A 144,179-nucleotide genomic window follows, 5' to 3' on the forward strand; every position below is an offset into this window, starting at 1 on the left:
GACACATTACTGATGTCCTGACAACACATTACTGATGTCCTGACAACACATTACTGATGTCCTGACGACACATTACTGATGTCCTGACGACACATTACTGATGCCCTGACAACACATTACTGATGTCCTGACAACACATTACTGATGTCCTGACGACACATTACTGATGTCCTGACGACACATTACTGATGCCCTGACAACACATTACTGATGTCCTGACAACACATTACTGATGTCCTGACGACACATTACTGATGTCCTGACAACACATTACTGATGTCCTGACAACACATTACTGATGTCCTGACAACACATTACTGATGCCCTGACAACACATTACTGATGTCCTGACAACACATTACTGATGTCCTGACAACACATTACTGATGTCCTGACAACACATTACTGATGCCCTGACAACACATTACTGATGTCCTGACAACACATTACTGATGTCCTGACAACACATTACTGATGCCCTGATGGTTGTCCTGACAACAAGGTACCAATGTCTCTCACCAGTGTAAAGGACTCCATCAGAACTCCTACAGGGAGCAGACTGGACCAGCTCTGGGATGGTGAAGGGCAGTTTCTGGAGACATATAGACAATACTATATTATACAGTATACTATTATTATATATATTAAAATACTATATTATACAGGATATTATTATTATATATGTATTAAAATACTATATTATACAGTATACTATACTATTATTATATGTATTAAATGCTCTCTCTCTCTGTCCGTCTCTCTGTCCGTCTGTCCGTCGCTCTCTCTGTCAATCTTTCTCTCTCTGTCAGTCTTACGCTCTGTCCCTCTCTCTCGCTCTGTCCCTCTCTCTCGCTCTGTCCCTCTCTCTCGCTCTGTCCCTCTCTCTCGCTCTGTCCCTCTCTCTCGCTCTGTCCCTCTCTCTCGCTCTGTCCCTCTCTCTCGCTCTGTCCCTCTCTCTCGCTCTGTCCGTCTCTCTCGCTCTGTCCCTCTCTCTCGCTCTGTCCCTCTCTCTCGCTCTGTCCGTCTCTCTCTTACCATCAGTCCTTCCTTGTGTTTTCCTCCCAGGACGTAGAGACTGCCATCGTTGGGGTCAGGGAGAAACCCTGGCCTAAAAACACACACACAGTAGCTATGATTATCAGGTGTGTGAGTGTTTGTGAGTGTGTGTCAGAGTGTGTGTGTCAGAGTGTGTGTGTGTGTGTGTGTGTGTGTGTGTGTGTGTGTGTGTGTGTGTGTGTCAGAGTGTGTCAGAGTGTGTGTGTGTGTCAGAGTGTGTGTGTGTCAGAGTGTGTGTGTGTGTGTGTGTCAGAGTGTGTGTGTGTGTGTCAGAGTGTGTGTGTGTGTGTCAGAGTGTGTGTGTGTGTCGCAGAGTCACTCACTCAGTAAGGTAGACAGGCACCTGGATGATGGGATCTGGAAAAGATTTAAGAAAGATGGAATGTTCAGAATGAACAATATGTTAATTAGTACAAACATTAAGAACACCTTCCTAATACTGAGTTGTATATATTTGTTTAGCATTTGCCAGAGAACACCAAGATTGGCAAAATCGCCACTGGCGCCCTGTGCTCTTCACAGATGAAAGCAGGTTCACACTGAGCACATGTGATAGACGTGACAGAGTCTGGAGACGCCGTGGAGAACGTTCTGCTGCCTGCAACATCCTCCAGTATGACCGGTTTGGCGGTGGGTCAGTCATGGTGGTGTGGCATTTCTTTGGGGGGACGCACAGCCCTCCATGTGCTCGCCAGAGGTAGCCTGACTGCCATTAGGTACCGAGATGAGATCCTCAGACACATTGTGAGACCATATGCTGGTGTGGTTGGCCCTGGGTTCCTCCTAATGCAAGACAATGCTAGACCTCATGTGGCTGCAGTGTGTCAGCAGTTCCTGCAAGAGGAAGGCATTGATGCTATGGACTGGCCCGCCCGTTCCCCAGACCTGAATCCAATTGAGCACATCTGGGACATCATGTCTCGCTCCATCCACCAACGCCACGTTGCACCACAGACTGTCCAGGAGTTGGCGGATGCTTTAGTCCAGGTCTGGGAGGAGATCCCTCATGAGACCATCCGCCACCTCACCAGGAGCATGCCCAGGCGTTGTAGGGAGGTCATACAGGCACGTGGAGGCCACCCACACTACTGAGCCTCATTTTGACTTGTTTTAAGGACATTACATCAAAGTTGGATCAGCCTGTAGTGGGGTTTTCCACTTTAATTTTGAGTGCGACTCCAAATCCAGACCCCCAATGGGTTGATAAATTTGATTTCCATTGACAATTTTTGTGTGATTATGTTGTCATCACATTCAACTATGTAAAGAAAAAAGTATTTAATAAGAATATTTCATTCATTCAAATCTAGGATGTGTTATTTTAGTGTTAATTTATTTAGCAGTGTATTATTATACTATACTATATATTATTATACTATATATTATACTATACTGTATGTATAAATTATTATACTATAGTATATATTATTATACTATACTATAAATTATTATACTATACTATATATTATTATACTATACTATATATTATTATACTATATATTATTATACTATACTGTAGGTATAAATTAGTATATTATACTATATATTATTATACTATATATTATTATACTATACTGTAGGTATAAATTAGTATATTATACTATATATTATTATACTATATATTATTATACTATATATTATAATATACTATAAATTATTATACTATACTATATATTATTATACTATATATTATACAATACTATATATTATTATACTATATATTATACTATACTGTATGTATAAATTATTATACTATATATTATTATACTATACTATACTGTATATACTGTATGTATGTATAAATTATTATGCTATACTATATATTATTATACTATATATTATACTAAACTGTATGTATAAATTATTATGCTATACATTATTATACTATATATTATTATACTATACTGTAGGTATAAATTTGTATATTATACTATATATTATTATACTATATATTATTATACTATACTGTAGGTATAAATTAGTATATTATACTATATATTATTATACTATATATTATTATACTATACTGTTGGTATACATTATTATACTGTATATGTTTTTACACTTTATATATTATTATTATACTATACTGTAGGTATATATTATTATACTATATATTGTTATACTATACTGTAGGTATATTATACAATATATTGTTATACTATTTATTATTATACTATACTGTAGGTGTATATTCTTATAATATATATTATTAAACTAATCTGCAGGTATATATTATACTGTATATTATTATACTATACATATTATTATACTATACTGTAGGTATATATTATTATACTGTATATTATTACACTTTATATATTATTATACTATACTGTAGGTATAAATGAGTATATTATACTATATATTATTATACTATACATATTATTATACTATACTGTAGGTATAAATGAGTATATTATACTATACATATTATTATACTATACATATTATTATACTATACTGTAGGTATAAATGAGTATATTATACTATATATTATTATACTATACATATTATTATACTATACTGTAGGTATACATTATTATACTGTATATATTATTACACTTTATATATTATTATACTATACTGTAGGTATATATTATTATACTGTATATATTATTACACTTTATATATTATTATACTATACTGTAGGTATATATTATTACACCACATATTATACTGCAGAGTAGCCTAGTGGTTAGAATGTTGGACTAGAAACCGAAAGGTTGCAAGTTCGAATCCCCGAGCTGACAAGGTACAAATCTGTCATTCTGCCCCTGAACAGGCAGTTAAACCACTGTTCCTAGGCCATCATTGAAAATAAGAATTTGTTCTTAACTGACTTGCCTCGTAAAATAAAAATAAAATATATATATTATGATACTATATATAATTAAACTATAATGTAGGTATATATTATTACACTATATATTATTATACTGTAGGTATATATTATTACAGTATACTGTATGAGGGCGTGAGAGCGGGTGCTGACCTTCTTTGAGGGTCCATTTGATGTCTCCAGACTGCTTGGAAACAGCATGTAGACTCCCATCCAGAGTAGACACAAACAATAGAGACTCTGGTAGAGTTACACTCACTGACTTAACCTGGGGGTAGAGAGAGAGTAGAGACTGACTTCACCTGGGGAGTAGAGAGAGAGAGAGAGAGAGAGAGAGAGAGAGAGAGAGAGAGAGAGAGAGAGAGAGAGAGAGAGAGAGAGGGTGTAGAGACTGACTTCACCTGGGGTGTAGAGAGAGAGAGTAGAGACTGACTTCACCTGGGGGTAGAGAGAGGAGAGAGACTGACTTCACCTGGGGGGTAGAGAGAGAGAGAGAGAGAGAGAGAGTAGAGACTGACTTCACCTGGGGAGTAGAGAGAGAGAGTAGAGACTGACTTCACCTGGGGGTAGAGAGAGAGTAGAGACTGACTTCACCTGGGGGTAGAGAGAGGAGAGAGACTGACTTCACCTGGGGGGTAGAGAGAGAGAGAGAGTAGAGACTGACTTCACCTGGGGGGTAGAGAGAGAGGAGAGAGACTGACTTCACCTGGGGGGTAGAGAGAGAGAGAGTAGAGACTGACTTCACCTGGGGGTAGAGAGAGGAGAGAGACTGACTTCACCTGGGGAGTAGAGAGAGAGAGAGAGAGTAGAGACTGACTTCACCTGGGGAGTAGAGAGAGAGAGTAGAGACTGACTTCACCTGGGGAGTAGAGAGAGAGAGAGAGTAGAGACTGACTTCACCTGGGGAGTAGAGAGAGAGAGTAGAGACTGACTTCACCTGGGGAGTAGAGAGAGAGAGTAGAGACTGACTTCACCTGGGGAGTAGAGAGAGAGAGTAGAGACTGACTTCACCTGGGGAGTAGAGAGAGAGAGTAGAGACTGACTTCACCTGGGGGTAGAGAGAGAGTAGAGACTGACTTCACCTGGGGAGTAGAGAGAGAGAGAGAGAGAGACTGACTTCACCTGGGGGTAGAGAGAGGAGAGAGACTGACTTCACCTGGGGAGTAGAGAGAGAGAGAGTAGAGACTGACTTCACCTGGGGAGTAGAGAGAGAGAGAGAGTAGAGACTGACTTCACCTGGGGAGTAGAGAGAGAGAGTAGAGACTGACTTCACCTGGGGAGTAGAGAGAGAGAGTAGAGACTGACTTCACCTGGGGAGTAGAGAGAGAGAGAGAGAGTAGAGACTGACTTCACCTGGGGAGTAGAGAGAGAGAGAGAGTAGAGACTGACTTCACCTGGGGAGTAGAGAGAGAGAGTAGAGACTGACTTCACCTGGGGAGTAGAGAGAGAGAGTAGAGACTGACTTCACCTGGGGAGTAGAGAGAGAGTAGAGACTGACTTCACCTGGGGAGTAGAGAGAGAGAGTAGAGACTGACTTCACCTGGGGGTAGAGAGAGAGTAGAGACTGACTTCACCTGGGGAGTAGAGAGAGAGTAGAGACTGACTTCACCTGGGGAGTAGAGAGAGAGAGAGAGAGAGACTGACTTCACCTGGGGGTAGAGAGAGGAGAGAGACTGACTTCACCTGGGGAGTAGAGAGAGAGAGAGTAGAGACTGACTTCACCTGGGGAGTAGAGAGAGAGAGAGTAGAGACTGACTTCACCTGGGGAGTAGAGAGAGAGAGAGAGAGTAGAGACTGACTTCACCTGGGGAGTAGAGAGAGAGAGAGAGTAGAGACTGACTTCACCTGGGGAGTAGAGAGAGTAGAGACTGACTTCACCTGGGGTGTAGAGAGAGAGAGAGTAGAGACTGACTTCACCTGGGGAGTAGAGAGAGAGAGTAGAGACTGACTTCACCTGGGGAGTAGAGAGAGAGAGTAGAGACTGACTTCACCTGGGGAGTAGAGAGAGAGAGTAGAGACTGACTTCACCTGGGGAGTAGAGAGAGAGAGTAGAGACTGACTTCACCTGGGGAGTAGAGAGAGAGAGTAGAGACCGACTTCACCTGGGGAGTAGAGAGAGAGAGTAGAGACCGACTTCACCTGGGGGTAGAGAGAGTAGAGACTGACTTCACCTGGGGAGTAGAGAGAGAGAGAGAGAGAGACTGACTTCACCTGGGGGTAGAGAGAGGAGAGAGACTGACTTCACCTGGGGAGTAGAGAGAGAGAGAGAGAGAGAGAGTAGAGACTGACTTCACCTGGGGAGTAGAGAGAGAGAGAGTAGAGACCGACTTCACCTGGGGAGTAGAGAGAGAGAGAGTAGAGACTGACTTCACCTGGGGAGTAGAGAGAGAGAGAGTAGAGACTGACTTCACCTGGGGAGTAGAGAGAGAGTAGAGACTGACTTCACCTGGGGAGTAGAGAGAGAGAGAGTAGAGACTGACTTCACCTGGGGAGTAGAGAGAGAGAGTAGAGACTGACTTCACCTGGGGAGTAGAGAGAGAGAGTAGAGACTGACTTCACCTGGGGAGTAGAGAGAGAGAGTAGAGACTGACTTCACCTGGGGAGTAGAGAGAGAGAGAGAGTAGAGACTGACTTCACCTGGGGAGTAGAGAGAGTAGAGACTGACTTCACCTGGGGAGTAGAGAGAGAGAGAGAGAGTAGAGACTGACTTCACCTGGGGAGTAGAGAGAGAGAGAGAGAGAGTAGAGACTGACTTCACCTGGGGGGTAGAGAGAGAGAGAGTAGAGACTGACTTCACCTGGGGAGTAGAGAGAGAGAGAGTAGAGACTGACTTCACCTGGGGAGTAGAGAGAGAGAGAGTAGAGACTGACTTCACCTGGGGAGTAGAGAGAGAGAGAGTAGAGACTGACTTCACCTGGGGAGTAGAGAGAGAGAGAGAGTAGAGACTGACTTCACCTGGGGAGTAGCGAGAGAGAGAGAGTAGAGACTGACTTCACCTGGGGAGTAGAAAGAGAGAGAGTAGAGACTGACTTCACCTGGGGAGTAGAGAGAGAGAGAGAGTAGAGACTGACTTCACCTGGGGAGTAGAGAGAGAGAGAGAGAGAGAGTAGAGACTGACTTCACCTGGGGAGTAGAGAGAGTAGAGACTGACTTCACCTGGGGAGTAGAGAGAGAGAGAGTAGAGACTGACTTCACCTGGGGAGTAGAGAGAGAGAGAGAGAGTAGAGACTGACTTCACCTGGGGAGTAGAGAGAGAGAGAGTAGAGACTGACTTCACCTGGGGAGTAGAGAGAGAGAGAGAGACTATGTCTGAACAGTGTTATAACAGACACATACAGTATTATAGATAGGTAGGTAGCTGGTCTGGTCCTCATGTCTGAACAGTGATGGATGGATGGATTAGATAGATAGCTGGCCTGGTCCTCTCAGCACAAACTGGCTCTAACCAGAATAGAAAGAGTGGGAGGCCCCGGTGCACAACTGAGCAAGAGGACAAGTACATTAGACTGTCTAGCCTCTTCACTGTTGACGTTGAGACTGGTGTTTTACGGATACTATTGCATTAAGTCTTGTTTTTACATCCATTGAGATAGTTCCTCAGTGTACCTGGAAAATCTTTCCAGCTCTCTCTCCCTTTTGACTACCACTCAGCGTGAAAGGGAACAATGTCATGCTCTGATCCAGTGGAAACGTCAAAATAGGCCTTCCTGATTACTGATTATCCCCTTGAACAAATAGCCTACAGCTGTCCTGAGCTCACTGGTGCAGGAAACTGAGGTTCCCAGAATATTTTATACAATGCAGCGTGTTTGTTAGCAGGAGTTTCAAGCCAGAAAAAAAGTTAATACAATGTTTCAAGTTCGTTGCAGACAGGCCATGTGTAACCAATGTGATTTATAGGATTTTTATTTTATTTATTTATTTTAAATCAGGATGTTCAAACTGCAGGCTGCAATGTTTTTATTTGTTTTTTTTTACATAATTCAAATAAATAATTATAATAATTATATCAAAGTTACTTTTTAGGCTTGTTTCATTTTCATTTTTAGGTTTGGATTGAATTTTCATTAACCACATGACAATGATATTAAAATACGAGGACGTTATTATAAACTAAATTAAACTATCCAATATGAAAATGTGGATATGAAAACCATAACCGGCAGGCAGATCGGTAGAAACGGTGAGATAAATGGGCCACATGAGAAAGGTTGCCGACTCCTCGTTGTGGCCTTTTTACCGGCAACTTCAGGAGAGTGACGGCAGAATCTGCGAAAGCCAGCAGGAGAGAGAGGAGAACTGTCCATTCCACATGAGAAAAGGTTGCGGACTCCTCGTGTTGCCCAGCAACTTCAGGTGGAATCTGAGACAGCCAGCAGGAGAGAGAGGAGAACTGTCGGGTTCAGTTGTTTTTAACTTCAGGTTAACAAGATCTCCGGCTCCCTCTTGACTTTTTTTTATTTTTATATTTTCTCCCCAATTTCGTGGTATCCAATTGTTGTAGTAGCTACTATCTTGTCTCATCGCTACAACTCCCGTACGGGCTCGGGAGAGACAAAGGTTGAAGTCATGCGTCCTCCGATACACAACCCAACCAGCCGTACTGCTTCTTAAAACAGCGCGCATCCAACATGGAAGCCAGCCGCACCAATGTGTCGGAGGGTACACCGTGCACCTGGCAACATACTGCTTGCTTACTGCGCCCGGCCCGCCACAGGAGTCGCTGGTGCGTGATGAGACAAGGTCATCCCTACCGACCAAGCCCTCCCTAACACGGACGACGCTAGGCCAATTGTGCGTCGCCCCACGGACCTCCCGGTCGCGGCTGGTTACGACAGAGCCTGGGCGCGAACCCAGGTACTCTGGTGGCACAGCTGGCGCTGCAGTACAGCGCCCTTAACCACTGCGCCACCCGGGAGGATCCGGCTCCCTCGAGTCATTTGTGTATCTATAATAATTGAATCAAACAGCGTGCTTAAAGCATCAGATCAGTTCAGTACATATAGTTGATTTTATTAAAACACATGGGCTGTGTCTATATATGGGAAAATACACATTTAAAAATGACCAAGATATTTTGGTTGTTGGGCCTTATTTTACTTTAGTGGAGTAACTACTATGTTGTTGATCCATCCTCAGTTATCTCCTGTCACAGCCATTAAACTCTGTAAATGTTTTAAAGTCACCATTGGCCTCATGGTGAAAATCCCTGAGCGGTTTCCTTCCTCTCCGACAACTGAGTTAGGAAGGACGCCTGTATCTTTGTAGTGACTGGGTGTATTGATAGACCAATCCAAAGTGTAACTAATAACTTAGGTAATAGTGAAGTTGCAGAGAAATGCCATGTCTTTCTTTGGTTATGTCGTGGACCGTGTACATTGGCCTGGCCAGTTCCCTCAAATTCCAAGACGGTCAAAGCCTTGGTATGTGAAACTGTCTACAGTTGTGTGTTGTTGTCTGACCAGGACACCAGCTGAGGACACTTCACAGTGAGTTTAGAGTAAGTAAAACACAAGGCTCTGCACCTTCCTGTTTTCACTGTCTGGGATAAACACGAGTTCCGATGTTCCATTTGGAACACTCGTTTGGAACAGACTGCCGAATTTGGAACACTCGTTTAGAACAGACTGCAGAATTTGGAACACTCACAGACTGCTGAATTTGGAACACTCATTTAGAACAGACTGCTGAATTTGGAACACTCATTTGGAACAGACTGAATATAATATAAAACGGGCCTGCTTCTGTTCTGGAGATGAACATTAGATGCTGTCGAACGGGCCTGCTTCTGTTCTGGCAATGTCGCCGTAAATGATCGTATTAAACTGGATTGATCTTTGATTGACTGTTATCAACAACTGCTCTCCTTGTTTTTTGGTTCATCTGGAATCGAAATGTCCGTTACACCAGGACAACCTGAATAGCAAGATAACCCCCCGTCTCCTTCTCAGCAAAGAGACCGCTTACCACATGTTGTGTGTTTAACCGCGACACTCCTGTATTTACTCAACAAGGGGTGGCATCATAGAACCGGACTCTGTATGGCGCCTTAAAGGGATATGTGGTCATTTAACAAGGAATGTTCACACGCGTTTCAATGTCCAATACCTTTACCTTTAAACTACAACATATAGAGGCATCCAAATGGTAAAAAGCTGGAGAGCGATATACTCTCTTACGTTATTGCCTACAATGTTAGACAGGTAACTATAACGGATTACATTTTAAAAAGTAAGCTACACAGGACAGGACGAGAAAGACAAGACAGACAGGCGAGGGGGGTTTGTTCATTTCCAGCATACTATTCTTGAAGTGTATTATAGTCCCCTCTCTCTCTCTATCGCTCTCTGTGTGTACGTGTTCCCGAAATAGACCAACCGGACAGTGGCACCGTACCCAGCGATCCACACACCCGCAGTAGGGTTTTCCCCCTCTCCTCCCCCATAAACAAGTAAACAACAACAAACACTCACCTGTAAATCGGTTCCTTTCCAAGACAGCAGCAACAGCAGCAGGAGACCGCGTGCTAACGTCCCCATGGTTGTAGATCTACAAACGGGAATCTCGATCAACGGAAAGAAACGTGTTAAACTTACAAGAACAGGGGCCCGAATTATCTGTCAACTTTCTCCAGCGATCGTCCATTTTGGTCACACAGCGACAGGGCTTCGTTTGTTGAACATTTTTTCTTAGTCTTCTTTCAGATTGACGTGTTTTCTTTAACGTGTGTAACAGGTTGTGGATAGAAGTAGATGAGAGATCGGAGACCATCACAACAATACCGACTGCAGGTAACGACTAAACGACGAGCCCCCACCATTACGGTTTCCGTGTTGGAACGGATCCTGTGACGTCAGTTAGAGAGGGTGTCCTTGGTTCTCGTCGGTAGGCGGTCAGGACCTACGGAATGGTCCAAAAAAGTCGGATCAAAATAGTTAAATAACAGAGAAGATAGTGGTTGTGTGTGTGTGGAGGTTTTTCCTCACCAACATACCCATCATAAAGTATAAACTCAGCCTAAACGGCGCAATGCGACCTGCTGTCAAATCATGTGGGGCTGGCCCCGCCCTCTTGTTTGATTGACGGCCGTTCCGTCCAATGGTAAAAGGAGAGTTGGACTGTAATGGGGGGCGGGGTTTAGAATGAGCTGGACGCCACTTTAGAACACGTGGAAACCGCAGTGTGGCTCGCGGCTTTGTGATCACTGCAACAAGCGGCTCGTTCAGTTGAAATAGAATAGAGATGATGGCAGAACAGAGAAGAGACAACTATGCCTTTATTAAGCTCTCTCTCTAACTCTCTTTTCCTCTCTCTCTCTCTTCCTCTCTCTCTTTTCCTATCTCTCACTCTCTTCCCCACTCTCCCTTCCTCTCTCTCTCTCTCTCTCTTCCTCTCTCTCTCTGTCTCTTTCTGAACCTGTGTCGCTCTGTTTCTTCTTCTTCTTGTAATTTTCCCTGACTTTTCTCAGTTTATAGTGCAAGGGGTACTAAGGTGAACATAATTATACATTTAAAAAAAACATTTCAAAATGAATCCCACCAGCACTACATATACAATAATACCCACGTCCAGGCTATCCCACAGTCTCCATAGACAAACATTGGCAGTAGAATGGCCCATACTGAAGAGCCCTGCCCCTGATCAACTGTAAGTGCTGTTATTGGGAAGTGGAAACGTCTAGGAGCAACAACGGTTCAGTAGCGAAGTGGTAGGCCACACATGGTCACAGAACAACCAAGTGCTGAAGCGTTAAAATCGTCTGTCCTCGGTTGCAACACTCACTGCCAAGTTCCAAACTTCCTTTGGAAGCAACATCGGCACAAGAACTGTTTGTCGGAAGCTTCATGATATGGGTTTCCATGGCCAAGCAGCCGCACATGTAACAGTATAACTTTAGACCGTCCCTTCGCCCATTCCCGGGCGCGAACCAGCGTTTCAATCGGTGACGTCACTTGCTCTGAGACCTTGAAGTAGTAGTTCCCCTTGCTCTGAGACCTTGAAGTAGTGGTTCCCCTTGCTCTGAGACCTTGAAGTAGTGGTTCCCCTTGCTCTGAGACCTTGAAGTAGTAGTTCCCCTCGCTCTGAGACCTTGAAGTAGTGGTTCCCCTTGCTCTGAGACCTTGAAGTAGTGGTTCCCCTTGCTCTGCGAGGGCCGCAGCTTTTGTGGAGTGTGCACACATCAATAACAGTCACCCACGAAGCATCGTTACCCATCGCTCCACAAAAGCCGCGGCCCTTGCAGAGCAAGGGAAACCACTACTTCAAGGTCTCAGAGCAAGGGGAACCACTACTTCAAGGTCTCAGAGCAAGGGGAACCACTACTTCAAGGTCTCAGAGCAAGGGGAACCACTACTTCAAGGTCTCAGAGCAAGGGGAACCACTACTTCAAGGTCTCAGAGCGAGTGACGTCACCAATTGAAACGCTATTTAGCGCGCACCGCTAACTAAGCTAGCCGTTTCACATCCGTTACACACACAAGCATAGGATCATCATGCCAACCGTCGGCTGGAGTGATGTGAAGCTCGCCGCCATTGGACTCTGGAGCAGTGGAAATGTGTTCTCTGGAGCAGTGGAAACGTGTTCTCTGGAGCAGGGGAAACGTGTTCTCTGGAGCAGGGGAAACGTGTTCTCTGGAGCAGGGGAAACGCGTTCTCTGGAGCAGTGGAAACGCGTTCTCTGGAGCAGGGGAAACGTGTTCTTTGGAGCAGGGGAAACGCGTTCTCTGGAGCAGTGGAAACGTGTTCTCTGGAGCAGTGGAAACGTGTTCTCTGGAGTGATGAATCACGCTTCACCATCTGGCAGTCTGAGGGAAGAAACTGGGTTTGGTGGAGAACGCTACCTGCCAGAGTGCATTGTGCCAACTGTAAAGCTTGGAGGAGGAGGATTAACGGTCTGGGACTGTTTTTCATGGTTCAGGCCCCTTGAAAGGAAATCTTAACGCTACAGCATACAATGATATTCTAGATGATTCTGAGCTTCCAACGTCGTGGAAGCCCTTTCCTGTTTCAGCATGACAACGCCCCCGATGCACAAAACGAGGTCCATACAGAAATGGTTTGTCGAGATCGGTGTGAAAGAACTTGACTGGCCTGCACAGAGCCCTGCACTCAACCACATCGAACACCTGATGAATTGGAACGCCGACTGCGAGCCAGGCCTAATCGCTCAACATCATCATCATCAACAACTGCTCTTGTGGCTGAGTGGAAGTCTCTGATGTTCCAACATCCAAATCAAATCAAATGTATTTGTCACCTGCGCCGAATACAACAGGTGTAGACCTTACAGTGAAATGCTGAATACAACAGGTGTAGTAGACCTTATAGTGAAATGCTGAATACAACAGGTGTAGTAGACCTTACAGTGAAATGCTGAATACAACAGGTGTAGTAGACCTCACAGTGAAATGCTGAATACAACAGGTGTAGAAGACCTTACAGTGAAATGCTGAATACAACAGGTGTAGACCTTACAGTGAAATGCTGAATAAAACAGGTGTAGTAGACCTCACAGTGAAATGCTGAATACAACAGGTGTAGTAGACCTCACAGTGAACTGCTGAATACAACAGGTGTAGTAGACCTCACAGTGAACTGCTGAATACAACAGGTGTAGTAGACCTCACAGTGAAATGCTGAATACAACAGGTGTAGTAGACCTCACAGTGAAATGCTGAATACAACAGGTGTAGTAGACCTCACAGTGAAATGTTGAATACAACAGGTGTAGTAGACCTCACAGTGAAATGCTGAATACAACAGGTGTAGTAGACCTCACAGTGAAATGCTGAATACAACAGGTGTAGTAGACCTCACAGTGAGATGCTGAATACAACAGGTGTAGTAGACCTCACAGTGAAATGCTGAATACAACAGGTGTAGTAGACCTTACAGTGAAAGGCTGAATACAACAGGTGTAGTAGACCTCACAGTGAAATGCTGAATACAACAGGTGTAGTAGACCTCACAGTGAAATGCTGAATACAACAGGTGTAGTAGACCTCACAGTGAAATGCTGAATACAACAGGTGTAGTAGACCTCACAGTGAAATGTTTCCTTACAAGCCCTTATTAACCAACAATCCATTTCAATAAATAGAGTTAAGAAAATATTTACTAAATAAAGTAAAGTGAAAAATAAAATGTAACACAATAAAATAGCAATAACGAGGCTATATACAGGGTATTACGGTACAGAGTCAGTGTGGAGGCTATATACAGGGTATTACGGTACAGAGTCAGTGTGGAGGCTATATACAGGGTATTACGGTACAGAGTCAGTGTGGAGGCTATATACAGGGTATTACGGTACAGAGTCAATGTTGAGGCTACATACAGGGTATTACAGTACAAAGTCAATGTGGAGGATATATACAGGGTATTACGGTACAGAGCCAATGTGGAGGCTATATACATGGTATTACGGTATAGAGTCAATGTGGAGGCTATATACAGGGGCTACCGGTACAGAATCAACGTAGAAGCTTGGTCCCAGTGATGTACTGGGCCTTCCTCTGACACCGCCTGGTATAGAGGTCCTGGATGGCAGGAAGCTTGGTCCCAGTGATGTACTAGGCCTTCCTCCGACACCGCTTGGTATGGAGGTCCTGGATGGCAGGAAGCTTGGCCCCAGTGATGAACTGGGCTGTACGCACTACCCTGTATAGGGCCTTCCTCTGACACCGCCTGGTATAGAGGTCCTGGATGGCAGAAAGCTTGGTCCCAGTGATGTACTAGGCCTTCCGCTGACACCGCCTGGTATAGAGGTCCTGGAGGGGTCATAGTAGTTTGTAGACCAAACCGTTCAGCTCGTCTTTCCATAGAGGGGTCATAGTAGTTTGTAGACCAAACCGTTCAGTCTTTCCATAGAGGGGTCATAGTAGTTTGTAGACCAAACCATTCAGTCTCGTCTTTCCATAGAGGGGTCATAGTAGTTTGTAGACCAAACCCTTCAGTCTGTCCATAGAGGGGTCATAGTAGTTTGTAGACCAAACCTTTCAGTCTGTCCATAGAGGGGTCATAGTAGTTTGTAGACCAAACCATTCAGTCTTTCCATAGAGGGGTCATAGTAGTTTGTAGACCAAACCGTTCAGTCTTTCCATAGAGGGGTCATAGTAGTTTGTAGACCAAACCATTCAGTCTTTCCATAGAGGGGTCATAGTAGATTGTAGACCAAACCGTTCAGTCTGTCCATAGAGGGGTCATAGTAGTTTGTAGACCAAACCGTTCAGTCTTTCTATAGAGGGGTCATAGTAGTTTGTAGACCAAACCGTTCAGTCTTTCCATAGAGGGGTCATAGTAGTTTGTAGACCAAACCGTTCAGTCTGTCCATAGAGGGGTCATAGTAGTTTGTAGACCAAACCATTCAGTCTTTCCATAGAGGGGTCATAGTAGTTTGTAGACCAAACCGTTCAGTCTCGTCTTTCCATAGAGGGGTCATAGTAGTTTGTAGACCAAACCTTTCAGTCTGTCCATAGAGGGGTCATAGTAGTTTGTAGACCAAACCGTTCAGTCTCGTCTTTCCATAGAGGGGTCATAGTAGTTTGTAGACCAAACCCTTCAGTCTGTCCATAGAGGGGTCATAGTAGTTTGTAGACCAAACCGTTCAGTCTCGTCTTTCCATAGAGGGGTCATAGTAGTTTGTAGACCAAACCGTTCAGTCTTTCCATAGAGGGGTCATAGTAGTTTGTAGACCAAACCGTTCAGTCTTTCCATAGAGGGGTCATAGTAGTTTGTAGACCAAACCGTTCAGTCTGTCCATAGAGGGGTCATAGTAGTTTGTAGACCAAACCGTTCAGTCTCGTCTTTCCATAGAGGGGTCATAGTAGTTTGTAGACCAAACCGTTCAGTCTCGTCTTTCCATAGAGGGGTCATAGTAGTTTGTAGACCAAACCCTTCAGTCTGTCCATAGAGGGGTCATAGTAGTTTGTAGACCAAACCGTTCAGTCTGTCCATAGAGGGGTCATAGTAGTTTGTAGACCAAACCATTCAGTCTGTCCATAGAGGGGTCATAGTAGTTTGTAGACCAAACCGTTTGCCGACCAAACCCACATGTCATCATTTCTGCCAGCGATGCTGCACACACGCTCCTCTGCATCTGTGAGTATCCATAGCAACGGCTCTGTTTTTGGCTGCCCTGCACATTGAAAAAAAAGGGTCACTGAACTGACTGACCCCGTGTATATATAGTATGTATATGTATATATAGTATGTATATGTATATATAGTATGTATATGTAGTATGTATATGTATATCTAATATGTATATGTATATATAGCATGTATATGTATATATAGTATATATATGTATATATAGTATGTATATGTATATCTAATATGTATATGTATATATAGCATGTATATGTATATATAGTATATATATGTATATATAGTATGTATATGTATATCTAATATGTATATGTATATATAGTATGTATATGTATATATAGTATGTATATGTATATATAGTATGTATATGTATATATAGCATGTATATGTATATATAGCATGTATATGTATATATAGCATGTATATGTATATATAGTATGTATATGTATATATAGTATGTATATGTATATATAGCATGTATATGTTTATATAGCATGTATATGTATATATAGTATGTATATGTATATATAGTATGTATATGTATATATAGTATGTATATATAGCATGTATATGTATATATAGTATGTATATGTATATATAGTATGTATATGTATATATAGTATGTATATGTATATATAGTATATATATGTATATATAGCATGTATATGTATATATAGTATGTATATGTATATATAGTATATATATGTATATATAGTATGTATATGTATATATAGTATGTATATGTATATATAGTATGTATATGTATATATAGTATATATATGTATATATAGCATGTATATGTATATATAGTATGTATATGTATATATAGTATATATATGTATATATAGCATGTATATGTATATATAGTATGTATATGTATATATAGTATCTATATGTATATATAGTATGTATATGTATATATAGTATGTATATGTATATATAGTATATATATGTATATATAGCATGTATATGTATATATAGTATGTATATGTATATATAGTATATATATGTATATATAGCATGTATATGTATATATAGTATGTATATGTATATATAGTATGTATATGTATATATAGTATGTATATGTATATATATAGTTTGTATATGTGTATATATAGTATGTATATGTATATCTAATATGTGTGTATATTTATATATATATATATATATCTAATATGTATATGTATATACAGTATGTGTGTATATATAGTATGTATATATATATCTAATATGTATATGTATATATAGTATGTATATATATATATCTAATATGTATATGTATATATAGTATGTATATGTATATATAGTATGTATATGTGTATATATAGTATGTATATGTATATATAATATATATGTATATATAGTATGTATATGTATATATAGTATGTATATGTATATCTAATATGTATATGTATATGTAGTATGTATATGTATATCTAATATGTATATATATATATATAATATGTATATGTATATATAGTATGTATATGTATATATAGTATGTATATGTATATACAGTATGTGTGTATATATAGTATGTATATATATATCTAATATGTATATGTATATATAGTATGTATATGTATATATAGTATGTATATGTATATCTAATATGTATATGTATATGTAGTATGTATATGTATATCTAATATGTATATATATATATATAATATGTATATGTATATATAGTATGTATATGTATATATAGTATGTATATGTATATACAGTATGTGTGTATATATAGTATGTATATATATATCTAATATGTATATGTATATATAGTATGTATATGTATATATAGTATGTATATATATATATCTATCTAATATGTATATGTATAAAGTAAGTCAGCATACTATATATACATATACATACTATATATACATATACATACTATATATACATATACATACTATATGTATATATAGTATGTATATGTATATATAGTATGTATATGTATATATAGTATGCTGACTTACTTTATGCTGTTGCACGACACACTAAAACGAAGAAAGACGTTTCTGTGTTGTTGTTACTACTAGCCACCTAGTGTTTTGATGAGGTTGGCGTTTAGCCCAGATAAGTTGCCATTATAACTAGCTACCAAAGATGCCATTTCAGGCTATCAAGATAGATAGACAAGCTAGCTACTCTATCTTGATAGCTAAGATAGATAGAGTAGCTAGCTTGTCTAACTATCTTAGCTATCAAGATAGAGTAGCTAGCTTGTCTAACTATCTTAGCTATCAAGATAGAGTAGCTAGCTTGTCTAACTATCTTAGCTATAAAGATTGAGTAGCTTGTCTAACTATCTTAGCTATCAAGACAAAGTAGCTTGTCTCACTATTTTAGCTATCAAGATAGAGTAGCTAGCTTGTCTACTATCTTAGCCATCTACATAGTGTAGCTTGTCTAACTATCTATGCTATCAAGATAGAGTAGCTAGCGTGTCTACTATCTTAGCTATCAAGATAGAGGAGCTTGTCTAACTATCTTTGCTATCAAGATAGAGTAGCTTGTCTAACTATCTATGCTATCAAGATAGAGTAGCTAGCGTGTCTACTATCTTAGCTATCAAGATAGAGGAGCTTGTCTAACTATTTTTGCTATCAAGATAGAGTAGCTTGTCTAACTATCTTTGCTATCAAGATAGAGTAGCTAGCGTGTCTACTATCTTAGCTATCAAGATAGAGTAGCTAGCGTGTCTAACTATCTTAGCTATCAAGATAGAGGAGCTAGCGTGTCTACTATCTTAGCTATCAAGATAGAGTAGCTAGCGTGTCTAACTATCTTAGCTATCAAGATAGAAGAGCTGGCTTGTCTACTATCTTAGCTACCAAGATAGTTAGACAAGCGACTCTATCTGACATGTCTGCTGGTAAGGCTGGGTGACTTGGGAAAAGCAAACAATAACTAAACGTACTGAATAAGACTCACACATGTCACTCTTTTACCCAGAATTGAGCAGAGATGCAGAGAAGCATATTTATTTCCTTTAACAGAAAGAACCACCAGTCAGGAGGATTCAGACAGAACAAGAGGTATGCTGAGATATGCAGAAAAATTAACATATTTTTTTACATAGAATTAAGCATAATGATTGTGGTTTTATATATATTTATATAATATTATTATGATTACCCCCTCTCTCTCTCCATCTGTCTACTTCTCTCCTTCCCTCTCTCTCTCTGTCTATTTCTCTCCTTATCTCTTACCCACCTGCCCTCTCTCTCTCTGTCTATTTCACTCCTTCTCTCTTACCCACCTGCCCTCTCTCTCTCTGTCTATTTCACTCCTTCTCTCTTACCCACCCACCCTCTCTCTCTCTGTCTATTTCTCTCCTTCTCTCTTACCCACCTGCCCTCTCTCTCTGTCTATTTCTCTCCTCTCTTACCCACCTGCCCTCTCTCTCTCTGTCTATTTCTCTCCTTCTCTCTTACCCACTTGCCCTCTCTCTCTGTCTATTTCACTCCTTCTCTCTTACCCACCTGCCCTCTCTCTCTCTGTCTATTTCACTCCTTCTCTCTTACCCACCCACCCTCTCTCTCTCTGTCTATTTCTCTCCTTCTCTCTTACCCACCTGCCCTCTCTCTCTGTCTATTTCTCTCCTCTCTTACCCACCTGCCCTCTCTCTCTCTGTCTATTTCTCTCCTTCTCTCTTACCCACCTGCCCTCTCTCTCACTCCATTTGTCTATTTCTCTCCTTCTCTCTTACCCACCTGCCCTCTCTCTCTCTGTCTATTTCTCTCCTTCTCTCTTACCCACCCTCTCTCTCTCTGTGTCTATTTCTCTCCTCTCTTACCCACCTGCCCTCTCTCTCTCTGTCTATTTCTCTCCTTCTCTCTTACCCACCTGCCCTCTCTCTCTCTGTCTATTTCTCTCCTTCTCTCTTACCCACCTGCCCTCTCTCTCTGTCTATTTCACTCCTTCTCTCTTACCCACCTGCCCTCTCTCTCTCTATTTCACTCCTTCTCTCTTACCCACCCACCCTCTCTCTCTCTGTCTATTTCTCTCCTTCTCTCTTACCCACCTGCCCTCTCTCTGTCTATTTCTCTCCTCTCTTACCCACCTGCCCTCTCTCTCTCTGTCTATTTCTCTCCTTCTCTCTTACCCACCTGCCCTCTCTCTCTCTGTCTATTTCTCTCCTTCTCTCTTACCCACCTGCCCTCTCTCTCTGTCTATTTCACTCCTTCTCTCTTACCCACCTGCCCTCTCTCTCTCTATTTCACTCCTTCTCTCTTACCCACCTGCCCTCTCTCTCTCTGTCTATTTCTCTCCTTCTCTCTTACCCACCTGCCCTCTCTCTCACTCCATTTGTCTATTTCTCTCCTTCTCTCTTACCCACCTGCCCTCTCTCTCTCTCTGTCTATTTCTCTCCTTCTCTCTTACCCACCTGCCCTCTCTCTCTCTTTCTATTTCTCTCCTTCTCTCTTACCCACCTGCCCTCTCTCTCTGTCTATTTCTCTCCTCTCTTACCCACCCTCTCTCTTTCTCTGTGTTTATTTCTCTCCTTCTCTCTTACCCACCTGCCCTCTCTCTCTCTGTCTATTTCTCTCCTCTCTTACCCACCTGCCCTCTCTCTCTCTGTCTATTTCTCTCCTTCTCTCATACCCACCCTCTCTCTCTCTGTCTATTTCTCTCCTTCTCTCTTACCCACCTGTCCTCTCTCTCTCTGTCTATTTCTCTCCTTCTCTCTTTCCCACCTGCCCTCTCTCTGTCTATTTCTCTCCTCTCTTACCCACCTGCCCTCTCTCTCTCTGTCTATTTCTCTCCTTCTCTCTTTCCCACCTGCCCTCTCTCTCTGTCTATTTCTCTCCTCTCTTACCCACCCTCTCTCTCTCTGTCTATTTCTCTCCTTCTCTCTGTCTTTCTCTCCTTCCCTCTCTCTCTCTGTCTATTTCTCTCCATCTGTCTACTTCTCTCCTGCCCTCTCTCTCTGTCTATTTCTCTCCTTCCCTCTCTCTCTCTGTCTATTTCTCTCCATCAGTCTACTTCTCTCCTGCACTCTCTCTCTCTGTCTATTTCTCTCCATCTGTCTACTTCTCTCCTTCCCTCTCTCTCTCTATTTCTCTCCTTCTCTCTTACCCACCTGCCCTCTCTCTCCCTCCATTTGTCTATTTCTCTCCTCTCTAACCCGCCCTTTCTCCCTCCCTCCCTCTCTCTTTTGACCCTCACAATACACCCAACACAGTTGACTCATTCTCAAACACATGAGCTTTTTTATACTTGTTACAATACTCAATTGAATAAAATAAAAATGATTACCCCTCAGGCGTTACGGTGTGATTTGTAGAAAACAAATACAGATTCAACTAAAATATAAGAGAACTACATATTTATCAACAATATGAAATTTGGAACACTGTACATGTTTAGGAATATGTAGAACTGACTCAACGTTCCGTCAGCTGGTTCAATGTTCCGTTAGCTGGTTCAATGTTCCGTTAGTTGGTTCAATGTTCCGTTAGCTGGTTCAATGTTCCGTTAGCTGGTTCAATGTTCCGTCAGCTGGTTCAATGTTCCGTCAGCTGGTTCAATGTTCCGTCAGCTGGTTCAATGTTCCGTCAGCTGGTTCAATGTTCCGTTAGCTGGTTCAATGTTCCGTTCAACGTTCTAACCACTAGGCTACCCTGCCATCTCTACACTCTAACCACTAGGCTACCCTGCCACCTCTACACTCTAACCACTAGGATACCCTGCCACCTCTACACTCTAACCACTAGGCTACCCTGCCACCTCTACACTCTAACCACTAGGCTACCCTGCCACCTCTACACTCTAAACACTACCCTGCCGCCCCTGCCATTTGATCATATACAAACTATGAAATCAGATCATTTGACATTAGAGCTGTCAATAGTATTATTTAAGAAATACTGAAGGATGAAACAAGTTGAACCAGCTGCATCAAACGTTATCACAAAGAGATCATTGCTCTGTGTTCTACTACCCAGGTCTGGTGTTGGAGATCATTCTAAACTCTGTGTTCTACTACCCAGGTCTGGTGTTGGAGGTCATTCCACACTCTGTGTTCTACTACCCAGGTCTGGTGTTGGAGGTCATTCCGCTCTGTGTTCTACTAACCAGGTCTGGTGTTGGAGATCATTCCACACTCTGTGTTCTACTACCCAGGTCTGGTGTTGGAGGTCATTCCACACTCTGTGTTCTACTACCCAGGTCTGGTGTTGGAGGTCATTCCACACTCTGTGTCCTACTACCCAGGTCTGGTTTTGGAGGTCATTCTACACTCTGTGTTCTACTACCCAGGTCTGGTGTTGGAGATCATTCCACACTCTGTGTTCTACTACCCAGGTCTGGTTTTGGAGGTCATTCTACACTCTGTGTTCTACTACCCAGGTCTGGTTTTGGAGGTCATTCTACACTCTGTGTTCTACTACCCAGGTCATTCTACACTCTGTGTTCTACTACCCAGGTCTGGTGTTGGAGATCATTCCACACTCTGTGTTCTACTACCCAGGTCTGGTGTTGGAGATCATTCCACACTCTGTGTTCTACTACCCAGGTCTGGTTTTGGAGGTCATTCTACACTCTGTGTTCTACTACCCAGGTCTGGTTTTGGAGGTCATTCTACACTCTGTGTTCTACTACCCAGGTCATTCTACACTCTGTGTTCTATTACCCAGGTCTGGTGTTGGAGATCATTCTACACTCTGTGTTCTACTACCCAGGTCTGGTGTTGGATATCATTCTACACTCTGTGTTCTACTACCCAGGTCTGGTGTTGGATATCATTCTACACTCTGTGTTCTACTACCCAGGTCTGGTGTTGGATATCATTCTACACTCTGTGTTCTACTACGCAGGTCTGGATCTTTTTCATGTATTTTCTGATGTTTAATGAGAGACATTAGATGGGAGTATCTCTTATCACATTGATCACAGCTATGAGGCTTTCCTACTGTGTGTGTTCGCTGGTGTTGTGTCAGGTTGCTTAAAGTAGCAAAACTCTTCCCGCAAACAGAACAGTGGTAATGCTTCTCTCCTGTGTGTGTACGCTGGTGTGATATCAGTGCACTTGAGGTGGTACAGCTCTTTCCACAGTCAGAGCAGTGGTAAGGCTTCTCTCCTGTGTGTGTTCGCTGGTGTGTTATCAATCCGCTTGAAGTAGAAAAGCTCTTCGCACAGTTGGAGCAGTGGTACGGTTTCTCTCCAGTGTGTATTCTCTTGTGTACAGTCAGGTTCGCTGATTGAATGAATCTCTTCCCACACTGATCACAGCAATAAGGCTTTTCTCCTGTGTGTGTTTTCTGATGTCTTATCAGCTGACTTGAGGTAGCAAAGCTCATTCCACAGTCAGGGCAGTGGTACGGTTTTTCTCCAGTGTGTATTCTGTGGTGTGTAGCCAGGCCTCCTGCCTTAGCAAAACTCTTCCCACATTGATCACAGCTGTGAGGTTTTTCTCCTGTATTGATTCTCTGATGTCTTTTAAGTTCTGTTGAATAGATGAATCTCGGCTGATGTTTCTTGAGGTGTTCTGATGTGGAGAGACTCTTCTCAACCTCGTCAGCATCATGTTGTTGTTGAGGCTCCTCGGAGGATCCAAGATAGTCACGTCTCTCTCCTGTTTGAACAACAAAATCACACAAGTCAATATAGTGAATATGTAGATTATTTTACAATTTTTTTTAAACAAATTTCTTCTAACCTTTAATTGATTTTCTTTGGGGATTTTTGGACAAGGAGGACCATTTAACTACTTCCCCAGTCAGATTAACTCACGGATACCATTTTGGTCTCTGTGTCCAGTATTGAAGGACGTTAGCGGTAGATTTGCGAGCTAAGTCGTTAGCACAATGACTGGAAGTCTATGATATCTGGTAGCATTAACTAATAATACTAAACTAATAAGACAGTCTAGTGATGAACATCAGTCATATTTCGTCATTTCACATTAGTAGTAATGTCTATTTATTTTAATTTTATTTATTTCACCTTTATATAACCAGGTAGGCTAGTTGAGAACAAGTTCTCATTAACAACTGCGACCAGGCCAAGAATAAAGCAAAGCAGTTCGACACATACAACAACACAGAGTTACACATGGAATAAACAAAACATACAGTCTATTATAGAATAGAAAAAGTATATACACAGTGTGTGCAAATGAGGTAGGATAAGAGAGGCAAGGCAATAAATAGGCCATGGTGGTTAAATAATTACAATATAGCAATTAAACACTGGAGTGATAAGTGTGCAGAAGATGAGTGTACAAGTAGAGATACTAGGGTGCAAAGGGGCAAGATAAATAAAATAAATAACAATATGGGGATGAGGTAGTTGGATGGGCTATTTACAGATTGGCTATGTACAGGTGCAGTGGTCTGTGAGCTGCTCTGACAGCTGGTGCTTAAAGCTAGTGATGGAGATATGAGTCTCCAGCTTCAGTGATTGTTGCAGTTCGTTCCAGTCATTGACAGCAGAGAACTGGAAGGAAAGGCGGCCAAAGGAGGATTTGGCTTTGAGGGTGCGCAGTGAAATATACCTGCTGGAGCGCGTGCTACGAGTGGGTGCTGCTATGGTGACCAGTGAGCTGAGATAAGGCGGAGCTTTTCCTAGCAAAGACTTACAGATGACCTGGAGCCAGTGGGTTTGGCAAAGAATATGAAGCAATGGCCAGCCAACGAGAGCATACAGGTCGCAGTTGTGGGTGGTATATGGGGCTTTGGTGACAAAACGGATGGCACTGTTATAGACTGCATCCAATTTGCTGAGTAGAGTGTTGGAGGCTATTTTGTAGATGACATCGCCGAAGTCGAGGATCCTCTCTGTCAGGTTGGACGGGGAGCTTTGATACACAGCTATTTTCTGGTCCAGAGATGTTCGATTGGGTTCAAGTTCAGGCTCTGGCTGCTCTGTTAATCTTTCCCGCAATCCTGACTAATCTCCCAGTCCCTGCCGCTGAAAAATATCCCCACAGCATGATGCTGCCACCAACATGCTTCACCGTAGGTATGGTGCCAGGTTTACTCCAGACATGATGCTTGGCATTCTGGCCAAAAAGTTCAAGCTTGGCTTCATCAGAACAGAGAACCTTGAGTCATTTAGGTGTCTTTTGGCAAACTCTAAGTGGGTGGTCATGTGCCTTTTACTGAGGAGTGGCTTCCGTCTGGCAACTCTGCCATAAAAGGCCTGATTGGTCGAGTGCTGCAGAGATGGTGTCCTTCTGGAAGGTTCTCCCATCTCCACAGAGGAACTCTGGAGCTCTGTCAGAGTGACCATCGGGTTCTTGGTCACCTCCCTGACCAAGGCCCTTCTCCTGTTTGCTCAGTTTGGCCCAGTGGCCAGGTCTAGGAAGAGTATTGGTGGTTCCAAACTTCTTCCATTTAATAATGATTGAGGCCAACGTGTTCTTGGTGACCTTCAATGCTGCAGACATTTTTTTGGTATCCTTCCCCAGAACTGTGCCTCGACACGATCCTGTCTTGGAGCTCTACAGACAATTCCTTCTACCTTATGGCTTGGTTTTTTTCTCTGACATGCACTGTCAACTGTGGGACCTTATATAGACAGGTGTGTGCCTTTCGAATTCATGTTCAATTAATTGAATTTACCACAGGTGGGACTCAAATTAAGTTGTAGAAACATCTCAAGGATGACCAAAGGATACAGGATGCACCTGAACTCAATTTCGATGTCTGTCACAGAGCCTTTGTTGTAGAACTACGAGGAAGTCAAGGCAGGTCTGTCACAGAGCCTTTGTTGCAGAACTATGAGGAAGTCAAGGCAGGTCTTTTATACGTCTATCATTGCCTGGAGACTGCTATTGTTGGCTTCTGGGTCAAATTACAACCACCTGGGAAACACCCAAACCACCCAGAAGGCTAGAGGGTATACCACCTGTGTCTCACCCAAACTACCCAGTAGGCTAGAGGGTATACCACCTGGGTCTCACCCAAACTACCCAGAAGGCTAGAGGGTATACCACCTGGGTCTCACCCAAACTACCCAGAAGGCTAGAGGGTATACCACCTGGGTCTCACCCAAACTACCCAGAAGGCTAGAGGGTATACCACCTGGGTCTCACCCAAACTACCCAGTAGGCTAGAGGGTATACCACCTGGGTCTCACCCAAACTACCCAGAAGGCTAGAGGGTATACCACCTGGGTCTCACCCAAACTACCCAGAAGGCTAGAGGGTATACCACCTGGGTCTCACCCAAACTACCCAGAAGGCTAGAGGGTATACCACCTGGGTCTCACCCAAACTACCCAGTAGGCTAGAGGGTATACCACCTGGGTCTCACCCAAACTACCCAGTAGGCTAGAGGGTATACCACCTGGGTCTCACCCAAACTACCCAGAAGGCTAGAGGGTATACCACCTGGGTCTCACCCAAACTACCCAGAAGGCTGGAGCGTATACCACCTGGGTCTCACCCAAACTACCCAGAAGGCTAGAGGGTATACCACCTGGGTCTCACCCAAACTACCCAGAAGAGCGTCGGCTTTCTCCAATTTCGCTCCAGTTGCTCTTCACTTCACAAGCTCAGGGCCCGGCCCAGCATGCATCTGTCGTCTATTTTGGTGCTTCTATTATCCCCTTAATCTACTGTCATGGAGTTCACTCAAATATTTTACATATAGAAACTGATAAAACACACAGGTACAAAATCAAAGTAACTTACAGAGATGAGGACCAAGAGAGGGAGTGTGGTGATGGAATAAAGAGAGGGAGTGTGGTGATGGAATAAAGAGAGGGAGTGTGGTGATGGAATAAAGAGAGGGAGTGTGGTGATGGACTGAGGACCAATAGAGGGAGTGTGGTGATGGACTGAGGACCAAGAGAGGGAGCGTGGTGATGGACTGAGGACCAAGAGAGGGAGCGTGGTGACGGACTGAGGACCAAGAGAGGGAGTGGTGATGGACTGAGGACCAAGAGAGGGAGCGTGGTGATGGACTGAGGACCAAGAGAGGGAGTGTGGTGATGGACTGAGGACCAAGAGAGGGAGTGTGGTGATGGACTGAGGACCAAGAGAGGGAGTGTGGTGATGGACTGAGGACCAAGAGAGGGAGTGTGGTGATGGACTGAGGACCAAGAGAGGGAGTGTGGTGATGGACTGAGGACCAAGAGAGGGAGTGTGGTGATGGACTGAGGACCAAGAGAGGGAGTGTGGTGATGGACTGAGGACCAAGAGAGGGAGTGTGGTGATGGACTGAGGACCAAGAGAGGGAGTGTGGTGATGGACTGAGGACCAAGAGAGGGAGTGTGGTGATGGACTGAGGACCAAGAGAGGGAGCGTGGTGATGGACTGAGGACCAAGAGAGGGAGTGTGGTGATGGATTGAGGACCAAGAGAGTGAGTGTGGTGATGGACTGAGGACCAAGAGAGGGAGTGTGGTGATGGACTGAGGACCAAGAGAGGGAGCGTGGTGATGGACTGAGGACCAAGAGAGGGAGTGTGGTGATGGACTGAGGACCAAGAGAGGGAGTGTGGTGATGGACTGAGGACCAAGAGAGGGAGTGTGGTGATGGACTGAGGACCAAGAGAGGGAGTGTGGTGATGGACTGAGGACCAAGAGAGGGAGTGTGGTGATGGACTGAGGACCAAGAGAGGGAGCGTGGTGATGGACTGAGGACCAAGAGAGGGAGCGTGGTGATGGACTGAGGACCAAGAGAGGGAGTGTGGTGATGGACTGAGGACCAAGAGAGGGAGTGTGGTGATGGACTGTCCACAACTAAATCATCTGAACAGACACGTATCCCAAAAGCAATGGTGGTGTAGATTACTAGATGCTAAAAGAATGGAACAAAGTAGGTAGATAACTAAGAGTGTCATTGTAGCAAAGTATTTATAAACAAAAAACATCTGATCTCTTAAACAGTTAGTTCATTTTGCTTTTATTATCTATACTATAGGCCATAATTGATTTTTGGCCCAATAGGCCTGGCATTTTCCCACATTCAAGGAGCGCTTTGCGTTTTGATTTTTGCCTAAAAACCTTTAGGCCCATCTATAGAAAAATCTCAAATCTGCATCTCTGCCTGTCAAGAGTGGCCTGGAGGGTGTTTAGCTTCCCCAGTGGCTCTGCATCTCTGCCTGTCAAGAGTGGCCTGAAGGGTGTTTAGCTTCCCCAGTGGCTCTGCATCTCTGCCTGTCAAGAGTGGCCTGGAGGGTGTTTAGCTTCCCCAGTGGCTCTGCATCTCTGCCTGTCAAGAGTGGCCTGAAGGGTGTTTAGCTTCCCCAGTGGCTCTGCATCTCTGCCTGTCAAGAGTGGCCTGAAGGGTGTTTAGCTTCCCCAGTGGCTCTGCATCTCTGCCTGTCAAGAGTGGCCTGAAGGGTGTTTAGCTTCCCCAGTGACTCTGCATCTCTGCCTGTCAAGAGTGGCCTGAAGGGTGTTTAGCTTCCCCAGTGACTCTGCATCTCTGCCTGTCAAGAGTGGCCTGAAGGGTGTTTAGCTTCCCCAGTGACTCTGCATCTCTGCCTGTCAAGAGTGGCCTGAAGGGTGTTTAGCTTCCCCAGTGGCTTTGCATCTCTGCCTGTCAAGAGTGGCCTGAAGGGTGTTTAGCTTCCCCAGTGGCTCTGCATCTCTGCCTGTCAAGAGTGGCCTGAAGGGTGTTTAGCTTCCCCAGTGGCTCTGCATCTCTGCCTGTCAAGAGTGGCCTGAAGGGTGTTTAGCTTCCCCAGTGGCTCTGCATCTCTGCCTGTCAAGAGTGGCCTGAAGGGTGTTTAGCTTCCCCAGTGGCTCTGCATCTCTGCCTGTCAAGAGTGGCCTGAAGGGTGTTTAGCTTCCCAGTGGCTCTGCATCTCTGCCTGTCAAGAGTGGCCTGAAGGGTGTTTAGCTTCCCCAGTGGCTCTGCATCTCTGCCTGTCAAGAGTGGCCTGAAGGGTGTTTAGCTTCCCCAGTGGCTCTGCATCTCTGCCTGTCAAGAGTGGCCTGAAGGGTGTTTAGCTTCCCCAGTGACTCTGCATCTCTGCCTGTCAAGAGTGGCCTGAAGGGTGTTTAGCTTCCCCAGTGGCTTTGCATCTCTGCCTGTCAAGAGTGGCCTGAAGGGTGTTTAGCTTCCCCAGGGGCTCTGCATCTCTGCCTGTCAAGAGTGGCCTGGAGGGTGTTTAGCTTCCCCAGTGGCTCTGCATCTCTGCCTGTCAAGAGTGGCCTGAAGGGTGTTTAGCTTCCCCAGTGGCTCTGCATCTCTGCCTGTCAAGAGTGGCCTGAAGGGTGTTTAGCTTCCCCAGTGGCTCTGCATCTCTGCCTGTCAAGAGTGGCCTGAAGGGTGTTTAGCTTCCCCAGTGGCTCTGCATCTCTGCCTGTCAAGAGTGGCCTGAAGGGTGTTTAGCTTCCCCAGTGGCTCTGCATCTCTGCCTGTCAAGAGTGGCCTGAAGGGTGTTTAGCTTCCCCAGTGGCTCTGCATGTGTGGAGAGGATATTCTCCAGCCACCATCGCATGAGCTTGAAGCCCCAGACTGGCCAAACTCGTGATTCTAAAAGGCACAAAGCCATTTTTTTTCTTCATTTAATTTGTATTTAACTCTAAATAAGTCACAGGCTATAGGCTAAATGCTGAGTGTATTTCTTTTGTAGGCTAATTTAAATTATATAGCCTACATTTTCTTTTCTTTTTTAAATAAAGTTGAGGTATTTATAAGAACTATTCTTCAAGATAGTATGTTCTTCAAGATAGTCTATTCTTCAAGATAGTCTATTCTTCAAGATAGTCTATTCTTCAAGATAGTCCAAAAACAGATGTAGGAATTGCAGACTGACCCTTTGAAATCACACATCAGTTCAAATGCAGAGGTTGTGACCCTGTTCTTAAGACTGTACTTACTGGTGTTAATCAGGTCTCCTGTCTCCTCCTTGTTCGATATGACAGTCATCTCCTCTTTCTCCTCCTTCACTCCAAAAACTGCATCCTCCTCTTTCTCTTCCTCCTCCTCTTTCACAGTAACATCCTCTTCCTCTTTCACTCTGAACGCGTCTTCCTCTTCTTTCACTGAAACGTCTTTCTCTTCTCGTTTCACTGTCACAGACTCACCCTCTACTTGTTTTTGTATTGTAACAGCCTCCTCTTCCTCTACTTCGTGTTTAACGGTGACATCCTCCTCTTCTTTCTCCTCTTTCACGACAACGTTCAGCCACAGACCCTCTTTCTCCGTCCAGCAGACCGCCTCTTCTTTAGCAGGAGGAGAGTAGTTTAGTGAGCTCATGGTCAAAGAAGATAGCTAGTTATCATTAGCGACTAGCATAGTGCTAGGCCAATTTATCAAGCCGGGGCTCCCTGACTAATAACAACAGAGTAAATGTTCATTTAAACGGGATAACTAGGTAGACGACAAAAGTGTGTTTAAAATACAGTGGTTAATATACACCGAAACCATGTAAAAAGTTTCAATATTTCAATTTTATTTCGGCTAGGGAGCAACCGAAATCCATATAATCAGTAGCCTTGTTGTTGTTGAAGACGCGTCCCGTCCACTAGATTATACGTCACACCGGCGACACCAAATAAATGGTCCACGTCACCGTCCGCTGAATGGAGTGGGGGAAACCAGTTTATTTTATTATCAAGACAACAACAACAAAAGTGAATCACTTTCAATTATGTTTTTATTTTTTTATTTCAAATCACTTTCACCGAAAGGTTGCAAGTTCAAATCCCCGAGTTGAGAAGGTAGAAATCTGTCGTTCTGCCCCTGAACAGCCAATTAACCCACTGTTCCTAGGCCCCCAGTACTAAACACATGTAGTGGACTGATTCTGTCCCCCCCCCCCAGTACTGAACACATGTAGTGGACTGATTCTGTTCCCCCCCCCCCCCCCCCCAGTACTAAACACATGTAGTGGACTGATCCTGTCCCCCCCAGTACTAAACACATGTAGTGGACTGATCCTGTCCCCCCCCAGTACTAAACACATGTAGTGGACTGATTCCCCCCCCCAGTACTAAACACATGTAGTGGACTGATCCTGTCCCCCCCAGTACTAAACACATGTAGTGGACTGATTCCCCCCCCCAGTACTAAACACATGTAGTGGACTGATCCTGTCCCCCCAGTACTAAACACATGTAGTGGACTGATTCCCCCCCCCCAGTACTAAACACATGTAGTGGACTGATTCTGTCCCCCCCCAGTACTAAACACATGTAGTGGACTGATTCCCCCCCCCCAGTACTAAACACATGTAGTGGACTGATTCTGTCCCCCCCCCAGTACTAAACACATGTAGTGGACTGATTCTGTCCCCCCAGTACTAAACACATGTAGTGGACTGATTCTGCCCCCCCCCAGTACTAAACACATGTAGTGGACTGATTCTGTCCCCCCCAGTACTAAACACATGTAGTGGACTGATTCTGTCCCCCCCCCAGTACTAAACGCATGTAGTGGACTGATTCTGTCCCCCCCCCCAGTACTAAACACATGTAGTGGACTGATTCTGTCCCCCCCCAGTACTAAACACATGTAGTGGACTGATTCTGTCCCCCCCCAGTACTAAACACATGTAGTGGACTGATCCTGTCCCCCCCCCAGTACTAAACACATGTAGTGGACTGACTCTGTCCCCCCCCCAGTACTAAACACATGTAGTGGACTGACTCTGTCCCCCCCCCCCCCAGTACTAAACACATGTAGTGGACTGATCCTGTCCCCCCCCAGTACTAAACACATGTAGTGGACTGACTCTGTCCCCCCCCGTACTAAACACATGTAGTGGACTGATCCTGTCCCCCCCCAGTACTAAACACATGTAGTGGACTGATTCTGTCCCCCCCCCCCGTACTAAACACATGTAGTGGACTGATTCTGTCCCCCCCAGTACTAAACACATGTAGTGGACTGATCCTGTCCCCCCCAGTACTAAACACATGTAGTGGACTGATTCTGTCCCCCCCCCCCAGTACTAAACACATGTAGTGGACTGATTCTGTCCCCCCAGTACTAAACACATGTAGTGGACTGACTCTGTCCCCCCCCCAGTACTAAACGCATGTAGTGGACTGATTCTGCCCCCCGTACTAAACACATGCAGTGGACTGATCCTGTCCCCCCCCCAGTACTAAACACATGTAGTGGACTGATTCTGTCCCCCCAGTACTAAACACATGTAGTGGACTGACTCTGCCCCCCCCCCAGGACTAAACACATGTAGTGGACTGATTCTGTCCCCCCCAGTACTAAACACATGTAGTGGACTGGTTCTGTCCCCCCAGTACTAAACACATGTAGTGGACTGATTCTGTCCCCCCCCCCAGTACTAAACACATGTAGTGGACTGATCCTGCCCCCCCCCCCCCCAGTACTAAACACATGTAGTGGACTGATTCTGTCCCCCCCCAGTACTAAACACATGTAGTGGACTGACTCTGCCCCCCCCAGTACTAAATACATGTAGTGGACTGATTCTGCCCCCCCCCAGTACTAAATAAATGTTATTAATGGACCTGATTTATCAATGAAAACATGGTAAACAATACATGTTATTAATGAAAACATGGTAAACAATACATGTTATTAATGAAAACATGGTAAACAATACATGTCATTAATGAAAACTTGGTAAACAATACATGTTATTAATGAAAACATGGTAAACAATACATGTTATTAATGAAAACATGGTAAACAATACATGTTATTAATGAAAACATGGTAAACAATACATGTTATTAATGAAAACTTGGTAAACAATACATGTTATTAATGAAAACATGGTAAACAATACATGTTATTAATGAAAACATGGTAAACAATACATGTTATTAATGAAAACATGGTAAGCAATACATGTTATTAATGAAAACATGGTAAGCAATACATGTTATTAATGAAAACATGGTAAGCAATACATGTTATTAATGAAAACATGGTAAGCAATACATGTTATTAATGAAAACATGGTAAGCAATACATGTTATTAATGAAAACATGGTAAACAATACATGTTATTAATGAAAACATGGTAAACAATACATGTTATTAATGAAAACATGGTAAGCAATACATGTTATTAATGAAAACATGGTAAACAATACATGTTATTAATGAAAACATGGTAAACAATACATGTTATTAATGAAAACATGGTAAACAATACATGTTATTAATGAAAACATGGTAAACAATACATGTCATTAATGAAAACTTGGTACACAATACATGTTATTAATGAAAACATGGTAAACAATACATGTTATTAATGAAAACATGGTAAACAATACATGTTATTAATGGAAACATGGTAAACAATACATGTTATTAATGAAAACATGGTAAACAATACATGTTATTAATGAAAACATGGTAAACAATACATGTTATTAATGAAAACATGGTAAGCAATACATGTTATTAATGAAAACATGGTAAGCAATACATGTTATTAATGAAAACATGGTAAGCAATACATGTTATTAATGAAAACATGGTAAACAATACATGTTATTAATGAAAACATGGTAAACAATACATGTTATTAATGAAAACATGGTAAACAATACATGTTAGTTGTGGTAATATGTACATGAAGGTAGAACGTATTTTTAAAGTGACTATAGATGACAACAACAGAGAGTAGCAGCGGTGTAAAAGACGAGGAGAGGCAATGCAAATAGTCTGGGTAGTCAGTCTGGGTAGTCATTAGTCTGGGTAGTCAGTCTGGGTAGTCATTAGTCTGGGTAGCCATTAGTCTGGGTAGCCATTAGTCTGGGTAGTCATTTGACTAGATGTTCAGAAGTCTTATGGCTTGGGAGTAGAAGCTGTTTAGAAGCCTCTTGGACCTAGACTTGGCGCTCCGGTATCGCTTGCCGTGCGGTAGCAGAGAGAACAACAGTCTAACAGTTCGACGAAGACTAGGGTGGCTGGAGTCTTTGACAATTTTAAGGGCCTTCCTCTGATCCCGCCTGGTATAGAGGTCCTGGATGGCAGGAAGCTTGGCCCCAGAGATGTAATGGGCCGCTCTCACTACCCTCTGTAGTGCCTTGCGTTCGGAGGCCGAACAGTTTCCATACCAGGCAGTGATGCAACCAGTCAGGATGTCGTGCCCTATTCACAACTGTCTTGGTGTGCTTGGACCATGGTAGTTTGTTGGTGATGTTTGTTGGTGATGTGAACACCAAGGAACTTGAAGCTCTCAACCTGCTCCACTGCAGCCCAGTCAATGAGAATGGGGGCGTGCTCGGTCCTCTTTTTCCTGTAGTCCACAATCATCTTCTTTGTCTTGATCATGTTGAGGGAGAGGTTGTTCTCCTGGCACCACATGGCCAGGTCTCTGACCTCCTCCCTATAGGCTGTTTCGTTGTTGTCGGTGATCAGGCCTACCACGGTCATCGGTAAACTTAATGATGGTGTTGGAGTCGTGCCTGTCCGTGCAGTCATGAGTGAACAGTGAGTACAGGAGGGGACTAAGCACACACCCCTGAGGGGCCCCAGTGTTGAGGATCAGCGTGGCAGATGTGTTGTTACCGACCCTCACCACCTGGGGGCGGCACGTCAGGAAGTCCAGGATCCAGTTGCAGAGGGAGGTGTTTTGTCCCAGAGTCCTTAGCTTATTGATGAGCTTTGAGGGCACTATGGTGTTGAACGCTGAGCTGTCGTCAATGAATAGCATTCTCACATAGGTGATCCTTTTGTCCAGGTGGGAAAGGGCAGTGTGGAGTGCAATAGAGATTGTATCGGTATCTGTTGGGGCTGTATGCAATTTGGAGTGGGTCAGGGTTTCTGTGATGATGCTGTTGATGTGAGCTATGACCAGCCTTTCATAGCACTTCATGGCTACAGACGTGAGTGCTACGGGTCGGTAGTCATTTAGGCAGGTTACCTTAGTGTTCTTGGGCACTGGCTGGTGCTCTCATGCATGTTTCAGTGTTATTTGCCTCGAAGCGAGCATAGAAGTAGTTTAGCTGGTCTGGTAGGCTCATGTCACTGGGCAGCTCATGGCTGTGCTTCCTTTGGGAGTCCGTAATGGTTTACAAGCCATGTCTGAAGAGCGTCAGAAGTACGATTAAAACCCATCTAACCGATCTTAGTCCTGTATTGACGCTTTGCCTGTTTGATGGTTCGTTGGAGGGCATAGCGGGATTTCCTTTTAGCTTCCGGGTTAGAGTCCCGCTCTTGAAAGTTGCAGCTCTAGCCTTTAGCTCAGTGCGGATGTTACCTGTAATTCATGGCTTCTGGTTGGGGTATGTACGTACGGTCAATATTGGGACGACGTCCTCGATGCACTTATTGATGAAGCCAATGACTGATATGTGGTACTCCTCAATGCAATGCGGAGGAATCCCGGAACATATTCTAGTCTGTGATAGCAAAACAGTCCTGTAGTTTAGCATCTGCTCCCTCTGACCACCTTTTTATTGATAGAGTCACTGGTGCTTCCTGCTTTAATTTTTTCCTTGTAAGCAGGAATCAGGAGGATAGAACGATGGTCAGATTTGCCAAATGGAAGCGGAGGGAGAGCTTTGTACGTGTGTATAGAGTTTTCTCCTGTTGCTCATTTAACATGTTGATAGAGATTTGGTAAAACTGATTTAAATTTCCCTGCATTAAAGTCCCCGGCCACTAGGAGCGCCGCCTCTGGATGAACATTTTCTTGTTTGCTTATGGCGGAACACAGTTCATTCAATGCTGTCTTAGTGCCATCCTCTAGCTGTTTACATACCACAGTCAAAGAATACAGTTGAAAACTCTCTAGGTAGATGGTGTTGTCTACAGTTTATCATGAGAAACTCTACCTCAGACCAGCAATAGCTCGAGACTTCCTAAGATATCGTGCACCAGCTGTTGTTTACAAAAATACAAAGTCCGTCTTACCAGACGCCGCTGTTCTATCCTAACGGAGCAGCGTATAACCAGCTGTATGTTGATAGTGTCGTCATTCAGCCACGACTCAGTGAAGCATAAGATATTACAGTTTTGAATGTCCCGTTGGTAGTTTAATCTTCTGCGTAGGTCATCGATTTTATTGTCCAAAAGATTGCACATTTGCTAGCGAAATGGAAAGAAGTGGGAGGTTATTCGATCGCCTACGAATTCCCAGAAGGCAGCCCGCCCTCCGGTCTCTTTTTTTCTCCACCTCCTCTTCACACAGATGGCAGGTTGTCCTGGAAACAGACACGCGAGGCTCTGGGCCTGTTCCCGAGGGAGCTGTTTATCAGAGTCGTCAGAGTCGTTAAAGAAGAAAAATGTTTCTGCTAGTCCGTGAGTAATTGCAGTCTTGATGTCTAGTAGTTATTTTCGGTCATAAGAGACGGTAGCGGCAACATTAAAGAGTTACAAACAATGCAAATAAACAATTAAAAAAACACAATCGGTTGGGGGCCTTCTTCTCCGGCGCCATTCCTCTCTGTGTTCTACTACCCAGGTCTGGTGTTGGAGGTCATTCCACACTCTGTGTTCTACTACCCAGGTCTGGTGTTGGAGGTCATTCCACACTCTGTGTTCTACTACCCAGGTCTGGTGTTGGAGGTCATTCCACACTCTGTGTTCTACTACCCAGGTCTGGTGTTGGAGGTCATTCCACACTCTGTGTTCTACTACCCAGGTCTGGTGTTGGAGGTCATTCCACACTCTGTGTTCTACTACCCAGATCTGGTGTTGGAGGTCATTCCACACTCTGTGTTCTACTACCCAGGTCTGGTGTTGGAGGTCATTCCACACTCTGTGTTCTACTACCCAGGTCTGGTGTTGGAGGTCATTCCACACTCTGTGTTCTACTACCCAGGTCTGGTGTTGGAGGTCATGTAGATCTCCTGTGTGTATCTTTTAAAAATGTAAATCAGAGAACTTGAATAACATTCAGAGCAGTGGTACGGTTTCTATCCAGGGTGTGTTCTTTGGTGTACGGCCAGGTTGTGTGAGGTAGTAAAACTCATGCCATAGTCAGAGCAGTGGTACGGTTTCTCTCCAGTGTGGGTTTGTTTATGATAACTCAGGCTACTTGTGAAAGCATATCTCTTCTCACACCAATCACAACCATACGGCTTCTCTCCAGTATGTGTTCTCTGGTGCCGCTTTAAATAATGTGATGTTAAAAAGCTCTTCTCACAGTCGGAGCAGTGGTAAGGTTTTGGCTTCTGTCCTTTGTGTGCCAGCTGGTGTGTTTTCAGACTACCTGAATGAACAAAATTACTCCCACAGTCGGGGTAGTGGTATGGTTTTTCCCCAGTGTGTATTCTCTTGTGTACATTCAGGTGGGCTAACCGAAGGAATCTCTTCCCACATAGATCACAGCTGTAAGGCTTCAGTCCTGTGTGTACCCGCTGGTGCAGCTTCAAATACTTTGACGTTGAAAAGCTTTTCCCACAATCTGAACAGTGGTAAGGTTTCTCTCCAGTGTGTGTCTGTTGGTGTGATTTCATGTTGCTTGGCTTAGTAAATCTCTTCCCAAATTGATCACAGCCATAAGATTTATTTCCTGTGTGAATTCTAAGGTGTGATTTCAATGAATGTGATTCAGAGAAAGTCATTCCACACTGAGAGCAGTATGGCTTTTCTCCTGTGTGGATTCTTTCTCTGGAGAGACTCTTCTCAGCCTCGTCAGCATCATGAGGTTGTTGAGGCTCTCCAGAGGATCCACGATAGTCACGTCTCTCTCCTGTGTGAACAACAAAGTCAGACGGATGGTTAACTTTGACCTTCTTCTAGTCCGTCCTAAATCCAACCAGAGACATTGTTGATTAATATTATAACGTGTCGTTTTCACATCACTTCATAATCGGTCGACCTCTACTGGAAACAGACATCAGTCTATCTAACAGGACTCTGCAGGTTGTCCTGGAAACAGACACCAGGGGGCAGATATATATCATTTGTTCAAACTAAACTACAGAACTTACTTTGATGTGTCAAATCTCCCTCTTCCTCCTCTTGTCCTCCTCTTGTAGTTCCACTCCGCCTCAGTGTTTTCCTGCAGTTTCCTCCAGCCTCACAGACACCCTCTTCAGACCAATAAGAGGTACGACCTGGGGACTCTGGGAGGGTGAACATTTGATATATTTATTTTAAAAAACACAATACCAGTCAAAAGTTTGGACTCCTACACATTCAAGAGTTTTTCTTTATTTTTTACTATTTTCTACACTGTAAAATAATAGTGAAGACATTCAAAGTATGAAATAACACATATGGAATCATGTAGTAACCAAAAAAAATGTGATAAACAAATCTAAATATATTTTAGATTCTTCAAAGTAGCCACCATTTGCCTTGATGATAGCTTTGTACACTCTTGGCATTCTCTCAACCAGCTTCATGAAGTAGTCACCTAGAATATATTTCAATTAACAGGTGTGCCTTGTTAAAAGCTCATTTCTGGAATTTCTTTCCTTCTTAATGTGTTTGAGTCAATCAGTTGTGTTGTGACAAGGTAGGGGTAGAATACTGAAGATAGCCATATTATGGCAAGAACAACTCAAATAAGCAAAGAGAATCAACAGTCCATCATTAAAAACTTCTTGAAACTCCCCAACCCGGATCCGGGTTTGTGACTAAGCCTCAGGCTCATTAGCATAACGCAACGTTAACGATTTCTGAAAATCGCAAATAAAATTAAAATAATGCGTTTGCTCTCAAGCTTAGCCTTTTCTTAACAACACTGTCATCTCAGATTTTCAAAATATGCTTTTGAACCATAGAAATGGACTAATTTGTGTAAGAGTATGCAAAGTTAGCATAGCATTTTGTGTAGCATGTAGCACGCAACATTTTCACAAAAGCCAGATAACCAAATAAATAAAATCATTTACCTTTGAAGAGCTTCTGATGTTTTCAATGAGGAGACTCTCAGCCACATACCAGATGCGCAGTGTTTCCTGAAAGCGTCTGTGTGTAGGAGAAATCGTTCCGTTTTCTACATTGCGCCTGGCTACCGAAACGAACCGAAAATGCAGTCACCTACAATGTGAAACTTTTTCCGGATTAACTACATAATATCGACCGAAACATGGCAAATGTTGTTTGGAATCAATCCTCAAGGTGTTTTTTCACATATCTCTTCATTGACATGCAGTTCGTGGAAGCTTGCTTTCCTCTCTGTGTCCCATGGAAAAATACTGGCAGGTGACTTTTGCGCACCAATTTCGGCGCAGGACACCGGGCGGACACGTGGTAAATGTGGTCTCTTATGGTCAATCTTCCAATGATCTGCCTACAAATACGTCACAATGCTGCAGACACCTTGGGGAAACGACAGAAAGGGTTGATTCATTCCTCTTGCGTTCACAGCCATATAAGGAGATCATGAAAGACAGAGCCTCAAAAATCCTTGTCATTTCCTGGATGCCATCTCATCTTGGTTTTGCCTGAAGCTCACGTTAAAGGGCACGCACAGAGAAGATCTTTGTATTTCTGGACACGTCAGAGTGTTTTCTTTCGAACAGTAGCAATTATATGCATAGTCGAGCATCTTTTTGTGACAAAATATCTTGTTTAAAACGGGAACGTTTTTCATCCAAAAATGAAATAGCGCCACCATAGATGTAAGAGGTTAAGTTTAGACATGAAGGTGAGTCAATCTGGAAAATGTCAAGAAAATTGTCATGAGGACCGCCATAGCAAAGGAAGACCCAGAGTTACCTCTGCTGCAGAGGATAAGTTCATTAGAGTTACCAACCTCAGATTGCAGCCCAAATAAATGCTTTACAGAGTTCAAATAAGAGACAAATCTCAACATCAACTGTACAGAGACTGCAGGAATCAGGCCTTCACGGTTGAATTGCTGCAATGAAACCACTACTAAAGGACACCAATAGGAAGAAGAGACTTGCTTGGGCCAAGAAACACGAACAATGGACATTAAACCGGTGGTCCTTTTGTCGGATGTGTCCAAATTTGAGATTTTTGGTTCCAACTGCCGTGTCTTTGTGAGATGCAGAGTAGGTTTACGGATGATCTCAGCATGTGTGGTTCCCACCGTGAAGCATGGAGGAGGAGGTGTGATGGCGTGGGGCTGCTTTACTGGTGACATTGTCTGTGAATTATTTAGAATTCAAGTTATACTTAACCAGCATGGCTACCACAGCATTCTGCAGCGATATGACATCTCATCTAGTTTGCGCTTAGTGGGACTATCATTTGTTTTTCAACAGGACCATGATCCAACACACCTCTAGGCTGTGTAAGGGCTATTTCACAGAGAAGGAGAGTGATGGAGATAACCTGCCTGTCAGATGACCTGCCCTCCACAAATCACCTGACATCTGTGTGTCAAGAAGCAGTGCGGCTTGGCTCTTGACCTTCGCTGAGTCCGTAGGGGAATTGCAGCGATGAGACAAGATCGTAACAACCATTTGGATAGTACGAGAAAGGGGGTAACGTCCAGAAAAGTTTGAATACATTGTCCTGTCAATCCAGCATGACTTCTGCTGCGTTCAAAACAACTAGAAACTCTGAAGTAGGAAATCAAGACGACTGTGAACTTGGATAAAACTCCGACTGGGTAAATACGGAAAATCATTTAACGGGCATCCAACTCTGAATTTCAAGTCGGGAATTCAGGTCTCTTTCAAAAGCCCACAAGAAGGACTCACTTTCCTGTTCAAGTGAGCACAACAAGGTGAGTCCAAAAATGTCTTGTATGCTGCTGTATAAATGATGGAATATGCCAGGGAGATATGAGATATGTATACTGGAGCTGAGAAAGTAATACTGAGTGTATGCTGTTTGTAGCCCATGTTTCTCACCAATAATGTGGTCCCTTTTCTCTCACAAAACTTAGCCTACTGTTCTGACTTGGTGGTGCACATGTAGCCTATAACCTGTTTTAGAGAAATGTCATCAACGAATATTGGATGAGCTTTCATTGTCTGTTTATTTATATGCCCCCTTTATTTATCCTACAGTTCTGACTTGGTGTGCAGGGAAAATATTGTAAGAACGGCCCATGTTCTGAATTCTGTCACTGTACATTTCAAAAGTGCTGAACAAATAGTTATATATTTTTTATTTATTTTACCTTTATTTAACTAGGCAAGTCAGTTAAGAACAAATTCTTATTTTCAATGACGACCTAGGAACAGTGGGTTAACTGCCTTGTTCAGTGGGCAGCACGACAGATGTTGTACCATGTCAGCTCTGGGATTCGATCGAGCAACCTTTCAGGTTACAAGTCCAACGCTCTAACCACTAGGCTACATCCGTCCTCCGCTCGCTCATTAATGTCTTAATCTAAATGACGGATTGCCTCTTATCCGCTCGTCGTCCCTTTATTCCATATTAAGTTAAGCAGGTCAGCCAACATCAGCTATGTTTTATTTAAAGTCAGTAAATGAGGCTGAATGAACTGTTTTGCTGCCAGACAAGGCTTCACTGATAGTCAGGTGTAGCGGTGGTAAGCTGTTGGGACTCTGCTGTTCGGACAGCTTGATGTAGAGGCCCTAACAGTTTGTCACCGTTATAGTGCAATTCATCAGTTAATCAACCATGTTGAAGGAGACCAGATTAGACTCGTGATCAGTGGTGGAAAAAGTACCCAAATGTCATACACGAGTAAAAGTATAGATACCTTAATTAATAGAGAGTTACTCTAGTGTGAGTATAGATACCTTAACAGATAGTTACTCTAGTATGAGTATAGACACCTTAGAGAGTTACTCTCGTAAAAGTATAGATACCTTAATAGATAGTTACTCTAGTAAAAGTATAGATACCTTAGAGAGTTACTCTAGTGTGAGTATAGATACCTTAACAGATAGTTACTCTAGTATGAGTATAGATACCTTAGAGAGTTACTCTAGTAAAAGTATAGATACCTTAATAGATAATTACTCTAGTAAAATTATAGATACCTTAGAGAGTTACTCTAGTGTGAGTATAGATACCTTAACAGATAGTTACTCTAGTATGAGTATAGATACCGTAGAGAGTTACTCTAGTAAAAGTAAAAGTTACTGAGTAAAATACTACATGAGCAACCACTCAGTACTTACTGGTGTTCATCAGATCTCTTATCTTCTCCTATTCTTGTTCTTCTTTCGATGTGACAGCCATCTCTTCTTCCTCCTCTTTCACTGCGAAAACTTCATCCTCCTCTTTCTCTTTCAGTCTGAAAGCGTCTTCTTCTTGTTTCACTGTAACAGACTCACCCTCTACTTCTTGTTTCACTGTAACAGACTCACCCTCTACTCCTTGTTTCACTGTAACAGACTCACCCTCTACTTCTTGTTTTACTGTAACAGCCTCACCCTCTACTCCTTGTTTCACTGTAACAGCCTCACCCTCTACTTCTTGTTTCACTGTAACAGACTCACCCTCTACTTCTTGTTTCACTGTAACAGACTCACCCTCTACTTCTTGTTTCACTGTAACAGCCTCCTCTTCCTCTCCTTCTTGTTTCACTGTAACAGCCTCCTCTTCCTCTCCTTCTTGTTTCACTGTAACAGACTCACCCTCTACTTCTTGTTTCACTGTAAGACTCACCCTCTACTTCTTGTTTCACTGTAACAGACTCACCCTCTACTCCTTGTTTCACTGTAACAGACTCACCCTCTACTTCTTGTTTCACTGTAACAGACTCACCCTCTACTTCTTGTTTCACTGTAACAGACTCACCCTCTACTCCTTGTCTCACTGTAACAGACTCACCCTCTACTCCTTGTTTCACTGTAACAGACTCACCCTCTACTCCTTGTTTCACTGTAACAGACTCACCCTCTACTCCTTGTTTCACTGTAACAGACTCACCCTCTACTTCTTGTTTCACTGTAACAGACTCACCCTCTACTTCTTGTTTCACTGTAACGGACTCACCCTCTACTTCTTGTTTCACTGTAACAGACTCTTCCTCTCCTTCTTGTTTCACTGTAACAGACTCACCCTCTACTTCTTGTTTCACTGTAACAGACTCACCCTCTACTTCTTGTTTCACTGTAACAGACTCACCCTCTACTTCTTCTTTCACTGTAACAGACTCACCCTCTACTTCTTGTTTCACTGTAACAGACTCACCCTCTACTTCTTCTTTCACTGTAACAGCCTCACCCTCTACTCCTTGTTTCACTGTAACAGACTCACCCTCTACTCCTTGTTTCACTGTAACAGACTCGCCCTCTACTCCTTGTTTCACTGTAACAGACTCGCCCTCTACTTCTTGTTTCACTGTAACAGACTCACCCTCTACTTCTTGTTTCACTGTAACAGCCTCCTCTTCCTTCTCCTCTTTCAAGACAACATTCAGCCACAGATATTCTTTAGCAGGAGGTGAACAGCATAGTGAACTCATATTCCGGGATGTCAGCTAACTAACAATGTAAATATTAAATTAAATGGGATAACAAGCTGGACGACAGACGTGTGTTTAAAATACAGTGGCTATTATACACGAATGAGTCAATGTTTAGGCGAGCAAGCTACCGAGGTGGTTGACCATCTTTCATAGAACTATAAAACAACGTCGCTGCCGACCTGGGTTGTCATTAGTTACCACAGCCACAAAGTAAACATTGGCTATGGTAAAAATGGATGAAAACAAACATTTGCTTTTCAGCCTTTTAACTTAAAGGTCAGGGCTAGGAATGACGTTAGCAGATTTTAAGAAGAGAAGTTGAAGAAATAGGCAAGGTTTTAGTAATAACTATGACTTTGTGACGACTGTGGTAACAAACATCGAGCTGTTGGTGAAAGAACCCGTCCACTAAATTACACGTCACACTCTGGCAGACTTGCCTGAAAGACTCACGTCGCCATCTGCTGACTGCAGTGGATAAAAACAGTTGAGGATTCTTTCTTTTTTCAGACATTAAGTTGGACATTCAAACGATTGTTTGAATTTTATTTCCAAAATAATATTACAGAATGTTATATGATGATATATGATGATGATATAATGGAGTGACAACCATCCACCAGTAGATTTATTATAATGGAGTTGATAGTGACAACCATCCACCAGTAGATTTATTATAATGGAGTTGATAGTGACAACCATCCCCCTCCCCCAGTAGATTTATTATAATGGAGTTGATAGTGACAACCATCCCCCAGTAGATTTATTATAATGGAGTTGATAGTGACAACCATCCCCCAGTAGATTTATTATAATGGAGTTGATAGTGACAACCATCCACCAGTAGATTTATTATAATGGATTTGATAGTGACAAACATCCCCCAGTAGATGTATTATAATGGAGTTGATAGTGACAACCTTCCCCCTCCCCCAGTAGATTTATTATAATGGAGTTGATAGTGAACCCCATCCACTAGTAGATTTATTATAATGGAGTTGATAGTGACAACCATCCCCATCCACCAGTAGATTTATTATAATGGAGTTGATAGTGACAACCATCCCCCTCCCCCAGTAGATTTATTATAATGGAGTTGATAGTGACAACCATCCCCCTCCCCCAGTAGATGTATTATAATGGGGTTGATAGTGACAACCATCCCCCTCCCCCAGTAGATTTATTATAATGGAGTTGATAGTGACAACCATCCCCCTCCCCCAGTAGATGTATTATAATGGAGTTGATAGTGACAGACATCCCCCTCCCCCAGTAGATGTATTATAATGGAGTTGATAGTGACAACCATCCCCCTCCCCCAGTAGATTTATTATAATGGTGTTGATAGTGACAACCATCCCCCAGTAGATTTATTATAATGGAGTTGATAGTGACAACCATCCACCAGTAGATTTATTATAATGGATTTGATAGTGACAAACATCCCCCAGTAGATGTATTATAATGGAGTTGATAGTGACAACCTTCCCACTCCCCCAGTAGATTTATTATAATGGAGTTGATAGTGAACCCCATCCACTAGTAGATTTATTATAATGGAGTTGATAGTGACAACCATCCCCATCCACCAGTAGATTTATTATAATGGAGTTGATAGTGACAACCATCCCCCTCCCCCAGTAGATTTATTATAATGGAGTTGATAGTGACAACCATCCCCCTCCCCCAGTAGATGTATTATAATGGGGTTGATAGTGACAACCATCCCCCTCCCCCAGTAGATTTATTATAATGGAGTTGATAGTGACAACCATCCCCCTCCCCCAGTAGATGTATTATAATGGAGTTGATAGTGACAGACATCCCCCTCCCCCAGTAGATGTATTATAATGGAGTTGATAGTGACAACCATCCCCCTCCCCCAGTAGATTTATTATAATGGTGTTGATAGTGACAACCATCCCCCAGTAGATTTATTATAATGGAGTTGATAGTGACAACCATCCCCCTCCCCCAGTAGATTTATTATAATGGAGTTGATAGTGACAACCATCCCCCAGTAGATTTATTATAATATTTATTACACAAACATCGGCAACAATTATCATATTACATGTATTTTTTTTAAACAAGCAGCTTTTTCAACTTGTAGAAAATAGCTGGCTACATTTTGAAGTGCTGCATTTTGATTAAAGTGGGTCACCAACACAGTAAGTGGAACACAGCTCTTTTTTTGTTAGTCACTTTTTGTTAAATAATATTTCAATTCATAGCCTGGATTTACCCTTCTACAATGTTAAAACATTCTACATTGTGACATCATTAAAATACTCCTACTACAATGTTAAAACATTCTACATTGTGACATCATTAAAATACTCCTACTACAATGTTAAAACATTCTACATTGTAACATTATTTCATTGATATCATGAAACAACTCCTTCATGTATTTTCTGATGTTTAATCAGAGATCTTTTATCAGAGTATCTCTTCCCACATTGATCACAGCTACAAGGTTTCTCTCCTGTGTGTGTTCTCTGATGTGAAGTCAGATGGCTTGATATAGTGAAACACTTCCCACATTGATCACAGCTATAAGGTTTCTCTCCTGTGTGTGTTCTCTGGTGTGAAGTCAGAGAGCTTGATATAGTAAAACACTTCCCACATTGATCACAGCTATAAGGTTTCTCTCCTGTGTGTATTCTCTGGTGTGAAGTCAGAGAGCTTGATATAGTAAAACTCTTTCCACATTGATCACAGCTATAAGGTTTCTCTCCTGTGTGTGTTCTCTGGTGTGAAGTCAGAGAGCGTAATATAGTAAAACACTTCCCACATTGATCACAGCTATAAGGTTTCTCTCCTGTGTGTATTCTCTGGTGTCTTGTCAGATTGCTTGATGCAGCAAAACTCATCCCACATTGATCACAGCTATAAGGTTTATTTCCTGTGTGTGTTCTCTGGTGTGAAGTCAGATTGCTTGATGCAGCAAAACTCATCCCACATTGATCACAGCTATAAGGTTTCTCTCCTGTGTGTGTTCTCTGGTGTGAAGTCAGATGGCTTGATATAGTAAAACACTTCCCACATTGATCACAGCTATAAGGTTTCTCTCCTGTGTGTGTTCTCTGATGTGAAGTCAGATGGCTTGATATAGTAAAACTCCTCCCACATTGATCACAGCGATAAGGTTTCTCTCCCGTATGTGTTCTCTGGTGTATTTTAAGTTCTGATAAAGATTTGCAATGCTTCCCACAGTCAGAGCAGCAGTGAGGATTCTTCCCTGTGGGTCTCTGCGGGGGTTTCTTGAGGAGTTCTGATGTGGAGAGACTCTTCTCTGCCTCTTCAGCATCATGATGTTGTTGAGGCTCCCCAGAGGATCCACGATAGTCACGTCTCTCTCCTGTGTGAACAACAAAGTCAGACAGTCACTGTAATTTGTCATTGTCGTGAATGTTTAAATGTTTTCACAAACTTTGACAATTTTCTTCTCCCATTAATAAGACAGTCAAGTGAACAACAGTCATTACTGTCTTCATTTTTCACACATTAGTCAATTATTTTATTCTTCCAATAAGTTATTACAGTTGCTGAATCATTAGGCAGTGATCCAGAAGACTTTAGTTCACCAATATTATGATGGTTATTATAGTATAGAGGGAGAGAGGGGACTGTATTATTATATAGAGGGAGAGAGGGGACTGTATAATTATATAGAGGGAGAGAGGGGACTGTTATTATATAGAGGGGACTGTATTATTATATAGAGGGAGAGAGGGGACTGTATTATTATATAGAGGGAGAGAGGGGACTGTATAATTATATAGAGGGAGAGAGGGGACTGTATTATTATATAGAGGGGACTGAATTATTATATAGAGGGAGAGAGGGGACTGTATTATTATATAGAGGGAGAGAGGGGACTGTATTACTATACAGAGGGAGAGAGGGGACAGTATTATTATATAGAGGGAGAGAGGGGACTGTATTATTATATAGAGGGGACTGTATTATTATATAGAGGGAGAGAGGGGACTGTATTATTATATAGAGGGGACTGTATTATTATATATATAGAGAGAGGGGACTGTATTATTATATAGAGAGGACTGTATTATTATATAGAGGAGACAGGGGACTGTATTATTATATAGAGGGAGAGAGGGGACTGTATTATTATATAGAGGAGAGAGGGGACTGTATTATTATATAGAGGGAGAGAGGGGACAGTATTATTATATAGAGGGAGAGAGGGGACTGTATTATTATATAGAGGGGACTGTATTATTATATAGAGGGCGAGAGGGGACTGTTTTATTATATAGCGGGAGAGAGGGGACTGTATTACTATACAGAGGGAGAGAGGGGACAGTATTATTATATAGAGGGGACTGTTTTATTATATAGATGGAGTGAGGGGATTGTATTATTATATAGAGGGAGGGAGGGGACTGTATTATTATATAGAGGGAGAGAGGGGACTGTATTATTAAATAGAGGGAGGGGACTGTATTATTATATAGAGGGGACTGTATTATTATATAGAGGGGACTGTATTATATAATCATCAGCATTTATATATATTTATATATATATATATATATATATATATAAATATATAAATATAAATATATATATATATAATCATCAGCATTTATATATATATATAATCATCAGCATTTTTATATATATATATAATCATCAGCATTTTTTAAAATATATAATCATCAGCATATATATATATATATATATATATATAATCATCAGCAGATATATATATATATACATATATAATCGTCAGCATTTTTATATATAAAATCATCAGCATTTATATATATATATATATATATATATATATATATATATATATATAAAATCATTAGCATTTATATATATATATATATATATAATCATTAGCATTTATATATATATATATATATATATATATATATATAATCATTAGCATTTATATATATATATATATATATAATCATTAGCATTTATATATATATATATATATAAAATCATCAGCATTTATATATATATATATATAATCATCAGCAGATATATATATACATATATAATCGTCAGCATTTTTATATATAAAATCATCAGCATTTATATATATATATATATATATATATATATATATATATATATATATATATATAATCATCAGCAGATATATATATATATATACATATATAATCGTCAGCATTTTTATGTATAAAATCATCAGCATTTATATATATATATATATATATATATATATATAATCATCAGCATTTATATATATATATATAATCATTAGCATTTATATATATATATAATCATTAGAATTTATATATATATATATAATCATTAGCATTTATATATATATATATATATATATATAATCATTAGCATTTATATATATATATATAATCATCAGCATTTTATATATATATATATATATATATATATATATATATATATATATATATATATATATATATAATCATCAGCATATATATATATATATAATCATCAGCATATATATATATATATATATATATATATATATATATATATATATATATATATATATATATATATATATATATATAATCATCAGCATATATATATATATATATATAATCAGCATTTATATATATATATATGTATATATATATAATCATCAGCAGCATTTCATTATTAATATTCAAGTTATTATCTAAATATTCGTCTCGTATTCAAATGATGAGACTGAGGCAGGAATTCCTTTAACCATAAAGTGGTATATTTACTGAGTAGTGTGGATTCATGGATGCACAGAACTTCTGGATCAGACGGAGTTAAGGAAGAGAAAGCAGCGAGATCAGGCGATGGCCATTTCCTGCTTTTATGGAGTTGAGATCTGTCGGACATTTCCACCTGACCTAATTAAAGCGCCCCTGGCCCAGCTGAGTAAATGGCAATGAATTAAAGGATTATTCCACCAACTCCATGGGCCTTTTCTCCAACGTGTTAGAATGTTACAAAAGGAACGCATTTGTGTATTTGCACGGCAGAGCTCTCGCAAATAAACTTTGATCTGATCAACTGTGAACTGGAAATTCTGTCTGTTTTATTTAAGACCAGAAATTTACAACCTCTGGGTCTCAGACAGATAAAGATCATTGGAATTTATAAACATTGATTACAAAATTACTGAACAGGTTGTCTACAGCACAGGTGGTCTAGGCCTAAATTCACATTAGCAGACCTATAATATATAGCCTATAATATATAGCCTATAATATATAGCCTAATATAATATAGCCTATGATATATAGCCTAATATATAGCCTAATATATAGCCTATGATATATAGCCTAATATATAGCCTATGATATATAGCCTAATGTATAGCCTATGATATATAGCCTAATATATAGCCTATAATAAATATATAGCCTAATATATAGCCTATAATATATATAGCCTAATATATAGCCTAATATATAGCCTATAATATATGGCCTAATATATAGCCTATAATATATAGCCTAATATAATATATAGCCATATATATATATATATATATATATATATATATATATATATATATATATATATATATATATATAGCCTAATATATAGCCTTTTACACTGATAACAAGTTCAAACAGGTGCCATTAATACAGGTAACGAGTGGAGGACAGAGGAGCCGCTTCAAGAAGAAGTTACAGGTCTGTGAGAGCCAGAAATCTTGCTTGTTTGTTGGTGACCAAATACTTATTTTCCACCATTATTTACAAATAAATTCATTAAAAATCCTACAATGTGATTTTCTGGATTGTTTTTCTCATTTTGTCTGTCATAGTTGAAGTGTACCTATGATGAAAATTACAGGCCTCTCATCTTTTTAAGTGGCATAACTTGCACAATTGGTGGCTGACTAAATACTTTTTTGCCCCACTGTATAGCTTATAATATATAGCCTATAATATATAATCTAATATATAGTGTATAATATATAGCCTATAATATATAGCCCATAATATATAATCTAATATATAGTCTATAATATATAGCCTATAATATAGCCAATAATATATAGCCTAATATATATAGCCTAATATATATAGCCTATAATATATAATCTAATATATAGTCTATAATATATAGTCAATAATATATAGCATATAATATATAGCCTAATATATATAGCCTAATATATATAGCCTAATATATATATATATAGGCTATATGAATTATAATATTATAGTAATATTCATTAACCTCTTGAAACTCCCCATCCCGGATCCGGGATTGTGACTAAGCCTCAGGCTCATTAGCATAACGCAACGTTAACGATTTCTGAAAATCGCAAATAAAATTAAAATAATGCGTTTGCTCTCAAGCTTAGCCTTTTCTTAACAACACTGTCATCTCAGATTTTCAAAATATGCTTTTGAACCATAGAAATTGACTAATTTGTGTAAGAGTATGCAAAGCTAGCATAGCATTTTGTGTAGCATGTAGCACGCAACATTTTCACAAAAGCCAGATAACCAAATAAATAAAATCATTTACCTTTGAAGAGCTTCTGATGTTTTCAATGAGGAGACTCCCAGCCACATACCAGTTGCGCAGTGTTTCCTGAAAGCGTCTGTGTGTAGGAGAAATCGTTCCGTTTTCTACATTGCGCCTGGCTACCGAAACGAACCGAAAATGCAGTCACCTACAACGTGAAACTTTTTCCGGATTAACTACATAATATCGACCGAAACATGGCAAACGTTGTTTGGAATCAATCCTCAAGGTGTTTTTTCACATATCTCTTCATTGACATGCAGTTCGTGGAAGCTTGCTTCTCTCTCTGTGCCCCATGGAAAAATACTGGCAGGTGACTTTTGCGCACCAATTTCGGCGCAGGACACCGGGCGGACACGTGGTAAATGTGGTCTCTTATGGTCAATCTTCCAATGATCTGCCTACAAATACGTCACAATGCTGCAGACACCTTGGGGAAACGACAGAAAGGGCAGACTCATTCCTCTTGCGTTCACAGCCATATAAGGAGATCATGAAAGACAGAGCCTAAAAAATCCTTGTCATTTCCTGGATGCCAAGTCATCTTGGTTTTGCCTGAAGCTCACGTTAAAGGGCACGCACAGAGAAGATATTTGTATTTCTGGACACGTCAGAAGTAATCCTTCTCACCCCCCCTTAATGATTTAGATGCACTATTGTAAAGTGGCTGTTCCACTGGATGTCAGAAGGTGAATTCACCAATTTGTAAGTCGCTCTGGATAAGAGCGTCTGCTAAATGACTTAAATGTAATGTAAATGTTTTCTTTCGAACAGTAGCAATTATATGCATAGTCGAGCATCTTTTTGTGACAAAATATCTTGTTTAAAACGGGAACGTTTTTCTTCCAAAAATGAAATAGCGCCACCATAGGTGTAAGAGGTTAACGTCCACGTTTCTGTCTTCTTCACTATTCCCTTCTGGCGCGAGACTGATGAGCGGGGGGAAAAACACACAATGCCATCCATTTATAAAATAAGGCTGTAACGTAACATAATGTGGAAAAAGTCAAGGGGTCTGAATACTTTCCGAATGCACTGTACACCCATCCATCCATCCATCCATCCATCCATCCATATTGCATTCAGAAAGTATTCAGACCCCGAGACTCTTTCCACATTTCGTTATGTTACAGCCTCATTCTGAAATGTATTAAATCATTTTTCCCTCATCAGTCAACATACAATAAATACCTCAATGCCTAATATATAGCCTATAATATATAGCCTATAATATATAGCCTATAATACAGCCTATATGATGAAAACACCCTTATTTATTACACGGCAGAGAAAAAACTAATGAGAAAACACAACAAAAATTTTTTTTTAAACTGATGACAACTGATCTCGTCTCATCCTCCAAGCTTCAGAGATCAACTGATCTCGTCTCATCCTCCAAGCTTCAGAGATCAACTGATCTCGTCTCATCCTCCAAGCTTCAGAGATCAACTGATCTCGTCTCATCCTCCAAGCTTCAGAGATCAACTGATCTCGCCTCATCCTCCAAGCTTCAGAGATCAACTGATCTCGTCTCATCCTCCAAGCTTCAGAGATCAACTGATCTCGTCTCATCCTCCAAGCTTCAGAGATCAACTGATCTCGTCTCATCCTCCAAGCTTCAGAGATCAACTGATCTCGTCTCATCCTCCAAGCTTCAGAGATCAACTGAACACAGGGAATACTTCTTTCCTAAATAGACATTCACCATTTTCTTCATCTCTAAATCCAGAATACTCCCTGATTTCTTTACAAACATTTTATCAAACATTATAGCTCTCAAATAATCATATAAGGGGGCAGCAGGGTAGCCTAGTGGTTAGAGCGTTGGGCTAGTAACCGAAAGGTTGCAAGTTCGAATCCCAGAGCCGACAAGGTACAAATCTGACGTTCTGCCCCTGAACAAGGCATTGAAAATAAGAATTTGTTCTTGACTGACTTGCCTAGTTAAAAGGTCAAATAAAAGTACAATCAAATGTAAAATGCATTCTCTACCTCCTCTCACTCACAGACAGTACATAGTTCCTCTTATTCGTCTATGCCATCAATCCTCCCTACTTCTATTACCAGGTTCTCAACTGGTCACACAAGGACCTTTGGTTCTGGAATGTGGCGGAGTTCTGAGTGACCAATAGAATTTGATCACTAACTGTTACTCCAAGAGTTCTGTCATTCTTGACGAGGTCACGAGGTGTTGGCTTAAGGTTGCTACAATAGCTTTCTCTATGAAGTTGTCGAGAGTGGTTAGATTTCTCCAGCCACCACAACCCTAAGTTGTTTACCAAAACATGTAAACAGGGTGGCCATTTTGTTTCTGTTCTAATCCTCGGTTGCCCCTTTAAAAAAAGCCACATCAATCAATCAATCTGCAGTTGAAACAGTAAAGCTGTCAACCTGCCACTGTAGTGGGGCAATGGATTTACACTGAGACTGTGGTAGTCTACTGTAAAATATATAACCAAACACAAACCATTGATTTACACTGAGACTGAGGGTTCCGGCGCCGACAGAGATGGCCGCCTCGCTTCGCGTTCCTAGGAAACGATGCAGTTTTTTTTTTTTTTTTTTTTACGTGTTATTTCTTACATTAGTACCCCAGGTCATCTTAGGTTTCATTACATACAGTCGAGAAGAACAACTGAATATAAGATCAGCATCAACTCACCATCAGTACGACCAAGAATATGACTTTCGCGAAGCGGATCCTGTGTTCTGCCTTTCAACCAGGACAACGGAATGGATCCCAGCCGGAGACCCAAAAAAACGACTTCGTAAAAGAGGGAAACGAGGCGGTCTTCTGGTCAGACTACGGAGACGGGCACATCGTGCCCCACTTCCTAGCATTCTTCGCGCCAATGTCCAGTCTCTTGACACCAAGGTTGATGAAATCCGAGCAAGGGTAGCATTCCAGAGGGACATCAGTGACTGTAACGTTCTTTGCTTGACGGAAACATGTCTCACTGGAGAGACGCTCTCGGTGGCGGTGCAGCCAGCGGGTTTCTCCACGCATCGCGCCGACAGAAACAAACACCTTTCTGGTAAGAAGAGGGGCGGGGGCGTATGCCTTGTGGCTAACGAGACGTGGTGTGATCACAGAAACATACAGGACCTCAAATCCTTCTGTTCACCTGATTTAGAATTCCTCACAATCAAATGCAGACCGCATTATCTACCAAGAGAATTCTCTTCGATTATAATCACAGCCGTATATATTCCCCCCCAAGCAGACACATTGATGGCTCTGAACGAACTTTATTTGACTCTTTGCAAACTGGAATCCATACATTCTGAGGCTGCATTCATTGTAGCTGGGGATTTTAACAAGGCTAATCTGAAAACAAGACTCCCTAAAATGTATCAGCATATCGATTGGGCCACCAGGGCGGGCAAAACCTTGGAAGACTGTTATTCTAACTTCCGCGACGCATATAAGGCCCTGCCCCGCCCCCCTTTCGAAAAGCTGACCACGACTCCATTTTGCTGATCCCTGCCTACAGACAGAAACTGAAACAAGAAGCTCCCACGCTGAGGTCTGTCCAACGCTGGTCCGACCAAGCTGATTCCACACTCCAAGACTGCTTCCATCACGTGGACTGGGACATGTTTCGTATTGCGTCAGGCAACAACATTGACGAATACGCTGATTCGGTGTGCGAGTTCATTAGAACGTGCGTTGAAGATGTCGTTCCCATAGCAACGATTAAAACATTCCCTGACCAGAAACCGTGGATTGATGGCAGCATTCGCGTGAAACTGAAAGCGCGAACCACTGCTTTTAATCAGGGCAAGGTGACTGGTAATATGACTGAATACAAACAATGCAGCTATTCCCTCCATAAGGCTATCAAACAAGCTAAGCGTCAGTATAGAGGCAAAGTAGAATCTCAATTTAACGGCTCAGACACAAGAGGTATGTGGCAGGGTCTACAGTCAATCACGGACTATAAGAAGGAATCCAGCTCAGTCACGGACCAGGATGTCTTGCTCCCAGGCAGACTAAATAACTTTTTTGCCCGCTTTGAGGACAATACAGTGCCACTGACACGGCCTGCAACGGAAACATGCGGTCTCTCCTTTTTATTTTTATTTTACCTTTATTTAACCAGGCAAGTCAGTTAACCTCTTGATGCTCTGGGGGCGCTATTTCATTTTTGGATGAAAAACGTTCCCGTTTTAAACAAGATATTTTGCCACAAAAAGATGCTCGACTATGCATATAATTGATAGCTTTCGAAAGAAAACACTCTGACGTGTCCAGAACTACCAAGATATTTTCTGTGCGTGCCCTAGAATGTGAGCTTCAGGCAAAACCAAGATGAGACGGCATCCAGGAAATGAGCAGGATTTTTGAGGCTCTGTTTTCCATTGTCTCCTTATATGGCTGTGAATGCGAGAGCAGTAAGTCTGCCCTTTCTGTCGTTTCCCCAAGGTGTCTGCAGCATTGTGACGTATTTGTAGGCAGATCATTGGAAGATTGACCGTAAGAGACCACATTTACCACGTGTCCGCCCGGTGTCCTGCGCCAAAATTGGTGCGCAAAAGTCAGCTGCAAGTATTTTTCCATGGGATTCAGAGAGGAAAGCAAGCTTCCACGAACGATATATCAATGAAGAGATATGTGAAAAAACACCTTGAGGATTGATTCCAAACAACGTTTGCCATGTTTCGGTCGATATTATGGAGTTAATTCGGAAAAAGTTTGACGTTGTAGGTGACTGAGTTTTCGGTTCGTTTCGGTAGCCAGATGCGATGTACAAAACGGAACGATTTCTCCTACACACAGACGCTTTCAGGAAAAACTGCGCATTTGGTATGTAACTGAGAGTCTCCTCATTGAAAACATCTGAAGCTCTTCAAAGGTAAATGATTTTATTTATTTGGTTATCTGGTTTTTGTGAAAATGTTGCATGCTAAATGCTACTCAAAATGCTAAGCTAGCTTTGCATACTCTTACACAAATTAGTCAATTTCTATGGTTCAAAAGCATTTTTTGAAAATCTGAGATGACAGTGTTGTTAAGAAAAGGCTAAGCTTGAGAGCAGACGCATTATTTTTATTTTATTTGCGATTTTCAGAAATCGTTAACGTTGCGTTATGCTAATGAGCCTGAGGCTTTAGTCACGATCCCGGATCCGGGATGGGGAGTTTCAAGAGTTAAGAACAAATTCTTATTTTCAATGACGCCTGGGAACAGTGGGTTAACTGCCTGTTCAGGGGCAGAACGACAGATTTGTACCTTGTCAGCTCGGGGGTTTGAACTCACAACCTTCCGGTTACTAGTCCAACGCTCTAACCACTAGGCTACCCTGCCGCCCCTTCACTGCAGCCGAGGTGAGTAAAACATTTAAACGTGTTAACCCTCGCAAGGCAGCAGGCCCAGACGGCATCCCCAGCCGCGCCCTCAGAGCATGCGCAGACCAGCTGGCTGGTGTGTTTATGGACATATTCAATCAATCCCTATACCAGTCTGCTGTTCCCACATGCTTCAAGAGGGCCACCATTGATCCTGTTCCCAAGAAAGCTAAGGTAACTGAGCTAAACGACTACCGCCCCGTAGCACTCACTTCCGTCATCATGAAGTGCTTTGAGAGACTAGTCAAGGACCATATCACCTCCACCCGACCGGACACCCGAGACCCACTCCAATTTGCTTACTGCCCAAATAGGTCCACAGACGACGCAATCTCAACCACACTGCACACTGCCCTAACCCATCTGGACAAGAGGAATACCTATGTGAGAATGCTGTTCATCGACTACAGCTCGGCATTTTACACCATATTACCCTCCAAGCTCGTCATCAAGCTCGAGACCCTGGGTCTCGTCCCGCCCTGTGCAACTGGGTACTGGACTTCCTGACGGGCCGCCCCTAGGTGGTGAGGGTAGGCAACAACATCTCCACCCCGCTGATCCTCAACACTGGGGCCCCACAAGGGTGCGTTCTGAGCCCTCTCCTGTACTCCCTGTTCACCCACGACGGTGCGGCAACGCACACCTCGAACTCAATCATCAAGTTTGCGGACGACACAACAGTGGTAGGCTTGATTACCAACAAAGACGAGACGGCCTACAGGGAGGAGGTGAGGGCCCTCGGAGTGTGGTGTCAGGACAATAACCTCACACTCAACGTCAACAAAACTAAGGAGATGATTGTGGACTTCAGGAAACAGCAGAGGGAACACCCCCCTATCCACATCGATGGAACAGTAGTGGAGAGGGTAGTAAGTTTTAAGTTCCTCGGCATACACATCACAGACAAACTGAATTGGTCCACTCACACAGACAGTATCGTGAAGAAGGCGCAGCAGCGCCTCTTCAACCTCAGGAGGCTGAAGAAATTCGGCTTGTCACCAAAAGCACTCACAAACTTCTACAGATGCACAATCGAGAGCATCCTGGCGGGCTGTATCACCGCCTGGTACGGCAACTGCTCCGCCCACAACCGTAAGGCTCTCCAGAGGGTAGTGAGGTCTGCACAATGTATCACCAGGGGCAAACTACCTGCCCTCCAGGACACCTACACCACCCGATGTTACAGGAAGGCCATAAAGATCATCAAGGACAACACCCACCCGAGCCACTGCCTGTTCACCCCGCTATCATCCAGAAGGCGAGGTCAGTACAGGTGCATCAAAGCTGGGACCGAGAGACTGAAAAACAGCTTCTATCTCAAGGCCATCAGACTGTTTTAACAGCAACCACTAACATTGAGTGGCTGCTGCCAACACACTGACTCAACTCCAGCCACTTCAATAATGGAAATTGATGGGAAAGGATGTAAAATATATCACTAGCCACTTTAAACAATGCTACCTAATATAATGTTTACATACCCTACATTATTCATCTCATATGTATACGTATATACTGTACTCTATCATCTACTGCATCCTTATGTAATACATGTATCACTAGCCACTTTAACTATGCCACTTTGTTTACATACTCATCTCATATGTATATACTGTACTCGATACCATCTACTGTATCTTGCCTATGCTGCTCTGCACCATCACTCATTCATATCTTTATGTACATATTCTTTATCCCCTTACACTGTGTATAATAAATTAGTTTTGGAATTGTTAGTTAGATTACATGTTGGTTATTACTGCATTGTCGGAACTGGAAGCACAAGCATTTCGCTACACTCGCATTAACATCTGCTAACCATGTGTATGTGACAAATAACATTTGATTTGAGACTGTGGTTGTCTACTGTAAAATGTATAACAAAAACTATTGATTTTTATTTATTTATTTATTTTTATTTCACCTTTATTTAACCAGGTAGGCTAGTTGAGAACAAGTTCTCATTTGCAACTGCGACCTGGCCAAGATAAAGCTTAGCAGTGTGAACAGACAACACAGAATTACACATGGAGTAAACAATTAACAAGTCAATAACACAGTAGAAAAAAAGGGGAGTCTATATACATTGTGTGCAAAAGGCATGAGGAGGTAGGCGAATAATTACAATATTGCAGATTAACACTGGATTGATAAATGATCAGATGGTCATGTACAGGTAGAGATATTGGTGTGCAAAAGAACAGAAAAGTAAATAAATATAAACAGTATGGGGATGAGGTAGGTAAAGTTGGGTGGGCTATTTACCGATAGACCATGTACAGCTGCAGTGATCGGTTAGCTGCTCAGATAGCAGATGTTTGGAGTTGGTGAAGGAGATAAAAGTCTCCAACTTCAGCAATTTTTGCAATTCGTTCCAGTCACAGGCAGCAGAGAACTGGAACGAAAGGCGGCCAAATGAGGTGTTGGCTTTAGGGATGATCAGTGAGATATACCTGCTGGAGCGCGTGCTACGGATGGGTGTTGCCATCGTGACCAGTGAACTGAGATAAGGCGGAGCTTTACCTAGCATGGACTCAGTGTAGATGATTGATTTACACTGAGACTGACTTCTACTGTAAAATGTATAACCAAATACAGACCATTGATTTACACTGAGACTGTGGTAGTCTACTGTAAAATGTAGTCTTTTAAGTAGTTACATTGGGGAGAAGGGGGGGTACTTTACCATGGAATTGCCCGTTCGGTAACAACTAGTCCTTTAAGTAGTTACATTGGGGAGAAGGGGAGGGGTACTTTACCATGGAATTGCCCGTTCGTTACAACTAGTCCTTTAAGTAGTTACATTGGGGAGAAGGGGAGGGGGGGGTACTTTACCATGGAATTGCCCGTTCTTAACAACTAGTCCTTTAAGTAGTTACATTGGGGAGAAGGGGAGGGGGGGTACTTTACCATGGAATTGCCCGTTCATAACAACTAGTCCTTTAAGTAGTTACATTGGGGAGAGGGGGGGGGGGTACTTTACCATGGAATTGCCCGTTCATAACAACTAGTCCTTTAAGTAGTTACATTGGGGAGAAGGGGGGTACTTTACCATGGAATTGCCCGTTCATAACAACTAGTCCTTTAAGTAGTTACATTGGGGAGAAGGGGGGGGGTACTTTACCATGGAATTGCCCGTTCGTAACAACTAGTCCTTTAAGTAGTTACATTGGGGAGAAGGGGAGGGGGGGTACTTTACCATGGAATTGCCCGTTCATAACAACTAGTCCTTTAAGTAGTTACATTGGGGAGAAGGGGAGGGGGGTACTTTACCATGGAATTGCCCGTTCATAACAACTAGTCCTTTAAGTAGTTACATTGGGGAGAAGGGGAGGGGGGGGGTACTTTACCATGGAATTGCCCGTTCATAACAACTAGTCCTTTATTAAGTAGTTACATTGGGAAGAAGGGGAGGGGGGGGGGGGTACTTTACCATGGAATTGCCCGTTCATAACAACTAGTCCTTTATTAAGTAGTTACATTGGGAAGAAGGGGAGGGGGGGGTACTTTACCATGGAATTGCCCGTTCATAACAACTAGTCCTTTAAGTAGTTACATTGGGGAGAAGGGGGGGTACTTTACCATGGAATTGCCCGTTCGTAACAACTAGTCCTTTAAGTAGTTACATTGGGGAGAAGGGGAGGGGGGGTACTTTACCATGGAATTGCCCGTTCATAACAACTAGTCCTTTAAGTAGTTACATTGGGGAGAAGGGGAGAGGGGGGTACTTTACCATGGAATTGCCCGTTCATAACAACTAGTCCTTTAAGTAGTTACATTGGGGAGAAGGGGGGGGGGTACTTTACCATGGAATTGCCCGTTCGTAACAACTAGTCCTTTAAGTAGTTACATTGGGGAGAAGGGGAGGGGGGTACTTTACCATGGAATTGCCCGTTCATAACAACTAGTCCTTTAAGTAGTTACATTGGGGAGAAGGGGAGAGGGGGGGGTACTTTACCATGGAATTGCCCGTTCATAACAACTAGTCCTTTAAGTAGTTACATTGGGGAGAAGGGGGGGGGGTACTTTACCATGGAATTGCCCGTTCGTAACAACTAGTCCTTTAAGTAGTTACATTGGGGAGAAGGGGAGGGGGGGGGGGGGTACTTTACCATGGAATTGCCCGTTCATAACAACTAGTCCTTTAAGTAGTTACATTGGGGAGAAGGGGAGGGGGGGTACTTTACCATGGAATTGCCCGTTCTTAAAACCTGACAGATGTGCCTGGAGAACTCCAATCCACAGACCAAAGGACTGACCATCCATGACATCAGACCTTATAGTGCTTCCCATGTTGTGGCTATACAGTGTTTGGGATATGAAAGTTGAACTAAGGCATGTGTTTTATTCTTCAAGTATCAATGGCTATATGAGTCCAAATATGGATACAGATCACCCCCCTTAAACCCCCCCCACATCAGTTCAACAACTACAGATCGCCCCTTTAAACCCCCATCAGTTCAACAGGGTGGCCTAGTGGTTAGAGCGTTGGACTAGTAACCGGAAGAGTTCAAACCCCCGAGCTGACAAGGTACAAATCTGTCGTTCTGCCCCTGAACAGGCAGTTAACCCACTGTTCCCAGGCCGTCATTGAAAATAAGAATTTGTTCTTAACTGACTTGCCTGGTTAAATAAAGGTAAAATAAAAAATAAAAAAACTACAGATCGCCCCTTTAAAACCCCCCACATCAGTTCAACAACTACAGATCGCCCCTTTAAACCCCCCACATCAGTTCAACAACTACAGATCACCCCTTTAAACCCCCCACATCAGTTCAATAACTACAGATCACCCCCCTTAAACCCCCCCACATCAGTTCAACAACTACAGATCGCCCCTTTAAACGCCCCACATCAGTTCAACAACTACAGATCGCCCTTTAAACCCCCCACATTAGTTCAACAACTACAGATCGCCCCTTTAAACCCCCCACATCAGTTCAACAACTACAGATCGCCCCTTTAAACCCCCCACATCAGTTCAACAACTACAGATCGCCCCTTTAAACCCCCCACATTAGTTCAACAACTACAGATCGCCCCTTTAAACCCCCCACATTAGTTCAACAACTACAGATCGCCCCTTTAAACCCCCCACATCAGTTCAACAACTACAGATCGCCCCTTTAAACCCCCCACATCAGTTCAACAACTGCAGTTGTGCCCCCTGTTTTGTAAGATTAGTATTTACTGGTGTGTTAATCTTTTACCTCCCGTCTCCTCCGGCTCTTTTTTCGATGTGACAGTTACCTCCCCCTCCTCTGCAGAAACGGCTTCCTCTTTCACTGTAACATCTTCCTTCTCTTCTTTCACTGTAAAATCCTCATCCTCCTCTCTTACTTCTTGTTTTACTGTAACATCCTCCTCTTCCTCTACGTTTGTTACCGTAACATCCTCTTCTTCCTCTTTCACGACAACGTTCAGCCACAGACCCTCTTTCTCCGTCCAGCAGACCTCCTCCTCCTCTTCATCAGGAGGTGAGGAGCTTGGTGAACTCATGGTCGGGGATGTTAGCTAACAGTTAGCTAACTATGCTAATGCCAACTTAACCAGCCAGCTACCGTTAGCTAACTAATAACAATAAAAACGTAAATATGCAATGAAATTATATAATTAGCTAGATTGACAGAAGTGTGTTAAAAACACAGTGGCTAATATACATTAAAACGTCTAAAGAGCTATACTGGTTCGGTTATATTGTCTGGAAAGCTACCGAGGTGGCCGACTGGCTAACTTCTTCTTCTGCAGCATAATAGAGCTCAGCAAACAAACGTTTTAAAGGGCATACTGCCACCTGCTGGAGGATACGATCAAATCATGGTTTGCTTCATTCTGTACCATTTTTTTGTCAAATTAAATAAACAAATAAATCCCTACTAATGTATAACATACAGCCCCCCTCCCCATGAACCCCCCAACCAATTTCCCTCGATTATGCTTAGAAATGGTGACCAGATTCAGAGACTATGCTATAGGACTGCTTTGCTATCGCTGATTGGAATATGTTTAGAGACTCTGCTGATAAAATGACAGGGATTCCACACACAGAGCTATCCCAGACAACCCTGTATCACACACAGAACTATCCCAGACAACCCTGAGACTACCACACACAGAGCTATCCCAGACAACCCTGAGACTACCACACACAGAGCTATCCCAGACAACCCTGAGACTACCACACACAGAGCTATTCCAGACAACCCTGAGACTACCACACACAGAGCTATCCCAGACAACCCTGAGACTACCACACACAGAGCTATCCCAAACAACCCTGAGACTACCACACACTGAGCTATCCAAGACAACTCTGAGACTACCACACACAGAGCTATCCCAGACAACCCTGAGACTACCACACACAGAGCTATCCCAGACAACCCTGATGCTTCCACACACAGAGCTATCCCAGACAACCCTGTATCACACACAGAGCTATCCCAGACAACCCTGAGACTACCACACACAGAGCTACCACACACAGAGCTATTCCAGACAACCCTGAGACTACCACACACAGAACTATCCCAGACAACCCTAAGACTACCACACACAGAACTATCACAGACAACCCTGAGACTACCACACACAGAGCTATCTCAGACAACCCTGATGCTTCCACACACAGAACTATCACAGACAACCCTGAGACTACCACACACAGAGCTATCTCAGACAACCCTGAGACTACCACACACAGAGCTATCCCAGACAACCCTGAGACTACCACACACAGAGCTATCTCAGACAACCCTGAGACTACCACACACAGAGCTATTCCAGACAACCCTGAGACTACCACACACAGAGCTATCCCAAACAACCCTGAGACTACCACACACTGAGTTATCCAAGACAACTCTGAGACTACCACACACAGAGCTATCCCAGACAACCCTGATGCTTCCACACACAGAGCTATCCCAGACAACCCTGAGACTACCACACACAGAGCTATCCCAGACAACCCTGAGACTACCACACACAGAGCTATCCCAGACAACCCTGATGCTTCCACACACAGAGCTATCCCAGACAACCCTGTATCACACACAGAGCTATCCCAGACAACCCTGAGACTACCACACACAGAGCTATCACACACAGAGCTATTCCAGACAACCCTGAGACGACCACACACAGAACTATCACAGACAACCCTGAGACTACCACACACAGAGCTATCCCAGACAACCCTGAGACTACCACACACAGAGCTACCACACACAGAGCTATCCCAGACAACCCTGAGACTACCACACACAGAGCTATCCCAGACAACCCTGTATCACACACAGAGCTATCCCAGACAACCCTGAGACTACCACACACAGAGCTACCACACACAGAGCTATTCCAGACAACCCTGAGACTACCACACACAGAGCTATCTCAGACAACCCTGATGCTTCCACACACAGAGCTATCCCAGACAACCCTGAGACTACCACACACAGAGCTATCCCAGACAACCCTGAGACTACCACACACAGAGCTATTCCAGACAACCCTGAGACTACCACACTCTTACTGACAGTTGTGGCTGCTTTGTGTGATGAATTGTTGTCTCTACCTTCTTGCCCTTTGTGATGTTGTCTGTGACCAATAATGTGTGTACCGTAATTTGTTCTGCTACCATGTTGTGTTGCTGCCTTGCTATGTTGTGTTGCTACCTTGCTATGTTGTGTTGCTACCTTGTTGTGTTGCTGCCTTGCTATGTTGTGTTGCTACCATGCTGTGTTGCTGCCTTGCTATGTTGTGTTGCTGCCTTGCTATGTTGTGTTGCTACCTTGTTGTGTTGTTGACTTGCTATGTTGTGTTGCTGCCTTGCTATGTTGTTGCCATGTTGTGTTGCTGCTATGTTGTGTTTGTTGACTTGCTTTGTTGTGTTGCTGCTATGTTGTGTTGTTGACTTGCTATGTTGTGTTGCCGCTATGTTGTGTTGCCGCTATGTTGTGTTGCTACCATGAAGGGTTGCTACCTTGCTTTGTTATTGTCATGTTGTGGTCATGTTGTGTTTCTTCCACATTGCTACCATGTTGTTGTCATGGTGTGTTGCTACCATGTTGTTGTCATGGTGTGTTAGTACCATGTTGTTGTCATGGTGTGTTGCTACCATGTTGTTGTCATGGTGTGTTACTACCATGTTGTTGTCATGGTGTGTTAGTGCCATGTTGTTGTCATGGTGTGTTAGTGCCATGTTGTTGTCATGTTGCATTTCTTTCATTTTGCTACCATGCTGTGTTACTACCATGTTGTGTTGCTGCATTGCTATGTTGTTGTCATGGTGTTGCTACCATGTTGTTGTCATGGTGTGTTGCTACCATGTTGTGTTGCTGCCTTGCTATGTTGTTGTCATGGTGTGGTGCTACCATGCTGTGTTGCTACCATGTTGTCATGCTGTGTTGCTACCATGTTGTTGTCATGTTGTGTTGCTACCATGTTGCTACCATGCTGTGTTGCTGCCATGCTATGTTTTTGTCATGGTGTGTTGCTACCATGTTGTCATGCTGTGTTGCTACCATGTTGTTGTCATGTTGTGTTGCTACCATGTTGCTACCATGCTGTGTTGCTGCCATGCTATGTTTTTGTCATGGTGTGTTGCTACCATGTTGTCATGCTGTGTTACTACCATGTTGTTGTCATGGTGTGTTGTTGTCATGTTGTGTTTCTTCCATGTTGCTACCATGCTGTGTTGCTGCCATGCTATGTTGTTGTCATGGTGTGTTGCTACCATGCTGTGTTGCTGCCTTGCTATGTTGTTGTCATGGTGTGTTGCTACCATGTTGTGTTTCTGCCTTGCCATGTTGTTGTCTTAGGTCTCTCTATGGACTCAGGGGAATACGAACTACTACTACTATTAATGACCCCATATAACTACATTACGAATACTAATGTGACCAAAAGTATGTGGACACCTGCTCGGCAAACATCGGGCCACTGATGTTGGGCGATTAAGCCTGGCTCGCAGTCGGGCCTTCCAATTCACCACAAAGGAGTTCGATGGGTTTGAGGTCAGGGCTCTGTGCAGGCCAGTCAAGTTTTTCCACACCGATCTCAACAAACCATTTCTGTATGGAGAGAGTTTTTCCCCTCTGGTTGCACATTTAACATGCTGGTAGAAATGAGGTAAAACAGATGTCAGTTTGCCTGCATTAAAGTCCCCGGCCACTAAGAGCGCCGCCTCTGGAGGAGGGTTTTCCTGTTTGCTTATGGCCTCATAGAGTTGGCTGAATGCGGTCTTAGTGCATCGGTCTGTGGTGGTAAATAGACGGCTACGAATAATACAGATTAAACTCTCGAGGTAGATAGTGTGGTCTACAGCTTATCATGAGGTACTCTACCTCAGGCGTGCAATACCTTGAGACTTCTTTAATATTAGACATCGCACACCAGCTGACCCCTTATACTCTGACCCTCTCTCTCATAGAGGTCCTTTAACATACTGTACGCTTAAAAAAAAAAACTCTTGGTCAAAACAATCAATTATATAAAATGAATAATAATCAATTGATCCATGATGTATAAATGGTGTTCATTTAAAACATTAGACAATAAGACAGATCATAACATGTATAAATGGTGTCAATTTCAAACATGAGACAAAAGGGCAAGAGATCATAACATGACAACAATATGACATTTAGTGGCAGAAAGTATTCAACCAAAAAAACACGTATTTTCAACCAAAATCACTTGTGCTCATAGGGATGTTTGGAGCGTTTATCCGATATAAATACAAAAGATTCAACAGAAATAATAGTATTGCTGTTGTTTGAGTAAATATATTTGATGATACTTTACCCCCAATGCCACATTGGAGTTTTAAAAATATAATCCATCATGGATCAAAAGCATTCAGAAAATCAACAAAACATGACAATACTTTCCTCTCTCTCTCTGACCCTCGCCCTCCCTCTGACCCTCGCCCTCCCTCTCTGACCCTCGCTCCCTCTCTGACCCTCGCTCTCCCTCTCTGACCCTCGCTACCCCCCTCTCTCTGACCCTATGGTGTTCATTTTTATTTTAAAAAAACAAACAGAAAAAAGATAAGAGATCATAACACATGACAACAATATGAATTTAGTGGCAGAAAGTATATTCAACCAAAAACACGCTCGCTCTCTCTGACCCTCGCTTTCTCTCTGACCCTCTCTCTCCCTCCGACCCTCACTTTGTCTCTGACCCTCGCCCACCCTGACCTCCCACCCCTGACTCCCCCGTCTCTGACCCTCTCTCTCTCTGACCCTCGCTCTCTCTCTCTGACCGTCGCTCTCTCTGACCGTCGCTTTCTTTCTGACCCTCTCTCTCCGACCCTCGCTTTCTTTCTGACCCTCTCTCTCCCTTTCTCTCTGACCCTCGCTTTGTCTCTGACCCTCGCCCACCCTGACCCCCCACCCCTGACTCCCCCGTCTCTGACCCTTGCTCTCTCCCCCGTCTCTGACCCTCGCTCTCTCCCCCGTCTCTGACCCTCGCTCTCTCCCCCGTCTCTGACCCTCGCTCTCTCCCCCGTCTCTGACCCTCGCTCTCTCCCCCGTCTCTGACCCTATGGTGTTCATTTTTATAAAACAAACAGACAAAAAGATAAGAGATCATAACATGACAACAATATGACATGTAGAACACTGTACATCCCAGGGAGCACAATACGTTAATAAGACGTATTGTCAACGTCTTGTGGTCATAGGGATGTTTGGAAAGAGCACTTAGTTTATTCTAGATTTCTATAGTGGCTGTGAAAACAGATTACAATAATGAAACCTGGAGCCGAGGCTACATGATAGGTCTCATACCTACTTTTCCAACATGAAGTTCCACAGGCTTTTGGAGAGCAACTACATCAAAACATCACATTTATTGTCCTGTTCCTCCATCTATAACATTTTCTATAAATGTTCCATTTACAAAATTAAAAATCATTTGACATTAGAGCTGTCAAAAGTTGTAGGATTTTACAATATTATAAATTATATTATGAAAAGTGGAACACAAACACTACAACATCAATAGTTAGATTACAAATAGATCGTTACTCTGTGTTCTACTACCCAGGTCTGGTGTTGGAGATCATTCTACACTCTGTGTTCTACTACCCAGGTCTGGTGTTGGAGATCATTCTACACTCTGTGGCTCTCCTGCATGTATTTTCTTGTGTTTTGCCAGGGAGTCTGATCTAATAAAGCTCTTCCCACACTGATCACAGCTATACGGTTTCTCTCCTGTGTGTTTTCTCTGGTGTCTTCTCAAGTCGCTTGAGGAAGTAAAGCTCATTCCACAGTCGGAGCAGTGGTACGGTTTCTCACCTGTGTGGATTCGTTTGTGTGTGGCCAGGGCAGTCCAGGTGGCAAAACTATCCTCACATACATCACAGCTGTACGGTTTCTCTCCGGTGTGTGTTCTCTTGTGTACAGTCAGGTTTCCTGGCAAAGCAAAATGTTTCCCACATTGATCGCAGCTATAAGGCTGCTCTCCCGTGTGGGTTCTCTGGTGTACAGTCAGGTGTGCTGACTGAGTGAATCTCTTCCCACATTCATCACAGCTATAAGGCCTCTCTCCCGTGTGTGTTCTCTGGTGAACTATCAGGTTTGTTGCTGCAGCAAAGCTCTTCCCACATTGATCACAACTAAAAGTCCTCTCTGTGTGTAATCGCTGGTGTATTGTCAGTTTGTCTAATCCAGCAAAACTGATCCCACAATCTGAGCAGTGGTATAGTTTCTCTCCAGTGTGGATTCTCTGGTGTGATATCAGTCCACTTGATGTAGTAAAACTCATCCCACAGCCTGAGCAGTGGAATGGTTTCTCGACAGTGTAGCTTCTCTGGTGTACAGTCAGATCAGCTGTGTGTTCTCTCTGGTGAACTAGATTCAGGTTCCTTGCGGCAGGAAAACTCTTCCCACACTGATCTCCTGTATGTGTTCTCTGGTGTGATATCAGTCCACCTGAGGTAGTAAAACTCATTCCACAGTCAGAGCAGTGGTAAGGTTTCTCACCTGTGTGTGTTCTCTGGTGAATTGTCAGGTTGCCTGACTGAGCAAAACTCTTCCCACATCGATCACAGCTGAAAGGCTTTTCTCCTGTGTGTGTTCTCCGATGAGATATCATCTGGCTACGTGTAGTAAAACTCCTTGCACAGTCAGAGCAGCTGTAAGGTTTCTCTCCTGTATGGATTCTCTTGTGTATTTTAAGATCTGAAGAAGAGGTGAAACTCTTCCCACAGTCAGAGCAGCGGTGAGGTTTCTTCCCTGTGGGTCTCTGCGGGTGTTTATTGAGGTGTTCTGATGTGGAGAGACTCTTCTCTGCCTCATCAGCATCATGATGTTGTTGAGGCTCCCCGGAGGATCCACAGTAGTCCTGTCTCTCTCCTGTGTGAACAACAAAGTCAGACGGTTAAAGGCCCACGGCAGCAGAAATCCACTGTTTATTTGGGGTAAAAGGTGATGCTTCGAGCATACCCATGAAGTTGTAATGTACGTCTTTAAAGAATGTTTAACCTTTAACTGTGGGACGCATCCAGTGAACATCCAGTGAAATTACAGAATTCAAAAACAGAAATACTCATTATAAAAATTCATAAAACATACATGTGTTATACATAGGTTTAAAGATTAACTTCTTGTTCATCCAACCACGGTGTCAGATTTCAAAAAGGCTTTACGGTGAAAGCACACCATGCGATTATCTGAGAACAGCACCCAGCAGACAAATCATTACAAACAGTTATCAGCCAAGTAGAGGTGTTACACAAGTCAGAAATAGCAATAAAATGAATCACTTACCTTTGATGATCTTCATATGGTTGCACTCACAAGACTCCCATTTACACTTACATTTAAGTCATTTAGCAGACGCTCTTATCCAGAGCGACTTACAAATTGGTGAATTCATCTTCTGACATCCAGTGGAACAGCCACTTTACAATAGTGCATCTAAAACATTTAAGGGGGGGGGTGTGAAGGATTACTTTATCCTATGTTAGTTTTGTTCGATAAAGTCTCTCTTTATATCCAAAAACCTCCGTTTTGTTCACGCGTTTTGTTCAGTAATCCACAGGCTCAAAGGCAATCACAACAGCAAGATGAAAAATCCAAATAGTGACCAGTCCAGAGCCTTACCATCTACAACTCTAATGGGTGACCAGTCCAGAGCCTTACACCTCTAATAGGTGAATAGTCCAGAGCCTTACAACTCCAATGGGTGACCAGTCCAGAGCCTTACCATCTACAATTCTAATGGGTGACCAGTCCAGAGCCTTACCATCTACAACTCTAATGGGTGACCAGTCCAGAGCATTACAACTCTAATGGGAGACCAGTCCAGAGCCTTACAACTCTAGTGGGAGACCAGTCTATCTATTTTCCATTCAGACAGCAGTGAATCTCATACCATTACCAAAGTTCTACTGCTCCAGGAGCCTCTCTGGTAATATTGTGGCTTCCCAACACCCTATTCCAGGGTCTACACCAGTCCAGGAGCCTCTCTGGTAATGGTATGGCCCCCCAACACCCTATTTCAGGGTCCAGGAGCCTCTCTGGCAATGGTATGGCTTCCCAACACCATATTACAGGGTCTAGACCAGTCCAGGAGCCTCTCTGGTAATGGTGTGGCTTCCCAACACCCTATTCCAGGGTCTAGACCAGTCCAGGGGCCTCTTTGGTAATGGTGTGGCTTCCCAACACCATATTCCAGGGTCTAGACCAGTCCAGGAGCCTCTCTGTTAATGGTATGGCCCCCCGACACCATATTCCAGGGTCTAGACCAGTCCAGGAGCCTCTCTGGTAATTGTATGGCCCCCCAACACCATATTCCAGGGTTGAGACCAGTCCAGGAGCCTCTCTAGTAATGGTATGGCTTCCCAACACCCTATTCCGGGGTCTAGACCAGTCCAGGAGCCTCTCTGGTAATGGTATGGCCCCCCAACACCATATTCCAGGGTCGAGACCAGTCCAGGAGCCTCTCTGGTAATGGTGTGGCTTCCCAACACCCTATTCCAGGGTCTAGACCAGTCCAGGAGCCTCTCTGGCAATGGTATGGCCCCCCAACACCGTATTCCAGGGTCTAGACCAGTCCAGGAGCCCCTCTGGTAATGGTATGGCTTCCCAACACCATATTACAGGGTCTAGACCAGTCCAGGAGCCTCTCTGGTAATGGTGTGGCTTCCCAACACCATATTACAGGGTCTAGACCAGTCCAGGAGCCTCTCTGGTAATGGTATGGCCCCCCAACACCATATTCCAGGGTCGAGACCAGTCCAGGAGCCTCTCTGGTAATGGTATGGCCCCCCAACACCATATTCCAGGGTCGAGACCAGTCCAGGAGCCTCTCTGGTAATGGTATGGCTTCCCAACACCCTATTCCAGGGTCTAGACCAGTCCAGGAGCCCCTCTGGTAATGGTATGGCCCCCCAACACCCTATTACAGGGTCTAGACCAGTCCAGGAGCCTCTCTGGTAATGGTATGGCTTCCCAACACCCTATTCCAGGGTCTAGACCAGTCCAGGAGCCTCTCTGGTAATGGTATGGCTTCCCAACACCCTATTCCAGGGTCTAGACCAGTCCAGGAGCCTCTCTGGTAATGGTATGGCCCCCCAACACCATATTCCAGGGTCGAGACCAGTCCAGGAGCCTCTCTAGTAATGGTATGGCTTCTCAACACCCTATTCCAGGGTCTAGACCAGTCCAGGAGCCCCTCTGGTAATGGTATGGCCCCCCAACACCCTATTACAGGGTCTAGACCAGTCCAGGAGCCTCTCTGGTAATGGTATGGCTTCCCAACACCCTATTCCAGGGTCTAGACCAGTCCAGGAGCCTCTCTGGTAATGGTATGGCCCTCCCAACACCCTATTTCAGGGTCCAGGAGCCTCTCTGGTAATGGTGTGGCTTCCCAACACCATATTCCAGGGTCTAGACCAGTCCAGGAGCCTCTCTGGTAATGGTATAGCCCCCCGACACCATATTCCAGGGTCTAGACCAGTCCAGGAGCCTCTCTGGTAATGGTATAGCCCCCCAACACCATATTCCAGGGTCTAGACCAGTCCAGGAGCCTCTCTGGTAATGGTGTGGCTTCCCAACACCCTATTCCAGGGTCTAGACCAGTCCAGGAGCCTCTCTGGTAATGGTGTGGCTTCCCAAAACCATATTCCAGGGTCGAGACCAGTCCAGGAGCCTCTCTGGTAATGGTATGGCTTCCCAACACTATATTCCAGGGTCTAGACCAGTCCATGAGCCTCTCTGGTAATGGTGTGGCTTCCCAACACCCCATTACAGGGTCTAGACCAGTCCAGAAGCCTCTCTGGTAATGGTATGGCCCCCCAACACCGTATTCCAGGGTCTATGTAAACAGCTGCCAACAAGGTCTCTCAGTTGCCCCGCTGGTTCTAAGAAGAGAGACGTTGTTGGCAGCTGTTTACATCTGGACCCAGGGTATTGGGAAGCCAAAGAGGCTCCTAGCTTTGCATACTAATTGGTTGAGGATGTCATTGGAAACACCTTAATCTTCCGCTGTCTTTTTTTACTACATAGAAACTCACCATTTTCACAAACTATTTATAAACACAAACTACATTTGAAGTCGGAAGTTTACATACACCTTAGCCAAATACTTTTAAACTCAGTTTTTCACAAGTCCTCACATTTAATCCTAGTAAAAAATTCCCTGCTGTCGGACAGTTAGGATCACCACTTTATTTTAAGAATATAAAATGTCAGAATAATAGAAGAGAATTATTTATTTCAGCTTTTATTTCTTTCATCAGATTCCCAGTGGGTCAGAAGTTTCTCATACACAATTCATATTTGGTAGCATTGCCTTTAAATTGTTTAACTGAATTTTGGCCCATTCCTCCTGACAGAACTGGAGGAATGGGTCAGGTTTATAGGCCTCCTTGCTCGCACATGCTTCTTCAGTTCTGCCCAACCATTTTCTGTATGATTGAGGTCAGGGCTTTGTGATGGCCACACCAATACTTTGACTTTGTTGTCCTGAAGGTAATCATTTAAAAGATGTTTTAACAGACAAAAAAAACAGCGCGTCTGAAGTTTCACCCCTTCGGCTTCATCAGAAGATAACTAGACAATGAACAAATAGGAACTTCAAAAGGAGTAAAAGGGGCTGTTCCACCCAACCTGTAGCTGCTGCTGATTGGTCAAACAAATTATGTCCATAGGGGCTGTTCCACCCAACCTGTAGCTGCTGCTGATTGGTCAAACAAATTATGTCCAAAGGGGCTGTTCCACCCAACCTCTAGCTGCTGCTGATTGGTCAAACAAATTATGCCCAAAGGGGCTGTTCCACCCAACCTGTAGCTGCTGCTGATTGGTCAAACAAATTATGCCCAAAGGGGCTGTTCCACCCAACCTGTAGCTGCTGCTAATTGGTCAAACAAATTATGCCCAAAGGGGTTGTTCCCTATAGCTTTATAGAACAATCATGACACAGGCTAGGGGAATATTAACCTGGCACTAATCATAGTCTAGTCTCTATGTTAGTGTAAACTGCTTGTAATCCTAGTCTAGTCTCTATGTTAGTGTCAACTGCTTGTAATCCTAGTCTAGTCTCTATATTAGTGTAAACTGCTTGTAATCCTAGTCTAGTCTCTATGTTAGTGTAAACTGCTTGTAATCCTAGTCTAGTCTCTATGTTAGTGTAAACTGCTTGTAATCCTAGTCTAGTATCTATATTAGTGTAAACTGCTTGTAATCCTAGTCTAGTCTCTATGTTAGTGTAAACTGTTTGTAATCCTAGTCTAGTCTCTATATTAGTGTAAACTGCTTGTAATCCTAGTCTAGTCTCTATGTTAGTGTAAACTGCTTGTAATCCTAGTCTAGTCTCTATGTTAGTGTAAACTGCTTGTAATCCTAGTCTAGTCTCTATATTAGTGTATATTTTATATTTTTAAACTGCTTGTAATCCTAGTCTAGTCTCTATGTTAGTGTAAACTGCTTGTAATCCTAGTCTCTATGTTAGTGTAAACTGCTTGTAATCCTAGTCTAGTCTCTATATTAGTGTATATTTTATATTTTTAAACTGCTTGTAATCCTAGTCTAGTCTCTATGTTAGTGTAAACTGCTTGTAATCCTAGTCTAGTCTCTATGTTAGTGTAAACTGCTTGTAATCCTAGTCTAGTCTCTATGTTAGTGTAAACTGCTTGTAATCCTAGTCTAGTCTCTATGTTAGTGTAAACTGCTTGTAATCCTAGTCTAATCTCTGTTAGTGTAAACTGCTTGTAATCCTAGTCTAGTCTCTATGTTAGTGTAAACTGCTTGTAATCCTAGTCTCTATGTTAGTGTAAACTGCTTGTAATCCTAGTCTAGTCTCTATGTTAGTGTAAACTGCTTGTAATCCTAGTCTAGTCTCTATGTTAGTGTAAACTGCTTGTAATCCTAGTCTAGTCTGTATATTAGTGTAAACTGCTTGTAATCCTAGTCTAGTCTCTATGTTAGTGTAAACTGCTTGTAATCCTAGTCTAGTCTCTATGTTAGTGTAAACTGCTTGTAATCCTAGTCTAGTCTCTATGTTAGTGTAAACTGCTTGTAATCCTAGTCTAGTCTCTATGTTAGTGTAAACTGCTTGTAATCCTAGTCTAGTCTCTATGTTAGTGTAAACTGCTTGTAATCCTAGTCTAGTCTCTATGTTAGTGTAAACTGCTTGTAATCCTAGTCTAATCTCTATGTTAGTGTAAACTGCTTGTAATCCTAGTCTAGTCTCTATGTTAGTGTAAACTGCTTGTAATCCTAGTCTCTATCTTAGTATAAACTGCTTGTAATCCTAGTCTAGTCTCTATGTTAGTGTAAACTGCTTATAATCCTAGTCTCTATGTTAGTGTAAACTGCTTGTAATCCCAGTCTAGTCTCTATGTTAGTGTAAACTGCTTGTAATCCTAGTCTAGTCTATGTTAGTGTAAACTGCTTGTAATCCTAGTCTAGTCTCTATGTTAGTGTAAACTGCTTGTAATCGTTGTCTAATCTCTATATTAGTGTAAACTGCTTGTAATCCTAGTCTAATCTCTATATTAGTGTAAACTGCTTGTAATCCTAGTCTAATCTCTATGTTAGTGTAAACTGCTTGTAATCCTAGTCTAGTCTCTATGTTAGTGTAAACTGCTTGTAATCCTAGTCTAATCTCTATGTTAGTGTAAACTGCTTGTAATCCTAGTCTAGTCTCTATGTTAGTGTAAACTGCTTGTAATCCTAGTATAGTCTCTATGTTAGTGTAAACTGCTTGTAATCCTAGTCTAATCTCTATGTGAGTGTAAACTGCTTGTAATCCAAGTCTCTATATTAGTGTAAACTGCTTGTAATCCTAGTCTAGTCCCTTTGTTAGTGTAAACTGCTTGTAATCCTAGTCTAATCTCTATATTAGTGTAAACTGCTTGTAATCCTGGTCTCTACATTAGTGTAAACTGCTTGTAATCCTAGTCTAGTCTATGTTAGTGTAAACTGCTTGAAATCCTAGTCTAGTCTCTATGTTAGTGTAAACTGCTTGTAATCCTGGTCTCTATATTAGTGTAAACTGCTTGTAATCCTAGTCTCTATATTAGTGTAAACTGCTTGTAATCCTAGTCTAGTCTCTATATTAGTGTAAACTGCTTGTAATCCTATTCTCTATATTAGTGTAAACTGCTTGTAATCCTAGTCTAGTCTCTATATTAGTGTAAACTGTTTGTAATCCTAGTCTAGTCTCTATGTTAGTGTAAACTGCTTGTAATCCTAGTCTAGTCTCTATATTAGTGTACACTGCTTGTAATCCTGGTCTCTATATTAGTGTAAACTGCTTGTAATCCTAGTCTTGACTATGTTAGTGTAAACTGCTTGTAATCCTAGTCTAGTCTCTATATTAGTGTACACTGCTTGTAATCATGGTCTCTATATTAGTGTAAACTGCTTGTAATCCTAGTCTTGACTATGTTAGTGTAAACTGCTTGTAATCCTAGTCTAGTCTCTATGTTAGTGTAAACTGCTTGTAATCCTAATCTAGTCTCTATGTTAGTGTAAACTGCTTGTAATCCTAGTCTCTATGTTAGTGTAAACTGCTTGTAATCCTAGTCTAGTCTATGTTAGTGTAAACTGCTTGTAATCCTAGTCTAGTCTATGTTAGTGTAAACTGCTTGTAATCCTAGTCTAGTCTATGTTAGTGTAAACTGCTTGTAATCCTAGTCTAGTCTATGTTGGTGTAAACTGCTTGTAATCCTCGTCTAGTCTCTATGTTAGTGTAAACTGCTTGTAATCCTCGTCTAGTCTCTATGTTAGTGTAAACTGCTTGTAATCCTGGTCTCTATATTAGTGTCAACTGCTTGTAATCCTAGTCTAGTCTCTATGTTAGTGTAAACTGCTTGTAATCCTAGTCTCTGTTAGTGTAAACTGCTTGTAATCCTAGTCTAGTCTCTATGTTAGTGTAAACTGCTTGTAATCCTCGTCTAGTCTCTATGTTAGTGTAAACTGCTTGTAATCCTCGTCTAGTCTCTATGTTAGTGTAAACTGCTTGTAATCCTGGTCTCTATATTAGTGTAAACTGCCTGTAATCCAAGTCTCTATATGAGTGTAAACTGCTTGTAATCCTAGGCTCTATATTAGTGTAAACTGCTTGTAATCCTCGTCTAGTCTCTATGTTAGTGTAAACTGCTTGTAATCCTCGTCTAGTCTCTATGTTAGTGTAAACTGCCTGTAATCCAGGTCTCTATATTAGTGTAAACTGCTTGTAATCCTAGTCTCTATATTAGTGTCAACTGCTTGTAATCCTAGTCTAGTCTCTATGTTAGTGTAAACTGCTTGTAATCCTAGTCTAGTCTCTATGTTAGTGTAAACTGCTTGTAATCCTAGTCTAGTCTCTATGTTAGTGTAAACTGCTTGTAATCCTAGTCTAGTCTCTATGTTAGTGTAAACTGCTTGTAATCCTAGTCTAGTCTCTATGTTAGTGTAAACTGCTTGTAATCCTAGTCTAGTCTCTATGTTAGTGTAAACTGCTTGTAATCCTAGTCTAGTCTCTATGTTAGTGTAAACTGCTTGTAATCCTAGTCTAATCTCTATATTAGTGTAACTAGAATGTTTCTGAGATAGAGGGTTTAATATAAGAGTCTATATACTCTCTGCTATATTATGAGCCACAATCACTCACTATCGGATGTCGGTATGGAACACCGAAAAGGGACAGTCCAAGTATCCGAGGCTTTGTGGATTTTAGGTAACAAGTAAAACTGTCTGGGTCTTGAAAGATGAGCCATTTGTTTGATCTGTAATATCATTTAGATCATTAAGTAAACTGTCTGGGTCCAGGGGAATCTGGCCCAGACAGATGAGCCATTTGTTTGTTCTGTAATATAACTTAGTTCATTAAGTAAACTGTCTGGGTCCAGGGGAGTCTGGCCCAGAAAGATGAGCCATTTGTTTGTTCTGTAATATAATTTAGTTTCCTCTCGGGTTAGGTTTTGTGTTTTCCAAATGTATTGAGTGAGACAAATGGGGAATAATGTTTGTCTATTGGTCAATTGTCCTCTAGGAGGTACTGTACTTTATCCCCATTATAACAATCTGAGATCCTTCATCTTTTATTCATTTTAATTTGATTTATTTTAGAATACGAAAACTCACTAGCTTCTAGAACTCTCGTCTTCCTAAAACTCACTAGATTCTAGAACTCTTGTCTTCCTAAAACTCACTAGATTCTAGAACTCTCGTCTTCCTTAAGACAGTACTTACCGGTGCTAATCAGATCTCCTGACCCCTCTTCCAATATGACAGTTATCTGTCCCTCTTCCTCCTCCTTCACTCCAAAAACTGCAACCTCCTCTTCTTTTACAGTCACATCCTCCTCTTCCTCTTTCACTCTGATCGGGTCTTCCTCTTCTTTCACTGAAACGTCTTTCTCTTCTTCTTTCACTGTAACAGTCTCACCCTCTACTTGTTTTTGTATTGTAACAGCCTCCTCTTCCTCTCCTTCTTGTTTTACTGTAACATCCTCCTCTTGATTCTCCTCTTTCACGACAACATTCAGCCACAGACCCTCTTTCTCCGTCCAGCAGACCTCCTCTTCATCAGGAGGCGAGTAGCTTGGTGAACTCATGGTCGGGGATGTTAGCTAACAGTTAGCTAACTATGCTAATGCTAACTTAACAAGCCAGCTAGCTGACTAATAACGAGGTAAATAGGAAATTAAATGGGATAATTAGCTAAACGACAGAAATGTGTTCAAAACAGAGTGGCTCATATACCCGAAAGCGTCTAAAGAGATGGGACGGTTCCGCTATGTTGGTTAGCAAGCTACGGAGATGGCTGACCAGCTGTTGTTGTCTTTCTTCTTTTAGTTTTTATTTAACCGACCGAGCGGTGCAAACACCGCCCCCTACTGTACTGGCGTGTGAGTCCGGTTACGACCTATCACTACCGCTATAATCTTCTCTTATCGAACCCTGCACATCTAACTAAATACAATAATTTCCTTACAATCTAGGGTACTCCCATCACCACCACCCAATCCTATTCCCAGTCCAAACGTCTCCCATCACCACCATCCTATCCTACGTCTCTGACCCTGTCATACAACCTCTCCCTGTCTACATCGTTACATTTCCCCAATCCATTCCCTCTACCATACAGCCCCATTAACCATTCCAGAGCCCTTGTTCCCCTATCAATTCCAAAGAGGAATTAAATTCCGTATGCCCTCATTTTATTCCTAGATCACATAACTCCATCCCTTCTGGGGGGGGGGGGGGTGGGGGGTTGAATGTTAAATGACGAGACAGAGGCATTGATGCGAGTATCCAGTCTTGTTCAGGACATCACAACCCAACCGGGTATCTCAAGCACACCGGTAAAGCCCACGAGTTGCAGTAATGAACATTTACCAACAGATGGCATCATTGTGCCATTTTACAACCACAACAGGCGGGGAAAGCGAAAGCACTCACTACGGTTGGTCGCTCTGTCTGCTTTATTAAAGGCCTCAAATGTAATAATGTACTATAAAATATATTTTTTTGCTCTTACTACTTTCATCCCATTATCTCTGCCAATGATCTAACCTATTTTTCATAAGGTTTTAATTTCCTCTCTGAACACAACTCCACCTGTGTATCCTGCCGCATTATTGTCCACTGCTCTTGATCGCTACTTATCTCTACAATATAATGTCCATTAACTCCTGTTAGAGCCCGGAAATCCAACAAAACTGAACAATAATACCGTATCTCTGTAAGCCAATCAACAGCGTCGTTTATTTCTACCCATAAATCCTCACGTTCTGACTCTCCTGATCTTAAACTCTATCCACTACTAAACTGATGCAGTCCCATCAGATTACTAGTCATAAATCCACCTGCTTCCGTAAACCCTTTCACGGGATCCTTGGAACCGTCTGTGCAAGGCAAGAATGAAACTAATACAGTACCAGTCAAAGGTACTAATACAGTACCAGTACTAATACTAATACAGTACCAGTACTAATACAGTACCAGTCAAAGGTTTGGAAACACCTACTCATTCAAAGGGTTTTCTTTATTTTACTATTTTCTACATTTTCAAATTATAGTTAAGAGATCAAAACTGTGAAATAACACATATGGAATCAAATAGGAGTATCTTCTGTACACCACCCCTACCTGGTCACAACACAACTGATTGGCTCAAACTAATTAAGAAGGAAATCAATTCAAATCAATGATCTTTTAACAAGGCACACCTGTTCTTTGACATGCATTCCAGGTGAATACCTTATGACGCTGGTTGAGAGAATGCCAAGAGTGTGCAAAGCTGTAATCAAAGCAATAATAATATTGTTTAACAATTTGTGTTTACTACATGATTCCATATGTGTTATTTAATATTTTTGATGTATTCACTATTATTCTACAACGTAGAAAATAGTAAACAAAATAAAAAATAAAGTAAAAACCCTGGAATGAGTAGGTGTGTCCAAACTTTTGACTGGTACTGTATATGTTTACAATATATATATATATATATTTATAATTTATATATTCATATTTATATATATATATATATATATATATATATATATATATTTATATTTATTTATTTATATATATATTTATATTTATATTTATATATATATATATTTATATTTATATATATATATATTTATATTTATATATATATATTTATATATATATATATATATTTATATATATATATTTATATTTATATATATATATTTATATTTATATATATATTTATATATATATTTATATATATTTATATTTATTTATTTATATATATATATATTTATATATATTTATATAAATATATATATATTTGTGGGATTGGAAATGATGCAGACAATGACATGAATGGAAGCTACAATCTATCTGCAGTATTAAAGCTGATCCGCCCCTGTACTAAGTGAATAAGGCTGTACAGGGCAATATGAATGTCCAATACACACAATAGACTGGGATGGGTCAAAACAAAAACCTCTTCACCGTTGTTGTCACGGAGTGGACTGATACAACCCATACTGTTGGTAATGTCCAATACACACAATAGACTGGGATGGGTCAAAACAAAAACCTCTTCACCGTTGTTGTCACGGAGTGGACTGATACAACCCATACTGTTGGTAATGTCCAATACACACAATAGACTGGGATGGGTCAAAACAAAAACCTCTTCACCGTTGTTGTCACGGAGTGGACTGATACAGCCCATACTGTTGGTAATGTCCAATACACACAATAGACTGGGATGGGTCAAAACAAAAACCTCTTCACCGTTGTTGTCACGGAGTGGACTGATACAACCCATACTGTTGGTAATGTCCAATACACACAATAGACTGGGACGGGTCAAAACAAAAACCTCTTCACCGTTGTTGTCACTGAGTGGACTGATACAACCCATACTGTTGGTAATGTCCAATACACACAATAGACTGGGATGGGTCAAAACAAAAACCTCTTCACCGTTGTTGTCACGGAGTGGACTGATACAACCCATACTGTTGGTAATGTCCAATACACACAATAGACTGACTGGGATGGGTCAAAACAAAAACCTCTTCACCGTTGTTGTCACTGAGTGGACTGATACAACCCATACTGTTGGTAATGTCCAATACACACAATAGACTGGGACCGGTCAAAACAAAAACCTCTTCACCGTTGTTGTCACGGAGTGGACTGATACAGCCCATACTGTTGGTAATGTCCAATACACACAATAGACTGGGATGGGTCAAAACAAAAACCTCTTCACCGTTGTTGTCACGGAGTGGACTGATACAACCCATACTGTTGGTAATGTCCAATACACACAATAGACTGGGACGGGTCAAAACAAAAACCTCTTCACCGTTGTTGTCACGGAGTGGACTGATACAGCCCATACTGTTGGTAATGTCCAATACACACAATAGACTGGGATGGGTCAAAACAAAAACCTCTTCACAGTTGTTGTCACGGAGTGGACTGATACAGCCCATACTGTTGGTAATGTCCAATACACACAATAGACTGGGATGGGTCAAAACAAAAACCTCTTCACCGTTGTTGTCACTGAGTGGACTGATACAACCCATACTGTTGGTAATGTCCAATACACACAATAGACTGACTGGGATGGGTCAAAACAAAAACCTCTTCACCGTTGTTGTCACGGAGTGGACTGATACAGCCCATACTGTTGGTAATGTCCAATACACACAATAGACTGGGATGGGTCAAAACAAAAACCTCTTCACCGTTGTTGTCACGGAGTGGACTGATACAGCCCATACTGTTGGTAATGTCCAATACACACAATAGACTGACTGGGATGGGTCAAAACAAAAACCTCTTCACCGTTGTTGTCACTGAGTGGACTGATACAACCCATACTGTTGGTAATGTCCAATACACACAATAGACTGGGATGGGTCAAAACAAAAACCTCTTCACCGTTGTTGTCACGGAGTGGACTGATACAGCCCATACTGTTGGTAATGTCCAATACACACAATAGACTGGGATGGGTCAAAACAAAAACCTCTTCACAGTTGTTGTCACGGAGTGGACTGATACAACCCATACTGTTGGTAATGTCCAATACACACAATAGACTGGGACGGGTCAAAACAAAAACCTCTTCACAGTTGTTGTCACTGAGTGGACTGATACAGCCCATACTGTTGGTAAGGCTGTGACATAGAAGTATGCCGTCACTTCAAATCTGTAGTCTAATACATCCACAATGCGTTTTCAACTGATTTAAAAAATAAAATACAATATAAGGTCAAATGAACTAATTATTGTATTTTGTTGAATTTATATAACAACATTCCAAACTTGTTTAGCTTGATCTAGTCCAAATATGGCATGATTTCACAATTTGTCTCCGTATACATCCCTTTCAGTGAGGGACTTTTATTTTGTAACGCAAACCGCCGATTCCAACCAATGACTGTAAATATGAATCGAGGGGGAACGACGCCCCTTCTATTGAACTACGTCAGGTCAAACCGCCGATTCCAACCAATGACTGTAAATATGAATCGAGGGGGAACGACGCCCCTTCTATTGAACTACGGAAGTTCTAAGCCGACTCCGGTTCAACAGGCAGAAAGCCAATTATAGTAAATGAAAAATGCATTCTTCGTGTAAATAAATTACAATTTCAAAAAACAATTATTTGACTAATAATTGCTTTTAATACACCAGATGTATGTCCTTGAACCGATTATTTTAAAACCGGACACAAAAGTTCTAATGATAATTTAGTCTCGAATACAAGCAGTACCCCGGTCGGCCTTCAATTTGAGTTCCTCAATGAGAGGGGGCAGCACTGAGCTAGTCTGTAACATCACTTCCTGGAGTAGCTCAAAGTGCACAACGTGAAGTAGGGCAAAGGGGGAGATACTCAGTTGCATAACTGAATGCATTCAACCAAAATGTGTCTTCCACATTGAACCCAACATCTCTAAATCAGTCATAGGCCTATCGTCAACCAATCTCATTTCTTAAATCCTTTCGGCGCTAAATTCCAGCTAAAATTCGAGACGACAGTTCAGCCTAACTATACTGACCGAAAATATAAACGCAACACAATTGCAAAGATTTTACAGAGTTACAATTCATAGAAGAAAATCAACCAATTGAAACAAAAGAATTAAGCCCTAATCTATGGATTTCACATGACTGGGCAGAGGCACAGGCATGGGTGGGGCTGGGAGGCTATAGGCCCACCCACTAGTGAGCCAGGCCCAGCCAATCAGAAATTGTTTTCCCCCCACAAAATAGCTTTATTACATACAGAAATACTCCTCAGAATCTCCCCTCCCCTCCCACAGGTGAAGAAGCTGGATGTGTTTACACATGGTCTGCGGTTGTAAGGCCGGTTGGACATACTGCCAAATTCTCAAAAAAGACATTGGGGGAGGCTTATGGTAGAGAAATTCAACAGCTCTGTTTGACATTCCTGCAGTCAGCATACCAATTGTACGCTCCCCCAAAACTTAAGACATCTGTGGCATTGTTTCGCCACACAAAACTGCACATTTTAGTGTGGCTTTTTATTGTCCCCAGCACAAGGTGCACCTGTGTAATGATCATGCTGTTTAATCAGCTTCTTGATATACCACACCTGTCAGGTGGTTGAAATATCTTGACAAACGAGAAATGCTGAACAAAATTTGAGAGAAAACATTTTTTTGTGTGTATGAAAAAAATTTGGTGATCTTTTATTTCAGCTCATGAAACATGGGACCAACATTGTTGTGTTTATATTTTTGTGACAAAACTTGGAGAGGACAGTTAGGCCTGTAGTCAACCAATCCTCTTAAATCCTTTGGGGCTAAATTCCAGCTAAACTTGGAGAGTACAGTTTGGCCTGTAGTCTACCAATCCTCTTAAATCCTTTGGGGCTAAATTCCAGCTAAACTTGGAGAGTACAGTTAGGCCTGTAGTCTACCAATCCTCTTAAATCCTTTGGGGCTAAATTCCAGCTAAACCTGGAGAGGACAGTTAGGCCTGTAGTCTACCAATCCTCTTAAATCCTTTGGGGCTAAATTCCAGCTAAACTTGGAGAGTACAGTTTGGCCTGTAGTCTACCAATCCTCTTAAATCCTTTGGGGCTAAATTCCAGCTAAACTTGGAGAGTACAGTTTGGCCTGTAGTCTACCAATCCTCTTAAATCCTTTGGGGCTAAATTCCAGCTAAACTTGGAGAGTACAGTTTGGCCTAACTACTTACAGCCTCTAATGAGCAACAGCAGTAAATAGAAGTATTAGACGGAAAGATATGAGCTCAACCTTGTGAGGATCTACATGCTCAGAAGTTGTTCATTCAACGTATTTGCTGTTACTTCACTCAAACCAGTTTTAAATCTCCCTTCCTGTTTTAAATCTCCCTTCCTGTTTTAAATCTCCCTTCCTGTTTGACATTCCCTGAGACATGATCCTGTTACTTCACTCCATCCTGTTTTAAATCTCCCTTCCTGTTTTAAATCTCCCTCCCTGTTTTAAATCTCCCTTCCTGTTTTAAATCTCCCTCCCTGTTTTAAATCTCCCTCCCTGTTTTAAATCTCCCTCCCTGTTTTAAATCTCCCTCCCTGTTTTAAATCTCCCTCCCTGTTTTAAATCTCCCTCCCTGTTTTAAATCTCCCTCCCTGTTTTAAATCTCCCTTCCTGTTTTAAAATCTCACTCCCTGTTTTAAATCTCCCTCCCTGTTTTAAATCTCCCTTCCTGTTTTAAAATCTCACTCCCTGTTTTAAATCTCCCTCACTGTTTGACATTCAACCTCTGAAATGAAAACAACACAGTGTAGAACTAGTAACAATATTTTATTGAATCAAAACGAGAAATCAAATGAAATGACATTAAATGACTTAATACTGTGTGTGTCTGAGTGGTCTGTCTGAGTGGTGTGTCTGAGTGGTGTCTGAGTGGTGTGTCTGAGTGGTGTGTCTGAGTGGTGTGTCTGAGTGGTGTGTCTGAGTGGTGTGTCTGAGTGGTGTGTCTGAGTGGTGTGTCTGAGTGGTGTGTCTGAGTGGTGTATCTGAGTGGTGTGTCTGAGTGGTGTGTCTGAGTGGTGTGTCTGAGTGGTGTGTCTGAGTGGTGTGTCTGAGTGTGGTGTCTGAGTGGTGTGTCTGAGTGGTGTCTGAGTGGTGTGTCTGTGTGGTGTGTCTGAGTGGTGTGTCTGAGTGGTGTGTCTGAGTGGTGTGTCTGAGTGGTGTGTCTGAGTGGTGTGTCTGAGTGGTGTGTCTGTGTGGTGTGTCTGAGTGGTGTGTCTGAGTGGTGTGTCTGAGTGGTGTGTCTGAGTGGTGTGTCTGAGTGGTGTGTCTGAGTGGTGTGTCTGAGTGGTGTGTCTGAGTGGTGTGTCTGAGTGGTGTGTCTGAGTGGTGTGTCTGAGTGGTGTGTCTGTGTGGTGTGTCTGAGTGGTGTGTCTGAGTGGTGTGTCTGAGTGGTGTGTCTGAGTGGTGTGTCTGAGTGGTGTGTCTGAGTGGTGTGTCTGAGTGGTGTGTCTGAGTGGTGTGTCTGAGTGGTGTGTCTGAGTGTGGTATCTGAGTGTGGTGTCTGAGTGTGGTGTCTGAGTGTGGTGTGTCTGAGTGGTGTGTCTGAGTGGTGTGTCTGAGTGGTGTGTCTGAGTGGTGTGTCTGAGTGGTGTGTCTGAGTGGTGTGTCTGAGTGGTGTGTCTGAGTGGTGTGTCTGAGTGGTGTGTCTGAGTGGTGTGTCTGAGTGGTGTGTCTGAGTGGTGTATCTGAGTGGTGTGTCTGAGTGGTGTGTCTGAGTGGTGTGTCTGAGTGGTGTGTCTGAGTGGTGTGTCTGAGTGGTGTGTCTGAGTGGTGTGTCTGAGTGGTGTGTCTGAGTGGTGTGTCTGAGTGGTGTGTCTGAGTGGTGTGTCTGAGTGGTGTGTCTGAGTGGTGTGTCTGAGTGGTGTGTCTGAGTGGTGTGTCTGAGTGGTGTGTCTGAGTGGTGTGTCTGAGTGGTGTGTCTGAGTGGTGTGTCTGAGTGGTGTGTCTGAGTGGTGTGTCTGAGTGGTGTGTCTGAGTGGTGTGTCTGAGTGGTGTGTCTGAGTGGTGTGTCTGAGTGGTGTGTCTGAGTGGTGTGTCTGAGTGGTGTGTCTGAGTGGTGTGTCTGAGTGCTGTGTCTGAGTGGTGTGTCTGAGTGGTGTGTCTGAGTGGTGTGTCTGAGTGGTGTGTCTGAGTGGTGTGTCTGAGTGGTGTGTCTGAGTGGTGTGTCTGAGTGGTGTGTCTGAGTGGTGTGTCTGAGTGTGGTGCGTCTGAGTGTGGTGTGTCTGAGTGTGGTGTCTGAGTGTGGTGTCTGAGTGTGGTGTCTGAGTGTGGTGTGTCTGAGTGGTGTGTCTGAGTGGTGTCTGAGTGTGGTGTCTGAGTGGTGTGTCTGAGTGTGGTGTCTGAGTGGTGTGTCTGAGTGGTGTGTCTGAGTGGTGTGTCTGAGTGTGGTGCGTCTGAGTGTGGTGTGTCTGAGTGTGGTGTGTCTGAGTGTGGTGTCTGAGTGGTGTCTGAGTGTGGTGTCTGTGTGGTGTGTCTGAGTGGTGTGTCTGAGTGGTGTGTCTGAGTGGTGTGTCTGAGTGGTGTGTCTGAGTGTGGTGCGTCTGAGTGTGGTGTGTCTGAGTGTGGTGTGTCTGAGTGGTGTCTGAGTGTGGTGTCTGTGTGGTGTGTCTGAGTGGTGTCTGAGTGTGGTGTCTGAGTGGTGTGTCTGAGTGGTGTGTCTGAGTGGTGTGTCTGAGTGTGGTGTCTGAGTGGTGTGTCTGAGTGTGGTGTCTGAGTGGTGTGTCTGAGTGGTGTATCTGAGTGGTGTCTGAGTGTGGTGTCTGAGTGTGGTGTGTCTGAGTGGTGTGTCTGAGTGGTGTGTCTGAGTGTGGTGTCTGAGTGTGGTGTCTGAGTGGTGTGTCTGTGTGGTGTGTCTGAGTGGTGTGTCTGAGTGTGGTGTCTGAGTGTGGTGTCTGAGTGGTGTCTGAGTGTGGTGTCTGAGTGGTGTGTCTGAGTGGTGTGTCTGAGTGGTGTGTCTGAGTGTGGTGTCTGAGTGGTGTGTCTGAGTGGTGTGTCTGAGTGGTGTGTCTGAGTGGTGTGTCTGAGTGGTGTGTCTGAGTGGTGTGTCTGAGTGGTGTGTCTGAGTGGTGTGTCTGAGTGTGGTGTCTGAGTGGTGTGTCTGAGTGTGGTGTCTGTGTGGTGTGTCTGAGTGGTGTCTGAGTGTGGTGTCTGAGTGGTGTGTCTGAGTGGTGTGTCTGAGTGGTGTGTCTGAGTGGTGTGTCTGAGTGGTGTGTCTGAGTGGTGTGTCTGAGTGTGGTGTCTGAGTGGTGTGTCTGAGTGGTGTGTCTGAGTGTGGTGTCTGAGTGGTGTCTGAGTGTGGTGTCTGAGTGGTGTGTCTGAGTGGTGTGTCTGAGTGGTGTGTCTGAGTGGTGTCTGAGTGGTGTGTCTGAGTGGTGTGTCTGAGTGGTGTCTGAGTGGTGTGTCTGAGTGGTGTGTCTGAGTGGTGTCTGAGTGGTGTGTCTGAGTGGTGTGTCTGAGTGGTGTCTGAGTGGTGTGTCTGAGTGGTGTGTCTGAGTGGTGTGTCTGAGTGGTGTGTCTGAGTGGTGCGTCTGAGTGGTGTCTGAGTGGTGTGTCTGAGTGGTGTGTCTGAGTGGTGTCTGAGTGGTGTGTCTGAGTGGTGTGTCTGAGTGGTGTGTCTGAGTGGTGTCTGAGTGGTGTGTCTGAGTGGTGTGTCTGAGTGGTGTCTGAGTGGTGTGTCTGAGTGGTGTGTCTGAGTGGTGTCTGAGTGGTGTGTCTGAGTGGTGTGTCTGAGTGGTGTGTCTGAGTGGTGTGTCTGAGTGGTGTGTCTGAGTGGTGTGTCTGAGTGGTGTGTCTGAGTGGTGTGTCTGAGTGGTGTGTCTGAGTGGTGTGTCTGAGTGGTGTGTCTGAGTGGTGTGTCTGAGTGGTGTGTCTGAGTGGTGTGTCTGAGTGGTGTGTCTGAGTGGTGTGTCTGAGTGGTGTATCTGAGTGGTGTGTCTGAGTGGTGTGTCTGAGTGGTGTGTCTGAGTGTGGTGTCTGAGTGGTGTGTCTGAGTGGTGTCTGAGTGGTGTGTCTGTGTGGTGTGTCTGAGTGGTGTGTCTGAGTGGTGTGTCTGAGTGGTGTGTCTGAGTGGTGTGTCTGAGTGGTGTGTCTGAGTGGTGTGTCTGAGTGGTGTGTCTGAGTGGTGTGTCTGAGTGGTGTGTCTGAGTGTGGTGTGTCTGAGTGGTGTGTCTGAGTGGTGTGAGAATGTCGAACATTCCTCAGAAAACAGCTCCCCTCCTTCCACCTGACTGTCAGAGGTCAACCCCCCTTCCACCTGACTGTCAGAAGACAGCTCCCCCTCTTCCACCTGACTGTCAGAGGTCAACCCCCCTCTTCCACCTGACTGTCAGAGGTCAACCCCCCTCTTCCACCTGACTGTCAGAGGTCAACCCCCCCTCTTCCACCTGACTGTCAGAGGTCAACCCCCCCTCATCCTTCTTTCTCCTGGAGTCTGTTTGGGGCTTTAAATGGACCTCAGCTGCTTCATGACCTGACACAGTGGGAGGCGAGCAGCGACAATCAGTTGGAGGAGACCACCATGCCCGAGTATCTGTTTGTTCCTGAGTGTTAAACGGTGTACAAGTGTAACCTAATGCGTTGTCTCTGAATATCTTATGTTCCTAGAGTCTGTCTGGCCGTCCGTTCCTGCTCCTCCTCCCCGGGGGACGTGCCAGACTCCTAGTACTGTACCTTGGTCTCTTCAGGGGTGGTGCTCCGCTCGGAGACGTGCTCTCTCGTCTTCCTCTTTCTGGAGGTGGATGGCTGGTTCTCTGCCGCGCCCGTGGTGCGTTATCTTCTCTCTTCAACGCCGCCTCAAGGAAGGCGCTGGTTTCACCGGCTTGGGAAGGATTCATCGCGTAACGTTTGGCTTCCATCCGGCTGCCGCGGCACATGAGGTTGGACAACGTTTCCCCGTCGGCATTCGGGAGGACGTTTTTAACCTGGAAGAACACAAACAAGACACAACGATAAAAGATGATATTTTAGTCATTGATGGTTTTCGGGTCAGTCGTTGGAGTAGGATCTTTTCATTTATATCCCCCCCCCCCCATCTGACTGACATGACTGAAGATGGAAGTCCGCAGGTCAGTGAAGGAAGGGCTTCCAGGCAGGCCCATCTCCTTCCACGCCTCCCTCAGGTAGACGGGCAGGTTCTTGATCTCAGTGTTGGTGGAATTGAAAAAGAAGTACTGGGCTTTCTTTCCCCCTGGCAGGCAGTGCTTGAATTTCAGGAAGTCTGAAAACCAAGAGTACTCCTCTTTGGTCAGCGACATCTGGATCCTGGTTTGCATTTGTTTTGCGTTTCCCACCTATTAGAAAATGGACAAAAAAAACAGGCATTAACGCTTTGGTGCCTGCAGTCGTTTCCAAAACCAACCAACCACGTTCAGGTGTACGGTTGGTTATAGACTTACGTTGATCAGACAGGTCCCAGACAGGCCACGTTCAGGGGTACGGTTGGTTAGAGACTTACGTTGATCAGACAGGTCCCAGACAGGCCCCGTTCAGGGGTACGGTTGGTTATAGACTTACGTTGATCAGACAGGTCCCAGACAGGCCCCGTTCAGGGGTACGGTTGGTTATAGACTTACGTTGATCAGACAGGTCCCAGACAGGCCACGTTCAGGGGTACGGTTGGATAGAGACTTACGTTGATCAGACAGGTCCCAGACAGGTCCCAGACAGGCCCCGTTCAGGGGTACGGTTGGTTATAGACTTACGTTGATCAGACAGGTCCCAGACAGGCCCCGTTCAGGGGTACGGTTGGTTATAGACTTACGTTGATCAGACAGGTTCCAGACAGGCCACGTTCAGGTGTACGGTTGGATATAGACTTACGTTGATCAGACAGGTCCCAGACAGGCCACGTTCAGGGGTACGGTTGGTTATAGACTTACGTTGATCAGACAGGTCCCAGACAGGCCCCGTTCAGGGGTACGGTTGGTTATAGACTTACGTTGATCAGACAGGTCCCAGACAGGCCACGTTCAGGGGTACGGTTGGATAGAGACTTACGTTGATCAGACAGGTCCCAGACAGGTCCCAGACAGGCCCCGTTCAGGGGTACGGTTGGTTATAGACTTACGTTGATCAGACAGGTCCCAGACAGGCCCCGTTCAGGGGTACGGTTGGTTATAGACTTACGTTGATCAGACAGGTCCCAGACAGGCCTCGTTCAGGGGTACGGTTGGTTATAGACTTACGTTGATCAGACAGGTCCCAGACAGGTCCCAGACAGGCCCCGTTCAGGGGTACGGTTGGTTATAGACTTACGTTGATCAGACAGGTTCCAGACAGGCCACGTTCAGGTGTACGGTTGGATATAGACTTACGTTGATCAGACAGGTCCCAGACAGGCCACGTTCAGGGGTACGGTTGGTTATAGACTTACGTTGATCAGACAGGTCCCAGACAGGCCCCGTTCAGGGGTACGGTTGGTTATAGACTTACGTTGATCAGACAGGTCCCAGACAGGCCTCGTTCAAGGGTACGGTTGGTTATAGACTTACGTTGATCAGACAGGTCCCAGACAGGCCACGTTCAGGGGTACGGTTGGTTATAGACTTACGTTGATCAGACAGGTCCCAGACAGGCCTCGTTCAAGGGTACGGTTGGTTATAGACTTACGTTGATCAGACAGGTCCCAGACAGGCCCCGTTCAGGGGTACGGTTGGTTAGAGACTTACGTTGATCAGACAGGTCCCAGACAGGCCACGTTCAGGGGTACGGTTGGTTAGAGACTTACGTTGATCAGACAGGTCCCAGACAGGTCCCAGACAGGCCACGTTCAGGGGTACGGTTGGTTATAGACTTACGTTGATCAGACAGGTCCCAGAGAGGCCCCGTTCAGGGGTACGGTTGGTTATAGACTTACGTTGATCAGACAGGTCCCAGACAGGCCCCGTTCAGGGGTACGGTTGGTTAGAGACTTACGTTGATCAGACAGGTCCCAGACAGGCCCCGTTCAGGGGTACGGTTGGATAGAGACTTACGTTGATCAGACAGGTCCCAGACAGGCCTCGTTCAGGGGTACGGTTGGTTATAGACTTACGTTGATCAGACAGGTCCCAGACAGGCCACGTTCAGGGGTACGGTTGGTTATAGACTTAATTTGATCAGACAGGTCCCAGACAGGTCCCAGACAGGTCCCAGACAGGCCACGTTCAGGGGTACGGTTGGTTATAGACTTACGTTGATCAGACAGGTCCCAGACAGGCCACGTTCAGGTGTACGGTTGGTTATAGACTTACGTTGATCAGACAGGTCCCAGACAGGCCTCGTTCAGGGGTACGGTTGGTTAGAGACTTACGTTGATCAGACAGGTCCCAGACAGGCAACGTTCAGGGGTACGGTTGGTTATAGACTTACGTTGATCAGACAGGTCCCAGACAGGTCCCAGACAGGTCCCAGACAGGCCACGTTCAGGGGTACGGTTGGTTATAGACTTACGTTGATCAGACAGGTCCCAGACAGGTCCCAGACAGGTCCCAGACAGGCCACGTTCAGGGGTACGGTTGGTTATAGACTTACGTTGATCAGACAGGTCCCAGACAGGCCACGTTCAGGTGTACGGTTGGTTATAGACTTACGTTGATCAGACAGGTCCCAGACAGGCCCCGTTCAGGGGTACGGTTGGTTATAGACTTACGTTGATCAGACAGGTCCCAGACAGGCCTCGTTCAGGGGTACGGTTGGTTAGAGACTTACGTTGATCAGACAGGTCCCAGACAGGCCTCGTTCAGGGGTACGGTTGGTTATAGACTTACGTTGATCAGACAGGTCCCAGACAGGCCACGTTCAGGGGTACGGTTGGTTATAGACTTACGTTGATCAGACAGGTCCCAGACAGGTCCCAGACAGGCCCCGTTCAGGGGTACGGTTGGTTAGAGACTTACGTTGATCAGACAGGTCCCAGACAGGCCACGTTCAGGGGTACGGTTGGTTAGAGACTTACGTTGATCAGACAGGTCCCAGACAGGCCCCGTTCAGGGGTACGGTTGGTTATAGACTTACGTTGATCAGACAGGTCCCAGACAGGCCACGTTCAGGGGTACGGTTGGTTAGAGACTTACGTTGATCAGACAGGTCCCAGACAGGCCCCGTTCAGGGGTACGGTTGGTTAGAGACTTACGTTGATCAGACAGGTCCCAGACAGGTCCCAGACAGGCCCCGTTCAGGGGTACGGTTGGTTAGAGACTTACGTTGATCAGACAGGTCCCAGACAGGCCCCGTTCAGGGGTACGGTTGGTTATAGACTTACGTTGATCAGACAGGTCCCAGACAGGCCTCGTTCAGGGGTACGGTTGGTTATAGACTTACGTTGATCAGACAGGTCCCAGACAGGCCACGTTCAGGGGTACGGTTGGTTAGAGACTTACGTTGATCAGACAGGTCCCAGACAGGCCCCGTTCAGGGGTACGGTTGGTTAGAGACTTACGTTGATCAGACAGGTCCCAGACAGGTCCCAGACAGGCCCCGTTCAGGGGTACGGTTGGTTAGAGACTTACGTTGATCAGACAGGTCCCAGACAGGCCCCGTTCAGGGTACGGTTGGTTATAGACTTACGTTGATCAGACAGGTCCCAGACAGGCCCCGTTCAGGGGTACGGTTGGTTATAGACTTACGTTGATCAGACAGGTCCCAGACAGGCCCCGTTCAGGGTTACGGTTGGTTATAGACTTACGTTGATCAGACAGGTCCCAGACAGGTCCCAGACAGGCCTCGTTCAGGGGTACGGTTGGTTAGAGACTTACGTTGATCAGACAGGTCCCAGACAGGCCACGTTCAGGGGTACGGTTGGTTATAGACTTACGTTGATCAGACAGGTCCCAGACAGGCCCCGTTCAGGGTACGGTTGGTTATAGACTTACGTTGATCAGACAGGTCCCAGACAGGCCACGTTCAGGGGTACGGTTGGTTATAGACTTACGTTGATCAGACAGGTCCCAGACAGGCCACGTTCAGGGGTACGGTTGGTTATAGACTTACGTTGATCAGACAGGTCCCAGACAGGCCCCGTTCAGGGGTACGGTTGGTTAGAGACTTACGTTGATCAGACAGGTCCCAGACAGGCCACGTTCAGGGGTACGGTTGGTTATAGACTTACGTTGATCAGACAGGTCCCAGACAGGCCCCAGACAGGCCCCGTTCAGGGGTACGGTTATAGACTTACGTTGATCAGACAGGTCCCAGACAGGCCACGTTCAGGTGTACGGTTGGTTATAGACTTACGTTGATCAGACAGGCCCCGTTCAGGGGTACGGTTGGTTAGAGACTTACGTTGATCAGACAGGTCCCAGAGAGGCCACGCTGGACCTCCTCTACCTCCTTCACCATCATGTTTCTATAAAGGCCCGGGCTGTGGCCGTACATGGAGGTGAAATAGGCACACAGGAATCCGTAAAACCGGTTCTGGTTCCTCTGTGTCATTGTTTCTTCCAAGGTTTCTGTGGGAACATGAGAATAAAAACAGGATAACTTACATAATGTCCTGTAAACATCTATAATAATAACAGACAGCTTCCATAATGTCCTGTGAACATCTATGATAATAACAGACAGCTTCCATAATGTCCTGTAAACATCTATAATAATAACAGACAGCTTCCATAATGTCCTGTGAACATCTCTGACATCTATAATAATAACAGACAGCTTCCATAATGTCCTGTGAACATCTCTGACATCTATAATAATAACAGACAGCTTCCATAATGTTCTGTGAACATCTATAATAATAACAGACAGCTTCCATAATGTCCTGTAAACATCTATAATAATAACAGACAGCTTCCATAATGTCCTGTGAACATCTATAATAATAACAGACAGCTTCCATAATGTCCTGTGAACATCTATAATAATAACAGACAGCTTCCATAATGTCCTGTGAACATCTCTGACATCTATAATAATAACAGACAGCTTCCATAACGTCCTGTAAACATCTCTGACATCTATAATAATAACAGACAGCTTCCATAATGTCCTGTGAACATCTATAATAATAACAGACAGCTTCCATAATGTCCTGTGAACATCTATAATAATAACAGACAGCTTCCATAATGTCCTGTAAACATCTATAATAATAACAGACAGCTTCCCATAATGTCCTGTGAACATCTATAATAATAACAGACAGCTTCCATAATGTCCTGCTTCCATAATGTCCTGTGAAACATCTATAATAATAACAGATCATAATGTCCTGTGGACATCTATAATAATAACAGTCAGCTTCCATAATGTCCTGTGAACATCTATAATAATAACAGACAGCTTCCATAATGTCCTGTGAACATCTCTGACATCTATAATAATAACAGACAGCTTCCATAATGTCCTGTGAACATCTATAATAATAACAGACAGCTTCCATAATGTCCTGTGAACATCTATAATAATAACAGACAGCTTCCATAATGTCCTGTGAACATCTATAATAATAACAGACAGCTTCCATAATGTCCTGTGAACATCTATAATAATAACAGACAGCTTCCATAATGTCCTGTGAACATCTATAATAATAACAGACAGCTTCCATAATGTCCTGTGAACATCTATAATAATAACAGACAGCTTCCCATAATGTCCTGTAAACATCTATAATAATAACAGACAGCTTCCATAATGTCCTGTAAACATCTATAATAATAACAGACAGCTTCCATAATGTCCTGTAAACATCTATAATAATAACAGACAGCTTCCATAATGTCCTGTGAACATCTATAATAATAACAGACAGCTTCCATAATGTCCTGTAAACATCTATAATAATAACAGACAGCTTCCATAATAATAACAGACAGCTTCCATAATGTCCTGTGAACATCTATAATAATAACAGACAGCTTCCATAATGTCCTGTGAACATCTATAATAATAACAGACAGCTTCCATAATGTCCTGTGAACATCTATAATAATAACAGACAGCTTCCATAATGTCCTGTGAACATCTCTGACGTCTAGAAGAGTGGAGTAACAGTGACATCCCAGATTGAGGAAAAACTTACTCAGCACTTGGGGGATCTTGTCCTTGGCAAGAGACTGGCACTCCAGCAGGCTCTTTGTAGACACCCCCTTGCCTTCCTTGTTCGAGGTGGCTCCTTTCACGGACTTGTTGATCTCCTTCATTGCCCTGTTGATCTCCTTCCAGTGGTTCTTGGTCAGCCGGCAGCCAGGCGGAGGGGTCTCCTCGGAGTATTGGAGAAATGCACCAATAGTCGAGGTGTAGTGGTTGACCGTGGCGACGGCCTTGTTCTGCTGAAGGGTCTGAAACCATCTAAAACACACACACACACACACACACACACACACACACACACACACACACACACACACACACACACACACACACACACACACACACACACACAGCCACACACACAGCCACACACACAGCACACACACACACACACACACACACACACACACACACACACACACACACACACACACACACACACACACACAGACAGACACAGACAGACACACACAGACACAGACACACACACACACACAACATCCATTAGTGTGTTGTTAATGACCGCTGATGAGACTAAAGAGAAAGACAGATCTCTGCTCACCTCCTCATGTTGTCCTGGTCTGCCAGGAAAGTGAGAGTGGATGGATATTTCTCATCCTTCGCCATGAACTTCAAAAATTGCTGCACCCTCTTGAGCTTCGTGGCACAATTTTGCTTCAGCTTACTGTTTGGACTGGGGCCTTCACAGATCTTCCTGAACCCCTCTATAAACACACCTAATCAAAGACACATAACATTTTAGACTGGGGCCTTCACAGGTCTTCCTGAACCCCTCTATAAACACACCTAATCAAAGACACATAACATTTAGGACTGGGGCCTTCACAGATCTTCCTGAACCCCTCTATAAACACACCTAATCAAAGACACATAACATTTTAGACTGGGGCCTTCACAGGTCTTCCTGAACCCCTCTATAAACACACCTAATCAAAGACACATAACATTTAGGACTGGGGCCTTCACAGATCTTCCTGAACCCCTCTATAAACACACCTAATCAAAGACACATAACATTTAGGACTGGGGCCTTCACAGGTCTTCCTGAACCCCTCTATAAACACACCTAATCAAAGACACAACATTTAGGACTTAAGACAGATCTCACAACATAATTCAGACAGGCAGTTTTTCTAATATGTTTCAAACACAAATCATTTGAAGACAAAGAAGCATTTGATTCTATTCCCTCAGATGAATCAAATCAGACTTGAATAGTCACCTGCACAGTCAGGACAGACAAATAGGATGGGGCCGTGGACTCCATGTGAACTCAGGGTGGGGTCTGGGGCAGAGTGAAGCAGGCCAGACACAGCGGAGGACAGGCCAGTGGACTCAATGTGAACTCAGGGTGGGGTCTGGGGCGGAGTGAAGCAGGCCAGACACAGCGGAGGACGGGGCAGTGGACTCAATGTGAACTCAGGGTGGGGTCTGGGGCAGAGTGAAGCAGGCCAGACACAGCGGAGGACGGGTGGGGTCTGGGGCAGAGTGAAGCAGGCCAGACACAGCGGAGGACGGGTGGGGTCTGGGGCAGAGTGAAGCAGGCCAGACACAGCGGAGGACGGGGCCGTGGACTCAATGTGAACTCAGGGTGGGGTCTGGGGCGGAGTGAAGCAGGCCAGACACAGCGGAGGACAGGCCAGTGGACTCAATGTGAACTCAGGGTGGGGTCTGGGGCGGAGTGAAGCAGGCCAGACACAGCGGAGGACGGGGCCGTGGACTCAATGTGAACTCAGGGTGGGGTCTGGGGCAGAGTGAAGCAGGCCAGACACAGCGGAGGACGGGGCCGTGGACTCAATGTGAACTCAGGGTGGGGTCTGGGGCGGAGTGAAGCAGGCCAGACACAGCGGAGGACGGGGCCGTGGACTCAATGTGAACTCAGGGTGGGGTCTGGGGCAGAGTGAAGCAGGCCAGACACAGCGGAGGACGGGGCCGTGGACTCAATGTGAACTCAGGGTGGGGTCTGGGGCAGAGTGAAGCAGGCCAGACACAGCGGAGGACGGGGCCTTGGACTCAATGTGAACTCAGGGTGGGGTCTGGGGCGGAGTGAAGCAGGCCAGACACAGCGGAGGAAGGGGCCGTGGACTCAATGTGAACTCAGGGTGGGGTCTGGGGCAGAGTGAAGCAGGCCAGACACAGCGGAGGAAGGGGCCGTGGACTCAATGTGAACTCAGGGTGGGGTCTGGGGCAGAGTGAAGCAGGCCAGACACAGCGGAGGACGGGGCCGTGGACTCAATGTGAACTCAGGGTGGGGTCTGGGGCAGAGTGAAGCAGGCCAGACACAGCGGAGGACGGGGCAGTGGACTCAATGTGAACTCAGGGTGGGGTCTGGGGCAGAGTGAAGCAGGCCAGACACAGCGGAGGACGGGGCAGTGGACTCAATGTGAACTCAGGGTGGGGTCTGGGGCAGAGTGAAGCAGGCCAGACACAGCGGAGGACGGGGCAGTGGACTCAATGTGAACTCAGGGTGGGGTCTGGGGCAGAGTGAAGCAGGCCAGACACAGCGGAGGACAGGCCAGTGGACTCAATGTGAACTCAGGGTGGGGTCTGGGGCAGATTGAAGCAGGCAAGACACAGCGGAGGACAGGCCAGTGGACTCAATGTGAACTCAGGGTGGGGTCTGGGGCAGAGTGAAGCAGGCCAGACACAGCGGAGGACGGGGCCGTGGACTCAATGTGAACTCAGGGTGGGGTCTGGGGCAGAGTGAAGCAGGCCAGACACAGCGGAGGACAGGCCAGTGGACTCAATGTGAACTCAGGGTGGGGTCTGGGGCAGAGTGAAGCAGGCCAGACACAGCGGAGGACGGGGCCGTGGACTCAATGTGAACTCAGGGTGGGGTCTGGGGCAGAGTGAAGCAGGCCAGACACAGCGGAGGACGGGCCAGTGGACTCAATGTGAACTCAGGGTGGGGTCTGGGGCAGAGTGAAGCAGGCCAGACACAGCGGAGGACGGGGCAGTGGACTCAATGTGAACTCAGGGTAGGGTCTGGGGCGGAGTGAAGCAGGCCAGACACAGCGGAGGACAGGCCAGTGGACTCAATGTGAACTCAGGGTGGGGTCTGGGGCAGAGTGAAGCAGGCCAGACACAGCGGAGGACAGGGCAGTGGACTCAATGTGAACTCAGGGTGGGGTCTGGGGCAGAGTGAAGCAGGCCAGACACAGCGGAGGACAGGCCAGTGGACTCAATGTGAACTCAGGGTGGGGTCTGGGGCGGAGTGAAGCAGGCCAGACACAGCGGAGGACGGGGCAGTGGACTCAATGTGAACTCAGGGTGGGGTCTGGGGCAGAGTGAAGCAGGCCAGACACAGCGGAGGACGGGTGGGGTCTGGGGCAGAGTGAAGCAGGCCAGACACAGCGGAGGACAGGCCAGTGGACTCAATGTGAACTCAGGATGGGGTCTGGGGCGGAGTGAAGCAGGCCAGACACAGCGGAGGAAGGGGCCGTGGACTCAATGTGAACTCAGGGTGGGGTCTGGGGCAGAGTGAAGCAGGCCAGACACAGCGGAGGACGGGGCCGTGGACTCAATGTGAACTCAGGGTGGGGTCTGGGGCAGAGTGAAGCAGGCCAGACACAGCGGAGGACGGGGCAGTGGACTCAATGTGAACTCAGGGTGGGGTCTGGGGCAGAGTGAAGCAGGCCAGACACAGCGGAGGACGGGGCAGTGGACTCAATGTGAACTCAGGGTGGGGTCTGGGGCAGAGTGAAGCAGGCCAGACACAGCGGAGGACGGGGCAGTGGACTCAATGTGAACTCAGGGTGGGGTCTGGGGCAGAGTGAAGCAGGCCAGACACAGCGGAGGACAGGCCAGTGGACTCAATGTGAACTCAGGGTGGGGTCTGGGGCAGATTGAAGCAGGCAAGACACAGCGGAGGACAGGCCAGTGGACTCAATGTGAACTCAGGGTGGGGTCTGGGGCAGAGTGAAGCAGGCCAGACACAGCGGAGGACGGGGCCGTGGACTCAATGTGAACTCAGGGTGGGGTCTGGGGCAGAGTGAAGCAGGCCAGACACAGCGGAGGACAGGCCAGTGGACTCAATGTGAACTCAGGGTGGGGTCTGGGGCAGAGTGAAGCAGGCCAGACACAGCGGAGGACAGGCCAGTGGACTCAATGTGAACTCAGGGTGGGGTCTGGGGCAGAGTGAAGCAGGCCAGACACAGCGGAGGACGGGGCCGTGGACTCAATGTGAACTCAGGGTGGGGTCTGGGGCAGAGTGAAGCAGGCCAGACACAGCGGAGGACGGGCCAGTGGACTCAATGTGAACTCAGGGTGGGGTCTGGGGCAGAGTGAAGCAGGCCAGACACAGCGGAGGACGGGGCAGTGGACTCAATGTGAACTCAGGGTGGGGTCTGGGGCGGAGTGAAGCAGGCCAGACACAGCGGAGGACAGGCCAGTGGACTCAATGTGAACTCAGGGTGGGGTCTGGGGCAGAGTGAAGCAGGCCAGACACAGCGGAGGACAGGGCAGTGGACTCAATGTGAACTCAGGGTGGGGTCTGGGGCAGAGTGAATCAGGCCAGACACAGCGGAGGACAGGTCAGTGGACTCAATGTGAACTCAGGGTGGGGTCTGGGGCAGAGTGAAACAGGCCAGACACAGCGGAGGACAGGCCAGTGGACTCAATGTGAACTCAGGGTGGGGTCTTGGGCAGAGTGAAGCAGGCCAGACACAGCGGAGGACAGGCCAGTGGACTCAATGTGAACTCAGGGTGGGGTCTGGGGCAGATTGAAGCAGGCCAGACACAGCGGAGGACAGGCCAGTGGACTCAATGTGAACTCAGGGTGGGGTCTGGGGCGGAGTGAAGCAGGCCAGACACAGCGGAGGACGGGGCCGTGGACTCAATGTGAACTCAGGGTGGGGTCTGGGGCAGAGTGAAGCAGGCCAGACACAGCGGAGGACAGGCCAGTGGACTCAATGTGAACTCAGGGTGGGGTCTGGGGCAGAGTGAAGCTGGCCAGACACAGCGGAGGACGGGGCCGTGGACTCAATGTGAACTCAGGGTGGGGTCTGGGGCAGAGTGAAGCAGGCCAGACACAGCGGAGGACGGGCCAGAGGACTCAATGTGAACTCAGGGTGGGGTCTGGGGCAGAGTGAAGCAGGCCAGACACAGCGGAGGACAGGGCAGTGGACTCAATGTGAACTCAGGGTGGGGTCTGGGGCGGAGTGAAGCAGGCCAGACACAGCGGAGGACGGGGCCGTGGACTCAATGTGAACTCAGGGTGGGGTCTGGGGCAGAGTGAAGCAGGCCAGACACAGCGGAGGACGGGGCAGTGGACTCAATGTGAACTCAGGGTGGGGTCTGGGGCAGAGTGAAGCAGGCCAGACACAGCGGAGGACAGGGCAGTGGACTCAATGTGAACTCAGGGTGGGGTCTGGGGCGGAGTGAAGCAGGCCAGACACAGCGGAGGACGGGGCCGTGGACTCAATGTGAACTCAGGGTGGGGTCTGGGGCAGAGTGAAGCAGGCCAGACACAGCGGAGGACAGGCCAGTGGACTCAATGTGAACTCAGGGTGGGGTCTGGGGCAGAGTGAAGCAGGCCAGACACAGCGGAGGACAGGCCAGTGGACTCAATGTGAACTCAGGGTGGGGTCTGGGGCAGAGTGAAGCAGGCCAGACACAGCGGAGGACAGGCCAGTGGACTCAATGTGAACTCAGGGTGGGGTCTGGGGCAGAGTGAAGCAGGCCAGACACAGCGGAGGACAGGCCAGTGGACTCAATGTGAACTCAGGGTGGGGTCTGGGGCAGAGTGAAACAGGCCAGACACAGCGGAGGACAGGCCAGTGGACTCAATGTGAACTCAGGGTGGGGTCTGGGGCAGAGTGAATCAGGCCAGACAAGGCGGAGGACGGGCCGTGGACTCAATGTGAACTCAGGGTGGGGTCTGGGGCAGAGTGAAGCAGGCCAGACACAGCGGAGGACGGGGCCTTGGACTCAATGTGAACTCAGGGTGGGGTCTGGGGCGGAGTGAAGCAGGCCAGACACAGCGAAGGACGGGCCGTGGACTCAATGTGAACTCAGGGTGGGGTCTGGGGCAGAGTGAAGCAGGCCAGACACAGCGGAGGACGGGGCCTTGGACTCAATGTGAACTCAGGGTGGGGTCTGGGGCAGAGTGAAGCAGGCCAGACACAGCGGAGGATGGGGCAGTGGACTCAATGTGAACTCAGGGTGGGGTCTGGGGCAGAGTGAAGCAGGCCAGACACAGCGGAGGACGGGGCAGTGGACTCAATGTGAACTCAGGGTGGGGTCTGGGGCAGAGTGAAGCAGGCCAGACACAGCGGAGGACAGGTGGGGTCTGGGGCAGAGTGAAGCAGGCCAGACACAGCGATGGATGGGTGGGGTCTGGGAAGCAGGCCAGACACAGCGGAGGACGGGTGGGGTCTGGGGCAGAGTGAAGCAGGCCAGCCGCATTGGAGGACGGGTGTGGTCTGGGGCAGAGTGAAGCAGGCCAGACACAGCGATGGACGGGTGGGGTTTGGGAAGCAGGCCAGACACAGCGGAGGACGGGTGGGGTCTGGGGCAGAGTGAAGCAGGCCAGCCGCATTGGAGGACGGGTGTGGTCTGGGGCAGAGTGAAGCAGGCCAGACACAGCGATGGACGGGTGGGGTTTGGGAAGCAGGCCAGACACAGCGGAGGACGGGCCCTACACAAGTGACCCTAAAGTTACAGGACCTTCACACCGCTTAATTTTTTCCACTTATTGTCGCGTCACAGCTTGAATTAAACAAGAATTAAACCTGTTTGTCACTGGCCTTCACACGATACCCCATAATGTCAACTTGGAATTACGTTTTTCATATTTTGTTTTTACAAATGAATTAAAAATGAAAAGCTGAAATGTGATGAGTCAATAAGTTTTCAAACCCTTATGTTATGCTACGCCGAGGAATAAAAATGCACTTACGTTTATTTAACCCTTCTTTCACCAGGTATAAGATAAGTAGCATGGACTCACTGTGTGTTTAATAATAGTGTTTAAAATTATTTTTGAATGACAACCTCATCTCTGTACCTCACACATACAATCATCTGTAATGTCCCTCAGTCGAGCAGTGCATTTCAAACACATATTCAACCACAAAGACCAGGGAGGTTTTTCCACTGCCTCGTAAAGAAGGGCACCTATTGGTAGATGGGTAAAAAAAAAAAATGTGAGTACCACTCCTCCATATTTTCAAGCAGAGTGGTGGCTAAGTCATGTTATGGGTATGCTTGTCATTGTTAAGGACTCGAGAGATTTTCAGGATAAAAAATAAATAGAATGGAACTAAGCACAGGCAACACAATCCTAGAGGAAAACCTGGTTCAGTCTGCTTTCCACCAGACACTGGGAGATGAATTCACCTTTCAGCAGGACAATTACCTAAAACACCAGGCCAGATCTACACTGGAGTTGCTTATCAAGAAGACAGTGAATGTTCCTGAGCGGCCAAGTTGACAGTTTTGGGGTCTGAATACTTTCTGAAGGCACCATAACTGTGATTAGCTGGACCCTTTTCTACAACGTGACTTTCTGAAGGCCCTGTGGATAATGTACTGGTAATGTACTCCATAACGGTAATTAGCTGGACCCTTTTCTACAACGTGAACACAAAAAACAGTGAGGCAAAACAAAAAGCCTTTAGGCTATTCAAATACAAAATACTATTTAAAGCCAGTACTTACTCAGAGCAGAGCCCGGGAAGGGAGTTTGGCTGCTAGATCCGGGCGCCGTGGCCTCCTCTGCTTGGGCTCCTGAACCCACGACTTGGTCCTGCTGTATCTCCTCTTGTTCTGTGTCTGACGCAGGACGAGACGGCTCGGTCTGAAACCTGGACCTCTTCGCTGACCTCGCCTTCCCCGACCTCGCCTTCCCCGACCTCGTCCTGACACTCGTCTTCTTCTGCCTTTTCAGTAGCTGAAACATCTTCCTCGCTCTATTCAGTTCTGAGGTCAGCTTCAGGTTGTCCTCTCTAACGGATTGGATGGCCGCACTTCTCTTGGTCAGGGCCTCATCGCGCTCTTGCAAAGCTTTCCGTAGCCTCAGGATGGGCGCTTGGCAGTGGCAGGAATAATCTCCGCAGCTCACGTCCTTCTCCTCCTCTTCCAAAGGAGACAGCAGTGAATCTAAAGAGCCGTCCTCCTCTTCCTGCTTTGTTTCCCACTCCACAATATCCAAATGGGTGGTGAGCGGGACGACAGGGTTGGACGCCCTCAACGTGGCCAGCCGCTCCATGGTCAGCCGTCTCCTGAGTTCTTCTAAAGCCCGCCTCCTCTGCGATCTGTTGAGCTCTGTGTGCGACTCCATGTGCCGGTCCAGCCGGCTGGCATGGGTGGAGCATCCTGTCACTGGGCACGGCTCCTGCCTGATATTGACACGGCCCGACTGCCAATTACAAAGGAGGATCCTCTCCTCCGTGTTCCTCACATTGTGCGTGTGCCTCAGGTGCTGACTGAAGCCGACCACAACCTTAGGGCAAAGCGGACAGGAACGCATTGCAGAGCGCACCGGAGTTCTCTCTAGTATGAAAAAAAAAAAAGTCAAAAGAACATTTAAAAAATTTTAAAAAACACCACACAATCAGTGATCCAACAAGTAGAATGCTCCAGGCTGAATAGTTGTTGCTTAGAAACAACACCTGAGACCACACCTTCTCACTCAAGAACATCTTTAACCCCGCATTCCACTCCGGCCACTAAAACACTCCTCCTCTCCACTAAAACACTCCTCCTCCCACTAAAACACTCCTCCTCTCCACTAAAACACTCCTCCTCTCCACTAAAACACTCCTCCTCTCCACTAAAACACTCCTCCTCTCCACTAAAACACTCCTCCTCTCCACTAAAACACTCCTCCTCTCTACTAAAACACTCCTCCTCCCCACTAAAACACTCCTCCTCCCCACTAAAACACTCCTCCTTCCCACTAAAACACTCCTCCTCTCCACTAAAACACTCCTCCTCTCCACTAAAACACTCCTCCTCTCCACTAAAACACTCCTCCTCTCCACTAAAACACTCCTCCTCCCACTAAAACACTCCTCTCACTAAAACACTCCTATGCCCCAACAAAAACACTCCTCCTCCCACTAAAACACTCCTCCTCCCACTAAAACACTCCTCCTCCCACTAAAACACTCCTCCTCCCACTAAAACACTCCTCCTCTCACTAAAACACTCCTCCTCTCCACTAAAACACTCCTCCTCTCACTAAAACACTCCTCCTCCCACTAAAACACTCCTATGCCCCAACAAAAACACTCCTCCTCCCACTAAAACACTCCTCCTCCCACTAAAACACTCCTCCCCACTAAAACACTCCTCCTCCCACTAAAACACTCCTCCTCCCACTAAAACACTCCTCCTCCCACTAAAACACTCCTCCTCTCCATTAAAACACTCCTCCTCTCCATTAAAACACTCCTCCTCTGTTGTCAGCCTGGAGTTGAATCTATTCTAGTTCCAGAACTGTTTTAAAACACTCCTCCTCTGTTGTCAGCCTGGAGTTGAATCTATTCTAGTTCCAGAACTGTTTTAAAACACTACTCCTCTGTTGTCAGCCTGGAGTTGAATCTATTCTAGTTCCAGAACTGTTTTAAAACATACTGGAGTTACTCAGGTCTGCTCCTCTTACACCAACGTACCAGTTATCTCTCCCTCCTCCTCCTTCACTCCAAACACTGCATCCTATAAATCAAATCACATGTTATTGGTCACATACAGGTGTTCAGCAGATGTTATTGGTCACATTCACGTGTTCAGCAGATGTTGGGGCGGCAGGGTAGCCTAGTGGTTAGAGCGTTGGACTCATAACCGGAAGGTTGCAAGTTCAAACCCCCGAGCTGACAAGGTACAAATCTGTCGTTCTGCCCCTGAACAGGCAGTTAACCCACTGTTCCCAGGCCGTCATTGAAAATAAGAATTTGTTCTTAACTGACTTGCCTGGTTAAATAAAGGTTAAAAAAAAAAAAAAGTTATAAAAAAAAATGTTATTGCGGGTCTAGCTCTGACAGTGCAGTAATATCTAACAAGTAATATCTAACAATACACACAATCTAAAGGAATGGAATTAAGAATATATAAATATTTGGACGAGTGATGTCAGAGCAGCATAGACTGAGATACAGTAGAATAGGGTATATACAGTATATACATATACATATGAGATGAGTAATGCCAGATGTGTAGACATTATTAAAGTGACTAGTGATCCATTCCTTAAAGTGGCCAGTGATTCCTAGTCTATGCCTATAGGGCAGCAGCCTCTAATGTGCTAGTGATGGCTATTGAACAGTCCAACGGCCTTGAGATAGAAGCTGTATTTCAGTCTCCCAGCTTTGATGCACATGTACTGACCTCGCGTTCTGGATGATAGCGGGGTGAACAGACAGTGTCTCGGGTGGCTGTTGTCCTTGGTGATATTTTTGGCCTTCCTGTGACATCGGGTGGTGTAGGTGTCCTGGAGGGCAGGTAGTTTGCCCCCGGTGAAGCGTTGGGCAGACCGCGCCACCCTCTGGCAGTTGTGGGCGGTGCCGTTGCCGTACCAAGCTGTGATACAGCTGGACAGGATGCTCTCAATGGTGCATCCACTTCCTCTTCCTCCTCAGTAACCTCCTCCTCCTCTGTCACTCTGAACTCCTCTTCCTCTTCAGTAACATCCTCCTCCTCCTCTGTCTCTCTGAACTCCACTTCCTCTTCCTCCTCAGTAACATCCTCCTCCTCCTCCTTTATCACTCTGAACTCGTCTTCCTCTTCTTTCACTGTAACTTCCATCTCCTCTTCTTTTACCGCAACATGCTCCTCTTCCACTCTGAACTCGTATTCCTCTTCTTTAACTGAAACGTCTTTCTCTTCCTCTTTCACGGCAACAGTCTCACCCTCTACCTGTTTTTGTATTGTAACAGCCTCCTCTTCCTCCTCCTCTTTCACGACATGGTTCAGCCACAGACCCTCTTTCTCCGTCCAGCAGACATCCTCCTCGTCTTTAACAGGAGGAGAGAAGTTTAGTGAGCTCATGTTCGGGGATGTTAGCTAACTACCTGGTGAAATAAATAAAATAGCGAGTTAACATGTGCGACTAGCCTAGTGCTAGGCTACTTTAGCTATTCAGCTTGCTGATTAGTATCGTACATATTAAATTAAATGGAGGGGGGGTAACTATCTATACGACCGAAATTTGTTTTGAAACACAGTGAATAATATACACTGAAAGCGTCTCAAGAGCTCTAATGTTTCGGTTCTGTTTCGGCAAGAAAACTCCCGAGGTGTCTGACTGGCTGTTGTTGATGACGGCGGAGAAACACCTCGTCCACTAGATTATACGTCACAGACGCACATCCGCTATCTCTGCTGCTGACTGGAGTGGGGAAAACGCAGTTTAGGAAAGACAAAGCTGGAATGGCACTTTTTTTTGGTCGCAACAACTAAATTCACATAGAAATATGTGTTATATATATGTCATTCTCATTGAAAGCTAGTCTAAAAAGAGGTAAATCTGTTCTGTTTCTATTTCTACGTTGGTGGATGGGCATCGTCCTCTGGTTCCAAAGGGCTACATATTTTAATACAGAAATAGGAAGTTGTTTTTCACAAGTATTTCACTACAACCGCAAAAACATTGTCACCAGTGCTGTTTGTCGTCCTGGTAACACAGTCAGTCTTTTTGATTCGACGACCGGAGTTGGAATCGCAGACAGCATCATGATTAATAAAATCTCATTCTAACCAAATAATGGGACGTGCTCATTATAAATACATTGTGATTTAGTTTCGGTATCAGACTAACTTTTGTGTTGTGATTTTGTTTGCAGAGCGTACCGGCTGGCAGTTTATCCGAGAAGGGGGTATACGGCGCGTCATCCCTGCGTATCGTCTCATCTCAATACCCATAATCAAAGGAATTTTTAACATAGTGGGTTTGAGTTTGAATAAAAAACAGTTAATTTAGTAAATCTAGCCTGCTGTATTTTTTTCAAGACATAGACCTAATGCCTGCGCCTTATGTAAAAAATAGTATTAGTTAGCTTGTCTACTATAACAACAGGTTCAAGCTTTGGAGACCAAACTACTTTCAACGCGCACTAATCCCGTGTCTCTGTCGCTTAGAGTAGTGACTTCAACTAACTTTGGCTGCCATCTAGTGGAAATGAATGGTACCTACACTGGACAGCTCGTTGTCAAAGTCGGCTTTTAATAATCTTTGCCATTGAGCAGATGCCTTTTATCCAAAGCGAACTGACTACATGGTTGTGGAAACAGATCCTCCTAGAAACAGGATTAGAATGTTGATCTCATGGATGATCAGTCCTTGCCTCTTATTGGTCAGTCCTTGCCTCTTATTGGTCAGTCCTTGCCTCTTATTGGTCAGTCCTTGCCTCTTATTGGTCAGTCCTTGCCTCTATTGGTCAGTCCTTGCCTCTATTGGTCAGTCCTTGCCTCTTATTGGTCAGTCCTTGCCTCTTATTGGTCAGTCCTTGCCTCTTATTGGTCAGTCCTTGCCTCTATTGGTCAGTCCTTGCCTCTATTGGTCAGTCCTTGCCTCTATTGGTCAGTCCTTGCCTCTTATTGGTCAGTCCTTGCCTCTATTGGTCAGTCCTTGCCTCTATTGGTCAGTCCTTGCCTCTATTGGTCAGTCCTTGTGTAACAGTATAATTTAAAACCGTCCCCTCGCCCATACCCGGGCACGACCTTCTGCACACATCAACAACAGCCACCTTCGAAGCATCGTTACCCAACGCTCCACAAACGCCACGGTCCATGCAGAGCAAGGGGAACCACTACTTCAAGGTCTCAGAGCAAGTGACGTCACCGATTGAAACACTATTTAGCGCACACCGCAAACTAAGCTAGCCGTTTCACATCCGTTACACTTGCCTCTATAGCTCTGTCTATGAATTTGAGAGTGATTATATTTCTCCAGCCCTCAGCTTTTTATCGAAAGAGGAACAAGGTGACACTGTATTGTTTCTACTACTGATAGACACTTTAAGAGATTTAAAGATGCAGATTAAATACATACCAAAATATGCTACAGATACTATACAACTGTCCCATCACTCAGACTGTTAGTGAATACACAGCATCCAGCACAGCACACAATCAATCAAAGGTATTTTACATCAAAAAAATAACTATAGAGGGTGCAGCAGTTCAACGCCTCAGGAGCAAATGTCAGTTGGCTTTTCATAGCAGAGCATTCATAGATTGAGAGAGAGAGTCAAAAACAAACATGACCGGGACAAGTCAACACATCCGTTGAAACGGTACAACAACAGGACAAGTCAACACATCCGTTGAAACGGCAGAACAACAGGACAAGTCAACACATCCGTTGAAACGGTAGAACAACAGGACAAGTCAACACATCCGTTGAAACGGTAGAACAACGGGACAAGTCAACACATCCGTTGAAACGGGAGAACAACGGGACAAGTCAACACATCCGTTGAAACGGTAGAACAACAGGACAAGTCAACACATCCGTTGAAACGGTAGAACAACAGGACAAGTCAACACATCCGTTGAAACGGTTAGAACAACAGGACAAGTCAACACATCCGTTGAAACGGTAGAACAACAGGACAAGTCAACACATCCGTTGAAACGGTTAGAACAACAGGACAAGTCAACACATCCGTTGAAACGGTAGAACAACGGGACAAGTCAACACATCCGTTGAAACGGTAGAACAACAGGACAAGTCAACACATCCGTTGAAACGGTAGAACAACGGGACAAGTCAACACATCCGTTGAAACGGTAGAACAACAGGACAAGTCAACACATCCGTTGAAACGGGTAAAAAATATAAATCAGTGCAAAAAACAATTCCACTCCGATTCCCTTTAGGGATTTGTGCATCTTTTGAATTCACTGTTGAATGACCTGCTCTTTCTCCATATCCAGAACACCAGCCTTCTCCTTCTCCATATCAGGGAACACCAGCCTTCTCCTTCTCCATATCAGGGAACACCAGCCTTCTCCTTCTCCATATCAGGGAACACCAGCCTTCCCCTTCTCCATATCAGGGAACACCAGCCTTCTCCTCCTCCATATCAGGGAACACCAGCCTTCTCCTCCTCCAAATCAGGGAACACCAGCCTTCTCCTCCTCCATATCAGGGAACACCAGCCTTCTCCTCCTCCATATCAGGGAAGACCAGCCTTCTCCTCCTCCATATCAGGGAACACCAGCCTTCTCCTCCTCTATATCAGCCTTCTCCTCCTCCATATCAGGGAACACCAGCCTTCTCCTCCTCCATATCAGGGAAGACCAGCCTTCTCCTCCTCCAAATCAGGGAACACCAGCCTGGTCCTCCTCCATATCAGGGAACACCAGCCTTCTCCTCCTCCAAATCAGGGAACACCAGCCGTCTCGTCCTCCATATCAGGGAACACCAGCCTTATCCTCCTCCATATCAGGGAACACCAGCCTTCTCCTCCATATCAGGGAACACCAGCCTGGTCCTCCTCCATATCAGGGAACACCAGCCTTCTCCTCCTCCATATCAGGGAAGACCAGCCTTCTCCTCCTCCATATCAGGGAAGACCAGCCTTCTCCTCCTCCATATCAGGGAAGACCAGCCTTCTCCTCCTCCAAATCAGGGAACACCAGCCTGGTCCTCCTCCATATCAGGGAACACCAGCCTTCTCCTCCTCCAAATCAGGGAACACCAGCCGTCTCGTCCTCCATATCAGGGAACACCAGCCTTATCCTCCTCCATATCAGGGAACACCAGCCTTCTCCTCCTCCATATCAGGGAACACCAGCCTGGTCCTCCTCCATATCAGGGAACACCAGCCTTCTCCTCCTCCATATCAGGGAACACCAGCCCTCTCCTCCTCCATATCAGGGAACACCAGCCTTCCCCTTCTCCATATCAGGGAACACCAGCCTTCCCCTTCTCCATATCAGGGAACACCAGCCTTCTCCTCCTCCATATCAGGGAACACCAGCCTTCCCCTTCTCCATATCAGGGAACACCAGCCTTCCCCTTCTCCATATCAGGGAACACCAGCCCTCTCCTCCTCCATATCAGGGAACACCAGCCTTCCCCTTCTCCATATCAGGGAACACCAGCCTTCCCCTTCTCCATATCAGGGAACACCAGCCTTCTCCTCCTCTATATCAGGGAACACCAGCCTTCTCCTCCTCTATATCAGGGAACACCAGCCTTCTCCTCCTCTATATCAGGGAACACCAGCCCGCTACTCCATATCAGGGAAAACCAGCCTTCTCCTCCTCCAAATCAGGGAACACCAGCCTTCTCCTCCTCCATATCAGGGAACACCAGCCCGCTCCTCCATATCAGGGAAAACCAGCCTTCTCCTCCTCCAAATCAGGGAACACCAGCCTGCTCCTCCTCCATATCAGGGAACACCAGCCTTCTCCTCCTCCTCCATATCAGGGAACACCAGCCATCTCCTCCTCCATATCAGGGAACACCAGCCTTCTCCTCCTCCATATCAGGGAACACCAGCCTTCTCCTCCTCCATATCAGGGAACACCAGCCTTCTCCTCCTCCATATCAGGGAACACCAACCTTCTCCTCCTCCATATCATGGAACACCAGCCTTCTCCTCCTCCAAATCAGGGAACACCAGCCTTCTCCTCCTCCATATCAGGGAGCACCAGCCCGCTCCTCCATATCAGGGAACACCAGCCTTCTCCTCCTCTATATCAGGGAACACCAGCCTTCTTCTCCTCCATATCAGGGAACACCAGCCTTCTCCTCCTCTATATCAGGGAACACCAACCCGCTCCTCCATATCAGGGAACACCAGCCTTCTCCTCCTCCATATCATGGAACACCAGCCTTCTCCTCCTCCATATCAGGGAGCACCAGCCCGCTCCTCCATATCAGGGAACACCAGGCTTCTCCTCCTCTATATCAGGGAACACCAGCCTTCTTCTCCTCCATATCAGGGAACACCAGCCTTCTCCTCCTCTATATCAGGGAACACCAACCCGCTCCTCCATATCAGGGAACACCAGCCTTCTCCTCCTCTATATCAGGGAACACCAGCCTTCTCCTCCTCCAAATCAGGGAACACCAGCCTTCTCCTCCTCCATATCAGGGAACACCAGCCTTCTCCTCCTCCATATCAGGGAACACCAGCCTTCTCCTCCTCCATATCAGGGAACACCAGCCTTCTCCTCCTCCATATCAGGGAACACCAGCCCTCTCCTCCTCCATATCAGGGAACACCAGCCTTCTCCTCCTCCATATCAGGGAACACAAGACTGCTCCTCCATATCAAGGAACACCAGCCTTCTCCTCCTCCATATCAGGGAACACCAGCCTTCTCCTCCTCCATATCAGGGAACACCAGCCTTCTCCTCCTCCATATCAGGGAACACCAGCCTTCTCCTCCTCCATATCAGGGAACACCAGCCTTCTCCTCCTCCATATCAGGGAACACCAGCCTTCTCCTCCTCTATATCAGGGAACACCAGCCTTCTTCTCCTCCATATCAGGGAACACCAGCCTTCTCCTCCTCTATATCAGGGAACACCAACCCGCTCCTCCATATCAGGGAACACCAGGCTTCTCCTCCTCCATATCATGGAACACCAGCCTTCTCCTCCTCCATATCAGGGAACACCAGCCCGCTCCTCCATATCAGGGAACACCAGCCTTCTCCTCCTCTATATCAGGGAACACCAGCCTTCTTCTCCTCCATATCAGGGAACACCAGCCTTCTCCTCCTCTATATCAGGGAACACCAACCCGCTCCTCCATATCAGGGAACACCAGCCTTCTCCTCCTCTATATCAGGGAACACCAGCCTTCTCCTCCTCCAAATCAGGGAACACCAGCCTTCTCCTCCTCCATATCAGGGAACACCAGCCCACTCCTCCTCCGTATCAGGGAACACCAGCCCTCTCCTCCTCCATATCAGGGAACACCAGCCTTCTACTCCTCTATATCAGGGAACACCAGCCTTCTCCTCCTCCATATCAGGGAACATCAGCCTTCTCTATATCAGGGAACACCAGCCCGCTCCTCCATATCAGGGAACACCAGCCTTCTCTTCCTCCATATCAGGGAACACCAGCCTTCTCCTCCTCCATATCAGGTAACACCAGCCTTCTCCTCCTCCATATCAGGGAACACCAGCCCTCTCCTCCTCCATATCAGGGAACACCAGCCTTCTCCTCCTCCATATCAGGGAACACAAGCCTGCTCCTCCATATCAAGGAACACCAGCCTTCTCCTCCTCCATATCAGGGAACACCAGCCTTCTCCTCCTCCATATCAGGGAACACCAGCCTTCTCCTCCTCCATATCAGGGAACACCAGCCTTCTCCTCCTCCATATCAGGGAACACCAGCCTTCTCCTCCTCCATATCAGGGAACACCAGCCTTCTCCTCCTCCATATCAGGGAACACCAGCCTTCTCCTCCTCTATATCAGGGAACACCAGCCTTCTCCTCCTCCATATCAGGGAACACCAGCCTTCTCCTCCTCTATATCAGGGAACACCAGCCTTCTCCTCCTCCATATCAGGGAACACCAACCTTCTCCTCCTCCATATCAGGGAACACCAGCCCGCTCCTCCATATCAGGGAACACCAGCCTTCTCCTCCTCTATATCAGGGAACACCAGCCTTCTCCTCCTCCATATCAGGGAACACCAGCCTTCTCCTCCTCTATATCAGGGAACACCAGCCTTCTCCTCCTCCATATCAGGGAACACCAGCCTTCTCCTCCTCCATATCAGGGAACACCAGCCCTCTCCTCCTCCATATCAGGGAACACCAGCCTTCTCCTCCTCCATATCAGGGAACACCAGCCTTTTCCTCCATATCTGGGAACAACAGCCTTCACCTCCTCCATATCAGGGAACACCAGCCCTCTCCTCCTCCATATCAGGGAACACCAGCCTTCTCCTCCTCCATATCAGGGAACACCAGCCTTCTCCTCCTCCATATCAGGGAACACCAGCCTTCTCCTCCTCCATATCAGGGAACACCAGCCTTCTCCTCCTCCATATCAGGGAACACCAGCCTTCACCTCCTCCATATCAGGGAACACCAGCCTTCTCCTCCTCCATATCAGGGAACACCAGCCTTCACCTCCTCCATATCAGGGAACACCAGCCTTCTCCTCCTCTATGTCAGGGAACACCAGCCTTATCCTCCATATCAGGGAACACCAGCATTCTCCTCCTCCATATCAGGGAACACCAGCCCGCTCCTCCATATCAGGGAACACCAGCCTTCTCCTCCTCTATATCAGGGAACACCAGCCTTCTCCTCCTCTATATCAGGGAACACCAGCCTTCTCCTCTACTATATCAGGGAACACCAGCCTTCTCCTCCTCCATATCAGGGAACACCAGCCTTCTCCTCCTCCATATCAGGGAACACCAGCCTTCTCCTCCATGTCAGGGAACACCAGCCTTCTCCTCCTCCATATCAGGGAACACCAGCCTTCTCCTCCTCCATATCAGGGAACACCAGCCTTCTCCTCCTCCATATCAGGGAACACCAGCCTTCTCCTCCTCCATATCCAGAATACCAGCCTTCACCTCCTCTATATCAGGGAACACCAGCCTTCTCCTCCTCCATATCAGGGAACACCAGCCTTCACCTCCTCCATATCAGGGAACACCAGCCCGCTCCTCCATATCAGGGAACACCAGCCTTCTCTATATCAGGGAACACCAGCCTTCTCCTCCTCCATATCAGGGAACACCAGCCTTCTCCTCCTCCATATCAGGGAACACCAGCCTTCTCCTCCTTCATATCAGGGAACACCAGCCTTCTCCTCCTCCATATCAGGGAACACCAGCCTTCTCCTCCTCCATATCAGGGAACACCAGCCTTCTCCTCCTCCATATCAGGGAACACCAGCCTTCTCCTCCTCCATATCCAGAATACCAGCCTTCACCTCCTCTATATCAGGGAACACCAGCCTTCTCCTCCTCCATATCAGGGAACACCAGCCTTCACCTCCTCCATATCAGGGAACACCAGCCTTCTCCTCCTCCATATCAGGGAACACCAGCCTTCTCCTCCTCCATATCAGGGAACACCAGCCCGCTCCTCCATATCAGGGAACACCAGCCTTCTCCTCCTCCATATCAGGGAACACCAGCCTTCTCCTCCTCCATATCAGGGAACACCAGCCTTCTCCTCCTCCATATCAGGGAACACCAGCCTTCTCCTCCTCTATATCAGGGAACACCAGCCTTCTCCTCCTCTATATCAGGGAACACCAGCATTCTCCTCCTCCATATCAGGGAACACCAGCATTCTCCTCCTCCATATCAGGGAACACCAGCCTTCTCCTCCTCCATATCAGGGAACACCAGCCTTCTCCTCCTCCATATCAGGGAACACCAGCCTTCTCCTCCTCCATATCAGGGAACACCAGCCTTCTCCTCCTCCGTATCAGGGAACACCAGCCCTCTCCTCCTCCGTATCAGGGAACACCAGCCTTCTCCTCCTCCGTATCAGGGAACACCAGCCCGCTCCTCCTCCGTATCAGGGAACACCAGCCCGCTCCTCCTCCATATCAGGGAACACCAGCCTTCTCCTCCTCCATATCAGGGAACACCAGCCTTCTCCTCCTCCATATCAGGGAACACCAGCCTTCTCCTCCTCCATATCAGGGAACACCAGCCTTCTCCTCCTCCATATCAGGGAACACCAGCCCGCTCCTCCATATGAGGGAACACCAGCCTTCTCCTCCTCTATATCAGGGAACACCAGCCTTCTCCTTCTCCATATCAGGGAACACCAGCCTTCTCCTCCTCCATATCAGGGAACACCAGCCTTCACCTCCTCCATATCAGGGAACACCAGCCTTCTCCTCCATATCTGGGAACACCAGCCTTCTCCTTCTCCATATCAGGGAACACCAGCCTTCTCCTCCTCCATATCAGGGAACACCAGCCTTCTCCTCCTCCATATCAGGGAACACCAGCCTTCTCCTCCTCCATATCAGGGAACACCAGCCTTCTCCTCCTCCATATCAGGGAATGGCAGTCTACCGATGGCAGTCTCATTATCACCCTACAGATGGCAGTATTCCAGTCTCATGATCATCCTACAGATGGCAGTATTGCAGTCTCATGATCATCCTACAGATGGCAGTATTGCAGTCTCATGATCATCCTACAGATGGCAGTATTGCAAGCTCATTATCATCCTACAGATGGCAGTCTCATTATCATCCTACAGATGGCAGTCTCATGATAATCCTACCAATGGCAGTATTGCAGTCTCAGTATCATCCTACAGATGGCAGTGTCATTATCATCCTACAGATGGCAGTATTGCAGTCTCATTATCACCCTACAGATGGCAGTCTCATTATCACCCTACTGATGGCAGTATTCCAGTCTCATGATCACCCTACAGATGGCAGTGTCATTATCATCCTACAGATGGCAGTATTGCAGGCTCATTATCATCCTACAGATGGCAGTATTCCAGTCACATGATCATTCTACAGATGGCAGTATTGCAGTCTCATTATCATCCTACAGATGGCAGTATTGCAGTCTCATCATCCTACAGATGGCAGTCTCATTATTATGCTACCAATGGCAGTCTCATTATCACCCTACAGATGGCAGTATTCCAGTCTCATGATCATCCTACAGATGGCAGTATTGCAGTCTCATGATCATCCTACAGATGGCAGTCTCATTATCATCCTACAGATGGCAGTCTCATGATAATCCTACCAATGGCAGTATTGCAGTCTCATGATCATCCTACAGATGGCAGTCTCATTATCACCCTACAGATGGCAGTATTGCAGTCTCATTATCACCCTACAGATGGCAGTCCCATTGTCATCCTACCGATGGCAGTATTGCAGTCTCAGTATCATCCTACAGATGGCAGTGTCATTATCATCCTACAGATGGCAGTATTGCAGTCTCATTATCATCCTACCAATGGCAGTCTCATTATCACCCTACAGATGGCAGTATTGCAGTCTCATTATCACCCTACAGATGGCGGTCTCATTATCACCCTACCGATGGCAGTATTCCAGTCTCATGATCATTCTACAGATGACAGTATTGCAGTCTCATTATCATCCTACAGATGGCAGTATTGCAGTCTCATCATCCTACAGATGGCATTCTCATTATTATGCTACCGATGGCAGTCTCATTATCACCCTACAGATGGCAGTATTCCAGTCTCATGATCATCCTACAGATGGCAGTATTGCAGTCTCATGATCATCCTACAGATGGCAGTATTCCAGTCTCATGATCATCCTACAGATGGCAGTATTGCAGTCTCATGATCATCCTACAGATGGCAGTATTGCAGTCTCATGATCATCCTACAGATGGCAGTATTGCAAGCTCATTATCATCCTACAGATGGCAGTCTCATTATCATCCTACAGATGGCAGTCTCATGATAATCCTACCAATGGCAGTATTGCAGTCTCATGATCATCCTACAGATGGCAGTCTCATTATCACCCTACAGATGGCAGTATTGCAGTCTAATTATCACCCTACAGATGGCGGTCTCATTATCACCCTACCGATGGCAGTATTCCAGTCTCATGATCATCCTACAGATGGCAGTCTCATTATCACCCTACAGATGGCAGTATTGCAGTCTCATTATCACCCTACAGATGGCAGTCCCATTGTCATCCTACCGATGGCAGTATTGCAGTCTCAGTATCATCCTACAGATGGCAGTCTCATTATCACCCTACAGATGGCAGTATTCCAGTCTCATGATCATCCTACAGATGGCAGTGTCATTATCATCCTACAGGTGGCAGTATTGCAGTCTCATTATCATCCTACAGATGGCAGTCTCATTATCATCCTACCAATGGCAGTCTCATTGTCACCCTACTGATGGCAGTATTCCAGTCTCATGATCATTCTACAGATGGCAGTATTGCAGTCTCATTATCATCCTACAGATGGCAGTATTGCAGTCTCATCATCCTACAGATGGCAGTCTCATTATTATGCTACCAATGGCAGTCTCATTATCACCCTACAGATGGCAGTATTCCAGTCTCATGATCATTCTACAGATGGCAGTATTGCAGTCTCATGATCATCCTACAGATGGCAGTATTGCAGTCTCATTATCATCCTACAGATGGCAGTATTGCAGTCTCATCATCCTACAGATGGCAGTATTGCAGTCTCATGATCATTCTACAGATGGCAGTATTGCAGTCTCATTATCATCCTACAGATGGCAGTATTGCAGTCTCATCATCCTACAGATGGCAGTATTGCAGTCTCATCATCCTACAGATGGCAGTCTCATTATTATGCTACCAATGGCAGTCTCATTATCACCCTACTAATGGCAGTATTCCAGTCTCATGATCATCCTACAGATGGCAGTATTGCAGTCTCATTATCACCCTACAGATGGCAGTATTGCAGTCTCATTATCACCCTATCACCCTCATTATCATCCTATCATCCTATCATCCAGATGGCAGTATTGCAGTTCTTTAAAGATGTTTATCTCGAGTCAGGAGGACTCGAATCGACAGTCTAGAAGGGGAATATTGGCAAATTTGTCAAATGTCTCTAAGTTCCTAAACCCCTCGAACACAATGTTGGACTCTGTCAAAGTGCCCACCTCTCTCACTCAGGGAGACATACATCACAGCCCCCCCTCACATCTACTTCTTATGTGACACATTTGGGTTGGCTCACATCTACTTCTTATGTGATACATTTGGGTTGTCTCACATCTACTTCTTATGTGATACATTTGGGTTGGCTCACATCTACTTCTGTGACACATTTGGGTTGGCTCACATTTACTTCTGTGACACATTTGGGTTGTCTCACATCTACTTCTGTGACACATTTGGGTTGTTGTCTCACATCTACTTCTTATGTGATACATTTGGGTTGTCTCACATCTACTTCTGTGACACATTTGGGTTGGCTCACATTTACTTCTGTGACACATTTGGGTTGGCTCACATTTACTTCTGTGACACATTTGGGTTGTTGTCTCACATCTACTTCTTATGTGATACATTTGGGTTGTCTCACATCTACTTCTGTGACACATTTGGGTTGGCTCACATCTACTTCTTATGTGATACATTTGGGTTGTGGGCTCACATCTACTTCTTATGTGATACCTTTGGGTTGTCTCACATCTACTTATGTGATACCTTTGGGTTGTCTCACATCTACTTATGTGATACCTTTGGGTTGTCTCACATCTACTTATGTGATACATTTGGGTTGTGGGCTCACATCTACTTCTTATGTGACACATTTGGGTTGTCTCACATCTACTTATGTGATACCTTTGGGTTGTCTCACATCTACTTATGTGATACATTTGGGTTGTCTCACATCTACTTCTTATGTGATACATTTGGGTTGTCTCACATCTACTTATGTGATACATTTGGGTTGTTGGCTCACATCTACTTCTTATGTGATACATTTGGGTTGTTGGCTCACATCTACTTCTTATGTGACACATTTGTACTTTTTCTCAGATCTTTGCAGAGCAGGAAACAGCAGCGTACTGCTCCTAGCATAGGGCTGTAACGTGTGACATGTTATCTGATGAGAACCGCTTCAAATTTAGCCTGCAAGTAAATCCCTGATTGTAATTAGCAGATAAGCATTTTCTGCCACAGAACCTGTTTTAAAATGTAACATGGTGGCTTACGGATCCGTTTTATATTCCTCCATTTAATAATTACATTTGACAACTTTCTAAATCATATCATTAACATCTGAGGGTTCATATTTCTATTCAATCAATCCAAAATCATAATCAAATATACATTTTAAATTGTAACTTTATTGTAATTGTAATCATGTCTCAAGAGGAAAAAAGTAAAGTAGGACTATTTTTTTGGGGGGGGGGGCGGAGATTTGATATAAACAACATGATTTAATGTGGCATCAAAAAAAAAACACTCAAAAACATCAGTCAGAACAGCTATTTAGAACGTCTATTCTCTCTATTCTGTGATTAGACTAGACTATTATTAGACTAGCCTTGTCTATTCTCTCATGTGATTTCAGGTTCTCTGTCCGGGAAAATGTCTTTCCACAATTAGGTTCCCGAACTAAAACTCTATCCAAACTCTATCCAAACTGTGTGTTTATGTTCTCATGCCTTTTCAGGTTCCCTAACTTGGAACAATGTTAAGGCTTCTCTGCAGAGTGTATTCTCTTATGTTTGTTTAAGTTCCCCAACTGGGTAAAACTCTTTCCACACTGGGAACAGGGGTAAGGCTTCTCTCCAGAGTGTATTCTCTTATGTTTATTCAGGTTCCCTAGCTGGATAAAACTCTTTCCACAATGGGAGCAGTGATAAGGCTTCTCCCCTGTGTGTGTCCTCTCGTGCTCTTTTAGGTTCCCTAACTTGGTAAAATCCTTTCCACACTGGGCGCAATGATAAGGTTTCTCACCTGTGTGTGTCCTCTCATGCTCCTTCAGATTATCTAACAACCTAAAATTCTTTCCACAATGGGAACAGGGGTAAGGCTTCTCTCCAGAGTGTATTCTCTTATGTTTGTTCAGGCTCCCTAACTGGGTAAATCTCTTTTCACAATGGGAGCAGTGGTAAGGCTTATCTCTAGAGTGGATTATCTCATGCTTTTTTAGGTTCCCTAACTGGGTAAAATCCTTTCCACACTGGGAGCATTGGTAAGGTTTCTCCCCTGTGTGTGTTCTCTCATGCTCTTTCAGATTATCTAACAACCTAAAATTCTTTCCACAATGGGAACAGGGGTACGGTTTCTCTCCAGAGTGTATTTTTTTGTGTTTGTTTAGGTTCCCTAACTGGGAAAAACTATTTCCACACTGGGAGCAATGGTAAGGTTTTTCCCCTGTGTGTGTCCTTTCGTGCTCCTTCAGGGTATCTAACAACCTAAAATTCTTTCCACAATGGGAACAGGGGAAAGGCTTCTCTCCCGAGTGTATTCGCTTATGTTTGTTCAGGCTCCCTAACCACATAAAACTATTTCCACATTGGGAGCAGTGATAAGGCTTTTCTCCTGTGTGTATTCTCTTATGTTTGTTCAGGCTCCCTAACAAAGTAAAACTCTTTCCACACTGGGAGCATTGGAATGGCTTTTCTCCTACGTGTGTCCTTTTATGCTCTTTCAGCTTCCATGACCACTTAAAACTCATATTACACAGGGAGCAGTGATGTCGTCTCGCTGGTTTGGGAGTCTCTGCGTCTGGTTCCCCTGAAGGACTCTTCCGTCTGTCAGAGTGAGAGGCTGGTCTCTTTCCTGCCAAAAACAAACAGAGTATTTGGTTAAACTGAGAGACCTGAATGAAATCTCCTCATGATAAAAACGAGATCACTCATTATAAAACAGTACATTTGGATCGTGGATACTGATTGGTTAATAGCCGTTAGTTATTCATGATGATCCCTATGTAATGCCTGTTAACAATTATATTTGAATTATCCCTATACAACCACTGTCCCACAGTCAAGCCAGCCAATTTATAAACTAATCTCCCCTGGAAAAAAAGCATCTAGACATTATTACCCCATTCTTCTAGTCTAGTAGTGAGTAAAATGAGGTAAGCTAGTTTTGCTGAAGAGAATAACGTTTTGAAGTTGAGGACTTCTCCCCTTCTCACTGACTCAACATCTCTAATTCAGTTCTATGTGTAGGCTAAAGGCTAGACCTTGTGTTTAGCCAAGCTGGCAGCAGCTAGCTAGCATAGCTTGGTGATAGCTGCAGCTGGCTATCCTCTCTATCACAAAGCTATGCTCGCTAGCTGCTGTCAGCTAACTGATTTGACAGAGAAATATCAGGTCAAGACCCCGGTGAGGACGACGAGCACGCAGATGAGCATCCCTGAGACGGTTTCTGACAGTTTGTGCAGAAAATCTTCAGTTGCGCAAACCCACAGTTTCATCAGCTGTCTGGGTGGCTGGTCTTAAATGAAGAAGCTGGTCCTGGGCTGGTCACACGTGGTCGGCAGCTATGAGGCCGGTTGGATGTACTGACAAATTCTCTAAAACGACATTGGGGGCGGCTTATGGTAGAGAAATTAACATTCAATCCTCTAGCAACGGCACTGGTGGACATTCATGCAGTCAGCAGCATGCATTGTGTTGTGTGACAAAACTGTACATATCAGTGGCCTTTTATTGTCCCCAGCACAAGGTGCACCTGTGTACGGATCATGCTGTTTAATCAGCTTTTTTGATATGCCACACCTGTCAGGTGGATGGATTATCTTGGCAAAGGAGATATGCTCACTAACAGGGATGGAAACACATTTGTGCACAAAATTAGAGAGAAATAAGCGTTAAGTGCGTATGGAACATGGGACCAACACTTTACAAGCTCCTGAAACATGGGACCAACACTTTACATGTTGCATTTATATTTATTGTTAAGTGTACATCCCTACAGATGAAGGCTACACGTGGACATAAACTTTGCCCAGCTTGAGCGTAGATACTATAGATGCTCCGATCACAGCCATTCAACTTGGTTTTAATGTCACCATTGGCTTCATGGTGAAATCCCTGAGCAGTTTCCTTCCTCTATGGCAACTGAGTTAGGTAGGACGCCTGTATCTTTGTAGTGACTGGGTGTAAATAAATAATATAATAATAATAAATCTAAAGTAGGGTTGGGCGGTATACAGTTTTTTGCGAAATACCGATATTGAAGCACGGACCGGTTTGGGTTTGACTTGACCTTCTATACCGGTATTTTGAATGTTTGGTTTGTTAAAATGTGACACGCAGTGTGTAATGTCCATTTTTATAGTTTACTTCGATACTTGAGTCATCTCGCTCTCTCTATGCGGCTTTCTACACAGACCACGTCCCTCTGTCACAGGAGCGCATTTGGATGTTCGTCAACAACGAGACACTTGCGTTCAGTCTGCATCGTCAATGCAACACTGTTGATAACCATGCAGTTGTCACTTTGCTTCTTAAATATACTAGCATTTTGTATAATTACACTATTAGCTTGTGTTTCTTGCATCTGCAAACAGCTAGTTTGTCTTTTATTAGCAAGTTGTTCCTCAATCTTGTTAGCCGCTAATGCTAATCGCTAACTTAGCTAATAAATGTACTGAGTAAGAGCAAGCATAATGTAATGTTATTTATTTCACCTTTATTTAACCAGGTAGGCTTAACTTAGGTAACAAGTTCTCATTTACAACTGCGACCTGGCCAAGATAAAGCAAAGCAATGAGACCAAACAACAACACAGAGATACACAAGGAATAAACAAACATACATTCAATAATACAGTAAAACAAAAGAAAACAAAAAGTCTATATACAGTGAGTGCAAATGATAATGAAGTTATTATAATTAGCTATACAGCCTCATAACACCAGTGATGGTGTAGACCTAAATCAGCATGTTGTTTGTGCAACAGTGTCTTCGAAATTAGAAGAGGTGAAACGCAAAGCAAGAATAAGCTACATGAAGAAGCTAAGAGAAAACATTCAATGTTGCCAAAGATTATAGGGTCCCCCTAGGAAACACCTATCAACACATTAATTCCTACCCTGTCACAACCTCCCTGGCATTTTCATTCATTGTCATGTCAAACGCTGTATTCAAAGTGCCAAATATTATATTCTAACTATATAATTAGACATTCTCGTCCCATGATTCCAACAGTTAACCCAAGTGTTTTGCTCTAAGTCAAATTGCAAGATGTGGTTAAAAATAAGGCCCAGATTCTTGCCCATATCGAGCAGCCCTGGAAATGATCTCAAATGCAGGAATTGTTTAACATGATGACTTTTTAGGGGGGTTGAAGTTGAATTGAACAGTATAAACCAATCAGAATGGAGAAAAACTAATTGAAATCACTTAGAATATATGTGCTGCCACCCTAAAAATCACTCACTACTCATAAAGCAAATTTAAAACTTTCATTATTAAAAAAACATTTTAATAGAGTCAAATATCGTCAATTTCTTTTAAAATACCATGATAGAACATTTTAAATCCAAAGTGTAATTAATAACTTCACCATGCTCAAAGGGATATTCAATGTCTGCTTCTTGTTGTTGTTAAACCCATCTACCAATGGGTGACCTTCTGTGTGAGGCATTTGAATTTATATATTTTTTGTATATACACTACCGGTCAACCGTTTTAGAACACCTACTCATTAAAGGTTTTTCTTTATTTTTACTATTTTCTACATTGTAGAATAAATAGTGAAGATATCAAAACTATAAAATAGCACATATGGAATCATATAGTAACCAAAACAAGTGTTAAAAAAATCCAAATCCAAATATATAATTTTATATTTGAGATTCTGCATATAGCCACCCCTTTGTCATGATAACATAATTGCACACTCTTGGCATTCTCACAACCAGCTTCATGAGGTAGTCACCTGGAATGCATTTCAATTAAAAGGTGTCCAAACTTTTTGCAGGTACTGTATATAAAAAAGTTAACCAGTTTAATTTAGACAAATATAAGATTTTTATGTAATGTCCTATTTAAACTTGCCTGAACTCCAACATATAGATCTTAAGGATAACGATGCATGTGGTTTCATTTGAAAATGACTAACTTTATATGTGCACGTGCTCAGTTGGACATTTACATGGAATTGCCCTTAAAAATGTTGTGAAAAAATATATTGGGAAGCATTTAATCCATTAACGTTTTGTTGGTGGATCAAACTCATGGAAGCTTTATAGCGGTAGTCTCCTTTAAACACCTGATTTACTGAACACAAGGCACATCTCAACAGGTGGTCCAGGTAAGTCATGACATGACACATCTCAACAGGTGGTCCAGGTAAGTCATGACATGGCACATCTCAACAGGTGGTCCAGGTAAGTCATGACATGACACATCTCAACAAGTGGTCCAGGTAAGTAATGGCACATCTCAACAGGTGGTCCAGGTAAGTCATGACATGACACATCAACAGGTGGTCCAGGTAAGTCATGACACATCTCAACAGGTGGTCCAGGTAAGTCATGACATGACACATCTCAACAGGTGGTCCAGGTAAGTAATGACATCTCAACAGGTGGTCCAGGTAAGTCATGACATGACACATCTCAACAGGTGGTCCAGGTAAGTAATGACATGACACATCTCAACAGGTGGTCCAGGTAAGTAATGACATCTCAACAGGTGGTCCAGGTAAGTAATGGCACATCTCAACAGGTGGTCCAGGTAAGTCATGACACGACACATCTCAACAGGTGGTCCAGGTAAGTCATGACATGACACATCTCAACAGGTGGTCCAGGTAAGTCATGACACATCTCAACAGGTGGTCCAGGTAAGTCATGACACATCTCAACAGGTGGTCCAGGTAAGTCGTGGCACATCTCAACAGGTGGTCCAGGTAAGTCATGACATCTCAACAGGTGGTACAGGTAAGTCATAACATGACACATCTCAACAGGTGGTCCAGGTAAGTAATGACATCTCAACAGGTGGTCCAGGTAAGTCATGACATGACACATCTCAACAGGTGGTCCAGGTAAGTAATGACATGACACATCTCAACAGGTGGTCCAGGTAAGTAATGACATCTCAACAGGTGGTCCAGGTAAGTAATGGCACATCTCAACAGGTGGTCCAGGTAAGTCATGACACGACACATCTCAACAGGTGGTCCAGGTAAGTCATGACATGACACATCTCAACAGGTGGTCCAGGTAAGTCATGACACATCTCAACAGGTGGTCCAGGTAAGTCATGACACATCTCAACAGGTGGTCCAGGTAAGTCGTGGCACATCTCAACAGGTGGTCCAGGTAAGTCATGACATCTCAACAGGTGGTACAGGTAAGTCATAACATGACACATCTCAACAGGTGGTCCAGGTAAGTCATGACACATCTCAACAGGTGGTCCAGGTAAGTCATGACACATCTCAGCAGGTGGTCCAGGTAAGTCATGACATGACACATCAACAGGTGGTCCAGGTAAGTCATGACACATCTCAACAGGTGGTCCAGGTAAGTCATGACATGACACATCTCAACAGGTGGTCCAGTTAAGTCATGACATGGCACATCTCAACAGGTGGTCCACGTAAGTCATGACATGACACATCTCAACAGGTGGTCCAGGTAAGTCATGGCACATCTCAACAGGTGGTCCAGGTAAGTCATAACATGACACATCTCAACAGGTGGTCAAGGTAAGTCATGACACATCTCAACAGGTGGTCCAGGTAAGTCGTGGCACATCTCAACAGGTGGTCCAGGTAAGTCATGACATCTCAACAGGTGGTCCAGGTAAGTCATAACATGACACATCTCAACAGGTGGTCCAGGTAAGTCATGACACATCTCAACAGGTGGTCCAGGTAAGTCATGACATCTCAACAGGTGGTCCAGGTAAGTCATAACATGACACATCTCAACAGGTGGTCCAGGTAAGTGATGACACATCTCAGCAGGTGGTCCAGGTAAGTCATGACATGACACATCAACAGGTGGTCCAGGTAAGTCATGACACATCTCAACAGGTGGTCCAGGTAAGTCATGACATGACACATCTCAACAGGTGGTCCAGGTAAGTAATGACATCTCAACAGGTGGTCCAGGTAAGTCATGACATGACACATCTCAACAGGTGGTCCAGGTAAGTAATGACATGACACATCTCAACAGGTGGTCCAGGTAAGTAATGACATCTCAACAGGTGGTCCAGGTAAGTAATGGCACATCTCAACAGGTGGTCCAGGTAAGTCATGACACATCTCAACAGGTGGTCCAGGTAAGTCATGACATGACACATCTCAACAGGTGGTCCAGGTAAGTCATGACACGACACATCTCAACAGGTGGTCCAGGTAAGTCATGACATGACACATCTCAACAGGTGGTCCAGGTAAGTCATGACACATCTCAACAGGTGGTCCAGGTAAGTCATGACACATCTCAACAGGTGGTCCAGGTAAGTCATGACACATCTCAACAGGTGGTCCAGGTAAGTCGTGGCACATCTCAACAGGTGGTCCAGGTAAGTCATGACATCTCAACAGGTGGTCCAGGTAAGTCATAACATGACACATCTCAACAGGTGGTCCAGGTAAGTCATGACACATCTCAACAGGTGGTCCAGGTAAGTCATGACACATCTCAGCAGGTGGTCCAGGTAAGTCATGACATGACACATCAACAGGTGGTCCAGGTAAGTCATGACACATCTCAACAGGTGGTCCAGGTAAGTCATGACATGACACATCTCAACAGGTGGTCCAGTTAAGTCATGACATGGCACATCTCAACAGGTGGTCCACGTAAGTCATGACATGACACATCTCAACAGGTGGTCCAGGTAAGTCATGGCACATCTCAACAGGTGGTCCAGGTAAGTCATAACATGACACATCTCAACAGGTGGTCAAGGTAAGTCATGACACATCTCAACAGGTGGTCCAGGTAAGTCGTGGCACATCTCAACAGGTGGTCCAGGTAAGTCATGACATCTCAACAGGTGGTCCAGGTAAGTCATAACATGACACATCTCAACAGGTGGTCCAGGTAAGTCATGACACATCTCAACAGGTGGTCCAGGTAAGTCATGACATCTCAACAGGTGGTCCAGGTAAGTCATAACATGACACATCTCAACAGGTGGTCCAGGTAAGTGATGACACATCTCAGCAGGTGGTCCAGGTAAGTCATGACATGACACATCAACAGGTGGTCCAGGTAAGTCATGACACATCTCAACAGGTGGTCCAGGTAAGTCATGACATGACACATCTCAACAGGTGGTCCAGGTAAGTCATGACATGGCACATCTCAACAGGTGGTCCAGGTAAGTCATGACATGACACATCTCAACAAGTGGTCCAGGTAAGTCATAACATGACACATCTCAACAGGTGGTCCAGGTAAGTCATGACACATCTCAACAGGTGGTCCAGGTAAGTCGTGGCACATCTCAACAGGTGGTTCAGGTAAGTAATGACATCTCAACAGCTGATCCAGGTAAGTAATAACATCTCAACAGGTGATCCAGGTATGTCATGGCAAATCTCAACAGGTGGTCCAGGTAAGTCATGGCACATCTCAACAGGTGGTCCAGGTAAGTCATGACATCTCAACAGGTGGTCCAGGTAAGTCATAACATGACACATCTCAACAGGTGGTCCAGGTAAGTCATGACACATCTCAGCAGGTGGTCCAGGTAAGTCATGACATGGCACATCTCAACAGGTGGTCCAGGTAAGTCATGACATGACACATCTCAACAGGTGGTCCAGGTAAGTAATGACATCTCAACAGGTGGTCCAGGTAAGTCATGACACATCTCAACAGGTGGTCCAGGTAAGTCGTGGCACATCTCAACAGGTGGTTCAGGTAAGTAATGACATCTCAACAGCTGATCCAGGTAAGTAATAACATCTCAACAGGTGGTCCAGGTAAGTCATGACACATCTCAACAGGTGATTCAGGTAAGTCATGACATCTCAACAGGTGGTCCAGGTAAGTAATGACATCTCAACAGGTGATCCAGGTATGTCATGGCAAATCTCAACAGGTGGTCCAGGTAAGTCATGGCACATCTCAACAGGTGGTCCAGGTAAGTCATGGCACATCTCAAAAGGTGATCCAGGTATGTCATGGCACATCTCAACAGGTGGTCCAGGTAAGTCATGGCACATCTCAACAGGTGGTCCAGGTAAGTCATGGCACATCTCAACAGGTGATCCAGGTAAGTCATGGCACATCTCAACAGGTGATCCAGGTATGTCATGGCAAATCTCAACAGGTGGTCCAGGTATGTCATGACACATCTCAACAGGTGGTCCAGGTAAGTCATGGCACATCTCAACAGGTGGTCCAGGTAAGTCATGGCACATCTCAACAGGTGGTCCAGGTATGTCATGACACATCTCAACAGGTGGTCCAGGTAAGTCATGGCACATCTCAACAGGTGGTCCAGGTAAGTAATGGCACATCTCAGCAGGTGGTCCAGGTATGTCATGACACATCTCAACAGGTCGTCCAGGTAAGTCATGGCACATCTCAACAGGTGGTCCAGGTAAGTAATGGCACATCAACAGATGGTCCAGGTAAGTCATGGCACATCTCAACAGGTGGTCCAGGTAAGTCATGGCACATCTCAACAGGTGGTCCAGGTAAGTAATGACATCTCAACAGGTGGTCCAGGTAAGTAATGGCACATCTCAACAGGTGGTCCAGGTAAGTCATGGCACATCTCAACAGGTGGTCCAGGTAAGTCATGGAACATCTCAACAGGTGGTCCAGGTAAGTAATGGCACATCAACAGGTGGTCCAGGTAAGTCATGGCACATCTCAACAGGTGGTCCAGGTATGTCATGACACATCTCAACAGGTGGTCCAGGTAAGTCATGGCACATCTCAACAGGTGGTCCAGGTAAGTCATGGCACATCTCAACAGGTGGTCCAGGTATGTCATGACACATCTCAACAGGTGGTCCAGGTAAGTCATGGCACATCTCAACAGGTGGTCCAGGTAAGTAATGGCACATCTCAGCAGGTGGTCCAGGTATGTCATGACACATCTCAACAGGTGGTCCAGGTAAGTCATGGCACATCTCAACAGGTGGTCCAGGTAAGTAATGGCACATCAACAGATGGTCCAGGTAAGTCATGGCACATCTCAACAGGTGGTCCAGGTAAGTCATGGCACATCTCAACAGGTGGTCCAGGTAAGTCATGGCACATCTCAACAGGTGGTCCAGGTAAGTCATGGCACATCTCAACAGGTGGTCCAGGTAAGTCATGGCACATCTCAACAGGTGGTCCAGGTAAGTCATGGAACATCTCAACAGGTGGTCCAGGTAAGTAATGGCACATCAACAGGTGGTCCAGGTAAGTCATGGCACATCTCAACAGGTGGTCCAGGTAAGTCATGGCACATCTCAACAGGTGGTCCAGGTAAGTCATGGCACATCTCAACAGGTGGTCCAGGTAAGTAATGACATCTCAACAGGTGGTCCAGGTAAGTAATGGCACATCTCAACAGGTGGTCCAGGTAAGTCATGGCACATCTCAGCAGGTGGTCCAGGTAAGTCATGGCACATCTCAACAGGTGGTCCAGGTAAGTAATGACATCTCAACAGGTGGTCCAGGTAAGTAATGACATCTCAACAGGTGGTCCAGGTAAGTCATGACATCTCAACAGGTGGTCCAGGTAAGTCGTGGCACATCTCAACAGGTGGTTCAGGTAAGTAATGACATCTCAACAGCTGATCCAGGTAAGTAATAACATCTCAACAGGTGGTCCAGGTAAGTAATGGCACTTCTCAACAGGTGGTCCAGGTAAGTCATGGCACATCTCAACAGGTGGTCCAGGTAAGTAATGGCACATCTCAACAGGTGGTCCAGGTAAGTAATGGCACATCTCAACAGGTGGTCCAGGTAAGTCATGACATGACACATCTCAACAGGTGGTCCAGGTAAGTCATGACACATCTCAACAGGTGGTCCAGGTAAGTCATGACATGACACATCTCAACAGGTGGTCCAGGTAAGTCATGACACATCTCAACAGGTGGTCCAGGTAAGTCATGACATGACACATCTCAACAGGTGGTCCAGGTAAGTCATGACACATCTCAACAGGTGGTCCAGGTAAGTCATAACATGACACATCTCAACAGGTGGTCCAGGTAAGTCATGACACATCTCAACAGGTGATCCAGGTAAGTAATGGAACATCTCAACAGGTGATCCAGGTAAGTAATAACATCTCAATAGGTGGTCCAGGTAAGTCATGATACATCTCAACAGGTGGTCCAGGTAAGTCATGACACATCTCAAAGGTGGTCCAGGTAAGTAATGGCACATCTCAACAGGTGATCCAGGTAAGTAATGGCACATCTCAACAGGTGGTCCAGGTAAGTCATAACATGACACATCTCAACAGGTGATCCAGGTAAGTAATGGAACATCTCAAAAGGTGATCCAGGTAAGTAATAACATCTCAATAGGTGGTCCAGGTAAGTCATGATACATCTCAACAGGTGGTCCAGGTAAGTCATGACACATCTCAACAGGTGGTCCAGGTAAGTCATGACACATCTCAACAGGTGGTCCAGGTAAGTTATGACATCTCAACAGGTGGTCCAGGTAAGTCATAACATGACACATCTCAACAGGTGGTCCAGGTAAGTCATGACACATCTCAACAGGTGGTCCAGGTAAGTCATGACACATCTCAGCAGGTGGTCCAGGTAAGTCATGACATGGCACATCTCAACAGGTGGTCCAGGTAAGTAATGGCACATCAACAGGAGGTCCAGGTAAGTCATGGCACATCTCAACAGGTGGTCCAGGTAAGTAATGACATCTCAACAGGTGGTCCAGGTAAGTAATGGCACATCTCAACAGGTGGTCCAGGTAAGTCATGGCACATCTCAACAGGTGGTCCAGGTAAGTCGTGGCACATCTCAACAGGTGGTTCAGGTAAGTAATGACATCTCAACAGCTGATCCAGGTAAGTAATAACATCTCAACAGGTGGTCCAGGTAAGTCATGGCACATCTCAACAGGTGGTCCAGGTATGTCATGGCACATCTCAACAGGTGGTCCAGGTAAGTAATGGCACATCTCAACAGGTGGTCCAGGTAAGTAATGGCACATCTCAACAGGTGGTCCAGGTAAGTCATGACATGACACATCTCAACAGGTGGTCCAGGTAAGTCATGACACATCTCTACAGGTGGTCCAGGTAAGTCATGACACATCTCAACAGGTGGTCCAGGTAAGTCATGACACATCTCAACAGGTGGTCCAGGTAAGTCGTGGCACATCTCAACAGGTGGTCCAGGTAAGTCATGACATCTCAACAGGTGGTCCAGGTAAGTCATAACATGACACATCTCAACAGGTGGTCCAGGTAAGTCATGACACATCTCAACAGGTGGTCCAGGTAAGTCATGACATCTCAACAGGTGGTCCAGGTAAGTCAAAACATGACACATCTCAACAGGTGGTCCAGGTAAGTCATGGCACATCTCAACAGGTGGTCCAGGTAAGTAATGGCACATCTCAGCAGGTGGTCCAGGTATGTCATGACACATCTCAACAGGTGGTCCAGGTAAGTAATGGCACATCAACAGATGGTCCAGGTAAGTCATGGCACATCTCAACAGGTGGTCCAGGTAAGTCATGGCACATCTCAACAGGTGGTCCAGGTAAGTAATGACATCTCAACAGGTGGTCCAGGTAAGTAATGGCACATCTCAACAGGTGGTCCAGGTAAGTCATGGCACATCTCAACAGGTGGTCCAGGTAAGTCATGGAACATCTCAACAGGTGGTCCAGGTAAGTAATGGCACATCAACAGGTGGTCCAGGTAAGTCATGGCACATCTCAACAGGTGGTCCAGGTAAGTCGTGGCACATCTCAACAGGTGGTTCAGGTAAGTAATGACATCTCAACAGCTGATCCAGGTAAGTAATAACATCTCAACAGGTGGTCCAGGTAAGTCATGGCACATCTCAACAGGTGGTCCAGGTATGTCATGGCACATCTCAACAGGTGGTCCAGGTAAGTAATGGCACATCTCAACAGGTGGTCCAGGTAAGTAATGGCACATCTCAACAGGTGGTCCAGGTAAGTCATGACATGACACATCTCAACAGGTGGTCCAGGTAAGTCATGACACATCTCTACAGGTGGTCCAGGTAAGTCATGACACATCTCAACAGGTGGTCCAGGTAAGTCATGACACATCTCAACAGGTGGTCCAGGTAAGTCGTGGCACATCTCAACAGGTGGTCCAGGTAAGTCATGACATCTCAACAGGTGGTCCAGGTAAGTCATAACATGACACATCTCAACAGGTGGTCCAGGTAAGTCATGACACATCTCAACAGGTGGTCCAGGTAAGTCATGACATCTCAACAGGTGGTCCAGGTAAGTCAAAACATGACACATCTCAACAGGTGGTCCAGGTAAGTCATGGCACATCTCAACAGGTGGTCCAGGTAAGTAATGGCACATCTCAGCAGGTGGTCCAGGTATGTCATGACACATCTCAACAGGTGGTCCAGGTAAGTAATGGCACATCAACAGATGGTCCAGGTAAGTCATGGCACATCTCAACAGGTGGTCCAGGTAAGTCATGGCACATCTCAACAGGTGGTCCAGGTAAGTAATGACATCTCAACAGGTGGTCCAGGTAAGTAATGGCACATCTCAACAGGTGGTCCAGGTAAGTCATGGCACATCTCAACAGGTGGTCCAGGTAAGTCATGGAACATCTCAACAGGTGGTCCAGGTAAGTAATGGCACATCAACAGGTGGTCCAGGTAAGTCATGGCACATCTCAACAGGTGGTCCAGGTAAGTCATGGCACATCTCAACAGGTGGTCCAGGTAAGTCATGGCACATCTCAACAGGTGGTCCAGGTAAGTAATGACATCTCAACAGGTGGTCCAGGTAAGTAATGGCACATCTCAACAGGTGGTCCAGGTAAGTCATGGCACATCTCAGCAGGTGGTCCAGGTAAGTCATGGCACATCTCAACAGGTGGTCCAGGTAAGTAATGACATCTCAACAGGTGGTCCAGGTAAGTAATGACATCTCAACAGGTGGTCCAGGTAAGTCGTGGCACATCTCAACAGGTGGTTCAGGTAAGTAATGACATCTCAACAGCTGATCCAGGTAAGTAATAACATCTCAACAGGTGGTCCAGGTAAGTCATGGCACTTCTCAACAGGTGGTCCAGGTAAGTCATGGCACATCTCAACAGGTGGTCCAGGTAAGTAATGGCACATCTCAACAGGTGGTCCAGGTAAGTAATGGCACATCTCAACAGGTGGTCCAGGTAAGTCATGACATGACACATCTCAACAGGTGGTCCAGGTAAGTCATGACACATCTCAACAGGTGGTCCAGGTAAGTCATGACACATCTCAACAGGTGGTCCAGGTAAGTCATGACACATCTCAACAGGTGGTCCAGGTAAGTCATGACACATCTCAACAGGTGGTCCAGGTAAGTCATAACATGACACATCTCAACAGGTGGTCCAGGTAAGTCATAACATGACACATCTCAACAGGTGGTCCAGGTAAGTCATGACACATCTCAACAGGTGATCCAGGTAAGTAATGGAACATCTCAACAGGTGATCCAGGTAAGTAATAACATCTCAATAGGTGGTCCAGGTAAGTCATGATACATCTCAACAGGTGGTCCAGGTAAGTCATGACACATCTCAACAGGTGGTCCAGGTAAGTCATGACACATCTCAAAGGTGGTCCAGGTAAGTAATGGCACATCTCAACAGGTGATCCAGGTAAGTAATGGCACATCTCAACAGGTGGTCCAGGTAAGTCATAACATGACACATCTCAACAGGTGATCCAGGTAAGTAATGGAACATCTCAACAGGTGATCCAGGTAAGTAATAACATCTCAATAGGTGGTCCAGGTAAGTCATGATACATCTCAACAGGTGGTCCAGGTAAGTCATGACACATCTCAACAGGTGGTCCAGGTAAGTCATGACACATCTCAACAGGTGGTCCAGGTAAGTCATGACACATCTCAACAGGTGGTCCAGGTAAGTCATGACACATCTCAACAGGTGGTCCAGGTAAGTTATGACACATCTCAAAGGTGGTCCAGGTAAGTAATGGCACATCTCAACAGGTGATCCAGGTAAGTAATGGCACGACACATCTCAACAGGTGGTCCAGGTATGTCATGACACGACACATCTCAACAGGTGGTCCAGGTAAGTCATGACATGACACATCTCAACAGGTGGTCCAGGTAAGTCATGACATCTCAACAGGTGGTCCAGGTAAGTCATAACATGACACATCAACAGGTGGTCCAGGTAAGTCATGACACATCTCAACAGGTGGTCCAGGTAAGTCATGACACATCTCAGCAGGTGGTCCAGGTAAGTCATGACATGGCACATCTCAACAGGTGGTCCAGGTAAGTCGTGACACATCTCAACAGGTGGTCCAGGTAAGTCATGACATGACACATCTCAACAGGTGGTCCAGGTAAGTCATGACATGGCACATCTCAACAGGTGGTCCAGGTAAGTCATGACATGACACATCTCAACAAGTGGTCCAGGTAAGTCATAACATTACACATCTCAACAGGTGGTCCAGGTAAGTCATGACACATCTCAACAGGTGATCCAGGTAAGTCGTGGCACATCTCAACAGGTGGTTCAGGTAAGTAATGACATCTCAACAGCTGATCCAGGTAAGTAATAACATCTCAACAGGTGGTCCAGGTAAGTCATGACACATCTCAACAGGTGATTCAGGTAAGTCATGACATCTCAACAGGTGGTCCAGGTAAGTAATGACATCTCAACAGGTGGTCCAGGTAAGTCATGGCACATCTCAACAGGTGATCCAGGTATGTCATGGCACATCTCAACAGGTGATCCAGGTAAGTCATGGCACATCTCAACAGGTGGTCCAGGTAAGTCATGGCACATCTCAACAGGTGATCCAGGTAAGTCATGGCACATCTCAACAGGTGATCCAGGTATTTCATGGCAAATCTCAACAGGTGGTCCAGGTATGTCATGACACATCTCAACAGGTGGTCCAGGTAAGTCATGGCACATCTCAACAGGTGGTCCAGGTAAGTCATGGCACATCTCAACAGGTGGTCCAGGTATGTCATGACACATCTCAACAGGTGGTCCAGGTAAGTCATGGCACATCTCAACAGGTGGTCCAGGTAAGTAATGGCACATCTCAGCAGGTGGTCCAGGTATGTCATGACACATCTCAACAGGTGGTCCATGTAAGTAATGGCACATCTCAGCAGGTGGTTCAGGTATGTCATGACACATCTCAACAGGTGGTCCAGGTAAGTAATGGCACATCTCAACAGGTGGTCCAGGTAAGTAATGGCACATCTCAGCAGGTGGTCCAGGTATGTCATGACACATCTCAACAGGTGGTCCAGGTAAGTCATGGCACATCTCAACAGGTGGTCCAGGTAAGTAATGGCACATCAACAGGTGGTCCAGGTAAGTCATGGCACATCTCAACAGGTGGTCCAGGTAAGTCATGGCACATCTCAACAGGTGGTCCAGGTAAGTCATGGCACATCTCAACAGGTGGTCCAGGTAAGTAATGACATCTCAACAGGTGGTCCAGGTAAGTAATGGCACATCTCAACAGGTGGTCCAGGTAAGTCATGGCACATCTCAACAGGTGGTCCAGGTAAGTCATGGCACATCTCAACAGGTGGTCCAGGTAAGTAATGGCACATCAACAGGTGGTCCAGGTAAGTCATGGCACATCTCAACAGGTGGTCCAGGTAAGTCATGGCACATCTCAACAGGTGGTCCAGGTAAGTCATGGCACATCTCAACAGGTGGTCCAGGTAAGTAATGACATCTAAACAGGTGGTCCAGGTAAGTAATGGCACATCTCAACAGGTGGTCCAGGTAAGTCATGGCACATCTCAGCAGGTGGTCCAGGTAAGTCATGGCACATCTCAACAGGTGGTCCAGGTAAGTAATGACATCTCAACAGGTGGTCCAGGTAAGTCATGACATGACACATCTCAACAGGTGGTCCAGGTAAGTCATGACATGACACATCTCAACAGGTGGTCCAGGTAAGTCATGACACATCTCAACAGGTGGTCCAGGTAAGTCATGACACATCTCAACAGGTGATCCAGGTAAGTAATGGAACATCTCAACAGGTGGTCCAGGTAAGTCATAACATGACACATCTCAACAGGTGGTCCAGGTAAGTCATGACACATCTCAACAGGTGATCCAGGTAAGTAATGGAACATCTCAAAAGGTGATCCAGGTAAGTAATGGAACATCTCAACAGGTGATCCAGGTAAGTAATAACATCTCAAAGGTGGTCCAGGTAAGTCATGACATCTCAACAGGTGGTCCAGGTAAGTAATGGCACATCTCAACAGGTGATCCAGGTAAGTAATGGCACATCTCAACAGGTGATCCAGGTAAGTAATGGCACATCTCAACAGGTGATCCAGGTAAGTAATGGCACATCTCAACAGGTGGTCCAGGTAAGTCATAACATGACACATCTCAACAGGTGATCCAGGTAAGTAATGGAACATCTCAACAGGTGATCCAGGTAAGTAATAACATCTCAATAGGTGGTCCAGGTAAGTCATGATACATCTCAACAGGTGGTCCAGGTAAGTCATGACACATCTCAACAGGTGGTCCAGGTAAGTCATGACACATCTCAACAGGTGGTCCAGGTAAGTCATGACACATCTCAAAGGTGGTCCAGGTAAGTAATGGCACATCTCAACAGGTGATCCAGGTAAGTCATGACACATCTCAACAGGTGGTCCAGGTAAGTCATGACACATCTCAACAGGTGGTCCAGGTAAGTCATGACACATCTCAACAGGTGGTCCAGGTAAGTTATGACACATCTCAAAGGTGGTCCAGGTAAGTAATGGCACATCTCAACAGGTGATCCAAGTAAGTAATGGCACATCTCAACAGGTGGTCCAGGTAAGTAATGGCACATCTCAACAGGTGGTCCAGGTAAATAATGGCACATCTCAACAGGTGGTCCAGGTAAGTAATGGCACATCTCAACAGGTGGTCCAGGTAAGTAATGGCACATCTCAACAGGTGGTCCAGGTAAATAATGGCACATCTCAACAGGTGGTCCAGGTAAGTAATGGCACATCTCAACAGGTGGTCCAGGTAAGTAATGGCACATCTCAACAGGTGGTCCAGGTAAGTAATAACATCTCAACAGGTGACACAAGTCACAAATCTCAACAGACATAACACAAGTTCCTCTATTTGTTCCTCAAGCAAATGAAGAATGACATCACCATTTCTCATTAGACAAACTCCTTTAAGTTTTGCTTAAAACTAATTTTGCTCGAAACATTTTTTATTTGTTTACCCTTTTGTGTGTGTAATTTACTGTATTTACATTTATATAAAGCTTTTCAACAGGAAACAACAAACAAAAAAAACACTGGAGGACGTATAACAATACCTACAGAACAACATATTCAAGTGTAGAATTGTCTTTTAAAACCACACAATATTTCACTAACTGCAGAGTTTGTCCTTACTGGTGTAAATCAGATCAATGCCCCTGATTTATAAGATAGTACTCACTGTATTTACTGGTGTTAATCAGATCAATGTCCCTGTTTCATTAGATAGTACTCACTGTATTTACTGGTGTTAATCAGATCAATGTCCCTGTTTTATAAGATAGTACTCACTGTATTTACTGGTGTTAATCAGATCAATGTCCCTGTTTTATTAGATAGTACTCACTGTATTTACTGGTGTTAATCAGTTCTCCAGTCTTCTGTTCTTCTTCCTCCTCTAATGTGACAGTAATCTCCTCCTCCTCTTCCTCCTTCTCTCCAAAAACGTCTTCCTCTTCTTTCACTGTGACAGTCATCTCCCCCTCTTCCTCCTTCATTACAAAAACTGTATCTTCCTCTTCCTTCACTGTAACATCCTCCTCCTCTTTCACGCTGAAAGCCTCTTCCCCTTCTTCTTTCACTGTAACAGCCTCACCTTCTACTTCTTTCTTGACGGTAACAGTCTCCTCTTCCATGAGATTTCCTTTCTCCGTCAAGCAATTCTCAGTGTAGCTTAGTAAACTCATGGTTGGGGATGTTAGCTCATTAGCATTAGCGACTAGACTAGTGTTAACTTAACAGACAGCTAACAGCAACAACGTCAATACGAAATTGAATGGGATAACTAGTTCTTTCACACAGAAGTATGTTTAAAACACAGTTGCAAATTAAACCAGGAAATTGTCTAAAGAGCTTGAATGTTCCGACTTTGTTGTCTGGCGAGCTACCGAGGTGGCTGCAGTTGTTGAAGAAGTGTTCCGTCCGCTAGATTATACGTCACAGCAGAAACATCGCCTGAAAGACACATATCGCCATCTGTTGTCTAGAGGGAGGAAACGCAGTTGAGGAGTACTTTCTTATATTGACGTTGTTAGTCTGTTAAATTAACACTAGGCTAGAATCCCAGAGCTGACAAGGTAGAAATCTGTCGTTCTGCCCTTGATCAAGGTTAACCCACTGTTCCCCGATAGCTCATCATTGTAAATACGAATTTGTTCTTAACTGACTTGCCTAGTAAAATAATTTAAAAAATACCTACTGTAAAATATGGTGCTGAATCTTTGATGTCATGGGGCTACTGGTTCTGGGGCCCATGTTAAGGTCAACAGCATCATGATTTTTACACAGTACCAGGATATTTTAGGCCAAAGCCTACCTTCCTCTGCCAGTAGGCGGAAACTTCCAGCAATACAATAACCCCAAGCCCACATCAAAATCAACAAAGAAATTGTTAATTGGGCACAACATTTGTCAATGACCATCTCAGTCTTCGTACTTGAACCCCATATAAAACCTGTGATTTGAATTAAAAAGGGCCATCCATAAGAACAGACAAAAGATATCAGATCTGGAAATATTCTGTTTGGAGGAAAGATCCCTCGCAATGTGTTCTATATGTTCTAGAATCTCATAAAACATCCCTCGCAATGTGTTCTACAATCTCATAAACCATCCCTCGCAATGTGTTCTAGAATCTCATAAACCATCCCTCGCAATGTGTTCTAGAATCTCATAAAACATCCCTCGCAATGTGTTCTAGAATCTCATAAAACATCCCTCGCAATGTGTTCTAGAATCTCATAAACCATCCCTCGCAATGTGTTCTAGAATCTCATAAACCATCCCTCGCAATGTGTTCTAGAATCTCATAAAAATCCCTCGCAATGTGTTCTAGAATCTCATAAAACATCCCTCGCAATGTGTTCTAGAATCTCATAAACCATCTCTTGCAATGTGTTCTAGAATCTCATAAACCATCTCTTGCAATGTGTTCTAGAATCTCATAAAACATCCTCGCAATGTGTTCTAGAATCTCATAAAACATCCCTCGCAATGTGTTCTAGAATCTCATAAAACATCCCTCGCAATGTGTTCTAGAATCTCATAAACCATCTCTTGCAATGTGTTCTAGAATCTCATAAAACATCCCTCGCAATGTGTTCTAGAATCTCATAAACCATCCTTCGCAATGTGTTCTAGAATCTCATAAAACATCCCTCGCAATGTGTTCTAGAATCTCATAAAACATCCCTCGCAATGTGTTCTAGAATCTCATAAAACATCCCTCGCAATGTGTTCTAGAATCTCATAAACCATCCCTCGCAATGTGTTCTAGAATCTCATAAATCATCCCTCGCAATGTGTTCTAGAATCTCATAAAACATCCCTCGCAATGTGTTCTAGGATCTCAGAAAACATCCCTCGCAATGTGTTCTAGGATCTCATAAAACATTTTAGAAAATGTCTCAGTGTATTTGTATTTATATTTGTTTATTGTGGATCCCCATTAGTTCCTGCCAAGGCAGCAGCTACTCTTCCTGGGGTTTATTATGGATACCCATTAGTTCCTTCCCAGGCAGCAGCTATTCTTCCTGGGGTTTATTATGGATCCCCATTAGTTCCTTCCCAGGCAGCAGCTACTCTTCCTGGGGTTTATTATGGATCCCCATTAGTTCCTGCCAAGGCAGCAGCTCCTCTTCCTGGGGTTTATTATGGATCCCCATTAGTTCCTGCCAAGGCAGCAGCTCCTCTTCCTGGGGTTTATTATGGATCCCCAATTAGTTCCTGCCAAGGCAGCAGCTCCTCTTCCTGGGGTTTATTATAGATCCCCATCAGTTCCTGCCAAGGCAGCGGCTACTCTTCCTGGGGTTTATTACGGATCCCCATTAGTTCCTGCCATGGCAGCAGCTACTCTTCCTGTGTTTTATTATGGATCCCCATTAGTTCCTGCCAAGGCAGCGGCTACTCTTCCTGGGGTTTATTATGGATCCCCATTAGTTCCCGCAGCAGCTACTCTTCCTGGGGTTTATTGTGGATCCCCATTAGTTCCTGCCAAGGCAGCGGCTACTCTTCCTGGGGTTTATTATGGATCCCCATTAGTTCCTGCCAAGGCAGCAGCTACTCTTCCTGGGGTTTATTATGGATCCCCATTAGTTCCTGCCAAGGCAGCAGCTCCTCTTCCTGGGGTTTATTATGGATCCCCATTAGTTCCTGTCAAGGCAGCAGCTACTCTTCCTGGGGTTTATTATGGATCCCCATTAGTTCCTGCCAAGGCAGCAGCTACTCTTCCTGGGGTTTATTGTGGATCCCCATTAGTTCCTGCCAAGGCAGCGGCTACTCTTCCTGGGGTTTATTATGGATCCCCATTAGTTCCTGCCAAGACAGCAGCTCCTCTTCCTGGGATTTATTATGGATCCCCATTAGTTCCTGTCAAGGCAGCAGCTACTCTTCCTGGGGTTTATTATGGATCCCCATCAGTTCCTGCCAAGGCAGCGGCTACTCTTCCTGGGGTTTATTATGGATCCCCATTAGTTCCTGCCAAGGCAGCGGCTCCTCTTCCTTGGGTCTATTATGAATCTCCATTAGTTCCTGCCAAGGCAGCAGCTACTCTTCCTGGGGTTTATTATGGATCCCCATTAGTTCCTGCCAAGGCAGCAGCTACTCTTCCTGGGGTTTATTGTGGATCCCCATTAGTTCCTGCCAAGGCAGCAGCTACTCTTCCTGGGGTTTATTATGGATCCCCATTAGTTCCTGCCAAGGCAGCAGCTACTCTTCCTGGGGTTTATTATGGATCCCCATTAGTTCCTGTCAAGGCAGCGGCTACTCTTCCTGGGGTTTATTATGGATCCCCATTAGTTCCTGCCAAGGCAGCAGCTACTCTTCCTGGGGTTTATTGTGGATCCCCATTAGTTCCTGCCAAGGCAGCAGCTCCTCTTCCTGGGGTTTGTTATGGATCCCCATTAGTTCCTGCCAAGGCAGCAGCTACTCTTCCTGGGGTTTATTATGGACCCCCATTAGTTCCTGCCAAGGCAGCAGCTACTCTTCCTGGGGTTTATTATGGATCTCCATTAGTTCCTGCCAAGGCAGCGGCTACTCTTCCTGGGGTTTATTATGGATCCCCATTAGTTCCTGCCGAGGCAGCAGCTACTCTTCCTGGGGTTTAATATGGATCCCCATTAGTTCCTGCCAAGGCAGCAGCTACTCTTCCTGGGGTTTAATATGGATCCCCATTAGTTCCTGCCAAGGCAGCAGCTACTCTTCCTGGGGTTTATTATGGATCCCCATTAGTTCCCGCAGCAGCTACTCTCCCCATTATTGTGGATCCCCATTAGTTCCTGCCAAGGCAGCGGCTACTCTTCCTGGGGTTTATTATGGATCCCCATTAGTTCCTGCCAAGGCAGCAGCTACTCTTCCTGGGGTTTATTATGGATCCCCATTAGTTCCTGCCAAGGCAGCAGCTCCTCTTCCTGGGGTTTATTATGGATCCCCATTAGTTCCTGTCAAGGCAGCAGCTACTCTTCCTGGGGTTTATTATGGATCCCCATTAGTTCCTGCCAAGGCAGCGGCTACTCTTCCTGGGGTTTATTGTGGATCCCCATTAGTTCCTGCCAAGGCAGCGGCTACTCTTCCTGGGGTTTATTATGGATCCCCATTAGTTCCTGCCAAGACAGCAGCTCCTCTTCCTGGGGTTTATTATGGATCCCCATTAGTTCCTGTCAAGGCAGCGGCTACTCTTCCTGGGGTTTATTATGGATCCCCATCAGTTCCTGCCAAGGCAGCAGCTACTCTTCCTGGGGTTTATTATGGATCCCCATTAGTTCCTGTCAAGGCAGCGGCTACTCTTCCTGGGGTTTATTATGGACCCCCATTAGTTCCTGCCAAGGCAGCAGCTACTCTTCCTGGGGTTTATTATGGATCTCCATTAGTTCCTGCCAAGGCAGCGGCTACTCTTCCTGGGGTTTATTATGGATCCCCATTAGTTCCTGCCAAGGCAGCAGCTACTCTTCCTGGGGTTTATTGTGGATCCCCATTAGTTCCTGCCAAGGCAGCAGCTCCTCTTCCTGGGGTTTGTTATGGATCCCCATTAGTTCCTGCCAAGGCAGCAGCTACTCTTCCTGGGGTTTATTATGGACCCCCATTAGTTCCTGCCAAGGCAGCAGCTACTCTTCCTGGGGTTTATTATGGATCTCCATTAGTTCCTGCCAAGGCAGCGGCTACTCTTCCTGGGGTTTATTATGGATCCCCATTAGTTCCTGCCGAGGCAGCAGCTACTCTTCCTGGGGTTTAATATGGATCCCCATTAGTTCCTGCCAAGGCAGCAGCTACTCTTCCTGGGGTTTAATATGGATCCCCATTAGTTCCTGCCAAGGCTGCAGCTCCTCTTCCTGGGGTTTATTATAGATCCCCATCAGTTCCTGCCAAGGCAGCAGCTACTCTTCCTGGGGTTTATTATGGATCCCCATTAGTTCCTGCCAAGGCAGCAGCTACTCTTCCTGGGGTTTATTATGGATCCCCATTAGTTCCTGCCAAGGCAGCAGCTACTCTTCCTGGGGTTTATTATGGATCCCCATTAGTTCCTGCCAAGGCAGCAGCTACTCTTCCTGGGGTTTATTGTGGATCCCCATTAGTTCCTGCCAAGGCAGCAGCTACTCTTCCTGCGGTTTATTATGGATCCCCATTAGTTCCTGCCAAGGCAGCAGCTACTCTTCCTGGGGTTTATTATGGATCCCCATTAGTTCCTGTCAAGGCAGCGGCTACTCTTCCTGTGGTTTATTATGGATCCCCATTAGTTCCTGCCAAGGCAGCAGCTACTCTTCCTGGGGTTTATTGTGGATCCCCATTAGTTCCTGCCAAGACAGCAGCTCCTCTTCCTGGGGTTTATTATGGATCCCCATTAGTTCCTGCCAAGGCAGCAGCTACTCTTCCTGGGGTTTATTATGGACCCCCATTAGTTCCTGCCAAGGCAGCAGCTACTCTTCCTGGGGTTTATTATGGATCCCCATTAGTTCCTGCCAAGGCAGCAGCTCCTCTTCCTGGGGTTTATTATGGATCTCCATTAGTTCCTGCCAAGGCAGCGGCTACTCTTCCTGGGGTTTATTATGGATCCCCATTAGTTCCTGCCAAGGCAGCAGCTACTCTTCCTGGGGTTTATTACGGATCCCCATTAGTTCCTTCCAAGGCAGCGGCTACTCTTCCTGGGGTTTATTATGGATCCCCATTAGTTCCTGCCAAGGCAGCAGCTACTCTTCCTGGGGTTTATTATGGTTCTCCATTAGTTCCTGCCAAGGCAGCAGCTACTCTTCCTGGGGTTTATTAAGGATCCCCATTAGTTCCTGCCAAGGCAGCAGCTCCTCTTCCTGGGGTTTATTATGGATCGGGACAAGTCTCTGAATGTCTTGAGTGGCCCAGCCACTCTTCAGAGAAGAATGGGATTTGCAGAGAATTGGAGAAACTCCCCAAATACAGGTGTGCCAAGCTTGAAGCCTCATACCCATGAAGACTCAAGGCTGTAATCGCTGCCAAAGCTGCTTCAAAAAGTACTGAGTAAAGGTCTGTATACCTTGTAAATGTGATATTGGATTTATTTATAAATATAAAATAAATGTTTTTGCTTTGTCATTATGGGGTATTGTGATATCATTATGGGGTATTGTGTATAGATTGACGAGCGGGAAAAACGATTGAATCAATGTTAGCTGTGATGTAACAAAATCTGTGAAAAAGTCAAGGGGTCTGAATACTTTCTGAATACACGGTATACTAATGGGTATAATGGGGGAATCTTATTGGTAGCTTGTGTAGGTGGGCTATGTCATGGAAAGAGCAGGTGTTCATAATGTTTTGTAAATTCAGTGTATATAATGAACGTGTACTAGTGGCGTTCCACATTTGATCTTTATTCAGACCAAAATAAATGTTGCATCAATCAAATGCTTTTTACAATGAGCACCTGTGTTGTCTTCCTCTGACATGGTGGATTAATACATTTGGGAAGATCGATGAGGCAGCAAGTGAATGTTTTTCATGTCAACAACTCTTATCAACGTCATTAATATGTTCTTCATGTCAACAACTCTTATCAATGTTATCAATATGTTCTTCATGTCAACAACTCTTATCAATGTTATTAATATGTTCTTCATGTCAACAACTCTTATCAACGTCATTAATATGTTCTTCATGTCAACAACTCTTATCAACGTCATTAATATGTTCTTCATGTCAACAACTCTTATCAACGTCATTAATATTTTCTTCATGTCAACAACTCTTATCAACGTCATTAATATGTTCTTCATGTCAACAACTCTTATCAACGTCATTAATATGTTCTTCATGTCAACAACTCTTATCAATGTTATCAGAACGTCGTCATCACATTTTCATACACCTTTAGTTTGAAGACTAGTACACTCTCACGACATGGCCCTTTGGGGTGTATATTCGTGGCTCCCCACCCCTCTCTCATTCTGAGGGGGGTCACTACGTGGCCCTTTGGGGTGTATATCGTGGTCATGCAGAAAGAGAGGGGGAATAAACCTAACTTCTATTTCCCAAGATTGAAGGATTAAACAATATTTCTAATTTTGAGAATGTGGGAATGGTCCGTGGGTATTTAAAGAACAATCCTGTCGAAGGTGTTTTATTTTGTGACATCAGGAAGGACAGTAGCACAGAATAACGGTAGCTTTGGAAGTGTCTCAGTTATTAGTTTTCTTCCTGAATGTTGTGTAAAAAAGTATGATTGAATATGAAACTATTTGTGAGAAGATGTAATGTCATGTTGGCCTTCTAAACGAGATACTTGTTTAGTTATAAAGTTTCACTGGTCAGTGGCCACACCCCCCATGAGTCTAGACTTTACATCAGACGTCATAGAACCACCCCTTTTTTCCACAGAGTATAAAACCCTACACTAAGTCAGAGAACGCTGGGACAGAGTCCCCACGTTGGAATGGCTACAATTATATAGACCATACAGCTGTAGTTTTGGCTACACAGCTGGAAAGGTTTAAACTGAGACTATCAATCACTATCGATCACTGAGACTATCGATCACTAGGCTACCCTGGAGCGGTTAGAGCGTTGGACTAGTAACCGGAAGGTTGCAAGTTCAAATCCCCGAGCTGACAAGGTACAAATCTGTCGTTCTGCCCCTGAACAGGCAGTTAACCCACTGTTTCTAGGCCGTCATTGAAAATAAGAATTTGTTCTTAACTGACTTGCCTAGTTAAATAAAGGTAAAATTAAAATAAATAAAAAACTACAGAAGAAGGAGCAAA

The 144,179-nt window shown here is 44.8% G+C and overlaps 6 protein-coding genes across 7 annotated transcripts in view; all 6 read right to left on the bottom strand.

Annotated features, from left to right (window-relative positions):
* ern2 (endoplasmic reticulum to nucleus signaling 2) overlaps window positions 1-10,889 on the bottom strand; it is an 89,890-nt gene extending 79,001 nt beyond the window's left edge. For both annotated transcript variants that reach the window (XM_064958708.1, XM_064958700.1), the window contains exons 1-5: window positions 10,372-10,889; window positions 4,052-4,166; window positions 1,380-1,413; window positions 1,036-1,108; window positions 520-592 (exon numbers count right to left, since the gene is read on the bottom strand). In XM_064958708.1, coding sequence (XP_064814780.1) covers window positions 520-592; window positions 1,036-1,108; window positions 1,380-1,413; window positions 4,052-4,166; window positions 10,372-10,437 — 361 coding nt within the window. In that variant the 5' untranslated portion in view covers window positions 10,438-10,889. The remainder of the gene's footprint in view (window positions 1-519; window positions 593-1,035; window positions 1,109-1,379; window positions 1,414-4,051; window positions 4,167-10,371) is intronic.
* Window positions 10,890-21,178: 10,289 nt separating this feature from the next.
* LOC135530401 (zinc finger protein 239-like) lies at window positions 21,179-30,421 on the bottom strand. The gene is made up of 2 exons (XM_064958737.1): window positions 29,793-30,421; window positions 21,179-23,588 (listed from the first exon to the last, which is right to left on the bottom strand). Exons 1-2 carry the CDS (start codon window positions 30,169-30,171, stop codon window positions 22,801-22,803), a joined length of 1,167 nt encoding a protein of 388 aa, XP_064814809.1. The 5' UTR covers window positions 30,172-30,421; the 3' UTR covers window positions 21,179-22,800.
* Window positions 30,422-45,218: 14,797 nt separating this feature from the next.
* Window positions 45,219-61,778, bottom strand: LOC135530389 (zinc finger protein 501-like). The gene is made up of 2 exons (XM_064958728.1): window positions 61,261-61,778; window positions 45,219-46,547 (listed from the first exon to the last, which is right to left on the bottom strand). Exons 1-2 carry the CDS (start codon window positions 61,547-61,549, stop codon window positions 45,574-45,576), a joined length of 1,263 nt encoding a protein of 420 aa, XP_064814800.1. The 5' UTR covers window positions 61,550-61,778; the 3' UTR covers window positions 45,219-45,573.
* A 4,789-nt stretch (window positions 61,779-66,567) lies between these two features.
* LOC135530380 (zinc finger protein 883-like) lies at window positions 66,568-77,335 on the bottom strand. The gene is made up of 2 exons (XM_064958720.1): window positions 76,744-77,335; window positions 66,568-68,415 (listed from the first exon to the last, which is right to left on the bottom strand). The coding sequence occupies exons 1-2, from the start codon at window positions 77,105-77,107 to the stop codon at window positions 67,166-67,168; spliced, it is 1,614 nt and encodes a 537-aa protein (XP_064814792.1). The 5' UTR covers window positions 77,108-77,335; the 3' UTR covers window positions 66,568-67,165.
* A 9,542-nt stretch (window positions 77,336-86,877) lies between these two features.
* Window positions 86,878-105,341, bottom strand: LOC135530411 (uncharacterized). Its single transcript, XM_064958747.1, has 8 exons — window positions 104,411-105,341; window positions 103,699-103,741; window positions 101,741-102,574; window positions 94,623-94,797; window positions 94,050-94,318; window positions 92,306-92,472; window positions 88,087-88,335; window positions 86,878-87,966 (listed from the first exon to the last, which is right to left on the bottom strand). The coding sequence occupies exons 1-8, from the start codon at window positions 105,068-105,070 to the stop codon at window positions 87,646-87,648; spliced, it is 2,718 nt and encodes a 905-aa protein (XP_064814819.1). The 5' UTR covers window positions 105,071-105,341; the 3' UTR covers window positions 86,878-87,645.
* A 12,514-nt stretch (window positions 105,342-117,855) lies between these two features.
* On the bottom strand, window positions 117,856-136,868 carry LOC135526005 (zinc finger protein 501-like). Its single transcript, XM_064954020.1, has 2 exons — window positions 136,304-136,868; window positions 117,856-119,300 (listed from the first exon to the last, which is right to left on the bottom strand). The coding sequence occupies exons 1-2, from the start codon at window positions 136,641-136,643 to the stop codon at window positions 118,207-118,209; spliced, it is 1,434 nt and encodes a 477-aa protein (XP_064810092.1). The 5' UTR covers window positions 136,644-136,868; the 3' UTR covers window positions 117,856-118,206.
* Between the last annotated feature and the right edge of the window lie 7,311 nt (window positions 136,869-144,179).

The sequence above is a fragment of the Oncorhynchus masou genome, chromosome 5 (genome assembly GCF_036934945.1).
Source record: "Oncorhynchus masou masou isolate Uvic2021 chromosome 5, UVic_Omas_1.1, whole genome shotgun sequence".
Classification (NCBI taxonomy): Eukaryota; Metazoa; Chordata; class Actinopteri; order Salmoniformes; family Salmonidae; genus Oncorhynchus; species Oncorhynchus masou.

Coding starts and splice junctions, on each gene's coding strand:
- LOC135530389 (XM_064958728.1), bottom strand. CDS start 61,549: ATGAGTTCACCAAGCTCCTCACCTCCTGATGAAGAGGAGGAGGAGGTC. Junction 46,548..61,260: donor AGAGCCGGAGGAGACGGGAG/GTAAAAGATTAA, acceptor TTGTTCACACAG/GAGAGAGACGTGACTATCGT.
- LOC135530380 (XM_064958720.1), bottom strand. CDS start 77,107: ATGAGTTCACCAAGCTACTCGCCTCCTGATGAAGAGGAGGTCTGCTGG. Junction 68,416..76,743: donor AGGAGATCTGATTAGCACCG/GTAAGTACTGTC, acceptor TTGTTCACACAG/GAGAGAGACAGGACTACTGT.
- LOC135530411 (XM_064958747.1), bottom strand. CDS start 105,070: ATGAGCTCACTAAACTTCTCTCCTCCTGTTAAAGACGAGGAGGATGTC. Junction 94,798..101,740: donor CTTCCCGGGCTCTGCTCTGA/GTAAGTACTGGC, acceptor GTCTTTGATTAG/GTGTGTTTATAGAGGGGTTC. Junction 87,967..88,086: donor GGACTTCCATCTTCAGTCAT/GTCAGTCAGATG, acceptor GTGTTCTTCCAG/GTTAAAAACGTCCTCCCGAA.
- LOC135530401 (XM_064958737.1), bottom strand. CDS start 30,171: ATGAGCTCACTAAACTACTCTCCTCCTGCTAAAGAAGAGGCGGTCTGC. Junction 23,589..29,792: donor AGGAGACCTGATTAACACCA/GTAAGTACAGTC, acceptor TTGTTCAAACAG/GAGAGAGACGTGACTATCTT.
- LOC135526005 (XM_064954020.1), bottom strand. CDS start 136,643: ATGAGTTTACTAAGCTACACTGAGAATTGCTTGACGGAGAAAGGAAAT. Junction 119,301..136,303: donor GATTAACACCAGTAAATACA/GTGAGTACTATC, acceptor TGTTTTTGGCAG/GAAAGAGACCAGCCTCTCAC.